The following is a 144,179-nucleotide window of genomic DNA, read 5'->3' on the forward strand; positions in this document are numbered from 1 at the left end:
TGCAGGTCCGCATCTGGTCTAAGCTCAATAATCCCAGGGGAGCACTGAAAACGAAATGTTAATATTGGCTGCAGGTTACCTATACTATGGGGATCTAGATTGTTTTTGTTAATGTTCAACATGGAAGCTACTCTAGCCACGGGCAACTATTGAGCTCTTGAAATCTGCGGTTGAAATAAAAATATACTATAAGTATAAAATGTGCACCAGATTTGAAAAGATTTAGTAAGAAAAGAATGTAATATAGTTCATTAATATTTTTATATTGATTACAAGTTTAAATAAGATATTTTGCACATATTTTATTAAATAAAATACATTATTAAAATTAATTCTACTTATCTAGTGTTACTTTTCTGCTGTGCCTACCAGAACATTTAAAATTACATGTCTGGCTTGCCTTCTGTGACTCATTACATTTCTATTGGGCAGCACTGATCTAAAATATCCTATGTCCAATACTCATAGCCTATTAAAATTCAAAGCCTCTTCACGATTTCTTCAAATTCCCAGATATGATATTTTTTTAAAGATTTTATTTATTTATTTTTAGAGAGAGAAGGAAGGGAAGGAGAGAGAGAGAGAGAGAGAAACATCAATGTGCGGTTGCTGGGGGTTATGGCCTGCAACCCAGGAATGTACCCTGGCTGGGAATCGAACCTGGGACACTTTGGTTCCCAGCCCACGCTCAATCCACTGAGCTATGCCAGCCAGGGCCCAGATATGATATTTTCACAGCACTTTTTGTCAAATACTTCCTCTATGCACGCTGTCTCTGTTTTGCTCCACATTGGTTGAGCCAAAAGTGTATAACCTTTACCAGTTATTAATTTAAAGGAAAGACTCTATAAGTGTGAAAACATTGTTGACAATTTATGGGCCTGAGTCACTTCTAAACATCTCCTGCTTTCTCTCTGCCAACTTTCTTTCTCCCTTATTTTTTGTTCGTTCTTCCTTTCCCTCATCTTTCCCCTCAGAAACAAAACAACTGGTCTCTCTTTCTCCTGCACAGCAGTTTCGTAAGTATCGTGCTCTTGAGGTCTGTCTCTCTCTACCCAAAGATAGTCTGTTTTTTCCTTAAGAGAAGGTCTAGTGAATAATTTCTCCTTCATTTTTTTCACACTTGCAGTGCAAAGATGAAAGTCACTGGAGAACTTTTTAGTGTGTGGACAGTCTAGAGGGGGACACAGAGAAGTGAAAATGAACATGAAAACAGACTAGGAGAGGAGGTGTCGCGATGCAGCTGCGCACGCGACGCCATGAGGACACAGGGACCCAGCAACGCTCACCACTGAGCACACAGGTTGGGAGACGTAACCAGCAAGTAGCTGCCTGGTCTGGGCTACGATCACAGCAGGCTGCATCCAGCCAAGCGGCTGCGCGATATTCATAATTCACTCTCCCTCAAACTCCCTACACTAGTAGAGGCTTTCTAACTTTAAATACAATTTCATCACAAAGCCTTTTACTCAAATAAAAGCCCAATGAAACAATGTATTGGGTTGGCCAAAAAGTTCATTTAGTTTTTTTCTGTATAATGGTTTTTCTGTAGCAGTGCTTCGTTGTCTTTAATTTCATTGGAAAGAATTTCATTATAGTATTGTGACAGCTGTCATATCAGCGTGCATAAAAAACTTATCAAAATTGGTGAATTTTTGTGCAGCCATTTTAATATTGAAGATGGACTAAAGCATGCAACATTTGGGTGTATCACGCTTTATTATTAAAAGAAAGGTAAAAACACAACTGAAACACACACAAAAAAGATGTGTGCAGTGGATGGAGAAAGTGCTGTGACTGACCGAATGTGTCAAAAGTGACTTGTGACGTTTCTTGGTACAATTGACATTTTGGCCGCGTAAGCCTTTGCTGTGGGGCTGCCTTATGCACCGGAAGGTGTTTAGCAGCAGCCCTGGCCTCCACCCGCTAGGAGCCAGCAGCAGGAGAGAGCTGACGTACTCAAAATATCCAAATCAATGAAGTTATTGGTGAAAATGAAAAAATGTGTCATTTATGTCACAGAGAAGGTGTAATGGACTTTTTGGCCAACCCAATACATCGGTACCTCAAAAGCACAATTACTCTGATTTTGGAGAGAGGGGTGACGTCGCATCTCATCACCCCTCTCCGTTCTGCTGAGACAGCGGTAACCTCTGGCGGGACTCTGGGGAGGGCAGTGTACACACCGTAGCTCTGCCCCCCTGGCCCCTGAGATACTCGCCCCTGACACCGCATCCCTGACAAACCCTCCTGGTCAGCACTGGGGGCTGCTCGCGTCCCAAACCCTCCGAGTGTGGCTTCCCTCGGTTTCTCACTCCCAGTCTCTCCCTGTGTCTTCACCCAGCGGCGCTTCCGCTCTGCTCCTGAAGGCTGAGAACAACCAAGTCTCAACCCCCAGCACCATTACCCTCCAGCTTCGGGTTTAGATGGCAACATACCTGTGAGACGGCATCGCCTGCCGGCTTCCCGTTCCCCAGGCGCCTCAGCCCCCACGTGCTTCACGCCTCCCACCTGAACGATCCTTCCCCTAAGATGCACGCAGACCCTCGAGATCTCGTGGGCTCGGTGCCAGACCGCTGTAATGAAGCACTTAGCAGGATCAAATGAGTCGTCGTCTTTTTGCTGGTGGAGAGTCTCGCCTTGGGTTTATAACACACGCCACCTGTGAAGCCCAGCAAAGCGAGGTGCGTCTGTATTGCATGTCAGTCGATACCTTTCTTAATAGTAAGTTAAATGCTTAATGTTAAGTTAAATATTAAACAATACGAGTTTGTTTCTTTTTACGTTCTCTTCCACTCCTCCCGCACCAGCTCCCTGAATTACCAAGTCCTCCCAAATGTGCTTTCACTGTGTCCCGTGGTGGGACAACAACCATCCAAGACACTTACGGCCTAATCCCTCCAACCTGTGCACGTGCTGCCCGCGTTTCCTTACGCAGCAGTAGGAACTTGGCCTGGCTGGCCTTTCATCCCGGTTCACAAATCACACTCTCCAGTGTCTCATCTCTGTTCTCCATAACTGGGGCTGGATGTCACCATGAAATGCTCCCGTGTGCCCCCACACCTGCCTCTACCAGCCCCCCATAATGCTGCCTCATGCGGGTTTGCTGATCAGCTGGGAACAACAGTGCTTTATGGTTGAGGGCAGCACACTCGGCATGTCGTCCATGCTTATTATTTGTTGGCTGAAATTATTGAATTAAACAATAGAATACTGTAGGTGAATAAAAGATCAATTTCTAGCAAAGGGAGGGGACTTATTTAACAGCTACTGGAATGATAATGAGGGAGGGTGGGTAGAGAAACATATGTCGCCAGTGAAAAAATTTCCAGCACGTCATAAAACATTACCGCTCATTCAGTTATTGATAACCTGGAAAATCCGTCTGAGAGAGGCGATGCACAAAGCACACCAGGGTTGCAACGGTCAATTCCCCGTTTAAGAGTATAAATTACCTTTGCATGTGTAGGATGCAGGGAGGACTCGTGTTTGGTAAATGGAGGAAAAAGGCTTTGTAGGAGGAAGCAGTAATTTAAAACCCATCTTTGTCGTGGAGCTCAAAGAAGAGTCTCAGAATGATCCTTCTTTGCCACATTTATCTCACTATATCGCTAAGAGGTAATAAGCCCGTCTCAAGTCTTCTTTCTGTTGCTTCATCTGCTGTAGCACTAAAGGTAAATTGTGGAGAAAACCTTATGATTCACGGCTATTAGTGTTTGAAAATGACACTTTCTGGGAACTTCAGATTATTAGGTCAGAGATCTTTCCGGGCAAGCCGGGAAGGGAGAAAGTGTGTCCTGGGCTCAGGTCCCTCTGCGACCTGGGGAAGAGCAGTGAATTCCTTTGGCAGGGAGGCAGGGATTGCTGTAACCCAGGGTGACAAACCAGCCGTCGCGTTCTCTGTCTTTCTCTTTCCCTCTGTCCTTTGTGGGTCTCTGATGTGGAAACAACGGAAGTGGTGGTGGCAGCGGTTTCCTACCTGCCTTGACAAGGGTTTCCCTGATGTGGGCATTTCTCTGCCGGCTCCTCCGTGCCCCCTTCCTGTCGTAACTCCTCTGCCCTTCCAAAAACAGGTCTTCGTGGGACACACTATCGTTGTGCTGTTTAACTCGTTCAAGACTATCGTTTTTAAAAATACTGTTAAGCAGTCCTTCAGTTCGTGACCCTTCCTCTCCATCACGCAGAGCTGCCCCTCTCCGGGTCTGAGGGCTGCTGTCCTGTGGCTATCGGAGTTCTGTCCCCCTGGTTCACACTTCCAGGCCCCTCATCCTCTCAGTTCCCCTAGCCCAAGGCTTCGGCTGTAACCTCAGAGACGCTGGCTTGTGCTTTCATTACCATCTAAGTTGTTTGTTTGTTTGCTTGTTTGTTTGTTTTACCCAAGGCTCTCTTAGCAGTCTATTTTGAAGATTACAGATATACAGGCTTTTTAAAGCCACTCTTTTATTATTGACTTTTAATTTTGCTATAGTATTATCACAGTCTCCAAGGTATTGCAAGGTCCTGCTTCCTTGGAATTCAGTTGGTTTTCATTAAACCCAACAGAAACTCAATTTTTGGTGAACAGTCCATGAATACTCAAAAATAATATTTGTTTATCAGGTATTAGATATATGTATAATTTTGCTTTTAATATATATATTTATACCTATACATATATATAGATAGACAGATAGTGTCTGGCACAAATAATGCCCCTTTTTATTATAAAATCCTGTATTACAAAATCATAAGCATGTAATTCTGTAACATAACAATATCACACCCAAGCACACAACATGACATTTTAGGGGAAATGTTCGCATTAAAACTATAAATTGTTATGCCCACATTATTGCCCTGCCAACCATAGTCTAGCAGGCCTTACTTCTGCCAGACGGTGTATTTATACAATTATATAAAATATACTGTAATTTACTGTAAAAAATATATATGATGATATGTGATTAATTGTGATTTTCACACGTTCTTTAACTTCATGTCTTGTCAGTTCCATTAAATCACTTCTGAGGACGTTTTAAAGTCTCCGACTAAAACTGGTAATCCATCCAAATCTTCCTGTTATTATGTGGACACCTACCAAAACAAAAAAGTTCTGGAAACCATACATGGAGGGGAAGGTGGAATTATTAATTAGAAGTAAAACTATACTCACTAACCCTGGTCTCATGGCAGGATTAGAGAAAAGAGGCCTGGAACTGGACTCGAGTTGTTCTACTATTGGTGGGGTTTTCCAGCTGCGAGGGAAACTCCCACATTCTACTTCCACTCCTAACTTCTCCCCGCAGCTAGACCGGGAGCTGTCCAGATACACTCCAGCATGCCCGTGACCTATTGACTTCCTACACAACCATAATATCTATCATCAGTCCTCTATCGATCCAAGTTTCTTCTGCTTCTGCCCAGTAAGCAAATACAGTTCAATACTATGAACAGACTGAAAATAAAACATTTGATGGTCAGAGTAGGAATAATTTTAAGATGCATTTATTTTTAAAAAACATCTAAAATGTGCCAGAGACTTACTGTGTGACTTTGGACATACTACCTAATTAACTTCCACTTGCCTCGGTCTTGTCATAATAATGTGGACTTGGTAAAGTCCTGAGGATTAGATGAGTATATAGTTAGTGCTGAGAATAGCACTAAAGGTACACAGTACGTATTTGCTAAATATCAATTATTTTATCACTGATTGTATCTCATTTTCTCTAATCTCTTTAATTTCTTGATTTATTCATGCTTTGTGTGCACATGTGCCTGTGGGGAGAGAGAGAGGAAGGGAGGGAGTGAAGGAGAGGGGAGAGAGAGCAAGAGAAACATCAATGAGAGAGAGACATTGACCACTTGCCCCCCTGTATAGGCCCTGACCAGGGATTGAACACACAACCTGGGTATGTACTCTGACCGGGGATCGAACCTGCAAACTTTTTGGTATACAGACAATGCTCCAAACAACTGAGCCATGCCAGCCAGGACAAGAGAGAAGACACCTTCTATAGCTAATGCAGTCTCTGGGAGTTCCACCCCCTCAAAGGCAGTCAGCTATGCATTCCCTATAACTATGCATTCCCTATAACTATGCATTCCCTATAACTATGACTGAAACATCTGAGTCTTCACCTGAGCTCTTCATCTGATTGGAAGAGATGCATAAACGCAGGCACTGCATTTACAGAGAAGGTCGGTGCGCGGAGGATAGGCGGATAACGGAGCACGCAGAGACCCGGAGGCAGGAAATGAAGAGAGCGTGATGCTGGGTCTCTGTCGCTTTTCTGCTCTACGCGCAGGGTCTTCTCTGAGGCCAGACCGTGCTCCTGACAAATGGTTCTTCGAGACATCGCTTCAGCCTTTTCAGACTCATGTTTTTGCCTCAATTACTGGAATTGGTTTCTGTTAGTGGCATCCAAAAGAACCCTAAATAACATTATACACCATAACAAGCTTGTTAAGGCTGAAACATGCTGGCAACGGCTGAACACCGTGACTTTGTTTCTGGGATCAGAAGATAATGCGGTAATAATCATCGGCATCTCCTCACTTCCCACGTACCTGAAGTCACAAAGCCCAGGACGGCTGCCAACTGGAACAAAATAAGAGAAACAGAGAAGGACATCCGAGGGGGATTCTGGAGCTACGATATAATTGCGTCGTCATCCCAAACAGACATCCAGCTTAGTTAGATCCAAGGAGACGTAGTGGGTGCCCACTGCTCATCTCCCGTTTGGCTCCCTGCTTGTCCCCCTTCCCACCCAGCTCGCGCCGGCTGACTCCACGGCCCTCACTCTTCTCTGCACGTTCTCTCCATTGCGCGCCATCAATTGACATCATCTTCAATGGCAAGTTTTATCTGCTCGTTTAGTCCAGAAGTATTCGTTGAGTAACTGACATTTTCCAAGCACCATGCTCGGATCAGATTTGGGGTGCGAACAGCATCTTTCCTGAACCTTCCGTGCATTTCTGCACAGAGTGCTCCTAAATGTGGTGGGTGGAGAGGAGGAGACGGTTCTTATCCAGCCCTAACACTTACTCCCAGGGGGAAGGAGCCACGTTAGGGAAACACTCATCCTCATTCTAGAAGGTTAAGTGTCTTTATCTTATTGGTGATTTGGAAAAAAAAAATTGATTCTGTGCCTTTTCTCTTAGGTGCCATCCTGGCCTCTGGGAGCATATTCCTTCTACTGTGCCGCTCCAGGCCTTACGTTGCCCAGGGTCGGAGGTCCATGGGAAGAGGCCTGAGCTGGCACAAGGCTTCCTGAAATCACAGGAGCAAATCTGTCCGCCTGCAGAGTTCGCGTGGCAAGCCCACTTGCCCACAGCCACGGATCACATTCTTCTATGTGAGCTGCTGTCAGCGATGAAGGTGACATTTTATTCCCCCACCTGCCTTACAGTTTTGACTTATGTCTTCATGTATTTATAATTCAAGCGGGGGAGGGAACATTCCATCCCAAGAATATTAACATGTGTCCCGAATCCTCGGCCCTCGTCTGAGCTCTTGCCTGAAATCTAATGCTCCGGGGATGGATCTGGGTGGAATTTTCACACCCTCAGACTCAAGACTTTGTCCACAAAAAGGTGCTTCCCTCTCCTCATAAAAGAGAACCAGAAGCTCACCACCGAGTGCGCCTGTCTCAATCACACGCTCCTTGATTCATCAGCTCATTCACTTTTGCCTCCTCTGCCTCGGCAGCACGTTCGGCACAAAGGCCGGTTGGGGTTCTCGCCAGAGTTTCCCATTCATTTGCTCTTTTAGCTCTAACCCTAGTCCAGACTGCGGGTCTACTTGCCATGAAGCTCAGCAGCTGGATGGGACTGATCCCAGGATTTCCCTCGTCAGTGGTTCCTCTCTACCAGAGCTGACGGCACAACCTCCTCAGCTGCCACGTTGACCATGGATGGTATTCCCTGCAAAGCAGTTTCCGGTGGCTTCTGTCTCCAGATCAAACTCACTCTCTGGATTTAAAGGCCGTGCCATAAGCAGACTTGACACACAGTCAACATTTCACTATCTGTTATCCTAGGCTCTACTCACACTTAACTCTTATGGACCGAAATCATGGTATGCTTCGCATACATGCCTTTTCTCAAACTGCAAACCCCACACACATCCAGGATCACCTGCTACCCTCCTGACCACCTCCTCCACATGGTGAAGGTCTAGTGCCAGGCCCAGTGCTTTTATCGTTTCGTGCATTGCCAGGGGCACCACAGTCTCCCAGCTAAGAACACCCTGTGTGAATTGGTGTGTCCCGTGGTTTATCCTTCTTCTTGATCTTACTGTGCGCTCCTAGGGCTGAGGAACCAGGGTACGTCTCCTGCACCACAGCACTCAGTGTTAATTGTATAGGAGAGACAAAGTAAATATTTAATGACTGATGGACTTACAAATAAAAAAGTAATCGTCTTCACCTAAGAGATGGTTAGACTAAATAGTCTGAAATTTAAGAGCGATCTGATCACCAGAATTTCTAGCCTGACCTCCTTGACTTTCTCCATTGCTCCGAGCAAGCCCCTTGAGCTATTTTGGACTCATTCTCTTAATCTAAAAGTGGAAGCAAGACTTGTCATCTGTCTTATTCACAGACAATGGCGAGGAGTATCCGAGTCGGTGCAAAGCACATGGCTAATACGAAGTTTAATAAAAATGATAAATAACATCTATTACAAAATTGAACCATTGTTCAATTTCTCCTGCCCTTTCAGTCCTTTGATTCAATATTCTCTCACTGAAACCTGAGAGCTTTAATTTGAGAAAGTGTTTAACTAATAATCATAGACTTTCTGCATTAACCTTTTCTTATCATTAGGCACACCTGGATGATATCAAATTATTCTTTTAAGGAAATCAATATGTCACTAAAAGTGCATAGAGAAACACCTGGTGATGGAACAGCGGGTAAGGGAAACCTGGGGCATAAAAACTGTATCAGAGCAAGATGGCAAAATAGATGGTTCCTGACTTTAGTTTCCCTCCGGGAGAAAGCAACTGGCAACAGCTCAGAGGCAAGACGTTTTTTGTGAAGATCCAAAAACCTGGGGGTGAAGCTAAAGCACCTACCTTGGAACCCAAAACCCAGGAAAAACTGCACTCGTAGGGTAAGAGGGAAGGTTTCCTTTTGACCTCGTCTGCTGTCCTTCAGGCCAGAGCAACGCCACGGGGCTCCCCCGCTACCATTTCTCCAGTGGGTAGAGGAGAGCCAGAGGTAGACACGTGGCTTCCCCACATTCCAGGAAGCTCCCCGGGAAACACACTCAGGTACAGCCTCAGGGTGGTCCCTGGGGAGTTGGCTACAGGGAGAGAAGAGAGGGCTCACGGTAACAGGGGTGCGGACCTCGGCAGACGGTGCTCCTACCGGCAGCTCAGCCTGGCCTCAGATCCAGACAAGGCTCTGCCCACCTGCGGGCCCAAGTCGGTGGCCCTGTCTGATCAGGGAGCTTGGTCGGCAGTTCTGCTCACTTGGGGTCCCAGTGGGCCCCGGTGGCAGAGCCCATTCTACGACCCTACGCAGACTGATAGTGAAGCAAGTTGGCAGCCCCACTCAACTGCTGGACACGGCCTCTGGCTCTGCCTGTCCAGTGAGCCTGGCCAGAGGACTTGAGCATCTGTGGAGCCCGTCCTATAGCCCTGCCCAACTGCAGAGCGTAACATCCACCCCCTCTGCATGGCAGCTCAAAAAGCAACCTCAGGCAGCCTTGGAGCCCAAAACTACAATACTTCTCAACTGCTGAGCATAGCAAGTGGCCTCTTCCAGGCAGAGAGCCCAGCTGGCCACCTCGCCCAATCTCGGAGCACAGCCTGTGGCCCCACCCATCCAGGAAGCTCGGAGAGCAGACCCGCCAGGCCATGCAGCCCAGCCTCCAGCCACACCCAAATGCAGAGTGCAGTGGGCAGCTCCACCCCACCAGGGATGACAGCCAGAGAACTGCCCAAGAATAGAGCCCAGCCAGCTGCCTGCCCAGACTGAACAGAGTCCAAGCCAATGACACCATCTGGCTGGGGAGCTCAGCCTGGTAAATATAGATTCATAAATTTTCAACAAAGCACTACTAGCAAATCAAATTCAGCAGCGTGTTAAAAGCATCATACACAACTACTAAGTGAGACTTATTTCTGGATGCAAAAATGGGACAATATACACAAATCAATGATTATGGTAGAGTACATTAATAGAATGAATCATAAAAATCATGTGATCTTATCAATAGGTGCAGAGAAAGCATCTGACAAAATAGAACATCCTCTTATAATGTATCATAAACGCTCAAAATTGGGTATAAAAGGGATATACCTCAGCATAATAAAGATGTTGACAGCTTTTCCTCTATGACCAGGAATAATCAAGGATGCCCACTCTCACTAGTCCTATTCAACACAGTGCTAGAAATCCTAGCCAGAGCAATTAGGCAAGAAAGAGAATTAAAAGGAATCCAAATCAAGAAAGAAGTAAAACTGTCTTTGTTTGCAGGTGACATGACCATATATTTAGTAAACTTTAAATACTCTACAAAAAAACAATTAGATCTAAAAAATGAATTCAATAAAGTTGTGAAATACACAATCTATATACAAAAATCTATTGTGTTTCTGTACACTAACAACGAACTATCTGAAAAAGAAATGAAGAAAACAATCCTATTCACAACAGCATCAAAAACAATGAAGTACTTAGGAATAAATTTAAATGAGGTGAAAGATCTATACACTTCAAACTATAATACAATGATAAAAGAAACTGAAGAAGACACAAATAAGTGGAAATTCTTCTCATGTTCATGGCTCAGAAGAATTAACATCATTAAAATGTCCATACAATTCCAAGTGATCTATAGATTCAGTGCAATACACATTAAAATTCCCATGATATTTTTTCACAGAAATAGAGAAAAAAATCCTAAAATGTATGGAACCATAAAAGATCCCAAATAGCCAAAGCAATCTTGAGAAAGAACAGGGTCGGAGGCATCACACTTCCTGATTTTATGCCGCGTTACAAAGCTTTAGTAATTGAGCAGGATGGCACTGGCATAGAAGAGACACACAGATCACTGGAATAGAATCTAGTGTCCAGAAATAAAGACACACAGGAATAAACGTACATTCTACTAGTATTTGACAAAGGAATCTAGAACACTCATTGGAGAAAAAGAATAGTCTTCAGTAAATGGTGACGGGAAAACTGGAAATCCATATGCAAAGGGTAAAACTGAACCCCTATCTTACACAACTTAGCAAAAATAATTTAATATAGATTAAAGACATAAATGTAAAACCTGAAACAATAACACTTCTAGAAGAAAATGGAGAAAAATCTCCTCCACCTTGGTCTTGGCAATGAGTTTTTGTAGAGGACACTAAAAAAAAAAGCAACAAAAGAAAAAAATAGACAAGTGGACAGCAGTAAACTGAAAAGCTTCTGCACAGTGAAACAAACAATCAACAAAATGCAAAGGCAACCTGTGCAATAGGAGAAATATTTGTAAACCATATACCTGGCAAGGGGTTAATATGTAAAACATATAAAGAACACATATAACTCAATAGACTAAAGAATCCATTAAAAACTTATGTTAACAATGGGCAGAGGACCTGAACAGACATTTTCCAAAAAGGTGTACTAATGGGCAACAGATACATTAAACGGTGGGCGCCCCAGATAATGAAGGTGTTCGGGAGTCAGGTCCTGAGCCAGCTTGGGGAACCTTTCTGGAAGAAACTTTTTTCGAATTTAGCCTCAAATAAGTTTGAGTTTCCTATGTGGGGAGCAGGAGATAGGAATGAGGGGGGAAAAATATAATCCTTGTAAGAACTTGCAGTGGGTCAAATGAAATAATGGCACCTTTTCTTTGTTAAACTAGCAAAAAAGACATTTGATACGGCCGCAGAAAATATAGAAGTGGTCCTTTGTAGTTGGAGAAAGAAAGGGGGTGGATGATGGAAAGCCCTGTATGTTAGATGGAGGAGTTTGGTTTTCATCTACCCGGGGGAAAAAATGTGAAACCATTAGGGATGACTATAGCATTTTTGTTTTAGAAAGAACATTCTGGGGAAACACATGAAGAGAGAGAGAGAGAGAGACAAGACTTGAGACTTTTGTGAAGAGGCAAGAAGTCAGAAGACTGAATTAGGACAAGTGAACACAGAAGAAAGAAGTTGCTAAATATTTCGGACCAGAGGACATATGGATACAGGCCATGAGGAAGAAGAGTTCCTACATTGTTTACTGAATCCGCCACCCCTTTAAGTTTTTAGCACAGGAAATTGATGATAAGTAGGAGACACTGACAAATTCACACACTCAATGAAAGATCCCACACCTTCGGTTTAACGAAATGTACTGCACTTTAAAAAAAAAAAACAACCAGAACATGACTTTTATTATGTGAACTATCAAATGTTTATTTAATTTCCATTTCAAATATCTTCAAGTAAAAATATGTACAAAAATATATATACAAAAACTGAAGCAGCTAGAAGCATGACAAGTATACATACATACACATTAACACAATGAAATTCAATTCAATGCAAAATGGAGTGACATCACATTGCACCAAAATGTATCCCACACCAAAAACATATGTGTCAAGAGTTTCCACCAGATGAAATCACACTTATTTCATAGTGTCTTACCACTTACACAAATAGCCCATAAACACCATCTGGCAGCGTGATTTCTGCACCAGAACTCTCCCCAGAAGGAAATCATTAAGCTGCAGAAAAATCCACTTTATTTCACACGTCACATGCTGGTACAGGTGTCGGTGCCAGAGAGCCCTAAGAAATGCAGCACAATCCACAAATGAAAGTCCCTCCGCACCATTTACAGTCTTACAGTCACACATATCTTTGTATTCCGAATTCGACTGGAATGGAGGTGCAGAAAAGGAGCTTTGCTTTTAAGAATTTATCAGCGCAGGGCGTTGTGTAAAATTGGTGTAAAATGCACACGATCCCCTTCACCACCTTTCATCATCACGATGCCAAGGTGAGGAAACCCACCACAGATGAGGACCGTCTAGGACACGGAGGCTCACTCTGCCTCGGCTGGATGTCTCCGTTCCTGCACCTGAGATCACCAGGCCAAACCCAGCATGTCCCGGCCCGAGCCCCCCCATTAGGGGAATGGTGCAGAGTCATAACCGATGCATTCCAGACCCACACTCAGAAGTGTGCCTGGCCCAGACATTACAGTTCAGCACGGGTCAGGGAGACGGCTGCCTGCACCACCCCTCAGAGGGACCCGGCCACCGCTTTCCCACGGGGCGAAACTGATTCCGTCGGAGCAAGTTATTGACGCTTGACACAGACTATAAAAGGCATCTGGATACATTCGTCTACAGTACCAAATGAGATGTTAATATGAACATACCAACACACACACACAAACTGTTCTGCCCCTTGATCATTGAGAAAGAAGTTATGGTGACCAAGGTAAATTTTTAACACAAAGCTGGCTAAACCCATTTTCATAAAGTAAAGGCAGATATACTTACTATAAATAGACATAAAAAGGTTCATCATGAGATGAATTCTGAGTCAGCCACTAAAAACCATGCCTACCAGTGCATCACTACCACCGAATCCACTCTATGACCAGCGAACACCGAGCTCGGTGAAATCTTGAGTCAAATCTCAGTCAGAAAACTGGGACAAATGAAGTTCCCCCAGCATTCCGTCTAGGCGGCCGTGTAGCTTGCCTCTCTCCGACTTACTACAAAGCCACGGGGAGCCAGCACCTAACTAACATCCGGGAAACACAGCCACGTGCCTGTTCCCCGGGTTGGCCTAGAGACACTCTATTTCATGGCACGAAGCAATATGCTCTCACCGCATCGGATGCTTATGTTTGCAAATTCTCCAAACACTTGGGAGGTACCACTGCAAACTCATCAGGAGCGTGCTGCAACCAGTTGAGGAAGACAGAGGAATCGGGGGTCCGTGCCTGTCTCCAAAACCACCAGCCATTTGGAACACAGGCATCAGCCCCAGCCAGCCCACGAGAGTTAAGAGACAGGCAATTCTCAGAACGTGGGTAATGTAAAAAGAAGACCCCTGCTTTCAAAATGTTAAGTCTTAATACTTTAGCTCCAGAGTCATAGCAGTGGTCATAACATTCACAAAGGTAAACTACTACTAAGCTACCGTACATGTTTCTCTGAGGAAAGGATCAAAATAATCCCAGACTACTTAAAATGTTGGGAAGATGCTTGTGGTTTGTGGGATAACCATTACTACATGTATTGTCTTTCGTCTCCAGAGCAATTAAAAAGTGCTATGTGGTAGTGTCTAAAAGTGTGAATATACACAGTAGTTTAAATATAGGTCAATTCTATATAAGCATACATTCACTTGAAACGGTCTATTTTGTTTCTCCAAACTGCTTTTCTACTTAGATATAATATGTTTATATTACATGGGTCAGTAAGTGGAAATTTGGAGTGAAGGAGAAAGGCTAGGGAAAACCAGCTAAGAACCCGGTTGAAATCAGACCGTTCTAACCTGGACCCGGGGAACCACATCGCATCGCTTCCCACTGTGAGACGAATGAGCTCCCGCGCATGCGCCGGAGCCTCGGCAGGAATACGTGAGGTCTAACTTCACAGCAGCTAGCACCAACCAGCACAGCTGTAACATCCACCGACCCCCTGTTTCCACCACCCCCAAGATGCTGTGCACAATACCCTGTCACACAAGGTGCTCAAAACACAGTCGCTGCTGCTAAAGAGATGACTGCACTGTTTTTACCTTTCCTCTAGCTTTCGGAGCGGCCTGCAGAGGCAGCAACGAGAGGTAATCCGGATGCAGCGAGCAAGTCTTCTGACCAATAAATTAAATCACTTGAAAGTCTTACTTTAAAAAAAAAAATCAGTAGTGTATATGTTGAGGGGGCGGGAAGTATGTTCCCTTTCAAACCAGTGCATCCGTTTTTGTGCGGTGCTCGCATGCCCAGGGCTCCACGGTTTCTTGAGAGGACGGTTCCCTATAAAACCGTTAAGGCAGCTACTGATACTTTAAATGTGCCCTTGATCTACTCCACTGAAAAACACTCGTGTAACAGACAACTATCTGGAGACAGTGACGGTCCCCCAGCAATATTTAAAGGCTCTGGTGCCAGAGACGGGGAGGGGGGGGGGGGGGGGGGGCGGGGACTACCAAGGAGGTAAACCTAAGTGGTAATTTCGCTCTGAGAATACCGGTAATTGTGTAAACTCACTCCTGTCTTGAGGACATAATGCCAACAATTAATACCAAGGGTATCACTGATTCATTCCAAACGTCAGAGAAGTGGTTCAAAGAGATCAAGCTAATGTCCTTAGAGGGTGTGAAGAACAATATCTCACGGCATATGGAAAGCTGGCACGCTTTCCGTGAGACCACGTTTTATGCCTTTGTGTATTTGTATCAGATCTAAAACTAGACTGAGCATTTATTTTTTTCACACCCACTAACATGGAAAATTCAACAAAAAGAAGAAAGGATTATGTCTTAAAAATGGCTGTTAAAATATCTTTTAAGTACAGTAAGAATACCACCTAGAGGTTCCACTTTTAGGTGTTGCATATATTGAGAAAGATTAAAAATGCCATTCAAGAGAAATTATCCTAAAAAAACACTTATGGGTAACAAGTATTTTACCTGTACATTAATAATGTAAACAGAAGCAGTCACCAGGACTCATTGTCTACCCTAGTCTACAGCCACCGTGAGCTTGCAGGCAGTTACACAAGCGCTCGCTTCAACGCTGACTTCGGCCGGGGAAGTCAAATGCGGCTCTGTAAGCATCGTGGGCACCACCAACACACAGCATGTCACAGGGTTAAATGAAGCAAGGTCACAATTGAGTAACATTGAGTTTCATCTGCTCTCACATCCCAAATCTCTCTACATTGCTTTCCAACCTAAAAAAAGAACTATAATTAGAATCCTACGTATTGCTTTTCTATCACTAAGAACTGACAAAAAAAATGTCAAAGGTGAAACTCTCTCCTTATATATTACATAATGTATATTATGGACAAGCCACGTATATAGATAGTTCCATTAATTCACGATTGTATTTAAAGATATGTTTTGGCCTTGGTTGGTGGTTCAGTGGGCCAGAGAGTCGTACTGATGCACCAGGTTGCTAGTCGGATCCCTGGTCAGGGCACTTACAAGAAGCAAGGAAGGAACGCATAAATCAGTGGAAAAACAAATCATTTCTCTTTCTCTCTCTCTCTCTCCACTTGGCCTCCCTCCCTTTCTCCTTCTCTCTCCCCCTCTTAAATCAATAAAAATAAAAAAAAATACAGGGTTCAGCAGAAGAAATGTCACTGAATGTGGTTGGTAGGGTAGGTGGGCGTCTCGCACGAGATGGACAGCAATCTGACCATTTCACCTAAAATGTCATAGGGAGTGCTTGAGTGTGGTATTGTTATCTTACAGAATTACATGCTTATGACTCTGTAATAAAAGATTTTGTATAGATGACCAGCTCATAAAAAGGGGGCATTATTTGTGCTGGACTCTCTCTCTCTATATATATATATTGTGTGTGTGTGTGTGTGTGTGTGTGTGTGTATACACACACATATATACAAATATACCCCAAGCATATTTCTAGTAGAAAGAGTAACGGAAATGTTTTACCTTACTCAAAGTGGTATTTGGTTACATTGGGCCAGAAGTATCTATAATTTTGCTGCTTTTCTTCAAGAAAATGAACCCATAATCCCTAATGCCAAGTCGGGCCCAGGACCTTGGAAGGAGCATGTCTCGGTGAGCAGCACCGAAGCCCCCGTGTCACTAGCTTGTTCAGACAGCCACCTCTGCACACCAGGCGATTCATTTTCAGTATCTCTCCGACTACACTGCACAACAGGTTACACCCAAAATTATCTCCAGACACACACTCCTTTCATTTCCTGCTACTCTGATCTTTGGTTTCCTATCCTCTCGTAACTAACCTAATCCTAACAAACCAACTGTAGGTCAAAGATGTTCCCTTTCCTAGTTATCATTACATTTATCTTCAAATAAACGTAAAAACAGATAAAACTGACGTTTCCTGAAGACTGACCACCATTCAAGAGGAATTCTGCTGAGTCACGTAACGACACTCATGTTAACCTTCTGCTGGTGTGTCAAATAGCAACTGGGGAAAACATTTCACCAGACACATAAGACAATCTGGAAATCTGTTTCAACATAGTTATTTTAGCGTCAGATACGCTGGCACGCACTTCTGACGTACCCTGACAGCCTGCCCTAAGTCTGTGCCAGCCACGATGGTGGGGATACGGTGCTGGCGCAGCACATGGGTGCACCCACACGCCCAGCGTGTGTGCGGTCTGGGGTCAGTGATCGTTTCGACACGATGCCATCCTGAAGAACAATTACGAATGTTGGTTCTCTGACTACAGAAGCCCTGTGTCTTGTCATGATGCACCCCAAAAATAAAGTATGACTTAGTCTCCATTACTTCCTTTAAAAATTACTGACTGATCTTCTGTTTGGGTAAAATGGTATTACAACAGTATCAGCACTTCAATAATGAAAAATCGTTTTGATAACGATGGGGAAAATAATGAATATGTATTCTACCTAGCCTGTACAACGATCTATTAGAAGAGAAGCCAGTACCCAAGATAAGCAAATAAATAAAATGCGGACACCTCTGTGGACATTAGCACATCAACCTCAGGAATCGTCCAGCACCACACAAACCTCTCCATGTGACTTACTTTTTTCAATCCTTACACACACAAAAAAAAAATTCAAGAAGTTTTCTAGTTTAGATTAAAAAAAATAGGAATGTGAAGGAAATTTATTTTTTACCTCCAACAACAATATGGTGGGAAGCGAGATGGATAAATGGATACAGGAAGTAGGGACCACAGATCAAATTTGGAAACCCTATGGTAAGAGAAAAAGGAAAACCTTTTATGAATTTGCTTAAAGACCCAAACACTAGGTTTGGCTGAAAAAATGGTCAATCTTGGATTTATAGCAAATGTTATCAAGAGCAAAAACTGACATTTGTGATTTGGAGTCGCTTCAAATTATGAATTATCATTACCACTTTGGCCAACTGTCTGTAAACCCTGTGTCTCCTCCTGATGATTTTAATCAGTGTAATTCTTTCAAAAATCCTTATTTTTCAAATGGGCAAAAAAGTTAAAGGATGAAACACACTCTGGTTATGATGAACTCCTTAACTTTAGTTGTATGTGAAAAGTAGATCACAAATTTCGTCGTGATACTACCCTCAGTAGAAAACTGCACAGAATTTTCTGAGCCTAGTATAACGCCTGGCTGGATATACACATGCATACACAGTGCCTCCTTCTTTTTTTTTTTTGTTTTGTTTTGTTTGTTTTTTTGTTTTTTTTAGTGCCTCCTTCTTTTAGTGAATTTTTTATCAGTTATCTCTTTTGCAAGTAGAATGATAATTATGGTGAGGAAATTAATGACAAAGCCTAGATACAGAGGTGGAAAATTTTTAGAAACATCAGCTGTGAATCTTATTTAGCAGTGACATTTCTCCCCCAATTTTTATGTAAATATATGTCTTTTCCTAATGGATCTGGACAGTTTTATCCAAAGAGATATTTGAACAGAATATAAAATGTATAAAGGAAATGTACAACCTGTCAAAATTCATCGCCGTGTAAAAATAACTATGAAATTAAAAAAAAAAAACTGTTCGGAATACCTGTTGCTGCACAGACACATGAGTACAGGGTTAGACATAATATTTTGGGTGCTCTCTTTCATGGTGATTTTTGTCTTATGCTGATATTGTAATGTGAAGACTTGAAAATGCACGTATTTAGATGTATTTATCAAGGGTAAATTACTCATCAAACAGATGGCGGTGCTTACCGGACCGGACTGGTTGTTGCTTTGCTGCAGGAAAGGGGGCACACCCTTTCCCGATCAAACGCGCTGCGGTGAGAAACAACACAAAACCCAGCCTTGGAGTTTTCTGATGATGAGTGAAAAAAAAATCCTAACATAATAAATTCTCAAGTGTTCTCACTTAAACATAATTCCTGGATTTGTCCCATCAACAACAGCTCCTAGAAGCTCTTCTTTAAAGTATTCGTTAAAAAGTAGGCATATCCCCTCTGTCCTTTGTTCAAAATGCTCTGAGAATCACCCCTTATGAGGTCAGTGACACCTAAGTTGGTATCTATAGGGAAGCAATGCAATGCCACGTACAACAAATTTCTTTCTTTCCTCTGTCCGTAATGATGACGTATGCTTTTTCCCCCCCTCAAGATGAACAGAAAACACTTTTCACAGTATGGTCATCTCGACAATGTAAAAATTGTTTTTACAAAACCCATATATACAGAAAACATCTCAGTCTTCGTTTCTGAAGGTTCTTCACTGTGATATGTTATAGAGAAAGACCACTGAAGCAGTCGTCCATTCCACAGTCTTTTCCACTCACCTCAACAGGCAGGTGTCAGGACTCAAGAATCATGGGAGCTCACGGTACAGTTGCGTATCGGCTTTCTATACCTACATGGAGTTAAAACTACATTTCTTAGAAACCAGTTTGAATATGCTAAAAGATATGAATAGAAATAACTGATCCTTTAGTCCATCACCCAAGTAGCAATCCTCTGGGTTTTCATAAAATGAAGTGAACTTCCACATTTTGTTCCAGCCCTTTGGGCAGAAACAAGGCCAAGGAGAGATTGCCAAGATTTCAAAGGCATGAATTCATAATTTATCACAAGCTTCTTCTGGTACAACTTCCAGTATTATCTGTAATGTTCTGGTTACTCTGCCTACAAAGAAATAACGAAGAAAAATTAAAAATGCACAAAAATCAGAAATGCATAGAAAACAGCAAATTGTGAATTATTTGGGGTTGAATACTGAAAACACACAATCGCTAAGTCATAGAGCACTTTCAGGAATTATTTACTTCATTGGAATCCTATGCTCCATTACTGTGTCACCTCTATAACTTCCCACGATGGCTTCTCAGCAAGACCATGTTAATATTTTATATTAAAATAAGGAATTTTACTCTGAGTTGGGAAGCCGAAATATTTTGAGACAACAGAATCGAGATATAAATAAATGTTCAAAAACATTTCATATTCAGTTTAAAATTGCTTTGTTGTGTTTGCACCTGTGAGATTATAATTAATTCCTCAGCAAAATCGGGAGAAGAATCAGAATAAAATTTCCAGTCTCAAACTCGTAGTCGATGATTGAGCAAAACTGCTCGACTCCCAGGACCTCATTCGCCTCAGGAGTTGACCTCGGCAAGATCAAGGGCTCAGAGGTCCCAGCACTCATATCCCCCTTGAAAAACAAAAACAATGAAAAGCAACACACTGAAGAAAATAGCTCAGGGAAAGCTCTAGACAACAAAAAAGCAGCCAAAACCTGGCAGAGCTCAAAACTCGAAAACGGCCACACAGAAAGGTAGGAAAGCATTTGCCCACATCGCCCTGTCCCCCAGCACCTGAGGAAGCTCCCCGACAGGGAGCCCCACCCCTGAGGGCATCTGCAGCTCCTGCCGGGGAGGTCTCCCGTGGTCTTCAGCATGCTGATCCCCCTGACTGAGCAGCCTGGAGATCCCCTCAACACCCCCACTCTGAGTCTATTCCCAGATGCTTGAGCTGTTGCTGAGGGGAGAGTGGCCCTCAGGCCCCCAGTGGATGCTATGCCCCACTCCCGGGTGTCTGGTGCCAGAGCACCTCACGGTGCAGGAGATCTGAGACACCACTGCTCTTTGCCCAGCTCTGCCCAGGACAGCCTCCCTTGCCCCGGAGCCCTGCCCCCAGGGTCCATGGTCACACTTTGGCTGCCACTACTGGGCTGGGCTGCTGCTGCCTAGCCCTCCCCTCCCCCCACCCCTGGCCAAGACTCTGAACTGTCTTTGCTGAGATGGCTCTTGCAGTCTCAAGCCCTGCCCCCGGGCCTCAGTTCCTGGCTCTGTCCCATCATTGCCAGGGGCACTGCCACTCCCATGAGCCTCACTCCCCAGGTGGTTCAAGGCACGCACAGACCCATCGAAATCCGCCCCAACCCAGGAAAACCCAGGAGCACGTGGTTTCAGTGGTGAGCTGTACCAAACACAACGAAAAACCAGCAAGACTTCTCAAAGTGTTCAAAGAACTTGAAGAGGCGGGAACACTCCCAAACTCATTTGACAAGGCAACATTGCCCTGATACCAAAGTCAGACACAGACGCTATACGGAAGGAAAACTACAGACCAATATCCTTGATGAATATGGATGCAACAATTCTCAGCAAAATAGTAGCAAGCCAAATCCAAGGACACATTAAAGGATCATTCACCATGGTCAAGTGAGATGTATCTCAGAAATGTAAGGCTGGCTCATCATAGTACAGGAAGTCCTAGCCAGAGCAATTAGGCAGAAAAAATAAAAGGCATCCATATCAGCAAGAAAGAAGTAAAATCATCTCTGTTCACTGATGACATCTTCCATAAAAATAGAAAAAGAAAGATATCTCAGGTTCCAAGATTGGGGGCATTAGTATTGTGAAAATGTCCACAGGAGCCAAAGTGACCTTGGATTCAGGGCAACCCTGATCAAAATCCCAATGGCATTTCTAAAATGCATAGAAAAACTGTCATAAAATTGGTTGGGAACCACAAAAGACCCCAAATAACCGAAGTTCTACTGAGCAAGAACAAAGCTGGAGGCATCACAATACCTCATTTCAAGCTATATTACAAAATTACAGCAAACAAAACAGTGTGGCACAAAAAATGGGCACATAAATTAGTAGAACCAGAGAGAACTGATACATAACCCCCATATATAGATAATTAACTTATTTTTGACAGGGATATCAAAAACACACAATAGGAAAAGGACAGAAAACAGGTATCTACATGCAAAAGAAAGAAACTGGAGCCCTACCTTATACCACTCACAAACATTAACTTGAAGTGGAGCGAACATTTAAAGGTAAGACCTGAAATTACAAAACTTCTAGAAGAAAACAGAAAAAAATATCCTTGACATTGGTCTAGGCAATGATTTCTTGGTTTAGTCAACAAAGCACAGGCAATAAAAATTAAAACGAGTGTGACTACATTCAACCAAAGAGCTTTTGCACAGCAAAGAAAACTAAGTTGAAAAGATAATATACGGAATAGGGGAAAATGTTAGCAAAGCATATATCTAAAATACAGGGTCTGGCACAAATAACTCCCCTTTTTTATTACAGAGTCATAAGCATGTATTTCTGTAACATAACAATATCACACTCAAACACACCATGTGACATTTTAGGTGAAACGTTCAAATTGCTGTCCACCTCATGCGAGACATTCATCTACCCTACCAACCACATTCAAGTAAGCCTTACTTCTGGCAGACCCTGTCTATGAAGAACTCAGGTACCTCAACAAAAGAAAAAGAAAACAATCCAATGTAAAAAATGGGCAAAGAACCTGAATAGGCACTTTCCAAAGAAGACACACAAATGGCCAATGTATATACGAACAGTCGTTCAACATCACTGACCACCAGAAAAATGCAAAACAAAACCCCAGTGAGGTGCCACCTGACCCGTGTGAGGGTGTTAACACTCTGTGCATGGTACTGTTGCCACGCCGTTCATGGACCAAACTCGTCTGCAGTCTGCACTCTAAGTGGCAGAGGCAAGGTGAAGGGTACCAGGGTTCCCGATGACTGTGTGGAGCATGGAGGCCTGTTGGCCTGGAACATTCAAATCAGACACTTACATAAGAGAGGCAAGAAAATGAAATCCATATTCTTAAAAAAAAAAAAAAGGCAAGAGACAGCAATGCTGGCAAGAACGTGAAGGAAAGGGAAACCCTTACAAGTATACATCGTTGGTGGGAATGGAAATCAGAACAGCCATTATGGAAACCAGCAGGGGGGTCCTCAAAATATTAAAAATAGAACTCCCATGTGACCCAGCAATCCCACTCCTGAGTAGGCAGGCAAAGAAATGGAAACCAGCATCTCGAAGGGTCAGCTGCACACTCATGGTCACTGAAGCATTATTCACAATGGCCAAGATCTGGAACTGGCCCAAGTGCCCATCGACAAATGAATGGATAAAGGAGATGTGATACACACACACCACGCGCACGCGCACGCACACACACACACACACACACACACAGGAATATTATTTAACCATGAGAGAGAAGGAAACCCTGCCATCTGCAACAACACGGGTGGACCGTGAAGACACTGAGCTAAGTGAGATGAGTCGGGAACAGAAAGACAATTACTGTGGGCAGTAACGTCTCTGTGGAATCTGAAAACCTGATCTACTCGCACAGAGTACAACGGTGATGACGAGGGGCTGAGGAGGGGGCCTGGGGGATTGCTGTTTAAGGGTGCAGACTGACAACTAGGAAGGAAGTGACTTCGGGATAGCTCAGGTACAGCACACAGTGACTATAGCCGACACGCTGTATTATAACAGTTGCTGAGAGACCAAATCTTAACTGTTTGCAACATAAAAAAGAAATGACAAATGCATGCCATGATAGAGGCATTAGCTAAAGCTACTGTAGTAACCATACGGTGACATACAAATGTAATGCCTCAAACCAACATACTGTGCCTTTTAACTTACCCAATGCTACACATCAATTACATCTCAATGAAGATAAATTAATGTACAAGAGAAGAGAGAGAGACTTGGGCTAGGTCTGTGGTTCTTAAAGTGCACTCCGCAGAGAAGCTGAAATGTTGGAAAGGCATCTCAAGCCCCACCCTGGATATACTGAATCGGAAATGGAAGGTGGGGTCCAGAAATCCGTTTTTCTGATAGAGACTAAAATGTAGGAGCCCCTGGGCAAGACCATTTTATCTCGGCAGCCCTAGAACCCTGTGACTCTAGTTTCCCGGGACATTAGCTCTTGCTCACCTCCTATCCCCGTAATCAGTCCCTACAGACATTCTTCAAACCGCTTCTGGCCCTGGAGAGGCTCGAGTCTTCCTTTGTGATGGTTCCAGACCCACCTCGTCTTGCAACCTGACATACAGTCTTCCTCCTCACTTATGACTTGTCACCTGGCACAAGTCCCTTCTTCCAAGCAGTACTTAACACCACGAAAAAAGTTGGGTGTTTTCTCCTTCACTTTGTAACACTTGTGTTCCCCGGAGTTGTTTTCCTCAGCACGCGCATTTGATAACATTCATCACTTACACAGGGCCCAGCACGGTTCTGGCCAAAGGTAAACCCTATGTAAATGTCTCTTAAATAGACTGTGCTTTGTCACGGCCCATTCTACATTGACATGTGCATGCAGCACAGGGGAACACTCAAGAGCATAAAGGCCCATGCGTACAGGAAAGGAAAATGGTAAAATTATCCTAGAAAGACAAACTGTAGAAAAGTGTCCATCAATAGTAGGAAGATGTGGCTCCACAGGCAGAGAAGGAGGCACAGCCATCTGAAGGGGTGAAACGAGACGCCTTAAGCCTTGGCCACAGTCAAGTGCAAAGCAGCGTGCTTACACTGACATCCTCCCCAGCCGTTCCTTCCTCCCTGGAGAAGTCTGCTGTAGCTCCCTGGACTGTCTCCACACCTGCCATGCAAGGGTCTGTGTCTCTCCATGCATTTATCTGCTGAGATTTTCCTTTTATTTTTTTTAAAGATTTTATTTATTTATTTTTAGAGAGGGAAGGGAAGGAGAAAGAGAGAGAGAGAAACATCAATGTGCGGTTGCTGGGGGCCATGGCCTGCAACCCAGGCATGTGCCCTGACTGGGAATCGAACCTGTGATGCCTGGTTCAAAGCCCGAGCTCAATCCACTGAGCTACGCCAGCCAGGGCTAGATTTTCCCTTTTTTAATAACTGCCTTTTGTATGCAGCATCTGCTCCTTCATGTTCAGAACAGAAGCCTCTTCCAAGTGTGTGTCTGTATTCTGGGACCAGCAGCCTTTAGTTTTCTTAGACATCTTGCCTCCCCAGGCCACCATGCTGCATGGGGTCCCAACAATGGGACAGCAACCTAGAGACCCTGCTGGTTTCCTGAAAGTGTGACGTTTTCCTTCCTGAATGTTCGTTCACTCTGGGTCTTCCATTCAGCTGCACATCTGGGGCCGGAGAATCTCCCTTTGGGTTCTGCACAAACAGCGTACATCACACAGACTCTGTTTAACTGCAGCTGTCCTCCAGATCTTGCCCTGAGCAGGCAGCGCCAGCTCCCAGTCACCCTGCTCCCTCTCCCCGGGGACGGGGCCTGGCTCACAGATCTGGGCAGGCAGGGACAGCGGGTGCCCGGAGCCTGGCCGGGGCTCGGTATCCCCAGGTGTCTGAGCATGTCAGCAGAGTACCTGCCCCGCCTTCCCCGGGTGAGAAGCTCGTGTGTATATACATAAACACCAATAAGCAGCCTGAAGAAGGAGGCACTCTGTCCCAGGCGGCAGGAAAAAGCTTTCCCGGGGCCTAACTACTCCCTCCAGAGCCCAGTCTCTTCTCACCCGAGAACGTGATCGAGCAGAACGTGGTTCAATACTGGCATCCTGTGGCTGGAGAAGAGCACCCGCTCTCCGACCACCGCACGTCCTCAGGTTCAGAAGGCTCCCTGGCTGTCTGGGCGGAGCGGCCGGTCACCACCCCCCCGACAGCTGTGCGGGGGCCTTGCGTGTTTTATGGACGCACCCGTGGGGACGTGTGTTCTGACAAACCATCCTCTCACCCGGCCAATGGGTCTGTGTGCATCAGGGTGAGAATAAAGGCTGATACTCAGGCTAGAGAATGCTACCCAGCAAGACAATTTGATATTAAATTACTGCACGCACCGCTCCAAGCAGCGGCTCTCTGGCCTCCAAGTTCACGCAGGGTTTGTCTCCAGCAACAAGGAGGCGTTTGCGGGAAGCGCGGCCCTCCCGGTCAGGACTCTGTTGCACGGCCGGCCTGTGTGTGAGTGCTTTGTTTTGGCCAAAGGCTAGGAAAACACTTGCTATTGCAGCAATAAATACCATGAAATTTCTTTTGTTTTATTACAAGAATGCTGCCTAAGAGGAAAATCAAACAAAATCGAGGCAGGACTTCCAAGGCAGCTATAAAGACAAAGGGTGACAGCGAGTGCAGATTCGAGGCAGAGCCGCCACGCTCCTCGGTGAGACTCAATGACATGTCTGAGAACCGAATCACCGCGATGGGACCACTGCACTGCCGCTACTTTCACAAATGGCCGCCGCTAAATCTGGCGTCCTTGGAGGTGCTCAGAACATCATCAGAGACGGAAACATAACCCGAAACTTTGAAACTACAACAGCGGGGAAACACATTACAGAGAGATCAAGCACAGAACACAGCAGCAGGCATGCCCTGACCAAGAGAACGGCACAAAATACACACATGTTGGCAGAAGGAAAGGAGTCTCACAGTGGGCTGACCACAGGCAGGAGGAACAAAATGCCTACTAAGTGGGAGCCAACAAGGAATGGTCTCCAACTCCAGGGCTGCCGGCCCTTTCGTGCTACGTGCCCTCGGTTTCCCATGGTGCTCTGGGGTCTCACCATCTCCGCCGGGACCTGAGACACGCCCAGGTCTGGCAGAGATGAGCATCAACCTGTCCCGGACACTGGAATGAGGAGAGCCCTTTAACAAGACTTCCTTTTTATTTTCAGAATCAGGTTGCCTACCACCGAGAAAACATAACCAAAAATATCCTACAGAAAACTAACGCGACCCAACAAGAAGTGGAGATTCGGTACTCTGCTAGGCGGGCCTGTGTTGGCCTTAAAGGGCCTAACTTTTACGGGAACGCTTCTTCGTGGAATAGCGTTGCCAGCTAGGAAACAAACTTCAGTATAAACAGGACAAATGAGGTGCAAAGACACCAAATACCAATTAATAAAGAGGAAGAGTAGCAAAACTCCATTTTCACTCACTGGCTTCTAAATGAGCTCACACAGCACACTGGAGATTCCGTAGATAACACCAAGTTGGGGGTTTTTTTATTTTATTTTTAGTAACAATTTTACCAGAAATCTCTCGGAACTTTCTGCTGAACTTTTAAAAATTAATTATGATAAATCAAGCAATTAAAACAAATAAAGACAAAAGTTCTTTTCCAAGCTCACCAAACTCGCCAATAAGAATACGTCTGCTTCTCTGGCTGTATTTTTGACTCCTCTCTCTCTCCCCCCAGGAACCCAGTCTAGAAAAACCGTGGCGTTCGCAGTCCAGCAGAGGTGGATTCAAATCCTAGCTCAGCGGGTTAAACCCTGCACACTCAGGAATGAAAGCTCCCCTCCCGGAGGCCTGGCTCCCCAACGTGGGTAAGGGCATAACCCCGCCTCCCCCAGGGATCTCGTGGAGGACCGGAAGAGACGAGGACACTGACACAAGGAAGAGCCGTCCCTCGACAGAGTCCGGGGGGACGGAGGGTTGGGCTTCCGACTGAGGCTGTTCCTAAGCACCTTCCCACTGCTGACCTGCTGGTTCCTCCTCCTCCAACTCACCTGGTGGCCACGCTTGGAGGGTGCTTCCTCTGGCATCTCTGCCCTGTGTCCTTGCACCCTGCTGCGGCGGCCTGGGTTCAGCCCCTCCCTGCTTTCATCGGGATTGCTGTGGTGACACCTGACAATCCTCTCTGCCTGCGCCCTGAATCCTTCAGATCCGCCCTCTCTGTCCCCAGATGATTTTTCTAAAGCACACTCCTGCCTGAGCATGAATTCCAGCTCTTCTACCTGACATCGACACGACTTGCCACAAGTTACGTGAATTCCCCCACGCTGTACCTCAAAGCCCATAAACTAGGAATAACAATTTTCCCGCCTCAGAAGGTTTTTAAAGATTAAGGTCATATTTGGGCTAATCCACGGACTCCCACAATACATGAGAGCTGTGATTCTTCTCCCCCTTGCTCTGGCCAGCCTTTGGCCCCGGGGAGCCTTGCCTGCCTATGAAGTGGGGTGGGGCTATCGCCGGGGCACCGTGGGCTCTGCCTGACTCCCACCAAATCGGAGAGCTCTCATCCAGGAGCCTGTTATAGAACCACTAAGCTGCACTCAACCCAGAATAAAAAGAAGTATCTACTAAAGGACTCAGGAGAGCAATTAGGCCATTTTCAGAACCGCTGGTAAACTTCTACCTAAGAAAGCTGTTTTCTCCCAAGAAGGGACTAAGCAACCCAACTATAAATACTGAGCTGAAAGGATTCGGCGGCTGCTCCCTAAACGTGCTTCCTGCTTTTCCTTCTCCCAGTCCTGGGCGAAATGCAATAACGTATTCAAACTAGCAGCTGTCCCACTGACGCTTGTCAACTTGAAGATGCGTGTGCATTATGCACGTGCACATAGGTGAGTTTTCTACAACTCGGTCTCTGAGGACGTTCTGAAACTGATGAGAAGACTTACCGGACATTCTTCTAAACCACGTGGGCTTCTTGTCCCAGATGATGAAAAGATAGTACGCAGGGACCCCCGTCAGCGTGATGACGAAGCCGATGCCCGTGCTGAACGGGTCGGAGTAGAGGGAAAGGGCGACCATGAAGAAACACGTGAAGGAGAACAGCGCCGGGACGAACAGCGGCACCTGGGAGGCAGCACAGGAGCGAGTCACCTTCCAGCAGATGCAGGAGTCCTAGGGCGTTTCTCCAGGAGAACGGCAGCCGTGGACCTGGGTCACACGCTGGTCACGTGACCAGGTGGTCACATGACCAGGTGACAGGCGCCATCCTACCTTACCTTAGTACCAACATCACTTTAAAGGGGCACAGAGAACGTATTAAACATACTCCCTTAATTTTAAAAAAAACCTTAGGATAGACTAAAATCCAAGGGTCAACAAATACGTTTCATTACAGGAGTTCTGTTTGAATTATCTTCCTAGCTAAGGACCACTCTAATCTCTGGTTTTGATATTAAAAGATGGGCTCTTTGGCAATTATGATTAGAATCCCCTTTAATGCGGAGCCAAGACCATGGGCCACTGGTTACACGTTGCATTCTTTCAGGGAACATCGATTTCCCGTTGGAGGTGCACAATAAGAAACGACAGGAACAAAACAGGCCAACTCCTATTCAACCGCTAATGAAGATGTTGCCGGGGTTAGGCAGTGAATATAATTAGCAACAAACTCTAACAGCACAACTGACAACCTTCTCTGTTATAAACAGGGAGGACAAATCAATCTATGCAGGGTCAAGGCTGGGGGCAGGGGTTTGTGGCACGCTCCTCAGCCCTCCCTAGAGGACGCTCAGTGATGGTTAATGTGCTTTCGATTAAGTGGTGGGCTCACACACCTTCACTTTCCCTTTCTGTTTTACACATTCATTCCTCCCAGAGTGTGGAATGTAGACAAAGAGCAACGTAAGGAGCCATAACCTTTAAAAATACTTAAAAATCTTATTTTGTAAGGAAGCACCCTTTTCCGAGTTTTAACGAGTGACATGGTGCCGCATGTGTCTGCCTGTCTCTCAGTCTGGCTGTCCTCGAAGATTTGGCGTAAAGCCAGATCAAAGTCCCCCGCACTTTGAATTCCTCAGGTCACTGGACATATCATGAAAAATCAGCATAATAAACATCTTCTATTCATACCTCCTCCTTTCAAAAGTATGACCAAGTTCAGTACATCACATTTAAAAAAAAAAAGTGATGATCTCTTTGTCCAAGCTGAACTCAATCCACTCTGAGGGCACTGCCTGCCCGCGTCACACACTTTCCCGGAGAGGAGGGTGCCCCCACCCCAGCGCCCCATCCCCAAGGTTTGGGGAAGGGAGGACTCGGCATCCGGCATCCAGGAGAAACACCCACGTGAGCCCATGGACGTGGCCGAGCTTACCTTGAAAGGACGGTGCATCTCCGGGCGTTTGTAGCGAAGATAAATCAGCCCGGCCACCGCCAGCCCGATGAAAAGCCACCTGGCAAAACTGAGGAAGTTCAGCAGGCTGTAGAGGTCGGCGGAGAAGAGCATCACCACCGTCAGAGGGTACTGGGGGAGGGGACAGAAACGGAGCTGGGTGAGTCGGAGGGAACGCAGGTGAGGCCAGCGGTAACACGCCTTCCTACCATCTTTTCCAATGACCGTTTACACTGGCAAACTGCCGTGGCGAGCAGAAGCTGCCCTCCTGCCCGCGTTCTGCCCTGAACTCTCGTTGCACGCCAGTAACAGCATGCGAGGACCATCGCCACGACCCGGTAGTCAGAAGGAATTTCATACGGATGTGCGGTTTTTAGTTGCTTTTCCATCTGACGGGAGAGGCTGAGTTTTCCAAGTCGTTCTCAATGGCTCAAATGGGAAGACCCAGAGACCGAGGTGACTGATAAATAAGGAATAACAAGAATCAAAAGTGCACGGATGAGGCACAGCCACTGCTAGGGGGCGCTGTCGTGTCTGGAATGCAAAGCAGTGACCTTTCCTTCCTTCCCCTCTTCCGCTCCCCGTGTACTTGCCACGGGTGACCCTCCACACCGCAGGGAAGACCAGCCCTGCCAGCCTCCGCAGCTGCGCATGCCAAGGACGGCCTGACTGATAGCCGATAGCTGCGGCTCAAAACAAAAGCCCTCTTCACAGAATAGTACACTCTGTTCCCACAAGTGACCATTACCTTCCAGATGCCTCCCGGGGAGCACTCTGTACTTCACAAAGAAATTTCAAGGAAACGTTTTAAAACAAATTAAATGCATGGGGTGGGGGGGAATGCTCAATGCATTCTATGGTGCTCCTGACAGCAGATTCCATTTGAGAAAAATGTTACAAAATGGTAGGTAACAGTGACTCTCACGTGGCCTGTGAGTATTTGAGGACTTTCAACCTTACACAGTCTTCCATATCCCACGTGTCACAAATACTCTTCTCTGCATAAAGAATTCTGCAGCTCACATTTAAGGGTCTGTTCTTTTAGCTCTCCCCTTGTAGGGCTGCTCTCAAATGTCTCACCTTTAACCACAGAGTCACTGGCACTGAGGATTTCACGTTTTTCCCCCCTATAATTTTGTGTGCATTTCATTATAAGGAGCCCAAGAGGAGGCATCTGCATCACTTTGGACTGTGGTTGTTAGCTCCACTCCCAGTACTTAGAATTGGGACTTACTGCTCTGCACCCTTTTCTGCGAGGTCCTGTATTTAACAACAGGAGCCAAGCTAACTCATTGCCCCCAGACCTCAGAAATTTCTACACGTGAAAAAAAAAAGGAGGTGATGCGGTTATTGCCGCATAGCATCAAATATGCATCCAAAATACTGAGTCAAGGGAAGCAGTGGAACACCCTGCCGCCCAGCCCCCTCCCAGACACACGCACATAGGGCCGCTTTCGCAATGACTGAGAGAGGAAAGCACTCTCTCAAGTCTGGTGTGACAACCTCTTTGCTAACCTGTTATCTCAGGTTCCATCTAGAAAGAGTTGTTAATATGCATTACCAAAACAATAACAGCTGGCAGAGGAGTGTGCTTGCGGACATGAATCATGGAGAGGATTTCCGGAAGGTGACCCTCTCGGGACGCAACGTAGAATAACCTGATGGGAGAAGAAACGGGGGTGGAGTTGACTGTGTCATTGATCAATGGTGGCAGAGGGACAAGATCCCAGAAACCTCAGGGACAGCGTGCATCTTTTTGCATACCAAACGGTTTGAACGCTTCTTAGGTGCTTACTTCGGTTTCACTTTCCAGATAAGGTAGAGAACATCATGAGAAACCTGACTTAGAATTTAATAAAAATCTGCCAGCGTATTCAACGTTCTTCTTCGAGGAGAACCAGAGCAGCATCTGACTCAGCGTAGCTCTCCCTTCATGTAAACAGCTGATGATGAATTTAGTTCTAGGCTCCCAGTACCGTAGGTGTGTTGTAGGTGTGCTTTCTACCCAGTTCAACCCAACACATACACACACACACACACACACACACACGCACGGGAACATGAATAAAGGGAGCCTCATTTAAACGGAGGTGGGAAGCCCTGAAAGGAGAGCTCAAACAGGAAGATGCTTTTTCCCCACCTCAGCAGGAGAAGAGCCATCCTTCTCCTCGCCCAGCAATAACCCAGCCGGTGGGTGGGAAGCCACGACAGCCCAGCACTCTCGCTCCCTTCCAAAGGCCTTGCCATCAAACCCGCCCCTCCCGCTCCCTCCTTCCCTCTAGAAAAGCAAAGCCCCTCTCCTTTGTTCTCTGCACTAGCCTGCGGTTTTGCTACAGTTTGCTGTTCGGAACTGCAGCTCCTCTCCTCCTCCCGAAGAAGCTCATTTCCCTGGGAAACAGCTGGCCGTTGTGTTTCTCCGGATGACAACACATCTCGCGTTCATATTTATCTGATTGGGTTTTCATCTCACGTTATTAAAACAAAGGGGACTTTTGCATCAAAGAAAGCAATGGGGATACAGACGGGTGGTGATTTCTGGTGTCTCTTACTTTACTTTTTCTCTTGTCACCTTTGGAGAAACAACAGATTTTATCGCCAGAAATAAAAGAGCTGTTGCTAGACTCTGTAGACGTTCTGCTAAGAAAAATGCCGCATGCCCAGCTTCGGGCTGGCTGTGAGTGGAGGAGCAGTGCCCTCTACTGGGCAGAATAAGAAATGGAGCTGGTCCTTGGAATGAAGACTTCCATCTGGCATGTCCCTTTAAAAACAACAGATTTGGAGGCTCTGTTTCTTTGTCGAGTTATCCTTATCCTGCCTGACCTCAGAAACGGAAACATGTTTCTGGAAGTGCTTGAACTCACTCACCTGGAGACAGCAAACACACCACCATTCATGGAGCCAAAGCAGGTGAGAGCGACGAAGATGGGCACAGCTAAGGAGAAATCGCCCAGCAGCCGCTCGGCGAAGGTCTGGTGCAAGACAGAAGGACGCAAATTAGTGCTTTGCCAGAAAGCGGAATAAAACGAAACAGTGTATACCAGACTCGCCCCAGGAGTTTCTGCTAGCCCGGTGATGTGTCTGTGTTTTATAACCCTTCTCTGAGGTGACAGCCAGACTAACTCTGGGGACAAGAATAAAAACCAGGGCAAGAATCCCTGGCATTGTGTGTTGCAAATTCGTGGGCAAAGGTCCACACAAGCACCTGTTCTCTACTTTCAAAACGCAGTGATGCATTTACTGAATGACTCTTTACCAGTTACGGCAAAAACCTTCCATCATTCCGATAGATGGAAAAGGCTCCCTCAGAAATTCTGCTCTTAGAGACGGCAACCCTTTTGCACGGTAGCTTCTCTTGAGCCGAGAAAGCCACATTTGGACAGGAAAGCACCAATGTACACTGAGAAGCATGCCAGAATCCTGTTTCATATATGAACCCCACCGTTTTGACATACAAGGGTGGCAGGAAAAAATTGACAACTTCATCATTTATATCATAGCTATGCAAGGCTCTAAAAATCTTTTGTTCAGAGTAAGCATATCAGCCGAATCTGTTTATCGAACCCGCCCCTCCATCTCAATCATCCGGCAGTTTCTTCCGTGGTTTCCTATAAAAAGGCTGGAATGCAAGTCCAAGTCCAAGGAAATCAAACCAGAGAAAACACAGGAGATTAAACAAGAAATTTCCTTTGATGCCACGGCATAAAGGGTGTATTTTCCGAAATAAAAACAAAGTGGGATTCTTGACGTGTCCCGATGCATCTGGGGCTGTGTCGTTAAAGGACCACATTACTCTCACAGAGCAAGTGGGGCCCTCCGTCTATCGCAGAGGGACGACAGGTCCCACGTCAGGGTGTCTGCGGCAGCGTACAGCAGTGGCTGAGTCTTGCTGTAGACACTGTCGCTCGTACATAGGTTCACGTGAAATGAGATCATTGGTTCCCTGTGGAAGCTGCTGATATGAGCTGGTAGGGACTATTGTTAAAGGAATTGACACCTAATAATGGGAAGTTATTTTCCCCCCTTGACTGTTGTGAGGTCATGAGTAAAGGCTCTCCGACTACCTAAATTTTTATTCAGAATAGAAGTCTGGGTCACAGAATAACAGACCCATAACCTTTGGGAGCATTGATGGTCTGAACTCTAATAAATTCTGGAAAATGTAAAATTCTGAGTATCTACCCTTTGGGAGTTCAAATGCACATTAGCATCTTTAGTATTCCGAGACGCATTTGGCAATGATATCTATTTAGCTTTTAATAACTCAGTATTCCCCCAAATTAATAATATCCCATGACTAGTATTCAAAAGGATACACTAGAAGAAACAAACATGTATGGGCAACTAGGACACTCTTAAGGGGTACTTTGAGGAAAACGTTTGAAAAGTTTACCAACAGGAAACAGTACAACATGCAATGCAATTTGCATACTAAAAATGCATTTTTAAAAAACTTTTTAATTTTATTTATTTATTTTTAGAGAGGGAAGCGGGGGAGAGAGAGAGAAACATCAATGTGCGGTTCTGGGGGCCGTGGCCTGCAACCCAGGCATGTGCCCTGACTGGGAATCGAACCTGCAATGCTTTGGTTCGCAGCCCGCGCTCAATCCACTGAGCTACACCAGCCAGGGTAAAAATGCATTTTTTAAAACAATTCAGGAACTGCCCACCTGTCCTTAAAGACATGTGGGAAGAACAACACCTCTATTCAATGTACATGTGTGGAAATGTGTTTCCAAGCATGTGCATGCGGAAATATTTTACATGAAATCAACACCACGGAGAAGCCATATGGGATTTCAGCTGTGTCAGTTCAGAGGAATGTGCTAAGGTGTGTTCTAAAATTTTTAATGCTCATTATCATTCAGGTCAGGAAAAGATTACTGAATTTCAAAACCCTTTTCTGCTATAGAACTGCATCAACTCATTAGCCTAAATGCAAGCTGGCACGTCCCCGGCGCGGACTCACCACCGCCACAGCGTCAGACTGCAGGAGCTCCTCCGCGCTGATGGTCGTGAAGTAGGCCACGTTTGTCAGCACGTAGCCCACGGTGACGATGGCCATGGATATGCAGATGGCCAGGGGGACGGTTCTAGAACGCACAAAGGAGCCACTTATTAGTCATCTTTTGTGAGTCGTTTTCTGAAAAACCAAAGCAGATCACAGGCAAATCCAAACAAACAAAAAAAATTAAACGGCACGTGCGACAATTACAGGCTCCATTGGGTGTACATGCATGAGCGTTTCACCACGGTGAACAAAGCACCACACGTCCCTCGGTGATGCGACACAGTCCATGGGGGCAGACACCTCAGGGGTCTTGTCCCCTGCTCCACCCCAGAGCAGGTGGGTTTCCGGTCTCCATCCCAGTCTCGTGCTCCATGCAGGAGCATGCGGCCCCTGGGAGGCGTGTTAAAACTCTGACTGCTGAGCCATCTCTGAGTGCCTGACTCCGTAGCCTCTGCATCTCTAACTCCTTCCCGGTGATGCTGCTGATGCTGCTGGCCGGGGGACCACACGCAGAGGACCGTGGTCCTCTATGACTCTAACGCCAATTCACAGCTTCCACGCCTTTCCGACACAGGTCCCCCACGGGGTCTCTCACCCGCAGGGGATTTTCCCCTCCAGTAGCTTCCCTTACCAGCGAATAACGCTTCCCAAGTACTATCGATACCTTTCTAAATGATGGGGATAACCATTTTGTGTGTAGCACAAACGCAAAGAAGCGGCCACAGTAATGCCTTTGCACTGCCCTGCTGCGCGTTCGAAGGGAGCTCACGACCATGAGGGTCTATTAAAGCAACAGCACAGAGAATCCCGAGAAATTCGAGGGGACGGGCTGCGAGGTGCCTGTCACCACACAGCGCCGACGCGACGCGGCTTCGAGAAACACCCAGCACGGACGCAATGTTGCGTCTTCTCTGAATGCACTGGGGACGCCAGGAAGTTACTGGCCCCGGTCACTGGAGTCCATGTTACCGATACACATTCCTCGCTTCACGTAATCACCTCTTCGGGCTCTTTCCAGTCCAGGCAACCTAAGCCTTCAGCTCCCTGCATGAAGGCTGATGGGGTGGTTGTTGTTGTTTGTTTTGTTTTGTTTTCGGTCATGGAGCTTATGAGCCCTCATGGAGCCTTAGCCCTGCTGGGGCCCACCAACAAAGCCTCCAGTGTAATTGCTTCCAAGAGGAGAAACACAGTTCAGAACCAGGAAAGGGACACAGCCTGCCTCAACCTCCAGACTGGGCGTGCTTCTAGCACACGAAGTGCCCGCCCATTGTGCGGACTCCTCATGATGTTAACTCCTGGGTTTCCCGCGTTGCAGCGCAAGAGCAGCTGGGTGAGCTGATGAAAGCTGTTCGGCCATGCACGCCACAGCAATCTTTGCGAAGGCCTTGGATGCGGAGGGCAGATGGGCATGGTTAGTAACCCAAGATCGAAGCAAATGGCACCCAATAATGCAAGGAGTTACAGGTGCTGCGGGGCCACGGACATTTCTGGCCTCTGTGCGCTAGCGAGGCAGCCGCTAATTCTAAACGCCACAAAACCAGCATCGTCCGGCTGGAAAAAAAAAATGACTCACATCGACACCTGTGAAGTCCACTCCTCAAGATTCTGTGAGTGCTTGTTAGGAGTAACAAAACACAGATGCATTGAAAAGACGCACGCAGTCCCTAAGAGCTTTTTGCCATTATAACTAGTCCTTTCAAAGAATAGGCATTAAGTACAGGAGAATCCGATATTTTCACTAGGTGCAAATGGGTTTCAGTCAAAAGGTCTTAGGCAGTCTTCTTATAGGTTTGTTTTAAATGGGCACCTATAACCAGTTTTGTCAACTGGTATCTATGGATAAAGACTTGTTCCACTTGAACTTGTCACAGGAAGTCTGGAACATCTGCTTAGAAGCACTTCCATTCCGAGGGACAGGCCTCCCCAGGAACCCAGGCGGTCCCACCAGTGCTGGCTCAGAGTTACTTCTGTATAATCTCCGAAGCACTGGCAAATGTATTTTATCTTCAAATACACACAGGTCATTGCAAATCTTGAGTGGAATGAGCTTGAGTATGAATAATTAATAAGTAAAATTCACAACAACCGATTGAAATAGGAGGTAATTAATACCCCTATCCGTACCCCTTAAACAAGGGCTCCCAAGGCTCAGAGGGGTTAAGTGTCATGGCCAAAGTCACAAAAGCTGTCAGTGGAAGGGCTGGATCCTGAACCTAGCTCTTCCAGCTCCATGACATACCCTATCACATCATAGCTTCACTGTGCCTACATGAACTCTGTCTGCAAGGTCCCTAAGACACTTACATGCTGATAAACACATATTATATTTTACATAAGTGGCACAAAAACCAGATTGCTACAATGTGGTGCATTTTAAGCCAAGTATATTTTTCTAGGTAGCTAATAGTCCTCACAAATACACATGCAGCATGGGCTGCATTTTTAATAGGCTTCCCAACTGTAATAGAGCATCAGAAATAACCACGGTTTCCAGGGCTCCCCACTGGCTACAAAGACTCTTGCTTTGAAAGCGGAATGAGTAAACCTAGCTGGAGTCTCCAGAGACTCAAGTGCAACCGAAGGTGACAGGGATTTCTGCTATTCAGACCACATGAGTGATTCCGTAATCACTGGAATTTAGGATATTACTAGAATTGATCCGTAACTTGAACAAAACCCTCGGAGATTTGTGTGAACCAAAATCAGTTCCTTGGGATCCCCTGTGTCGGATACGCACACTGGGGACCACGGACCTCGCTGCTCCTGGGGCATCTGCCATTGTCTTTGAGCTGCGGGGCTGGGCAGGGAGACAGGTCTGTCAGAACCTACCCTTGGGTATTCGGGTGTTCTGGGATCTTCTAGGACAAGTGGTTGATGCCTCACATTTTCTATTTAAAAATCATTCATATTTTAACACATGTATTTGGCATTCAGAATAAAGGAGGAAGGAAAGAAAGGAGGAATTCAGAAGGGCAAGAATATTGCAAACTTCTCAATATGTGAGCTACAGAAACAAAGGAAAACAGGTTTTTTAAAAGTGTTTTTAATGCTGTTAGTAAACCAGGGATTTTTTGTTCATGTGATTGAAGTGTAACTGTGATTCATCCCGACAGAAGGTATTTAAAATTACCTTCAGGATCTTTTGATTCCAAGTATTCATCTTAGAATCATGCTTATTTCACTTTTCCTTTATAATGACCCCAAAGAGACCTTGAAAGCTTTTCTTGAGACCTGACCCAGAAATTACTCAAGCATTTCTCTTTTGGACTTACACATTATTTTTTTTTGCAAAATTACTGTTAATTTTATTACCACTGCTATTAGTTTTATCTTACTCCTCAAAGTTCAGTCATGTGTTACCAACAAAAAGATAGAGTGTGTCTCAAAGAAAATGTATCTATATTCTTCATTCATATGATTTTTCTTCCACACATTTTAACATGCCTCCCCCGACTCCTGCTCATTCCAAACTCTCCAGAGACCCTTAGACGGAGAGCTCTGCTGTCTGGCTGTGTGATTTTTTTGGTATTTTTAGCAGGGACTGAATTACAAATAAGTGTTCTTGATAGCTTTCCAGACTTGAATGGGTTAGATTGCAGATGACTGGAACTGCACGAATCCCCAATGTGTTTGCGGTGATTGTGCCGCATTGTCACTTAGCGCTGCAACCGCGTGTGTCGTCACCCACCACGCGTGGGGATTGGGCTGTTAATGACATTTCAGAAGAAATGCACTTGAGGAGACATAGCAAGTTGTTGGGGAGATGGCGTGGGCTGTGCTGAAAGAAAAAATGCAGTTCGAGAGGAAGAATACATTCAATAAACCTATTTGTGAGCATCCTTAAAGGCCCGTGGTCCATGTTCTAAGTCCATGACAATTTCCGGGTCAAGGCTGAACACCGTGATGTGGCAAAGAGACTGCGGAGGAAAGGTGTGCAGTGACCCCACTGACGTCAAGCATTGCACACCTGCCCTCGGCTTCTTACAGCATCGTGGAAAGGCTAGGCTTGTTTCCACTGGGACATTGCACATTGCAGCACCACCGGGGGCTAATCTAAATCTCACCATTCTCCTTTGTCCACAGGTGAAGAACTCCAGAAACAAAAGAGAAGACAGAGAGACCTGGAGGGAGAGGTAAGAAATGAACAGACACGGATTAGAAGACGGCGGGGCTGGAGGAGGCTCCTGGAAAAATGCACACAGACACGGGAAGGCAGGAGACAGGTGCAGCAAAACCACAGGGAGAAATGAACTGAAGCCCTCAATTCAGAAAGAGGGGGAAAGGCAGTCAGGAGGGATAGTAGGAGCACTTTTATTCCTTAAGTAGTTTCTTTTTTCTCCTGCTATTAGAATACATTCACACCTAACTAAAATTATTCAGCAAAAGGGAGCTTGAGAGTACATTTTTGTTTGCTTGCATTTCGTGCAAGTAAAACATTTGCATTGTCTGCACCTCATTTTTTTCTCACAGTCTAAAGATTTAGAGTGTATCTTCCAGGTATATTACAGTCATCGGTATTTATCAGGGGTAAACATAAAGGTATTGTTAGCAGGCAAGTCTGAGTGTACAAAAATAAAATTGGTTTCCAATAAAATGGTAGCAATAACTGAGACAAAATATTTTAATAACACTAATGGCTAATACTTATTTTTGTTATATTGTTTTAAAAATACAGCTCTTGCATTTTCATGACTTTCCTCTGGATCTGGTCTAAAGTACAGTAAGGTAACAGAGCATCTCCGTGAGCCAACTTTCTCGCGGAGTTCCTGAGCTCCAGAGGTGCCGCGAGACCCTTAGTCATCTACCACAAGTGGGTTCCTCTTTCCAAAGGAGAAGGCATTCCTGAGAAGCAGCTTAGATAGACCGCATTCCCCGAACCCTCTTGTTTCTAGATGGGAATATGCCTCATTCTTCTGTGTCAACTACTGTGGCGATCGGAGGCCAAGGTGTTTAAGACGTGAGTGGTCTTGTCGCCCCGTTCTGCTAACTGACCGTTACAGAGCGGCACAGCCACATTCGGGAGGGAACCTGGGTCCCAGAGTCAACCTGGGGAGGAAAGCCCACCAGTCAGCCAGGGGTGTCAGCCGGGGCTGACCATGACTTAATTTAAAAATTAAATCTTCAATTGTTAGAGCCACTGAAAATGTGTAGTTTGCTTCTTAGAGCAGTTGGCATCACCCAAATGAACAAAAGAATGAAGGGCTTCGTTATACTGAAACGCGTTGTAAACCTCAGGTCGCTGGCTTATATAAGACTTCAAAATGGGTCCTACACTACTTGTTTTATAAGAGACCGGTATGTGATGTTCAGTTCTTAAAATAACGCACCAAGTGACAAAAATCAAATAAAAAAACTTTTACATCGAAAAAGCCATGATGGTGAAAGAGTTATTATTCAAACTCCCCAGACACGGAGCAAAGACTCGGCCTGTTGTGCGTTATTTTGAACCTAAAATCGCCGGCACGTCTGACAGCCGCCAGCAGCCCAACGAGGTCCAAGCACAGCGGCCCTCGCTTTACCCAAGGACACACGATGGGGCAGCGGAATGTTAAGTGAATACACTGACAACAAATACACACACTCACTCTGACACGGTAAATGAAAATCAGAGTCGAAACTCCCTCAGGCCACACACACATCTTAGGAGGACCTGATCGCACTCCCATACACACATAAATCAGGGCCCGTCGCACTACAGGAGATGGAACAGGTAGACCTGGGGACATTCGGCCGTGACAAATGAACTGCTGCTTCCACCACCAAGAATTGATTCAACACTGCTGACCAACGATGATTAGTCTAATTATCCGAAGTCATTCGCTTCGATATCTGGTGGTCACGTAGATAATTGGCTTTCCAATTGGCTGCTCTGGGAATTGAAATAGAAAATGGACAATAGACAGGGTTACAGGCTCCTCCGTTTTCCCTTCGACCATATCGGTCCTCTTCACTTGTGTTCTGTGTTGATATTCTGCCAGACGACGGAAGTATTCCAGGGCTTTCAAACGGTGTTACAATGGCTGCTCTAGATTCTTCCCTATGTCAAATTATGTTTTTAGGTCATTTTTTTTGCACCCAATGATGGCTTCCTAAAGTATTAAAAATATGTAAATTGGTTTCATAAGGTGTCTATCTATGAATGATTAAGTGTATGTATATATATTTGACTCTATGAAGTTGAAAATAATTTTTCAATGCAAAAAATTTCTATTATAAAATAGGGCTTAGGCCCTGGCTGGCGTAGCTCAGTGGATTCAGCACGGGCTGCGAACCAAAGTGTTGCAGGTTTGATTCCCAGCCAGGGTACATGCCTGGGTTGCAGGCCATAACCCCCAGCAACCACACATTAATGTTTCTCTCTCTCTCTCTCTATCTCCCTCCCTTCCCTCTCTAAAAATAATAAATAAAATTAAAAAATAAAAAAATTTCTATTATACGCTTAGCGTGACCGAAGGGGGAAGTCCTCGTAGGAGAGCTACGAGTGGGCAGGGGAGCCAACAGCTGGGCCTGGCCTTAACCAAAGAGGCAAACCCGCAGGGCAGGGCCACACAGCGCATGACATGGGGGGCTCAACGGAGCATCCAGGGAAAGCGAAGCTAGAAGAAATGGAGTTGATGGGCGAAGCACCCTGCAGGGTTAGAGAGATGATGTGTCATTGTCAAGAAGGCGACGATGAAGACACGAGATTGGAACCGGTGACAGCTCCCTGAAAAGGTCACAAAGGCCCACAGAATGGCAGACCCTCCCACAATTCCCCGCCTCCTGTCCTCGGGCCGTCCATTGACCAAGATTCACATTCCCAGCAGGAATGGAAATGTGATCTTTTACCTCTCAGCTCAAACATTAAATCTTTCTGGGGGGTGGGGGTGGGGGAAGAGTTTGTGCCTTCACTGTGTATTTACTACGCCTTTTCTTAGACCACAAGGATTCCTCTTCACACCACTCTCCAGGGATAACGTCCTCGCGTCCAGGCCCCGTGTGCGACGGCTGAGGGACTGTCTGTCCTGGCCAGCAGGGGGCAGTCCTGACACCCACCCCCTGCTGGATTCCCTTCCGCAGCATTTTCTCCCTCTGCCCCGTCACCCAACTGTAGCCTTATAACCGAGAAAAAATGATAGACACAACCCCAGGTGTAAACTGTCTTTTCGCCACATCTTATCTCTGGATTTTTCCCACTGACATTTGCTTTCACTGGATTTCAGAGAATTCTGAACAGCGCTCTGGCCAGCACTCTGAAGGCGGGGTCAGGGCCTGCCCTTGTCACTAGCAGGAGCACAGATCGCCGGGTCTCCCTGGGCTTGAACTCCCTCGTCCCTGGAAGAAGGCGTTGAACTAATGAAATCTCAAGTCCACTTCCCTTCCAAGTTCATCATCCAAGCCCTTCAGCAAATAAAGTGAATCCACAGAGATCATTGAACAGAACACTTCGAAAAGTCAGCTGAACACGTGCTCATATACCAGAACAGCCTACAGAAATTTCTGCTGCCGCCTTGTTCTGTCAGTCAGAGGAGAGAATAGGAGGCCAACTTTACAATCTCTTCTCCTGTGTTCTGGAGATTATGATTCTGCCCTCAACCGGGACACCAGCACGTTAAATCACCTGCCATCGCCACACTGTCAAACTGTCAGCCTGGCTGGAAAAAAATGGATCATTACAGAAGACCATTTAAAGGGTAAGCGGTCTGTCCACTCTTTCGGATTCTCAGACGGGGTCTGGAGGTCAGGTCAGACCCCCCAAAGGCCATGCACGTGGAGCCATGTTATCACAGACGCTCATGGACTGTCTTCATAAGTTGCTGTATTTTATACCTTTAGGTTGATCAAAACCTCACTGGAAACAAATTTGTAAAATTCCACCTGAATTCCGGGAGGGCGTCCGTAGTCATATGAAGGATACTGCCATATGCATTCCATCAACGTCCTTCACATAGCGGTCACTCATTTAACCAGTGCTACCCAATATCTTCTTTATGCTGGGCACTGTTATCTCTCAAGGGACAGATATCAACCACAACAAAACAAAATTTATTCTCTCGTATCATCTAAAATCCACACCCGGTAAGACATGGAGGGCCTCTCCCTGGAGCGTGGCTGTCCCCTCACCCCCCACCCCCCACCCCCCCAGGCGGAGGGTCGCCTCCGTCTGGCCAGGTAGCCTCAGAGCAGCTCCACCCCGGAGACTCCTTCCCTCCTTCTTCTGAGCACCCCGCCCGGCCCAGTAGTTCCCATTCCTTGCTATGTTTAATGAGGAAAACAAATCTCCTAACTCCTGTCTTTTCAAATGTCTTTGTGTATGTATTCGTACTCACCAAATTCTACAACGAAAGTAAGGCCGTTCGGAGTGGTATAAAGTGCACCCAAAGTGCTTGCTCTAAATCTCTGGGGCGCGCATTCCTGAAAGGGGCCGCCAGGACTGCTCGCTACCCTCAAGGACCACACTGCTGTCTATGGGGCTTGCAACCACACTCATGCCAAGAGTTGCCCGCCTCCTTGACCTTTGTTATCTTTTCGTGGGCTTTACCAACCTCTGACTTCTAGGACATGGCTTACAAGAATGGTTCCCTAAAACAGAGAGATAACTACTTTAAAAAAATTTAAAATAAAAGCTCATTTCTAGTAGTGACAGGAACAGTTGAAAAACTTAGCCATATTTAAACAGTTTCCACCAACTAAGCTATCATTTTGACTCTTCCTCTTACATTATTTTCACAGCCGTGAAATAAATCTGTACAAACCTCCCCAAAGAAGGCTTAAAAAAATAAATGGAAGCAATGAAGGGGAAAAATAAAAAATAAATAAAAAAGCAAAGTTAAGAGGCAGCTTTAGCAGAGAAAAGAAATGTTTATTCCACCCAATGCTCATGTGAATTGTAAATTATTAAATCTCCAAGAAGGCCTGATTTATGAACAGGATAACACAGCCCCTAGCCAAAATCATTTTTAATAAAAAGCATGAGACCTCCTGAAGTTCATCTCAGATTTAATATCAGACACAGCAGCCACACATGAACACTTCCCCATAAAACAGGGACACGGCACCGCACCACCGGTGGGCAGCTGTGCACGGGGGTCAGCCGCACAGACACGCAGGGGGTCGGACCGTGGGAAGTATCGGGCTCTCGGTCTGGGGGAAACAGCCGATGGAGATGGGCCCCAGGCGGAAGTGATGTTGGCAGGGATGGGCAGAGGCACCAGGGAGACTCACTTCTAAACACACTACAGCCTCCAGCGCCCACTCTTGGTCACCATACCCAGCTTCCTGAATGACTGCTGGCTTTGAGAGAGCGACACAATTAGGTTTTATGCTGATGTTTACACATAAATTCAGAACACACCAAGTGAATGGGAACCACCACGGGACAACAAAGGCTAGTGATGAAATACTCCAACATTGCCTTCCTCATTTTGTAGGAAGAGTAGGAAACATATAAGAGATGCGTAAAAAAATATGATTAAAATATTTTCTAGCAAATATTTAGTTCAAAGATAATAAGAATGCCAAGAAAAAGTTCTTATTCTTTCTAATATGTTGCTTAGTAACTGTGCGTATTACCCTGTTTATAACCAGTGTGGTAAAGGGTTAGATCTTAGAAATGTAAATTGAACTAGTTGGTTACATATATTAAGTTAATTCATGTTTAACCCCTTATAGGGCAGTTTCAACAATAAGGATCATAAATAATTTTTGGTTTTTACCATTGATATTTCCATTAATATTTTGGCATTTTTGTTAAGAAATATTCTGAAAAATAGAAAATCATTATAAAATGTGTTCTATTAGTAGAGCTTAGGGGTTTAAAAAAACACGAAGGGGGAAAAGAGTAAGCTTAATATTACTGGTAGCTAACTTGTAGGTTACTTTAATTAGTTACTATTTTTATAGTCTGAAAGAAGAAAAAGAAGAAACCAAATTAATAACTAACCATAGTTCTCAAAGGAAATTTCTGGACTCCAAAGGATTTAGCCATACATGTAGAATATATATCTATATACACAGATTATATTATGAGATAATAAAACCAAAATAACTTTAAAAACTATGAGCTTTATATTTCAAAGTGCTATACAGATTTTCTTCCCCTTCCTGAAAAGATAAAAGTAGAAACTGCCTTCATACGAGTATAAGTTATATTCAATATGGATTTATATGGAGAAAAAGAGTAATAATTAATGCCACCTCCCCCCAGATAAGAGTACTAAAACTTCTAATACTAAAAATGCATAGTAACTGGCTGATATATCAATAGAAAAGATAAGTGGAACAAATAGATTACCTTGAAATACAACTTAAATGTAAAAAACTTAATATATAATGACAAATGTCATCAGTTATAATGTATTATAAACTATGTAAGTAAAAAATACCATAAACTAAGAGGTTATATGAGTTTTCAATAAATGCTGGGGTACTGGGAAATTTGGGGGGAATCAAGAGAATATATTGAATCACACTAAAAGAAATCCATTCCAGAGAAGTTAAAAAGTTCAACATAAAAAGGAATCAGGGAAAAAAAAAAACAGAAAATCTGAGTGAGATTTAAATGACCTAGGGAAGCAGAAAGGTTTATAAAATAAAAGCAATATACAGAATTTAAAAACACATGATCAAGCTCTGGCTGGCGCAGCTCAGTGGATTGAGCGCGGGCTGGGAACCAAAGTGTCCCAGGTTCGATTCCCAGCCAGGGTACATTCCTGGGTTGCAGGCCATAACCCCCAGCAACCCGCACATTGATGTTTCTCTCTCTCTCACTCTCTTTCCCCCTCCCTCCCTTCCCTCTCTAAAAATAAATAAATAAAATCTTAAAAAAAACCCCACATGATCATATTTAAATGTCATTAAATTTAAGTATTGAGCTTATCAATTTACTATACTTAAATTCAAAGTTCCACTTTGACTTTTTCCGCTGGGTACAAAATACATTAAAAAATATATATTTATATTTTTTTTTACTTTCTATCACCTGACTGAATGGATCATTTGACCAGACCTACTAGGTGGAGATTGGTGTGCAGCCACTGAAGGGTGGGATACACAAGCTGTATCGGCTGGAAGAGCTAGAAAACAAAGACAATCAGGCTTCCGTGGCGCCCCAGGGTCCCAGGCCTGCGCTGGGGAGGCGGGGCTGAGCGGGGAGGGCCTTTGGCTCAGGGGTTGTTTTAGAAACCTCAGCAAGGAGCACAGCACGCATTGCCGCCTTTGGGGGAACAGGAAACTCCAGCTCCGCCTCGTCCCAGGCTTGCATCACAAACAGGACGGTTTGAAAAGTACCTACACAACCCAAACGGAAGCTTCCTCCCCACTGCCGCGCAGAGTTCAGGCTGTGGCTTGGCGCCGGCACAGCCAGCCCCCAGGCCCAGAGCGAGCGGGGCAGCAGCGAGCTCAGTTTGCAGCTGCTTTCCCCCCACCCCCCGCATCTGCGACTCCATCACCTCCGCTTGGCAAGTGTTAAGGCTCAGGACGATCAAAGAGCCAAACACGGCATACATTTCAAAGACATTCAACCTTTTGTCCACCAGACTCCCGGCAGCTACAGAGGAGTATTTTAAAACTGTGACCTCCACGTGCTATCTATCTCACTCATTTCTTTGTCATTTTTCTGACTCAGAAACAAAGCTAATCATGCCTTCTAGATTAATTTCTCTTTTGCTTGCCTCAGGCCAGAATACAGGAAGTGAGATTTTGTGTGTCCGACAAGAGCAGTCCAGAAAGAATAAATATTGCCCCCCAAAGAGGAATCAGGACTATTTTAAGTACAGTCCATCTATAAAGACGTTAGAGAAAATAAAAAGCAACTATATTTCCTGATAATATTCTCCCATTGTAGCGTTTCCTAACCATAAAGTTTCTGTTTTAATCTTGTAACCAATGACCTTCAATAATGGCCTAGAACAAATTACTTAATTCTGTGAGCCTGGGACCTCGCCCATTATGTGTTTCAATAACAGCTTTAGGAAGTTGAATGCAGGCAAATGTTCAGGCTTTTGCACATTTTTTAAAAGCAGTTCTGTTCTAGTCTCAAGTGACATGCAGGTCCCTCCTAATGATCCCATTCTTCCTCCAGCTAATTTCAAGGCTGCAGTCTCGCCATACCCACCTCTCTGAGATTTGTATTCAGCAACACCAACTGTTTGGAAGGAAGGCGGAAAGGAACTGGGATTTCAACTTGTAAACACAGACAAATCAATCCATCTCTACGTCTTTAATTTCTTGATCTTTACAGTGAAAGGGTTGGCTAATTGGAGCGCTACTTCCAATTCTAACATCCCAGGCCTTTGTGTTTTATTCTCTCAAGGTCAGGTTCATTGTATGTTTCATTGTGACAGTGAATTAGACTAATAAACTAGGCCGGCCGCGCCACCGTGTGAACAGGAGAAGGGAAATGTGCGGAGAACTATTGATACACGGGTCACATAAAACGGCCACAGTTTAAAACTTAGAGACATGGTCATATCCTTTGCTGTCTACCCCTGAGAGAATGACCGTGACGGTAGACTGCCAAGGAGGACGGAGAAATGGCATCAGGAAAGGCCAAGGGGACAGACATTTTGGAGGAAGTGAGACGCAAGATGCCTATAAAAAGCTTTACGTGGTGGGCAGCCTCCCAGGATCAAAACACGATTGCTGATGAAATCGTGGATTACAATTTTTAGCTCCTCATGTTTTGTTACATATTATAAGCTTTCGTTTTTCACTTACTATAAAATATTAGTGCTATGCCATAGACTTCATTGCATAAAGCATTTTCCATATAATATTGTGCTCCTACTATAAAACTGCGGCCTTGGTATTTGAGCCCTGAATGCCCAACTGATGTTCATAATATTGAATATTGTTAAGACTTTGCCACAGATGGCTGTCTCTCTCTGTCACACATCTAAATTTTAAGAAAGAGAGAGAATATGAGAAAAGGGAAAAATAAGAATACGGCACGGTAATAAATAGTAAGCCAAGAAAACCATCTGATTGTTAAACGCTATGAGCTTATCTCCTTAGAAAACCAATGAAATATGATATATGTTTCTGAAAAACAGCCTCCAGTGTCAGAGACTAGAAAGGCCGAAACCTGAGGCCGAGACCATTTCTACTTCCCACGGAAAGGTGTTTCAAACAAGAGTGTTTACCTTGTCGTAAATGGGTTTCCAGCTCCACCCACAGGCAGTGCAGAAGAAAAGATAAAGCTTGCCCACGCTCACAAATCCTGGTCTGATAATCCCTATGAGATTACAAATGAGCCAATGACATGGCATTTGATAACACCAATAGAAACGACACAGTCTACCACTAAGTAAGTGTCTACTATAAGCAAGGTATTGTCACACACATCCATCTATATATTATTTCTAATTCTCACAGAAACCCTGCAAAATAAGCCGTAGAAAACCCACTTAACAGTTGGGTAAAGGAATATACATTTTTTTTTGCAAGTTACTATAAAACTCACTCTCTTTCCCTTTCCTTCTCTGCCCGCCCCACCCTCGGTGGGGGGGGGGGGGAGGAGGGCAGCATAAAATGATCAATAAATGACTCAACCCTAACTGGATTCTCAGAAACGTATAAGGCTTGAGGCAGATCTATTGGAGAAATCACCTCTCTGCATAAGCAATTCCCTCAATATATTTCTAGACTCGTGAGGAAAAGAAACACATGATAAAAGGCTAGCGTGGCCGTCCTGTACCACAGAGGGCTGCACGCCGTTGCACACCTTCTGTAGGTGCATATGATGAACACAGGGAGCAGAGTCCAGGATTCACCGTCACACGCATCGCAGACTAACCCTAAGAAGTGCATTGACATCTATATTCTTCCTCGCACACTCCACCTTTCGAAGACCCTGTTCTTAAGGCGACCCCCCTGAATTAGACCCCACAGCTTGGATCTAACCCTAGATCTTCAGACCGAATAACTGAGTTCCCAAGCACCGGGGCGCCAGTCTGGCTCCCTTCCTCCCACGTGTCCATTCTAACTTCTTCCCATTTCTGAAATAACTCAGAAAACTTCAGTCCTCTCCCATCTCCCAGTCCTCAGGAGGTCTAGACATCGGCCACAGAATCCCCTCTGTGTGTCTATGTTTGTGACACTTTTTCTTCCCGGGACGGAGGTCCTGCCTAAGTTTCTATCTCTTGGCCACACTCCCAAAACAGCATCCTCGGCTCTCAAAGCAGGTACTTGTGGGCCATCTACAAGGACTGTCGCTCACACTCTAGCTGAAAGGAAACTCAGAATTTGGTATTTCACCGTGTCTTTTCTGTGGCGGAGAAACCAGAGGCAGAGAGGGGATCACGGCTGTAGCTAAGCTCACTAAACTGAGTATTTCCGGAAGCAGAACCAGAATGGGGTCACTTGTCCAGGGCCCTTTTCCCAACACCCGTGGGGGGCTCACTGTGCCCGGCAGTGCCAGCGGCCTCCCAGGCCGGCTCCTGTCCCGCATGGGCCCCGCTCTTCCCCTCTCCCCCTTAACCTGCCCTTCCCCTAGAATACAAAACGTTCGAAAGCCAGCTCTTGAACACATCCTATCTGAAATACTTCTAAACTGTGACTTACAGTTTCTATTTGACCTTGAAATCTAACTGGGCGTTCCCTTGTCTGACTAGTACCTCGCCCCTCCCCAACAGCACAGACCCATGGTGAGGTGCCCGCTTCCCCACTCTGGTTCCTGGACATTCGAGAGCCCAAAAGCAGGGCCCGACTGTTCTAGAACCGGGAGCAAACTCAGACCACGGCCTGCTGCACGTTGTCAACCAGCATATCTACAGAGCTGTGGCTAAATGATAGGCAATCCCTTTTATGTATATTTTGAGAATGCCAGTGCCTAACCAAATTCCCTTTTTTTGACACTTTCTCCTACAATGGACTGTCTTCTCATTTAATATAACTCGCTCTTTCCATTGGCATGGAGGATAATAAAGGATAGCGCCTGTTTCATTAGATACAAGGCAAGTTTATATTTTCTAAGGGAGCGTGTAAACACCATGCTGACTTTCGTCTTTTCTTGAAGCACCGCAGTGCACGCCTGTGGGCTGGGACAGTGCGGTCTGTCTGCCAGGACTCTCTGCCACACGATTGGTCACCTGGTTTGATTCTAGCAATGGTTCAACTCTAGCAGGCAATGAACTTCTCAATGACATTTGCTTTTATGAAAAATAAACATATAGCCCTGGCTGATGTGGTTCAGTGGATTGAGCGCCAGCCTGCAAACCAAAAGGTCGCCAGTTTGATTCTCAGTCCGGGCACATGTCTGGGTTGCAGGCCAGGTCCCCAGTGGAGGGGGTGGGCATAGGAGAGGCAACCACACACTGATGTTTCTCTTCCTTTCCTTCTCCCTCCCCTTCCTCTCTCTCTAAAAATAAATAAAATCTTATAAAAATAAATAAACAAACATATAAAAGATAGAAATGTGACTTTTCAGACTACAACTCTCTCTAAACTGTGTATGTGCAACAACAACAAAAAAATCCACTGAATCCGCCATCAGGTTCAGCTTCCCTGGTCATTGCTTCATAGACACTAAACACTTACAACATACCCCCCCCCACACACACACCCATCCCATTGGCCAATAGCTTAGGTCCAAAACCCGTGTAAAGGAGATATAGGGCCAACATATCCCCATACCCACACCTTATTGCCATCTCGTCTGCCACGCTTCACAGTCCTTTGCTTTAACCAGAGCAGTCCCCACATTATTCCCTGGAACCACTGAAGGGTTCCACGGCTTCCTGTACGCGCTTCCCCTGTCCGAGATGCCTTCACTTCTCTATTCTACACTTCCAAGGTCTACTCTCCCTCCAACTTCCTCCTCTCCAGCACAGCTACTTCCTTAATCAGCCGTGACACCACCTCGCACACCCATGGACTACTTCTGCTTTGCCTCCCGAAGAGACCAACCGGTGAGCTGGAAAGAGCACGAGCTTCGGAGTCAGACAGATACTCCGTGCATCACACTGAAGGTGGGTGTTAGTCCGAGTGTTCTCATGGACTAATTACAGGGCCATGAAAGTTATTCATTTCTACAAACTTCAACTTTAATACATCGTGTTATTAAACATAACCTGGCATGCTCTCCTGTAATCCATCTAGCACTCAGATTGAAAACTATTGTTTATAGTTTTAATACAGGCTATGCATATTTTTAAATTAAGCAAAAATTCATAAAAACCATTTGGGGGTAAATCAACAACTTGTGTTCTCCTATTTTGTATCAGCTCAGTGGGCTCTTTCTTAGAAATAAAAATAACAGTTTAAATACATGATACCAACCACTCAGACCAAGACCTTATTGGTCAGAGTTCATAAAGAAGTTTCTTGGTAAGATAGTGAATCTAGAAATAGATAACTGCATCGAAAGTGGAAATAGTCCGTCCATTATATCTGCACCATCAGCCAACAGCGTGAGGATGACAGCTTGGGTTGTGGGCGCATAAATACTTGGTACAGAAGGAAAAAAACCTGCCAAGAATTCATTATGATTATGATGCATGAGCATATTACCACCTGAGAGAGGTTAGAGATAAATAAAAAGCAGTTTTCATCGTCTTCTGAACATTTAACTACCAATAAGCAGAAATTTGCTGATGATGCAGAATGACTTTTCAAGCTGATTTATAGGTCCTGTGTGTAGAAAAGGCAGCCACGTTCATAAAACAATTATACTAATCCTCTAATTTTTTTTCCAAAGTGTATGAAATATTCTTATCTTTGAGGATATAAGTTTTGGTTGTAGATAGTGTTTTCACATTACTTGTCGAGTCATTAACATTTTGAATTTCACATATTTTATCCTCATAATCTCATGAGAACTATCGTATAGGGATTATCACCCTCTATTTAAAAGTAGCAAACAAAGATTCAGAAGCAATTTAGAGGTCTATCCAAGGTCGAACAGCTAGTTAAAAGGAGACAGGATTCGAATTTTGATGTCCTGAACCAGTGCTATTTTCAAAGACTCGGAAAGTAAATATTTTTACGGCTCATAAAGTGACGGAAATCCTTCTTTCCTGGAAAGTCTCGACTTCACTTGCTTCCCCTTAGATGTTTACATTGGTAATAACACAGTTTTAGTGCTTACCTAGACAAATTCAAGAGCTGCTCATTTTCCTGAGTAGATCAATAAACCTAATCAATGTTTGAATATGACTAGAACAAAACTATCTGATTTTCTCAGTGCATGGCAAGTGAAAATATAATGGGCTGGATGCATCTTGTCTCTGCCTGTAACAAACAACATGGGACATTGCTCTGTTTTTGTGAGAATCTTAAAACAACACTGGATCTCACTGGATGCCACATGGCAAGCCACAGACTAGAGATTAGTGGTCTGAGAAGTTTTTCTCCAAGCATGAAGTGTATTTATGAGTCACCGAGTGGGTACAGTCATTAACTTTTAAATCCAGGCATAGAGAAGGATAGCTGATTTGCGTAAATGAGAATATGCATAAGGGGAGTTACTGAAAGTATAAACTCAAAAGCAGGAGGCCTACTGATGGCTGACATTACTTCTGATGTAGAAGGTATGTCCATGCACGTAAGACAACTGTGCCCTGGCTTGTGTGGCCCAGCGGATTGAGCATCAGACTGCAAAACAAAGGGTCACTGGTTTGATTCCCAGTCGGGGCACATGCCTGGGTTGCGGTCCCCAGTGGGGGGTACATGAGAGGCAACCACACATTGATGTTTCTCTCCCTCTCTTTCTCCCTCCCTTCCCCTCTCTCTAAAAATAAATGAATAAAATCATAAAAGAAAAAGAGGATGCTAACACTGTCATCTCCGGTATGCATCACTTGCTCTCTCACTGGTGTTGTGCCCGTTACGGTCACGACATCTAACCCACCCTCCTTATGATGCCCGACTCAAAATTCCCCCAAGCCCGAAACAGTCACAGAAACGAGCAGGTTGCTCATCATCACACACACAAGTGAAACTACGGGTCTTCTAGTTCAGGGAAGTCATGCTCAGTTTCTCACTTTATTTTGTACGGATTCTATCCATTCAAAGGTGTAGAGGAGATCCACACATGTGGGGGGAAACTACATTAGATAGTATCCAAGGTCCCCTCTAATTCTGAAGTTTTCTGAGTATTGCATGGATAATGCAAGGGTGCAGGAACACAGGGTAAAATTAAATCAGTCACTCCCGTCGCTCCTAAAGCATGACTTCATGAGTCTACACTCAGAATATAAACTTCAATGATATTAAAGTTAAAATTTAGAAACAACTAATATGAAAGGACGTAGAACCATTAGAAGAACTGACCTTCAAATTTTTGTCTCAAAATGGGGTTAGAATCCTTAAAATTTAAAAAAAAAAAAAAGAACCCAAGTGGCTTTCACAAAGCCCTTGAAGGATTAATACGTGTCTTCTTTGATTATAGCCTGATGAAGTATTATAATAAAACCCTGTAATTTCTGCACCACTTATCTGACACGTTAGCCTTACATGAACAAACTGTTTGAGCCAAATGTATTCTTTATGCATATGTGAAGCTGAGAAATGCAAGAATTTTGATCCCAGGGTACGTCAACCACATGCTCCATTAGTGAAAATCTTTAGACTGGGCAAAGGCAAGGGCGAGTGGCGCGATGACCCTGTTCTCTGAATGGAATGTCATCTCTTCTCTGGGACGCGTGGCCAGATGCTGGCCTTTAGCCTGCCTCAGTGGCTCCACAACTGTAATTATACTCCTATTGTGAAACATACTTAAAAATGGATTTGCAAAACTTTTAATATATGTTTCCACACACAAAAAAATGCACCAAATATAATAAATGTGATTCAGGTAGCAATCAGTCTAACAGCTGAAGAGAGGCACCGTCACATATTAAGGCAATTCTAACAATGCCTTATTATCCATAATAAAGAGATGCCCCGTTTTGCCAAAGAAGCCTTTGTAAACTTGGGTATAAATTCAATTTAAAAAATCAACTTCATTAGGAGACATCATTTTTAAGAGATTCATTTGGCAATTCATTTACACATTCATTTTACTTAATAGTCTGGATTTTTCTGTATACATTTATGTATAGTGAGGCAACTTTCTGTGACAATTAATTTGCATGCCCTAAGAACATACATTATTTATTTGTAAAAGAAACTAGGGAGTTTTTAAAAAATGTGTATAATATTAATTTCTGATAAAAAAATCATAAAATATTGTGTTGCTGTAATTTGCACATATACAGTTGAGACCTTCTATGCTGTTTTCTAGCAACTGTTGAGTTAGAAAGCTACAAGGCATATGAAGAGGAAGACTTGTCTCTCATTAAAAAGCCGCACCCTTAAAATGCCAAAATGCAAGTTCAAAGACTTCAAACCAGCCTTTGATGGTCTGTCATTCATCATTACTACAGCACATTTGGGCAAGATCTTTAAACTGTTTTCTTTTGCTGTGTTTTTGATCAGGTTAACAGTTGTCTGTGTCCTATAAGCAACAGACCCTACAAAAATAAAATATTATTCATAAACACCTTGACTCTAGCTTCACATAAGTCAATAAGGGTTAAAAACACACATACTAAGTATTTACGCGACATCTGAACTGAATGAGAATAATGTGACTGTGGACCATTTATGCACCAGCCTGCTCCTGCACACTGGCTTCAAGGTCTTCCGGCCCTTTCCCCGACCCAAGTTCCTCTTCTTTCAAATTATCATTGGTGTAAGGTGTGATGACTTTCAGGCATCAATTAATATAAATTGGCAGCAGGCACAGTATTAATTAAACATGACACTCCGATTATTTAAACCTTCTATTGAAGGTGATTATTCAGGGCATGTTGAGAGCCTGCTCCTCAGAAATGACTGATGATATCAAGCTTTACTGACTTCCTCCAGGTCCACTATTTCCAACTCTTAGCACAGAAGGAATAAATGAAGTGAGAAGAACACTGAAACAAGTCTAACAGGCAAACAGACTAAGCTCAGACTCCCAAGGTCAAAGCAAAGCGATTCGTTTCTTGGCTCTCATCAACACGAGACATGATTTATCAATCTGAAAGCAGGATTACAAACATTATACATCTCAATGATATGTTCTGTGCACTGTGTAACTTCTTGAACAATGATAGATTGCAGTCGCCGTAAAAGTAATCTCATAGGCAAAACCTATTAGGCTTGCAAACAAAAACATTTAGATATTTAAAAACAAATATACCCATTAGCGATCATTACTACACACATTTCATTCGGGGAAAGGGGGAATGCCATTTTAAAATTCAGATATTCCTTAGGATTCTATCACCACATGATCGAAGCCTTGGATTTTCATGCTCCACAAAATACTACTCTTAGTATATTCATTTGTGGAGCCAGTCACCATGCTATAGATAATTAGCAAATGCAATATTTTTTCTATTATCACAACATTTCAATGATAATTACTGCGTTTTCACATAAAACGTTAAATGCCTCTCAAAGTACTGCTACAACCCTAGGTCCAAAACTGCTCTTAGAGAAGAGAACACTACAGGAAAGATCATGGGAACATTTTTTAACACTATAAATGGAAACACAGAACAGACATTTTGCCTCAGATTTTAGGATTAGGGCTTGACAAGCTTTTAAGAGTAGGTGAGACTTCACAGAAGAAAGGAGTCACGAACCAGTACATTTTGACTCTATTAATCTCCCAGTTTATCTCTCGCTTGCTATAACCTTTACGGAACTCTTTCTTCCATAAGTCATGCTCGCAGTAGAAGTTCAGAAGTTACTCCGTCGAGCAATGTTAGGTAATTTGAAAGGTTTGCACTGGAATTAAATTATGTATAAAGAGTTGCCAATTGTAATTTCAAAACCTTATTCTACATTCTAGGTGTTTTACATCACATTCCCACCGATCGAAATTAATGAGCACTTTTTCTATTCAATCACAGCTTTCGGAAGAACGGAGCGCCTGGGGGGAGGAGGATACTGAAAGGTGTTGTGCCCGCAGCTGATGATTCATTTCACCAGCTGCCAGGAGGCTGAGCGTTTGCCGCACACCTGAGCACTTGCGCCCGCGATGGACCGGGGAACACATTCATCTTGGCACGTCACAAAGGAGACGAAATTATGATTATTCTCCCTTGTAACGAAAGGTATTTTGGAGCTCCGTCTACCTACAGAATAGTACAAATTACACATCTGGCCTAGGTCCACATAATTCTACCATCTGTTCTCTATGTTCAACCATAAATACTTCCCAAAGCATTCTTTGCATTTAAAAAAGTAAGATTTATTTTTAAGAGACCTGCACTGTTTGTCAGAGTTGCAGAGGAATGTTATTTTTAAAATTACTCCATTGAATAAATTGCTCAAAATCCTTAATTTCTTTGGTTGATAAATACATTGGCACAAATTTAATCATTAGCTTCCGCCACGGGGATTTTGTGGATTTTCTCATTATTCTGATTTTGAGAAAATAAACGTGTTGGGTAAGTTTCACACAAAATCTCCCATGCAAACACGAACTATCTAAATATCTAGTATGAAAAAAGAAAGGTATCAAATGTGTCTTTATTCAACTTAAGTTTTAACAGTTACTCATTATCTTGACCTAAAATCCAGAGATTCTCATTTAATCTCGCCTTAGTTTAAGACCTTAAAATATAATATCAAATTAAAAGTATTCTAGAAATATTTAATGAAGTTTACAGAATCATGATTTCCAGAAAATGAAAATATTTCACCCAACATAACCAGTGATAATAATCCCAGTCTACATCAGTTTCAAGTTACTTTTAAATTATTATAAAACTCTTACAGCTTATGTTCTCCTTTAAAATATAAGCTTATTTTCTCTCTATATAAAAATTCAATGAAATCTGTACACGAAAATAGGAGCGATCATAAAATGCATATTCAATGTTAGTACTGAAGGTTTAGAAGCTTCAACATGGGCTGAAATAATTTTCCATATCTCTTTCAAAAACACTGAAGAAAGAATTGCTTAGGAATTGAAGTATAGAAAACACTCTTATATGAGTAACATTCACCTTGTTCCTAAAATAAGGATATAACAATAGTAACGATGAGCAGAGAATAAAAACTGGCAGACACTGATCTAAGTACTTTATATGTATTAACTCATTTCCTCAACTCAGTGCGGCAGGTGCTATTATTATTCTCACATTTTTGAGATGAGAGAAAATTCTTTGCAATAAAAAAACTGAATTCAGACATCATTGTTCTTTGGTATTTGTATATATTGAAACATTGAGATTATCAATGTGTGAAACTAAGGCTCTGTTAAGTCCATGTTAAATTGTATATATAATTCTAAAAAATAGATTGCCTAAAATATAACTTTATTCTTTTATGCCTCCAGGTTATACAGTTTATTATTGAATGTAGACTATACAATAAAGTTACTGATATCTAATTCATGATAAAATCAAATAAATGTTATCCACCGAAGAGAATGACAACGACAATTATAAAGTTGACTAGCTCACACTCAATTTCTCCCTTAAATCTCTTTTTTCAACTCTATAACCTTACATTTATTCCTCACAAACATTTCAGAGTAAATATGGCTACTTACCTTTCAGGATTTTCTACTTCTTCAGTAACAAAGTTGAGATAAAACCTAAAAAGATATAAATAAGTTACAAGCCATTAATACATTTTATGATCACATTTCAAAGTTTCAAATTTTAAATATTTAAAATCAACCTGAGAATTATGAAGACTTTATAAACACTCAGAGTAAGATGAAAATGTTCCACAACCAAATGCTCCCACTAATCATTTTCCTGTTAAACCATACTAATGAAGTTACTTTTTAATTTTACATTTTTACGGAACTACAACAAACTAACAGTAAAGCGCACACATCTCAACGTCTGATGAAGAACTTTTACACATTTACACACCTACGTAACCAACAGCAAGAGCAAGAGACAGAACACTCCTGTCCCCGGAGACGGCCCCCCACAGCCCTCCTCATGGCCCGTGTTCCCCTGTCTCCTGCAAAGGCCAGCCCCCTGGTTCATCGCCATGGGTTAAATGTTTCATTACAATAGACTGGTATTGCTTGTGTAACTATTACATAATGTTCACTCTTTTGTGTCTGGCTTTTTTGCTGGCCTTTGTGTTTGTGAGTTTCATCCATGTGGTTCATTATTTTCCACTGCTGCTTTTCAACCCATGAATGTAACACTGCCGTCTCCTGTTGAGGCGCATTTGGATTCCTTCTCATTCATAGCGATTATGAATGTCGGTACTGTCAATACGCTTCTCCCTGTTCTTCTGGGGACCGCGCACTCATTTCCCTTGGTCATATGCTCAGAATATGATCTCTGGGTCATCGGGTAGATGATGTCAACCACCAACTCTCTGCTACCACGTTTTGCACCCCCCGCCCCAGGAAAAGATGAGACTGTCATGTGTCAGTCACCAAGAAAACACAAGTGGCAAATACACAGTCTCTGTCCTCAGGGAGGACATCCATGGTTCACAGAATGGTCCATAAGACAACGTGGCACACCCAGGAGACAATGCCGCGGCACACACAGGGCACCATGGGAGACGGGCGACGACTCCCCCAGAGAGGCAGGCCGGGGTGGGGGTGGAGGTGTTCTAGAGGAGGCATTGGCCGAGAGCCCTCAAAGCTGCTTAGCATTTACCCTGGCAAAGGGGCGTCCTCACATCCCAGACTGAGCAGAGCACAGGAGCATGGGGTGTGGCGAGGCGCTACGTGCAGGGCTGTGAGTGATGCCTGAGCACTCTGCAGTGTGGCCCAGCGAGTGACAACAGAATTTCAGTCCACGAGGCCTTTGCCTCCTGAGAGTTCAGATTTCAGTGGTGGTGACAAGTCCATCAAAACTTGTAGGGCTCCTGGCTGGTAGAGCTCAGTGGATTGAGCGTGGGCTGCAAACCAAAGCTTCGCAGGTTCGATTCCCAGTCAGGGCACATGCCTGGGTTGCAGGCCACAGCTCCCAACAACCACACATTGATGTTTCTCCCTCTTTCTCCCTTTTTTCCCTCTCTAAAAATAAATAAATAAATCTTTTAAAAAAACTTGTAGGGCAATAGAAGTATGACAATAGCATCACTCAGTTTTAGGGAACCAGCTTTCTAGATACAGAGGGCACGTAGGAACAGAAAATGGGATGAAAGATAAAAATCTCAGTTCGCACTTCCCCCTTTCAATTTGCTATTTTCCAGCATGCACCCCATCAAGCAACCTCACGTCACAAGGCTCTGAGGTTGCTGCCTTTCTTCCTTGTACATGTAGGCAGCTAATTTTAGGCACACTATGAGTCATCACACCATTAGCTGATAACTGAGAGAAGAACTTGCTGAATATTGTCCAAGTCCTGAACACTTTTCCGGGTCGATTACACGACAAGAAGCATTCTGGGCACACGGTATTACACTTTCAAGTTCTGCTGGACTGCAGACATTCACCCTACAGTTATGGGCCTAGAGAAATGCAGGGTCCTTTTCTTCCCTTTCTGACCTACTTTTCCTGTTCCAGAATGTGTACTGCACCTTTGACTTCTTTCTCCAACCCAGAGGGACGGCTGGAGAGCCTTCAAAGCACGGCAGCCCTCTCTCAGGGTTCCGGGAAAAAGGGCCGACGTGGCCACCATACCCCAGTGTGCATGCTTAGATCACTGGAGAGTGAGGACAGGAAAACTAAGGACTCACAATGGGGACGCCTGAATGTATAAAGACCAAGGCCCTTCAACTTCTTTATTTCGTAGGCTTGGGAAATTCCCACAAAATAAAAAACAAAATGACACTTTCAATACACTCTTCTGTTCTCTTAGTGTTCCGTAGAAGGTAAAATACCAATTACACAGGTTCACAAATGGGTCTGTAGGTCCAAATTCTCCACAATCTAAAACCACACAGCTGAAATGTTAGCCCATCAGCCTTTAATACACTTAAGCTTTCTTGTGACCTAAAACAGCGATGAGAAAACCCGTCATATTCCATCTCTATTAAAAAACTCATCTGAATTAACAAGTAGGCAGTTGATGTTCATGGTCATTCCAGAAAGACAACAGGCCCAAAATGGAGTCGCTTATGCTAAACCACATGTCCCCAAACCAAGACTTAATTATGGTTTCGGCTCTCCCAGAAATGGAATCTGAAACCACTCAGTCAGGAATCACCTGACAAGAACTAATGGGGTCACCCGCCGGATGGACAGAAACGTAACCCAGCCATCACGAACCTGCTCCTTTCTCCCGTCTAATAACCTCTTGCTTCCGCTTTCCTCAGCCTAGGAAACATCCCACACCCCTCCTCAGAGCTCCACCCTATCCACAGGATGGGATGCTGCCCGCCTGGAATTGATGTCTTGCTCACATAAACTCTTAAAATGGTTACTTTTATCCATTTATCTTCTAACACGGTGAAAGTGTCAAATACTTTAAAGATGTGTTTTAAGTAGAAATGTAAGTAGCTGAAAAAAACAGTCGTGATAACATTGATTTTAAAAATTAGCAGCCACAAATATTTTTTTTCAGGTAGGGGGTAGTGCATTTTTTCTTTTCAGATATTTTCTCATGACCACAGTGTAGGTTTCTAAAAACTGAGGTTGTAGTTATGCCAGGAAGGCGAGCAGCGATCAATCCTTATATCCAGAATGTGCACGCGGAGGGACTGCATGTGTTTGTTATCAGCCTGAGGCAACGGGAAGAACCCAAAGAAAATACAAAAAAAAAAAAAAAAAAAGCAAAACTGAACAAACAAAAAAGGCACACAACCTAAAAAAATAGTTCCAGGCTTCTCATGTCAAAAGTAAGCAGTTCCTTCTTAACACTTGCTTTAGAAGCATATTTTCCAAAAATGTTAAGCACGAAAGGACATATTTATGAAAAAAAGAACACAATTCAAATATTTACCATAGCCCCAGAGAATAGAGAGAAGGAAAAGGCTCGGGGCAGGTGGGGGCGAGGAGGAGAAAGCTTCTTATTTTGTTCCAAACATTCGCATCTCGTGGGAAATACACCTTTATGCTCCGCTCGCCGCCAGCAATGAATCCAGAGCATCCTCTGTGCTTCGCGGCTCCTCAAGGCCCCCAGAGAACGTTCACAAGACCTACTGCTCGGCTTTTCCACGATTGTATATACAAGGCGCTGACGGTGCATCCCAGGACCCAGCCGTGTGAATTATTTTAAACAGAAGCTTATTCTTTAGATTAGATTTGACACGACAGTACAAAATAATCCCAGCAGGTGCCTTAGAAAGACCAAATCCACTGAGGATGGAATTTAAAAGGAGGAAAAAAGACACTGAAAGCCTATTTTCTATCACACAGTTTAGAAAAAAAAAAAAATTCCCACCTACCAATATATAGCTCTGGCTCAGGTATGGGGCTAAAATTGGTGGAGCTCCCTTGGGCCACAGAGGGAACGGGCAGATACATTCCCCCGCATACAGACACTGGCAAGAATATAAAACTTGCTCTGACCCTACTCTGCGACCTGGTGGGCTGATGATTCCTTTCCCCCAATCGTGTTTCTGGGAAGGGGTTTTTATCATTCTGAAAAGGTTCTGCACTCCTCACAGCCAAAATCTCACTGTGTTCACATCCAGCGTTTGGCAGAGCCTTGCTCCTATGCAACCCCGAGGGAGGGGACCGGGAGCGGGGGTGGCGGGGGCTGAGCAAGCCCTCCAGCACAGCCAGGGTTTCGCGGCTTTGCCTGGCACCCGCGGTGGTTCAGTTCTCATGGCGGTGGCCGCTCTGGCCTGCGTCTACGCCTGCCCGCTTTCCTCTTCATCGAGCACTGCCACGGCGGCGGCAGCAGCGGGAGCACAGGCTCATGGATGCTGCCCCGTTTCTAGTTCCACAGCCCAGGCTCGTGCATCTATCATGAAGGTCAGAGGGAGGTCAGAGAGGCAGGACCCCACTTGGAAAGGGACTGAGCCCCACTCTCCCCGGGAGCTCTTTCAGCCTCCCTCTTGTTCCATTTCCACCCAGATAGGGCTTTTCCTCGGGAACTCCAAGCCCATGGACCATCTCTTCCAAACACAGCTTCATTTTTCTAAGACCGATGGCCACGGATTAACAACCAGGCCACTCCTACCTACCACCACGCGGCGCGCAGGTAGCGCAACCACCTGGTATCAAAGCATAGTTACCTGACTGTCTCCTACATACGCCGCTTGGGTCGGCTAACTCTTCACTCAGAACCCTGGCCTTGATTTCCAGGATTGTGATTGAACCCTAAGAATATAAGAAAACCAACAGTTTCCTGTTCTTTAAAATAGGGAGTCGACATGAGGATTCTATGGGTAGATGTGTCAATAGATGTTCATATAAACCCCATTTGCCCTATTAAAGAGCATTGAGATAAATTTTGGGGGCCCAACATGGAGCTACTCAGTTCCCCCAAACCAAGACAGCTCTGGGCTCTCTATTATTTCCTTGTGGCCTGTTCCTTTTCTAGTTCTTCTCTTCCTCGTTCCTTATCCTCTCTTCAACACAAGCGTCCTGCCTTCCGCCCCGGTGTGCAGTGCGTGGCCCGTGAGGACTGCCCACTTCATGAAGCGTTAACTTGAGGTTGCCTGCCTCGCCTACATTCTCTTTGTGAATCGGTTTAACGAGAGTAACAAACTAAATAGGAAGGTAATAAGATAATTGGGAATGAAAAGAGTCTTTATCCCTAAAGAAACCTACCAGCCCGCGAAAGCCTGCACGAGTGGAGATTTGCTCCACAGAAAGCAGGCGACCTAAATACCCAGTAGCTGGCTCGGCGGGGAGAGAGGCAGGAGGACACTTTAATATTCCGTGGGAACAGAGGCATGGTGCTCAAAAGCACAAGCAACTTCATTCAGTAGAATTAATCAAGTCTCCCTGGTGACAATCTCCACATCCCACATTCCTGGTTGAATATTGCCCGGCTCCCAGCCCTTGGCTCTGGCTGAAAGCTTCTGCCCCCTCCCCCCCCCCCCCCCCCCGTCCCCTCCTCCCCCCCCCCCCCCGCCCCCCTTCACTCCAGCGTCTCCTGGTGACCTTCCCCGCAGCTTGGCGGGTGCCCCGGGGCTCCCGAGCTCCGATCCAGGCGGAACAGTCGCAGTGGTTGATTCTGCCGCTCACCCTGTGATCACAGCTCCGTTCTCTTCTCTGCCCAGCAGCACATTGTGCTTTGGGCAAAAATTTTAAAAGGCTTCAAAATACTGAGGGATTTGAGACTGATGCTTACACACAATGGCTAGGAAGTAATCTGGTATGTACAAATATTTTATGTTAGACTCCTCAGAGCTATAATTTTCTAACAGCCTTCAGTAATTTTGATGTTTAAACAATACTTTCATGCCTAGCAGGCTTTCCAGCTGAAGTCACTTCAACTAAACCTTAACTAGACCGGTGATTTTCAACCAGTGCGCCCCAAGAATTGTTAAAACATGCTCTACCTGCCTAAGTAGTCACGGGCACTGACCTCTATTTCTCTTTGATTGTCAAGTAAAATATGACAACAGCCAACGCAATAGTTACCCAGTGGGAACGAATTGAAATTATATCTGTTTTTTGTCAGATCTGCAAAAAATATGTATTTTGCTGTGCCACAGAATTTTGGTAATTAGTTTATGTGTGTCTTGAGATGAAAAAGATTGAAAATCACTGCACTAGATCAATAAAATTCAATTCGGGAAATCCCACTCTTCCCACAATTACTGTTAGTTAAATTTCTGAACAAAGCAAGATGTAAATACAAAGTTCTAATGCTCCGACCAGAATGGTATTCCAGTTGGACACCCCTCAAAGGCCATAGATCCCCACGATGTCAAGATTTTAATGAACGTTGCCGTGTATATTTTGTTTTCCAACATTGAGTACATGTTAAGGAATCTGTGAGGTCCTTTAAAATGTCACAGATTGTCTAGTACCATTGATTTCATTATCTTGGTTTCTCCTTGCCTGCCCTTAGAGCACCTTTTTACCTCCTGGGAACATCTTACTTATTTCCATGCCTGAATTCCTTCTTCTCGTGGAAAGGGGGAGAACAATCGATCCCGATCTGTAAACACCCTTGAAGCTTCAGCCAAAAGGCCTTTTGACAAGCGAAGGAGCAGTCTTTAATATCTCATGGCACTACTACGTCCTTACCAATCCACACTTAGCAGTGATTTTTACTGCTTCTTAAGACCCAACATTTGTTTTTTTATAACACTAGGCTAAATCCAGTGCTCGCCTTGACCGGAAACCTCAGTGACGTTTGCGTTGTTACCTGCACAGGACCTGGCCAGGTAGGGGGAGCTACACCATCTTTCTCACTTGGACTAAAGGAAATTGCACTGGGCTACGACTATTCACGCTTGCCCAGCACTTTGCCTGGCAATAAATGAAAGTACTCAGAGTTAATGGACTGGACTAAGAGATATCAACTTACCAGCCAGCGTAGGCATACATTCCATAATAAAAAGCCAGTGGCAGGCCCATAATACTGGCATCTCTTCCTGAAAAGGCGTCTTTAAAGTGCTGTGTTTGCCCTGCAATGAGAAGACAAAAGATTTGGAGAGTTTTCAGAGAACTGGCTATTATTCACTCTTCAACCGCAAGCACAAGGAAGGGGCAAGATGGGGTGGGAGGGGTGGATATAAGCTACTGTTTCAGGTCTAGATTCTTACCCTCTGCCCATGGCCATTGTTATCTTTTAATACTTGGCCCGTTCTAGAGATGGAGTCCCGAAAGCATATCGGTCACCCCTCACACTACGTCACACTTCTCCTTTAATCAAATTATAGCAAAGAGGAAAATGGCATTTTTTTAAAACCCCCGTTTGAGTGTGCCTCTATTCTTGACAGAGCTCAACCACGAATGAAGACCAAGGATCTTTGGTGACCCTGCTTTAAGAGGCGTATGAGAGAATCCTCTCCAATGAAGATGACACGGCAGAATGCTTGGCAAGAAGTATCCATGCGTCCGTGCTCAAGGAGGAGGTGGCGAGACAGCCCAGAGTCGCCTTCTCACATCATATAACCTCCTGCTTTTCCCCTGTAGTTCATCAGACACCGACAGGAGGGGCTGGAAGACCTTGCACCTAAATCCGCTCCACCCCAGCCCACCCCCAGCTTCTCCGGTAAAGGAGTTGTACTGGAGTGCGGCCAGGCCCACTAGCTTGGGTCTTATGACTGACACAGTCAGTCTACGGCTGGTGTCACTCTAAAACAGTGAGGTACGTTAGCTGTGGCAGAGACCACAGGCCCTGTACAGTGAAAGCCCGTCTGTGCTGTTCTGGAGAATGGCTTGGGCCCCTTCCAGAAACTCGGAAAAGGAAATATACTGAACTCTAAAACAGCTACATTGTAAACACATTTTGCATTGACGTGTGCCTTGAACACTCTCGACGATCACATTTTTCTCTACTTTATGAATCATAATGGGCCCCTTTCTTGTGTATCTCTTGGATAATTACCAGAAAACAAAAATTCAGATTTAGCCAGCCAGTATTTGAAACGAAGCATATAAAAATGTCTTTCCCCAAGAGAACGGCCAGTGGGACTACCCACATGGGAACCACACCATTGCTTCAACGTCGGTCTTCGCGAGAGGGAATTACAGGCGGCGGAGGCTGCGCAAGACCTTCTCCCTTCACTCAAACCTCAGCGGCCGCCTCGGTTGCCCAGCAACAGCATACACGTCGGTATAACGTATGTGAGTTTGGAGACCAAAAGGAGCGGATGTTGAGTTATACCCTAAACGATTTTTCCCTGGAAGCATCTGAATTCCCTCATGTAGCTCAATTTTTTAAGTTATACAGTGAATTCAGAAATGGCTGCATCACTAAAACATCTCTGTGTCCTCATAAAAAGAAACTAAAAATGCTGGAACTCAGAGAAAGACATCTGGTGTATGGTTTTATGGTGATCTGGGCTCTACTTGACCTAAAGAGGCGGTATTCCTAGTTGTGCAGTACGGAATAATCAATCAGAGAAACCAAACTTTATAAAGATCAGGTCCCAAAGCAAATATCCTGGAAAGTGCCATTTTGAGATGATTACAAAAGAGAGGCATTTCCGAATGTGAGGGATATTTCGGCTGCATAACAGAGGTCATGGGAAGATGGTTGTGGCACTCAGAGGAAAGTTTCACGAATCCTCATAAGTAAACATAGAGCACAAAACTATTTTTAGGATTTGAGATCTGATTAGAGTAGACATACATGCACCATCTATATCAGCAAAAATGTTTTTCTTCCTTGAGTTTCAAATTAATATGAGCAATATGTGACTGAGTTAGAGATCAAGAAAATCACCGTTTTAGAGTAACAGAGTAAAGATACCTGCTAAGAATGCGCTCCAAAATGTTAACACTAACTTTAAATGTGGTAATACTCTCAAGGCGTTTCTCAGATTAGCTATATGAGGAAGCCTGGTCCCATTAAGCATCGACATCATAAGGTTTAATTAAAACATCATCCTAGTGCAAGGTGCAGAAAAAGATCCCAAAGACGTGCCGTGACTTCCGCTCTCAAGGAGCTTGCCGTGCAGTAACACCTGGGCAGCTTCCTCTCACTCCCCACACACATGCAAGTAAGCGGTCAGAAACAGACTCCCGGCTCACCGTCCACCAAAGAGATAAAGAAAGAAAATTGTCTTAGTGGTCAAGGGTGATATATCATCGTTTGGAACCTAAACCAGGACTCAAGGAGGGTCAGTGACCCAGGCGGAGTTTCTGCACTTCCCAAAAATGGAAGGCGCTCCGCACAGAAGACGAAAGAGGGAGCCCAGAAAAAGAAGGCACTCCCCAAAACAGACTCCTTTCCCTACATTCCTCAGGGATCAGATAAAATACGGACAGGCTGGCTGTGGGGAGGCCACGGGAACTCGGAGAGCCGGCTCACGGCTTCCCTTCATTGTGTTTACTCTGAGTTGGCCACGGTGGCTGTGTCTGATGAGGACATTTAGCCAGGAGAGCTCCAGGACCTCCCGTTGGGCTTGTTACCTGGACAACGGCAGCTCCCTTTCCTCAGCTAGCGGGGATGGCCCTTTCCTCATTCATTCTTGTTTAATGTCTCTACCGTTTTGCAGCATGCTGGCATTTCCTTTTGCCCTGTGCAATTCTTCTGCAGCTTTATTAAATTTTTCAAAAACTTCCTTTCTTGGAACTGGCAATGCCCACGTAAACACTAAACACTTAGCATGCCCAAGTCATGAGTCACACTCCTTTACAATCGCGTCTCGCTGCCCTGTTTATTGCCTGCTACCCTGCCCCTCGCTCATTAAATAACTCACCTGGACCTGTTTCTTCTTTTCCAACAGTGTCCACGGAATCCGGGCTCCTGCGTGTGCTGCCTTCCGAAAAGCCACCGAAATTCTAAATGACGTCACCCCCTCCACCACCTCGTCTTTCTTTCTTTCTACAGTCAACTCTATTAAGCAAGTCCTCCCGGAAAACGGTAGAAATGCAGAGTTTACATGAAAACAATATCACAATGAAAACTAAGTCTTCACAACCATTTTTGTCCTGTAACCATTTTTGGTTTTCAGGAACGCTACGCCCATATCTGACTCCTCTCCCGACCAGATTCCATGCTCAAGGTAAAAGGAAGAGTGACCATTTATGGTTACTAAAGGGAAAGAACGGTTGATCCTTTTTCACTATTTTCCAGGTATCTTTAATCTTCATTTCGATCACTGAACTATTCTGAAGTAAGAACAAGAAGACGTATGTATCAGTAGTTTAACAGCACGGTTTTTTTTTTTTTCACTTGAGGTTTCTCTTCAAACAGTTTACACCGAGACAGAATTCACGGAGGCCGTGTTCTGTTGCCCGGCCCAGTCTCAACGCTCTCATTGCTGTTCTAGCTCCAAATGCCGGCTCACCCTCAGCGTAGCGGCCTGTCGGACCCATTAGATGACAGTGCAGAGGTGACGTTCTACAAGCGGGGACTAACTAAGGGATGCGGCCAGCACAAGCGAAAGTGCGTGCTAGAGGAGACCAAAAGCAGACACGTGCTTTAAAATGCATTTATGTTTCGGTCCATACCTCTGAATAGCTGCATGACTCCAGGGACTATGATGATCAGGATCGCCACAAGCTTGCAAAAGGTGAGGAAGATCTGAATCCGGGCACTCCAGCTGACACTGGTGCTATTAAGGGCCATCACTACAGCTGGAAAAACAAACAAACAAACAGATGAAGTTACAAAAGGAGGATCCTCACTGGCATGAAGACATCGTAGGTCCCGGCCATCCATGAACCAAGGGGTGTTGGTGTAACCTGGAAGCATTTTGGAAATGCAGAAGCTCAGGCACCGCCCCAGACTTAAGGAGTATGGCTCTGTATTTCAACAAGATCTCTAGGTGATTTTAAGGCACATGAAAGTTTGAAAAGAGTTTAGTTTAAAACCTCTAGACAGTGAGAAGTCATCTCTAACTCTTTCCTGACGTACGAGTGAACATATATTGCACTGCCTTCGTGATTATATAAAAATATCTCCCAAGCAAACCCCAAAGTCCTCACAGCACGCAGTCAGATGGCTGACGTGGCTGGCTGTGACTTCAACGGGAGACAGCAGCCGCTGCCCGCTCCCTCCAGGGTTGTATGTGTACACAGTCACCTCCCAGTGAGAGTCACCCTCCGGAAGCAGTAAGATGTCAAGAACTTGGCTGGGACCTTATTCTTGACTCACAGGACTAGCCTCCGCCAGCACCTTCGGTTTTCCTCTCCACTTTCCAATTAGCATGTCAACGAGTGCCTTTCAGCCTACCCTCAATGAAGAGGCTTCCAAGGCATGTTTTGGGACTTGGGAAAAAAAAAAAAAAAACATTAAGTGATGAGTCCAGAAGAGTGCGCAGGCTAGGATGAACACTGGGTCTGAAGCCAGCAGAGTTCCCCTTTCTGGAAGATGCTGTCTGCAGCTTCCCAAGCAGCAGTCGGCCAGCCACTCTCTGCAGCCAGGCTGTGGACCACGGGAAACTCCAGGACGGAACACGCAGCATCCTGCTCCGTATTGCCAGCATCCAGCTTCAGGCCTGGCCCAGGAAGGGAGTCAACACGGTTTTGTTGAATGAATGAATGAATGAGCTGGATACTCAGATTAAGACAAAGCGCTACCTTCAGCCAAAAAGACATGAAATGGCTGGTGATACTTTAAGATGCTGCTTCCTACACTCCGCTGGAATGACTGAGGCGGTTCTAGACATCGGATTTCAACTTTAGGCTCTTTACAAAACCTTATGCTTAGCGTTACTCACGCCCCTCCCCCTGCCTAAAGAGCTACTCCATGCCTGATATTTGCAGTTATTGTCTATAAGCTTTGTTTTTAAAAGGTATATTCCCCCATCTCCAGAGATAAAATTAAAAAAAAAAAAACAGAATTGCTATATTTCAGATTGCAAAAGAAAGTTTTTCTTATGCACAGCAATAAGCTGTCATCATACTTCCCATGGCTTGACATAATCATTAACTCATGTCAGAATGTAAGATTCAGTACAAACGTTATTAATAACCTAAAGGAAGGTTGGCTAAGGTACATCGTTTTAATGGCTTACTCTGCATCCATTTAAAATTATGACGCAGGTAAATAGTTATCACAGGAAAGAATGTTCATGATATAATAGTGACCAGTACAGCCGGTGACCGAGATGGATAGATAGATAGACAGATAGACACACACAAGACAGAAAGAAAATTTTAAGAATCTAAAAATTATTTACCAAAGCATTAACATAAGGTATCTATAGAGCAGGGGTGTCACACTCATGTTCACTGGGGGCCACATCAGCCCCGAGGTTGCCTTCAAAGGGCCGAACGTAACTTTAGGACTGTGTAAACGTAACTGCTCCCTAACAGTTAAGCGAGAGCTCGGCACTGCTACCAGGTAGAAACAAGGTGCTGGGCCAGACAAAACCAGGTAGAGGGCCGGATTCAGCCCACGGGCCTTGTGTTTGCCACCTGTGCCTTACATGCTAGAACACTAAATAATTTTTTTCTCATTTGCTTTTCTGCATTACTTTTACAATTTTATTTGTAATAAACATGCAGCATTTTAAGCGCAAAATTATGAAATAATTTTTATTTTTCTAAAACTTGGAACATGGAAAAATTGGGGGCTCCGTAGATCCCACACAAAGTGAACTAGGGGTCTACTCATGAAGAAAGGCTTCAAAGGGGTACCGGTGAGAATGACCAGAAAGGGCGGGGGGGCCTGGATAAGCTACATGGAGGTTAAGGGGACATTTTTACCCACATCTGAAGCTGAAAACATGAAGACACAGGCCCATTCTGAATAATGCAGTGCATTATTTTACCAAAGCAGCATTAAGAGTCAAATTATTTTTTTCTCCCTTGTATAAAGCACTTATATATTGAGAAAAAAAATACAGTGCCACCTTGCTGTCTTCTTCATCATCCAGTGACTTCTTTTTCTGTCTCTATGCAAAGGACTCTGGGATAAAAGAGGCATCATATGGAGATTATTTTCTCAGTTAAGGAGATCCAGCATGGGCCTGAAAACAATCGAACTCATGTTCCTACTGCCGACAAAAGATCACTGTTTTCTTTTGAACAGAGCTCCTAAAACCAAAAACACTCTCTTTCTGAAAGTCCTTCACACTAGAAGAGAACTGTTACATAGAGAGGAAGGGAGAAGAAGAAAGAGAAAGAGAAAAAGGAAAAGAAAAAGGAAAGGAAGGAGGGAGGGAGGGAGGGAGGGAGGGAGAGAGGGAGGGAGGGAGGGAGGAAGAAAGAAAGGAAAGAAAGAGAAAGAAAGAGGCATTCTTATTTCTGGAACCTCTAACTATATTTAAGAAGAGGAAAGAAGGTTTGTTACTTTCATAAAGAGTATGAATACTAGCCCTGGCTGGCATAGCTCAGTGGATTGAGCGTGGGCTGTGAACCAAAGTGTCACAGGTTGGATTCCCAGTCAGGGCACATGCCTGGGTTGCAGGCCATGACCCCCAGCAACCGCACATTGATGTTTCTCTCTCTCTCTATCTCCCTCCCTTCTCTCTCTAAAAATAAATAAATAAAATATTTTTAAAAAGAGTGCGAATACTTAGCACCTACTGAAAAAGAGAAAAGGTATTCAGGATTTTCTTTTATATTTTATTAAGTCTTCTTAGAAAAATAGAAGACAAAATTAAACAAATATTATGAATCGATCATCTCACCTCACTTTGCTCTCAGATGGCTAAACCAAAAATTCTGGCGAAGACTGATCTCTCTCAAAGGTTTCTCAAGACTCTGCTTTATCTGAGTGACCAGACACCACACTCATTATGTGGCACACGGAATTCCATCTGAGGTGCACCTCTGAGGCCCTGCAGGGCACAGCTTAACAAGTGACAAGGCACCGGGGCAGAGTCGCCACAAGGTCCTCACGTGGCTGGTACCGCTGTGGTGTCATGCGTCTTCACAGAGAAATTTAAGCCTACGGATGTTGCTTACCCAACAATACTGAAAAGGGATTTGGGACTCACTAACTGCAAGAGTTTTCTGAGTCTCTAAAGCAAATAATATTTACTTTATTTTTTATACTCTATCTACCCATAATGTAATCATTTAAGAAATCTGAGTAAGTTCTCTAGTCCTAGTGTTACTTTCTTTGAATAATATTGTTAATTTTCACACAAGAGGAACTTTTTTTTTATCAATTTTGGGATGGTGATGATGCTGATGATGATGACAACAACGATGATGATTTTTATTTTGCTTATCTTAAATGTTCCCAAAATGCAAATACAGGAACACAGAGTTTTTGTCACTTACTTACGATGCAGTTTCCCAAGAAATGAAATGCGTCCCGGAAAGCCCTGTGTACAGATACCAGAGACGACAAACACATGTCTGAAGGGAGCCGCATCTGAAGCGCGTGGTCAGGGGCACGTTACGGACTGACGGCTCTGTGATTGAAGGAGCGGCAAGTGTGTCTTGCAGCGATCCTGTAACGGGAGTCTGCTTTTGCTCTTGCCGAGTGAGATAGCTGAGCCTGGACAGGTTGGGTTTTCTCCCAGGTTCAGGTTCTCCCTCGGCTCCTGACTTCTGACTGCCGTCTGGATGCTACATGATCGAGCCCGCGTGGGCTGTTGCCCTGTTTTTGCTAACAGCTGCCTGGGCTGCCTTTATCTCCTCCTGAGCATTTATTTTCTGGATGCATCGATTTCAGAGAAGATGTCCGAAGGTCCATACTCAGGATCTCGCTACTGGGGCTAAAAACTGAAAGCACGAAATGAATATGTAACTGCACAGAAACTTTTTTTTTTTAATATGACCTTTTTTCTCTCTCTTTCCTTTGGTTCAGACTGGCCTCACCCAGCACCCTGACTCACCGGCCTCCCTCTCCCCTGCATGTCCACTCCCTTCATCCCTCAGTCCTCAGGACAATGAGGTTCTGATCAGCATCAAATAACCTCAGGAAGAAAGCCTCCAGACTGTTGACCCCAGAGACACAGTTTCAACCAAACTAGAGAGAACTTCTAGGCTCAGTTGTGTTTCAGCTCCAGGCCCAGAAAAGCAGCAAACCCAGACGAAGCCATGCCGTGCCTGACATCAGGCCCCGCTGCAATGACCGATGACCCCCTACCCTACTGCTGACCCATCAGTAGAAACAATGACACTGACCATGACCCTAACTCCCTGGGTCACCATGGTCAACAATCTTCCCCCTGTAAAACCTGTCCCCTGGAAGCCACCGGGGAGCGCGGTCTTGGAGCATGACCTCCCCTGTGACTCCAGGCTGTGGGCGCTTCCCGAAACGAACCCTTCCTTTCTCTGGGCTAACTCCTGTTTGTGTCTTATGGGGCTCTGAGGCACACAGGCAAATGAACCCCTTTAGCCCGGTAAACAACTGTAAACTATTATTACATGGCAGACACCGTGCACAGATGTTCCAAGGATACTGCTGTTTAAAGTTCATATCTCTAAGATGTGGTTACCGTCACTGGCCTTATTTTCCAGATGAGACACGGGACATTAATTACCAAGCCTACGGTGACCCAGGCGGACGTGAGACAGGGTGAGAGCCCAGCAGGCGGACGCCAGTGGCTCCCAGGTCACAAGGAAGAAGTAGCTCACAAGATACACCATCTCACTTGTACTCCTGGTTCTCCCAGACTCCCGGTGGCTCCTCCTCTCTGCCAAGGTTCATGTTTGTCTTGGCTGGGATCTCGGGACACTTGGATGCCACCATGTATTAGTCATTCTCCTGAAGAAAATGGTGGTCGCCTGCAGGACGGGTGTATGTCCATACCACGCATACCTGCCTAAGGACCGGCTGTCTTGGTAGTTTGGTTATGGTAGGAAAGGAGTGAGTCTAGCCGGACTTCAGAAGAAGCAGCAAAGCTCCTCCGCACGCTATATTTGAAACGCTAGCACAGACCTAGATTTTCTGTCATGCAAGTTACTGATGCCAGGAAACACAGCCTTAGAAAAGAAACTACAGTAACACATTTGTAGAACAGGCTGATTTTTTTTTCTCACCATGCAATCATGTTATTCTGCTTGCTCCCCCTAATTATTCCCCAAGGTACGAGAAGCTGGTTAGTGCTGTCTCCTGACCCACATAAATGAAACTCCTACAGACTCGGAGAGGTTGGGAGGGATGGATCTGGGACCAGATCTCACATTCTGAGACAATATTTTTACTGGGGTTTAGTTTCAGGAGACCAGAGCAACAGATAAAAAAATTGTACACTTCAGTGCTTTTTGAAACTACAAAAACAGTGAGAATTCACGGAGTTCTGCAGAAGGTCAGAGGAGTACAGTCAGCGGTGGACTGGAGGGGAGTGGCAAACGTGAGTGTGAGGTTTCCCAGTCACACATCCGTGCGCCTCCGTGTTCACCACAACGGAGGGGTCTGTGGACTGGACAGACCTCTGGTCTTTGTTAACTGGACAGACCGTGAAGTAGAGTCCAGACGCTCCTGACTTACAATGGGGGTATGTTTGGATAAACCCAGTCTTAAGATGAAAATATTCTGAGTCAAAAATGCATTTACTACACCTAGCCTACTGAATACTGTGGCTTAGCCAGGTCTACCTTGAATGTGCTCAGAACACAACGAAAAAGCAAGCAAGCAAACACACAAACAAAAACCCCCAGCAACACAGCCCATGGTTAGAGCGTGGGGTGTGGCCCCTGGGGCTGGGGTTTGGTGGCTGCGCTGGATGCCACTGTCCGCACCAGGGAGAGAATCCGGCCAATTATCACTATAGCCCTGGAAAAATAAAACCAAACATGAAGTGTGGTTTCTACGGAGCACATATTGCTGTCACATCCTTATGAAGACCAAAAATCAAAAGTGGGACCACGGTTAAGTGAGGATTGTCTGTACTTTTTAAAGGGGGAGGGGGTCGTGAGGAGTAAATTAGCATTCAGGACCTTTCCACCCCGCTCCCACTCTCCTGTCTCAAATCGTTGGCTAACATTTCAGAAACACCTGAAAATTCCTTTTTTTCTGTGATTGATTACAGCCCAGCTCTCCTGTCCTGGAGAGAGATTTCAAACCACCACACACGATTCCTTCTCTGGGAAACACAAGGAGTGGTTCCCACGATAAACTCGGCTTGCTGCTTCTCACCAAACTCCACCCCAGCAGGCACAAAGCCGCCTGTCCTCCTGGCGAGGAATAACACAGACTGGGAGAGACCTGCCCCCAGGTAAGTGCCTCCTCCTCTATCCCTTCTCCACTTCCTGTTGCTCATTAAAGCTAGGACCAGCTCCACTTCCCCATTAGACCATGATTTACATTACCTCCCACTGAGTCATAACAATATACGGCTTTCCGTTTTAGTGCTTCTGATTATAGGAACATATTTCCTCACAATGTCAAGGCTGCGAAAGGAACACGAGTGTTATCACTAATGGCAGAAATAGACAGAAGTGTCCAGCTTCCTCCAAGGTTTACTCAGCCTCTTGGTGAAATAACTATTCTATCACCAATCTCTACTACAGAAAGAAGTTTTGTAAGCCACAACATACTCAGTTATCCTCACGTATAATTGCTTTAAAATTTTGATTTGAATGGTTACCATTTACTCCCCTAAAATTCAGATTTCCCCTTAAAATTTTTTAATAAAATTTGGGTCTTTAAGAAAATGATTATCCAGACTTAACTAAAATAGTAATGTGTTGTCATTATCCACCTTATTTGAAGGCCAAAGTGGGAAATATTTCTGAGTGTGTAAATGTTCACGTAGAATCTATTTGAAGTTTGCTGGATATTAAGCTTTTAATTAGTGACTTCTACTGACAATTTACAGAGCTCTCAAAAACCCTACACCTACTTTTTCCCTTTTCAGATATTATGCTTGTGATGTGATTCTGTCTCAGTCAACCTAGGGACAAAAGTATAATGGGCACAACATTGGCTGTCGGTCTGTCCCTTAGTGGAACACCAGATTTATCAAGAATTTTCTATGGGCCCTGGCTGGCGTAGCTCAGTGGATTGAGCGCAGGCTGCAAACCAAAGCATCGCAGGTTCAATTCCCAGTCAGGGCACATGCCTGGTTGTAGGCCATGGCCTCCAGCAACCGCACATTGATGTTTCTCTCTCTCTCTCTTTCTCCCTCCTTCCCTCTCTAAAAATAAATAAATAAAATCTTTAAAAAAAAAGAATTTTCTATGGGCAATTCTGCTAAAGCCCTTAAAATCGGACATCATTTCATCTTTCTACAGCCATTCAAGATAAATTATCTTTGCACAGTTTTTTTCCAATAAACAAAACAGACACTTGAAGTGGTTTAATAGTTAGCCCACATCACGCATCTAAATAATTGTCGCACGCACGAGGTGTGGATCCCAGGTTGCCTGCGTTCAGGGCCTGTGCTGGAGGCGCTCCCACCTGGGCACGTGGGATTCCTGCTGACCTCTCACCTCGCTGCTGCCGGGTGTGCCCCGGGTCACTCTCTTCCCTGTCCTGAAACAGTGCCTTACCTGTGCGTAACTGGAAGTTTTAGGAGTGTGGAATTCAGCTCTTTCTCTGTAGAGCTTTCTATTTCCGAGTAATTTAAACTTAATCAGATGTTGATTCTTAAAACAGTGATTCAATTAGCATCTAGAATTACATTATCATTTCCAGTAATTGTCGAGGGTTTGAAAGCTACCCTCGTCTCAGAAGGTAGCTTTTTACATAGCTATAAAGCTATATTTGGCTTTCTATCGCTTATGTAATGTTGTGCATAATCCTCTTTTTTCATTTCGTTTATAAAGATTCTCTGCTCTCTGTGCCCATTGATAAAAATGAGCAACTTCCGAATCTGGAGGCCACAAAGAAAGCTCCTAGTGGAGAAATGCTGCTAATAATCAAACAGAGACCAGAGACTCGTCCCAAGCATCAGTGGGCCGCTGGGCCCACGACACGGCCAACCTGCAGGATGAATGAGCGCCACGTGTACACCCAACGCGTACACTTCACTCCACGAGGCTAAATGCGTCCCAATTCAGCACGTTATCACTGAGGAGGGAGAACTTCGAATACCTAAAATGCATCACATACTGGGTTTTCATCTGTCATTGTCTCCTTTACACACAACCCAATTTCTATTTTATCGTCAAGTTGGTTTTTGTTTGCCTGCTTTAAAAGATGAGCCATCCTGGCTGGTGACCCAGTGGGATGGAAACTGGCGTGGGAGGCAGTATCAGGGACCGCTCCGTGTACTTACTCATGTCATTCTTTTCCCACACAAATTTGGCAAGAAACTACCAGCAAAAAGAACAGCGATGCAGGAAGCAGGCCTCACCGTGGAAATAGTCTGAGGAAACGTTGTCCCCAGTCACTTTTGTGGGTTTTAAAAACACATGTGTAGCTATCATACTCACTGATGCCCACAGCGGTCATGAGCTTGATGGCCAGTTCAGGAATTTCACACTGAATAAAAAACGGCTCCAGGATGTAGCGTCCGAAGGCCAGAGATATCACAGCGGTGGCTGCAGGGCTGGAAAACACATGCATGCAGGTTACCCACAAAAATAGTATCTTCACCAGACTTTGTCTGCCAGGAGGGACTTTTCTATTCAGTATACGGAACCTGTTAAACAGGAGAGTCTATACTTTTCAGGACTTCACCAACATTTCAGATGAAATATTGTCTGTGGCTTTGGTAGATAGTTTTTAAACTTCACATTGGCTTGGGAGCAAGTTTGGGTGCCACCACCTTTGCCTCTGCCTCTTCCACATCTGTCTTTTCTACCCTTGACAGTCCTGCTTATTACCCGAGATCCGGACAGGGGTGAGCGTCAGAAGAAGCAGCCTTCACTCTCAGGACGCCAACGGTGAAACCCCAGCCCCAGGAGGCGGGTGTTAACAGAGCAGATGCAGTGGGTTGGGGTATGGTGAGGGTTAATGAATGCAAAACTCAACCAAAAAAATCGGTGTTTATTGCAAATGTAGGCTTATCCCCTTGACACTGTATGACTACTATTTTTCCAGTACAGATGAACCTTTGAAGAACCAAGTGATTACTCTTAATTCCACAGAAATATTCAGATGCAAAGGATAAGCTGAAAAATAGGAGCACTCTTGTAATGTAACACAGGTGAGAAAATATGTGTGAAATCGGAAAATGAAATAAGTTCAGGTATAGGGCAAAACGGAACAAACCATTCTCCTCTAATTCTTCAGATATTTCTGAGAAAATTATACATGTCTTTTCAGTTTAAATATATATATATAAATGCATATTATTTGGATATATGGCTTTGGATAAGCCCCTGGGATGATCCGACTCCTCAGGCAGGCTTCCTCTCCAGCTTCCCGCCCCTCTCGCAGTTGCACGGCCCCAGCTGTCCCACACCCGCGCCCAGCCCCTGAACGGTCAGAGGACCAGCCACCTGTGAGTGCTCCAACCTTGGCCCGCTGGTCTCGCACAGCCCTATAAACTTCTTGACACTCTCCTTTTCCCGCACACCCTCTCCTCGTCCAAAACAGGACGTTTTTTCCTGTTCCCCATCATTTATGAACCTCTTGATGTGCAAAATAAACTCTGATCGTGTCATTTTAGTGCCTTCAGAACAAGCTCACGAGGTGCAAAGATCCTTCAAGGGCGGGCTCCGCCTGCTCTGAACTTTCCCTTCCTCTTCAGTTGGCTCGTCCTCACCAGGGAGCTCTGAATACCCTTTGCCTGGAGCTCGTGGGACTCGTGGACAGCTTTTCCCTGCCTCGGATGGTAGTTCCATGTTCCTGCGCCCGAGAAAACCCCTCCAGCCCTCCGACTGTGCGAGAGCTCCCGGGGACGGCGCTCTCGGTGAACCGCGGCTTCCTTTTCACAGCGCTCATCTCAGCAGCGACGTTCTACGCAGGATGCGATCTCTTCATGGACACCCGCCTCCCTCCCTGGGCCCTGAGCTCCACGAGTGTGAGACTGGGTCCCTCCTGGTCACCGTCTCACCCCCCCCTCCCCATGTTCAGTCTGTCCTGTGGTGGAAAACCCCATACATCGTGACTACACGATGACTGTACGGGTTCCACCAACGGCCCCTGTTTTGCACTGCGGTGCCATGTCTCTCCTTGAAATCTGTGTGTTACAGATGATCGCTCGCAGGAGTGCCTTTATCTGAAGCACCGTTTCAGGGTTAAACACTTCAACACCATGTGTATCGTCAACAGGAGAGAAATGTTAATGGAGTATCCGGATATTCTGTCACTGCTCAAGTCATCCGTTACTCTCTCTGTTGGAAGGACCAGCTGAGCAATGTGAGCCCATATGACAAAGGAATACATAAACCCATTGAAAAAGCTTCTAAAGAACAAACTGACAGGGACCAGAGGGGAGGGGGGTCATAATGGGGAAACAGGGGCAGGGTCACATCGAGGAACATGTATAATGGACCCGTGGACAAAGACCATGGTGGGGGGGAGGGGGCGTGGGTAGGGCAGGGGAGAGTAATGGGGGAAAATGGGGACAACTGTAACTGAGCAACAATTTTAAAAAAGCTTCTAGAATACGTCTGGGCAATTTCCTCCACCAATACACACACATGCACACCATGAATTAGCTCTGTTATGATTAAAGTAACATTTGATTATTAGCTACTTGGGAAGGGGAATTATGACTCACTTCACTTCAGATCCCTTTCCCTTGCCTATCCCAAGTCAGGAGCAGTGTGAGGAGTGAACACGTTCACGGAGGAGCCCTCTGCCTGAGCGACTGCAAAGGGAATGGCCATGCTCATCACAGCGCCACGCAGTCAGCCAAGGCCGTCCAGCCAACACAGGGGTTCGAGTCCAGCTCTCTCGGGCTCCAAAGCCCACCATCCTGACAGCCCCGCACTCCAAGTAATGTGCTTATTGGAATGCTGAGTATGTGAGTCAAAAATCTTATAACCTTAAACTTTCGGTCACATTCGATATGATCTAATATCTAAGGTACTCAGGGCACTGAAGTAAGCACTAGAAGGTTACAGAAAGTGTGAGACCTGGTCTTACGTGCCTGATACGACGGCAGTTCAAACAGGGATCCAGAACACAGACACCTAAAGCGCCAGGTAAGAGTACAAGACACCATGTTCAATGTCAAATGAGTAGCAGAGGCTGCATGTTTCAGAAGAAACAGAGAGGAAAGAAATACCTTCAACTAGGGCAAACAGGAAACTAACTGTGGAAAAGAAGGAATTTCAGCTGACCTTTAAAGGGTAAGACTCAGATCATCAGAAAAGAGTGGAAGGCACACCCCGGAAAATTCCAGATTTTAGAAAAGGAACAAAATGCTTCTTTATCATTATTTCGTTATAATAAGTTTTAAATAATGTAGAGTTGTTTAAGATGAGGACAGACTTAACAAAGAAGCAAACAGTACTCTGAAGGTCTTGGTTAAAAGAGAGACTCCTAGGACTATAAAAACCAAGATTAGTGTTCATTTGATGCTTATTAGATAGAGCTCTGTCTTTGCCACCTCGCCACAAATGACGGGATAAAAGCTCACATGAGCGCTCAGCTGTGTATTCCCCACACGCTGACACTAAGAACAAGTGTTCCTAGTTACCTCTGTTAAACTCTGTAATCACACAGTGCAAGTCATGCTTTCCAATAGCAACGGAACCTAAGGAACTGTGTTACTCTAAATGTCTCACCAATGACATCACAAGTTTCCCACGAGGTGGAAGGGAACTTGCTATTCACAGTGACTTAGCACAATAGGGTTGGATGCTTCATGGCTGCAACAATAAAATCAAAATACACTTTCGAAACTGCAGTGCACTGATTTGTTTAATGTGAGGAAGTGAGTCATTTATGTCGAGTAAAGCCTTTCTTTTTTTAAGTAATAAACTTGCCAACACACTAAGTTGTGAGGCACAGAAATCTCCCAGTTATGGAAACGGAGTACAGTTCAATGTCTTAAGGGTGAGGTCTACAAGCATGAAACCCCCAGCCCTTAGCATATGGCACTTCACTGTGGCCAGTCAAAGGGTCTGATTTATCACGGTGGATTCTGATGCTTCACGTCCTTGCAGGTTAACGCCTTCCCCAGAAATGCCGTCAGGGGTAACTGAAGACTAAAGGAAAGCAGCAACTGAAACATCTGGCGTGGTGGGCCACCTACCACCCGTGGCAGAACTGAATTGAACCCATTAGTTGAGAAAGGTGTTTCATCACGGGCTCTGTGTCCTGAACTATTATAATTAGTTTACTTATTTTTTTAAAAGGCTCTCAAAAAATTTTTAAAGATTTTATTGATTTACTTTTAGAGAGAGGGGGAGGGAGGGAGAAAGAGAGGGAGAGAAACACCATGTGTGAGAGATGCTCGCATTCCTCCAGCTGGTGGCCTGGCCCACAACCCAGGCGTGCGCCCTCCCTGGGAATGGAAATGACAGCCTTTTGGTTTGCAGGCTGGCGCTCGGTCCACTGAACCACACCATCCAGGGTAATTAGTTTAAAATAATCATGGTAGTTGAAAGAAGGGGTGTAACGAATAGGTTTATTTGTCTTAATTGTTTCCTATTTATGCACTTACCGGATTATGAGCAGTTCCACCCAGACTCGCACAAAAGCTGGCAATGGGCCGAAAACTTCCAGAATGTACGTGTAATGACCACCAGATTTCTTTATACTCGTTCCCAGTTCAGCATAGGACATGGCTCCTGTGGAATGTTTATAGTAAAGAGGTACAAGGATAAATACCACCAAGTCATCCAGCAGTCGATCAATACAGCAATGTGTCTATTGCACGGCATGTTACTGCGTCCTTTGGTCTAAATGACACCCTTATTTCAAGACAAATAATGGTCACCTAATCACTAAAGAGCCACCAAATTCTTCTTGGAGTTTCCTTAAATTTGAGATCTAGTCCATTCCATTTAAACTATGTAAGTTTACTTGAAATGGCAATGAAAAACTTCTAAAACAATATCATATTATTAAGAATTTTGAATGTCAAGCCCAGGAACAAGGGAAAAAGAGGAGCTAGATGCCAATAACACTAACCTATTTTTCTGTTTTCTTTTTTATTGAATTTATTGGGGTGACACTGGTTGATAAAATGATACAGCGTTCCAGGTGTACAGTTCTATAATACATTAGGTTTCAGGTGTACAGTTCTACAATACATCATCTGTATATCGTATGGTGTGTTCACCACCTCAGGTCACATCTCCCTCCATCACTGTCTTAGAACATGACTCCACACCAAGGTAAGAAATGATCCCGAACTGACCTCATTATGAGACTCCTTTTAATGCATATTTTTGTAGTGCATCAAAATAAACATTTACCTGTTTTTCAGAAAAGTATAAACTCTAGGTCTTGAAAGCCTTCACCTAGTTTATGGAATATGTTTCGTATGTCAACAAAATGAATTTTAACTCAGATATTCTATTTCTGGAAAATATTTTTTGGATGTCTTTAAAGTATAAACTTCTGGGTGGTTGAAATAACATACTTTCAAAAGAGAGATGCTATAAGTTGTATTTATTACATCCGGTAGAATTAATTACACACCAAATTTTAACCTGCAGCAATACAGTCTCGTGGACTTGACGAGGTTAGGTAACCCACCCCAAACTTCAGTTTCAGAGTTTGTCTATCAGTTGGATAATGGGCACCAAGGACGTGCTGGGCCAGATACGTGGAACGAGCACCTCCTGAAAAAGCAGCTATGCCTATGAACTTGAACAACCACTTACCAAGATCATGAAAAACATACCTTGACATAATGTGAAAAGTTCTACCATACTGCTAAGTACTCCAATGTAACGCGCGGTTTTCACTGGAGCTACTTCAGAGACTAAAATGTGGGGACTGAGCACTAGTCCGTGATTCTTCAGGTAGAACCCCCCTGTGTGAGTTGAATTTGGATATTCAGTGAAAACTTAGTACCACTGACCCTATCCCTGAACCTAGCATTATATCGTAGTCACACCAGGGAAGAATCTTTTATTTAAAAGCAAATGAAAAACAGATGCTCGGGCCATACCCCAGACCTGCTCTCTAACCAGGCGAGTGTAGACTCCCCAGTAGAGGGATCCAAGAGAAGCTATTATTTTAAAATTTGCACAGACGATTCTAAAGTAACTAGCCGGCAGGTTGGTGTTGGGGATCACTGAGAGAGCCGGCCTATTTATAAATAATTATGGCTCTTTGCAAGTCGCTGTCTGTTGGAAGCCAGTCGCCATGTTGGTTGGCTGTACAGAAAAACATCCACTGTAAAATGGTATCGGAAAGAGTCTTAAGTAGCTAAGAATTTATTTTCAGAGAATCAATACCTAGACCTGTGCACGCTTTGCAGAAACTCCAGGATGGCTGCCCTGGGTTTAAATTGAGTTCTAGAGGATTGAGATTTTCATTTAAAATTCTCAAGCTCCATAACCATTTTACCCAGATGAAAAAAGTTCAAAACAGGATATAAAAATCCATGTATCGATCCCAGCTTTACAAAAAAAATAAAAGATTGTAAACCAAATATATAGATTCTTTACTTTTAGTTCCAGAGTGTTAGAGTTTTAAAAGAAAGACTTTTTCCCTTACACTTTGCTTTGCTTCCTGTTTGGAAGGCCCAGCTGTCAAAAAGCTTCCAGTAACTTCAGAGATAAATGAAATGCAAATACTGATATACAGATTTGTTGGGAACCGCCCAGCCTGGTTTCAAAAGCTGTAATCTCCACCCCGCCCCCTCCCCATCCATGACTAAGGCTGAGTGAGTACCTTGGGACCATAAACCACCAGGGAGACAAAGCCTCTGCCCCTTTTACTTCACCCTGCCTGGCCCCCAGTGCAGGATCAGCTAGCCAATGATGGATAAGATTCCCCAAAGGAGGGATAATCTAAGACAGGCATGATCACAGGGGTCCCCAGGGAAGGACTTGGGGGACTAAAGCAAAAGGGGGTGATGGACCCTGGCCCCTTGGCTTTGACATAGCCTGAGTCCTCATTCTGTCTGCTAGAAGTCTCCTAATCCCTTGGCTGATCTCTTGGCTGCCTCACTTCCCCTGCCTGACTTAAGCCTGAAACAATGACAGAGGGCGGTGCAGCCCTGTGCTGGAAAGGGCAGGTTCCCCAGGATGATCAGGCCTAAGCAAGAATGCATAAGATTCTGTGAAAACTGCTTTGCTAAGAATGCTCTCAATTAAAAGATGAGGGTCTGAGGAGGAAATGAGTTTGTTTCCCAAAGTTTTGTAGCCCCTTAGCTAACAGACCCTGACTCAGAATAAGCCCTCGTAGTTCTTTGTGTGTTATCTATTGTTTGATCCTTACTGCCTGACAATGATTAATGAGCTTTACCTGTATTCCTGTGCAAACTGAACCCAATAAAAGCCCATAGAGGAACAGGCTCCTGGCCCTTCTCCTTTGAGAGATCGGCCACCTTTCCTCCCCAAGCAGATCATGTCTTGGTAGACTTATTCTCATCCGTGGTGACCGGGGGGACCCTGTGGGCAGAGCCCCCTCACACACACAGATTTACACAGGAATCTACACCCTGCAATTAATAATTACAATATACCAACTCAGGTGTAACTTTAGTTAGTCCCTTTAGCATTTTTCCTCACTGAGCTTGAGATGATATACTTTTGCAGAAGCATATTTTCATAGTACAAGTCAACATCACTTTAGCTGGTTCAAGTGCTCAGAACAACCCGTTTTACTGTATCTGAATAGCCTGTTAATGTATACAAAAATGGAATCACATCACATAGTAGGAGCAGCATGTACACAGTGTGGGAAGTCCAGGAAAGTGGGTCTGGTTTTTCCTATTAAGACACTGATTTACTCAGAATATACCCAGTGCCGCAGAAGATTACGGGCCGAGGGTACACAGAGTCATTTAAGTCGATCAACAACTACGTTTCTTTGCCTATAAATGTCCATGCCAGCCTGTTAGGAATACCACAAACTCTTTAAAATCTAAATATTATTCCTCCATAGGTCTTTTTATATTAAAGCTTTGGGTTAACAAGTTTTATTTAAAATACCTTCTTCCTTTAAAAAATAATAAATATCTAGAATGCCTTGTTACTGATCATAGAAATCTGAGTTCTCTGAATGAATGCTCAAACCAATGCATTAAAACATCACAAGGCCTTAAGAATGAATGGAATGATAGGTGTGTTAGAGCCAAGAGTTAGTACTTGGCCCTAGACTTATGACAAAGAGGTAGTACCTTCAAAGAGTAGTGTCTTTTGGAATCAAAACACACAATTTGCCAGAAAAAAGCAAATATATCTTAAACATTTACCCCCCGCGGCAAAAATGAAATTTCTGTTTTCGAACTATTCACCAGTTTTTATTGCCTTTGCAACTAACTCTTGTGGCTTTCTAGTAATTCATTCACCTTATGGGAGAACGTTTATTGTCTCTCCACTATTAATCGTCAAATCAATGGAAAGAAATCTCGGTCCTGAATGAAAATTAATAATCATGTTTCTTCTGGAAGCCCCTATCACTGAACGGGTGGGCAAATGATCTGTGCCCCCGGAGACCGAACGGAACAGAGATGAAGAAAACAGACCCAGCAAACACAGCAAACCCAACAGCCAACTCGAGTGTGACATTCAGACTGCAGAGGTTTCCAGGCACTGGGGAGACCTGGAAGGTGAAAAAAACCTGGCCCTTCCCATATACCCACTCGTGATAGTGACAGAGTTATGTGCTATCACACGTCTTTCCACGCCAAGGGCTACTGAAACAAGAGTGCCAGGAACTGACAAACACGTGAAGTTAAACAATGCAAAAGGGAAAGACTGCCTCCCGTTTGCTTTGCCAACGAAAAAAAAAGTCAGTAAAACTTCTGCTGAACTCTCCGCTCTGCGTCGCAATGAGCCACTCGGGGCTTCCCTTCACAGGTGTTTCACTCAGCGTGCCACCTGGCAAGGATGCCCCAAACACACAGAAGTAAGCACAGCCGCCCGGTCCAAAAAGCACGTGTTTCACCGGGTCATCAGAGTTAGCCTTTGCTCCGGGCGCCAGGGGGAAAAGTCAGAAAATAGTCTGTCTGAGTCAGGAAAAGCGAGTGCAGCCTGCAGGAAGCACCGTGAAGGAATTCGGGACCCTGCCAACGGTGGACACCGTGCCCAGGTAGTTCGCCTACCTAAACAGAAATCAGAAAACCTGATGCAGCCTTTGCCATTTCATTCACTTTTTAAAAACTACCCTTTGCTTTCCGGGAGCGCGCACGCCCGGCTCCACAGACACACCCCCCGCCCCGAGGAGCAGCCGCACTCACCGAACAGGGACAGGACCCCACAGACCGTCCACACAATCAGGGACATGCCCACGCTGCCGGTGTTCTGCAGCACGCCCTTAGGAGAGATGAAGATTCCTGAGCCAATGATGGTGCCAATGATGATGGAGATGCCCCTCAGCAAGGTGATCTTCTTCTTCAGCACCACTGTCTCCTGCCCGGGGGGCTCCTTGCCCCCCAGGGAAGGCAGCCTCCCGCGAACAGTCCCCTGCAGGTAACCTCCACTGGAGATGGTGGACACGACAGGCTTTCTGACCATGGTAGTGACACACGGTGGGGAAAAGGAAACGGGGGGAAAAAGAAAAAGAAAAAACTAAAACTTTCAACTTTGGTGTCTCTTGGTGTGACTGACTAATCTCTTCCTCTTTGCTCTCTGATTGTCTCTCAGGGCACTAGTGTTCACAGGTAAAAACTCAGAGGTGTATTTTCTCCTTCACAGGTATCTGATTACTCTTCGGAAACAACCTGTGTGTTCTTGGGGCTCCGGCTCCTTCACCCCCTCCACCTCCTCCGACTACCTCTGTGCTGTGGCCGCCGCAGCCGCCCTATCATAACAAACCAGTTCCCCTTCCTTATGGGCTGGTATTTAAGCTCCTGCCTGTCACACCAGCTTAATCCGGCTAAATGATGATGCAAATTCTCCAGGTTTGCATCAGCCACATGAGAAGGCTCCAGCATGACTCAGCTCTTTTTTTTTTTTTTTAACAGTAGCAGCATGTTGCTCAACTGACCTAAGTTTTACAGAGAACAAAGCATGCCCGTAGAAGGGATCGCAACCAATCCAGAAGTAGCAAACTCAGAACAGGCCTTCCCAGAGATGAAAGCAACTCTTAGCGAGGGACAAAAGCCCCTGCCCCAAGAAAGAGAATGAAAAATGAAACAGGAAATGATCCCAGCATTGTAGAGTTCCTTTTTTCTTTTACATGCAACTGTTTTGATAGTAGAAGGAAAACGAGAAGTGCAGTATTTATAACAACAAAATTTGGATTTTATAATCTGTTTCCTGCTTGGGGGTTTTTTTTTTGGGGGGGGGGGGGTTTTGTTTGGGGTTTCCTAGCAACACAGGCAACTTTAGTATTTACAAAGCTAGAATGATTCCGTATAGCTGCTGAATGCACATGATAATTGTGAGCCTTGCTCAACATTAAAAAATAAAAATTACTTCTTACTGCCAACAATAAACCAGTATTTAAAAATAACCATCTGAGTGTGACAAGTTTTAAAATCACAGTGATTGTAGAAAATACTCATTGTCTGATTCTCATTAGCACTAGGTGATCTCCTAAACTAAGTAAAAGATATATATTCTTCATTTGCATGATAACCCACTGAATTACTTAAAAACTAATTTAAAAATAATAATTACAATGACATAAAAACATGCATATAGCAAAAGCTTGAAAAGAAAGACTCAGAATAATAGTTTGGAACGTAATGATATTGCGCATTTTTTTTTCTACAGTGTATGCACTATTGTTATATTATGATTATAAATGTACAATGAATTAGAAACATAAGCTAAGACTAAATTGTTTACTTTGACACAGTAAGAAAGGCAAAACATTTTTGAACCCTACTAACTATCTTAAGTGTCCATAAAACAAATACCAAAAGAAAAGAAACCCTGGATGTCACGTTTGGCTGTGGTTTAGAGGCTGTTGGATGTTACCATCACCCTGAAGCTACCTTACACATACTATTAAATATGCTTCTGAAGGCCAGAACAAAAACAACGAACAAAAAACCGTGTGTGAGAAGCCAGGATGGGGAGGGGTTCGGGATGACACATGAAGGAAGCAGCCCCTGGGAAAGCAGCGTGGAGAAGGTCAGAAGTACTCTGTTATATTGCCCCTGAGAAAATTACACCACATCAGTAGTCTACCAACCAAATAACTGAGGCTACATCATCACCTTTTCACATTTTCTCCCTGCCCCTACATAACGTGCTTTTGGTAGGCCAAGTCAGGGTTTTTCTACAGCCAAAATGAACACTTTTACCCAGCTGTTGTGTCTTCTAAAAAAACAAAAGTGTGTTGTTTTTTTCATTCACTATTGTTGGAAGTTTCTAAAAAGAAAACTAAAGAAAGATTCTTCTATTTCTTTCCCACCCCCTCGGAGTCCTTGCACTCATGAAATTCTCCTGATGAGTGAACACAATGGGGAGCGAGAGGCCTTGGTTTCCCGGAGAGGAAACGCGTGGGCGCTGAGGAAACACGCGTTGGAAGCGGAACGTCCAGCATCCCAGACAACAACGCTCCATCTCTAGGTAGTGCGGAGTCACGCTGCAATTCTGCACTTTGTACTAAATGACCAAACTTATACATTGAGACCCAGACCTCACTCAGGGAGGAAGTTAAATTCTAAAAAAGGAAAAAAAGTATTCTTTCAATATCCAATAACATTCTCCTCCTTCATACTATTCTTAAAAAATTAGTGATGAAAAATCACCCTGGCTGGCGTAGCTCAGTGGATTGAGCGCGGGCTGCAAACCAAAGCGTCGCAGGTTCGATTCCCAGTCAGGGCACGTGCCTGGGTTGCAGGCCATGACCCCCAGCAACCGCACATTGATGTTTCTCTCTCTCTCTCTCTTTCTCCCTCCCTTCCCTCTCTAAAAATAAATAAATGAAATCTAAAAAAAAAGAAAAAATTAATGATGAAAAATCACTCATTAGACTAATGGCCAAAAGAATTGTACCAAAAGATGAGTCACACTCAAAAATTCTGAAAAAAAAGAAAAAATTCTGCAAAGTTGCATGTAGGTACTGAAGACACTAGTATCCCTCTTTTAATTGGCAGAAAATGCAGGTTACAAAGAAAATGCTGATGATTGTCAGTGTTAACAAACCGTTACAATCAATAGTTCTAAACATATAAACTAAGAATCTAGGTGGTCTTCAAATATGTGTGTACCACAAAAATGAGTTCCAAGAAAATGCATTTCTATTCCCCCTCCTGCTTTAAGCCTTATTTTAAACGCTCCCGCCAAATTAGGAGACTATTCTACTGCTATTTACAAATATTTATTTAGTGCTTACTGTGCACAAGGAATAATCCCAGCTCCTTAAATGCATCTCACGGAAGAAACAGACATGATATACTATGGTAGCTTTCCCTCTGCGGTAAATTATATCGGTCCCGTGATTATAAATGTGGGCATATAATAACCTCACCAAAAAATAATCATCTTTCCGGCTGCCAGGCACAGGAATGTGACCTGAGCTGGGATGTTTCTAAGCAGAATCAGATTTATCTTTTCTCATCTGTTGGAAGTGCGAGAGAGCAACGTGGCTCCGGAGCAACCATGTCCCTGTCATGTTGAAAAATGCTCATGAAATAAATTGAAACTATATAGAGATGAGAGACCAACAATGCCAGCATCATCAAGCCCTGTTTTAGTTCCTAAGGGATATAGATGGGTTGTGGATCCTGAAGATCTTCCTTCATTTCTATAAACTACTTCGTTTCCTTGCTAGATATGCTACCTCACGCCCACACAAAACACCTGCAGGTGAATGGTAGGGCTCAATACAACTGGAATGCCATTTAAAGCTCCTAAACTGGGTCGATGAGACCCATGACAAGCCTTAGACACATGTGGTTACCAGCACTAAAATGTGCCTTGTTCAGAATGTCCACTGGAATTTGCAATCTTATTTTTAAAGAAAGAAGAATAATTATCTCCTTGTTAATTTTATTATTTATATCAATTCTACCCACTTCATTCTGTTCTTTAAGGTGGCTACTTAAAAATTAAATTATATACCAGGTTCCAATCCATGGCTCACATTATATTTCTATGGACAGTGCTGACCTGGAAGAGAATAGGATGTATTCTTCAACTTGGTAAAAGCAGGGGTTCTTAAAAGGGACAGACAAATCACTAACCACATACAAGGATACATTAGAATATGTTAAAATTAAGAGTTTCCACTCACCAAAAGATATGATTAAGAGACTGTAAAAGTGAACCATGAGATGGGAGGAGGTATTTGCAGCTGGCAGAGATCTCATATCCAGAATAAATAAATTCCTACACATCAAGAAGAAAAAGACAGCACAATGAAAAACAGGGAACAAATTTTAACACCTTGATAAAATGTCCAAAACATTTGTGGGGGTGGGGCGGGGGGGGGACCCTGCTCAACAGTATTGGTCACGAGGGCAATGAAAACAACCACCACCATGGGTATTCATCACCACCATCATGGCGGCTTACTTGAGAAACACCAACAAGACCAGGAGTGATAAAAATGGGGAACAACTAGAACTCATATTCTGCTGTTGAGAGTGTTAGTTGTTGCATCGTTATGCAAAGTCATTTAGTAGTATGTACTAAGTTAAACACACACACACACCCTTTGACCAATAAATCCCATGCCCAGGAGCATGCCCAGTAAAGACACAGGACATCCACATACCAGAAGATGTGTGTGAGAACACTGACGTCAGGCATTATGTACACTAGCCAATACTGAAAGGAACACAAATGTCCATAAACAGTAGGATGAATACATGTATGGTTGGCCTAAATAATAAAGAACACATTTAAAAAAAACCTTAAGGAATGTATAAAAGCAAATTTGACGTCAGCAGGCAATGCAATATTTCTTCAACAAAACATACATCTACATGGCTTGCTTCCTTACCGAGTAAGTTCTCTGCTGTAATGTCACCTAGCAATAATGGTCTTCGTGGACTACCAGACGTAAAATACTAAACCCCATAGTAAACGCTTGACATTTTCTATGTTATTACCTTGTTTTGTTTTTCATCACAGCAATTATTACCACTGCTGAGATGGGAGAAGGGAATTTATTGAATTCACTCCCTTATGCCCAAGATCCAGTGCCCAGCACATGGTATTCCCTCAGTAATGTTTGTAGAATAATAAAAATATAAAAAACAACTAAGAGAAGTATTCATGAATTTCCAGAACAAAAATTCTTCTGTTCATTAAAAATTACCACAACTATAGAAATAGACTATATCTGAAAGATATTGATATTTCTCGTAAGAGAAAGACTTAAAGTCCTGAATGTATAAAGATATACATGCAGATCTATAAGAAAAATAATTTAACACAGAAAGGTTCTAATCAGACTATTCACAGAAAATAAACCTTCACTGGTGGAAAACATGAAAACGTGTACCTCATTAAGGTATACCAACACTTTCTTGACAAATGACAATAATAAACTTCATTGAAAGACAGCACCACTTGGGAAAATCAAATGAGTTTTCCTACTTAAAGCACAGAGAAGGAAGCAAGTGCTCTCGAGATACACCCCAGAGGTCTCAGTTACATTCTTTAGCACAGATGGAAGTTCAAGTTCACCAGTTGCAAACCATAACACATGAAGGAGATGATTAAGGTCCCCCCTAGCCTTCCGTTAGCGTGACATATGCTCTCTAGAGCTAGCCTGGCATAAATAATTCTGGAGCAATGCTGCATGTCAGCTCATCTGCGGAGGTGCCAGGATCGCCTCATCTGGGCCGACTTTATCTGTCAGTCTCAGAAATGTACAACCTGCAGTTTGATGACAAATCACCCCACCTTACGCCTAGACAGGAGCAAACCTTCCCATCCAGCGACCCCAGGCTAACAGAGTCTAATCCAAAACAGAATCAGAAGAAACATACACACTCTTCTTAAACACATATGACATAGAAACCACAGCTGACCGCACATTAGGCCGTAGAACAAACCTGCCCACTTTTCAGACAAAAGGAATACAAATCACGTCCTCTGACCACAACACAAGTAACTTAAAATCTGGAAACAGAAAAACTGAAATCCCCATTAAGAACTCATTGGTCAAAAAAGACGAAGAAGAAGAAGAAGAAGAAGAAATGTAAAAAGTCTTACAGAAAAATAAAAATGAAAATAATGTATCTAAATTTCTGAGAGCAGTTAAGGCCTTGCTGAGAGAGGAATGCACAGGCATAAATGGTCACATCGGAAAAGATGAAAGAATGAAAATTGAAGACTAAATGTCCAAAGTAGATTTAGACACTTGGTACATATATACATTGGAATACTACTTGGCCATAAACAAGAATAAAATCTTATCCTTTGCGACAGCATGGATATACCTCAAAGGTATTATGCTAAGTAAAATAAGTCCATCAGAGAAAGATAAAAACCGTATGATTTCACTTATATGTGGAATCTAAAAAACAAGTAAATGAACAAACAAAACAAAAACAGACTCATAGACACAGAGAACAGACTGACAGTTGCTAGAGGGTGGAGGGGTTGGGGGACTCAGTGGAAAAGGTGAAGGGATTAAGAAGTGCAGGTCAGCAGTTGCAGAATAGTCATGGGGTGTGAAGCACAGCACGGGGAACATAGTCAGTAATATTGTGGTAACTGCGTGGTGTCAGGTGGGTACTGTAAACCTCGGGGGACACTTTGGAAAGTGTATGACTCTCTAGCCACTATGCTGCACACCTGAAACTAATACAAAATAATACCAAATGTAAACTATGCTTGAAAAATAAAATAAAAAAGGAATAAATGTCCAAGGTAAAAAATTAGAAACAATAAACCCAATGAAAGTAAAGAGAAAGAGATAATTAAAATAATTAAATAGAAAACAAAGACAAGATAAAGATGTTCAATAAACTCCAGGTCAGATCTTTCTTCAAGGGGCGAGAAAATAAAAGCAAACCTTTGGTAACACTGATGGACAATGAGAGACAGAGAATGCACACATAATATTATAAAGGATAAAGGAGATATAATATTAATAATGCAACTGACATTGAAAAAATAGTAAGTGAATATTATCGACAACTTTATTCAAATGTAGTTGAAAACCTAGGTGAAATGGATAAAGTCTCATAGAAAGTTAGTGTAATAAAAGTAAGCTGTGAAGACGTAGAACACCTGAATGGCACTATGAATATGAGAGAAATTGAACGGTTGTAAAATTTTAACAGACATAGATCCAGATGTTTTACAGGTGAATCTTACAAACACTTTCAAAGATTAGCACAGTTAGAAATTTGCCTACTCTTCAACCCACTGATTCTATTCATAATCTACTAAGAGAAAGGCTCAAGCAAAAGTAACCAAAAAAAAAAATTCCCTTCTCCTGGAGAATGTTAAATAAATTGCGTTCTGTTCCCACTATTGGGTGTGCAAACGAAGAAACTAGAGCTGCATGCAACAACAGGATGAATCTTAGACGATATGTTAAGTAAAACAGTCTGAAAAGCCTTTTAATATGATAGTGTCTTCATGAAGTTTAAAAACAAGCCAAAGCAATAACACAGATGCTAAATTTCTAAAAGGCAAGGAAATGATAAACACTCCAAAATTCAGGGTCAAAGAATCCAAAGGGAGAGGGTTTATGGGTGCCCAGGACATTATTTATAAACAAACAGATAAATTTAAAAATGGCCGCTCGTGGACTAATAATGATTTTGTAACATGAACGTAGCAATACAATAAATGTAATTTCTTACGCCTGAAATCTTGAAGGAAATAAAAAAATAGCATCTTTGGTCTCATAGTAACAAAACTTAACCATCCCTTTTACACAGGGTAATAAAAGAAAAACTAATGTTTCACCCCTCTCAAGATGACAAATATTTAAGCTGGATAACATGCAGAGGTTGGTGAGAATATGGGAAAAAAGAGACCTAAATATTGATCTGAGAGTGTAATTTATACAACAACTTTAGAGAGCGATTTAGAAATATCCAGAAAACTTAAAGTTGAACTGGCCCTATCAGGTATAAATTTCACTTCCAGAAATCTACCTTAAAGAAACCCCCATACAAGTGCTCAGAGGAGACAAGAATATGCAAGGGTCTTTCACTGTACTCGTGTTCACAACAGCAAAAACGTGTGAACATCCCAACTGCTCATCATAGGGGAATAAACAAACTTTCTTCCCACAAAATGAGATACAACTCATAGTAAAATGTATAAACTAAATTTGCATGCATTAGCATCACAAAACCATAAGCTTAAATGGTAAAAAGCAAGTTGCAGTTGGATGCACACAAAATGATATTTACCTAAAATTTAAAAGTACACAATTTTGCATACTGTTTATGAATGTGTTCCATATGTAGCAAAAGAATAAAAATACGCATGACGATAGAACCAGCTCTGGAGGAGTGGCTACCTTTGAGCAGGCAAGAGGAGAGAGAGATATGGGGATGAGCTTTGTCATGTTTTCTTTCTTTCAAATAAAAATAAGGTGTGAGATCAAGAAAACATGGCAAAAAAGATCTGTTAGGTTTAATTGTGCACTGTGTGCTTGTTATATTATTGTTTCTGTAGGTTTGCATAATTCTATCCAAAAGATGTAACTGAATCACAGGACAAAGTCACGTGACATCTCAGCCATACCCCACACCCCAGTGAGCCCTCCACTCCCAGTGAGGGCCCCCAGCGCGCCCCGGGAAGGAGCCCCGTGGGATCCTTGTCACCCTCAGATGTGCCCAGCCTTGTCTGCAATTATTTCACTCAGCTAAGCCTGAAGTGTGACATGAAAAGAGATTTGGAGAGCACTTAACCCCCAGTGATATAACTTTTTATTAATCATCGGGGAGCGCCGGAAAGTGCTCTTGTGTAACAGATGGTTGAGGTCCCATTAAACCTACACAAACGAGAATCATTCACAAATGAGCAACTTCAAAACACCTAGAGTGCAGCAACGAAATTCTTTAACTTTTTTAGACCATCATTTTTTTTTGAAGTTGTGTAAACCCCAGGAAAAAAAAGTTGAGAAACAAGCAAGGAAAATCACGTTCTAAACATAAAAGTGGCTCCTATGTGCAAGCGAAACACCACAATGGCCGTGGTGTTTCCATTTCAAAAACCTGAGCTGCACGAGAATCAGCTCCCTGGATCTCAATCCTGCGTTGAGTCATTAACCACAACTACGGGCAAGTCTCAACTTGGACTTCCACGCCTCGTGCTTTCGGGAAGCAGGAATTCTTGAAATCTCTGAAAAGGATCCCCATCGCCCCTGCTGACAGCACACCTAGGGCATGATTCATAACAGCGTTCATTCACCAACTGCATTGTCAGAGCCACTGCACTCCACGCTCCGGGCTGCGGAGGTGCTCACTCAAGGAGCTGGCCCGGAGGCTGGTGCAAATACAGTGGGGCATGGCTGAAAGGAGGGGCCGGTGGGATCTTTGTCTCTCACCTAAACAAATTCATGTGTTTTCTCTATTTAAAAAAAAAAAAGACAATAAACTGTGATTTCAAATCTAGTTAAGTCAGTCACGAGTCAGATGGAAGTCTCCATGTACGATTCAGGGCCAGAACTCACCAGAACAATTTCTATAAAATGGCTGACTCACAGTAGCAGCTATCGCCAAGAACTATAAACGAATTTATAAAGTAAAAAAAAAAAAAAAAAAAAAAAACATGTAAAATGTGGCTAACGTTGGGACAGAGTTCAAATGCACGGAGCCTAGGCAGCGGTTAAGGAGAAAATAGAGGAAAGGCAAAGGGGGCCGCTGCCACCTGGAGGGGCCCTGGCTCGCCCAGAGGCCCTCGGTGCCCAGCTCAGTGGGGCCACCTCTAGGCAACCATCACAACCACAAGTGGGGTCCGCAGCCTCCAGTCATGGCTGTGAGCAAAGTGACGTGGGCCTGTAATGACGTGGGCCAGCAATGGGCACTGCGGACTCCTGAAACTACCCATTGTGGCTCTGCTCTCCGAGATGAGCCCTGCGTGGAGGAGAGGCTCCAGAGCAGAGTGTGAGCTGGAGAGCCAGGGTGTGGCAGGCGGCGGCAGGGGGGCAGGCAGAGCACTGCGGTGGTGCAGGGAGGGCTGGGGAGAGAGCCTCACCTGCACCGTGGCGCTGGAGGGGAGTAAGGGAGTGCCGGCTCCCACATCATTGCTGCTGTAGCAAACAGTCCTGGACTTGGTGACTTAAAGCAACCGGAATGTATTATCCTATACTTCTGGAGGTGAGAAGTTCCAGATCAGCCTCTCCTGGCTAAAGTCAAGGTGTCAGCAGGACTGGCTCCTACTGGAGGCTCTAGGGGACAATCTGTGTCCTTGTCTGGCTCCGCTGCTGGAGGCGGCCTGCCTCCTTCGGCCCACGGCTTCTCACGGAGTTATCACTCCAGCTTCTTCCTTTGGCTGCATTATCCCTCACTCCTCTCCGATTTCCTGTCCCGCTTATGCGGTCCCACGTGGTTACATTTGGCCATACACATAATCTAGATAATCAAGGATAATGTTCCCATCTTAAAATCCTTCACCACATGTCTAAAGTTCTTTTCGAAATTCAAGGTAACATACTCACAAATTTCGGGGATTAGAATAGGGAGATCTTTGGAAGGATATCATTCAGCATACCACCGTTAGCCTTTCTGCATAAAATGCAAAGTAAGATGTGCTTTCTACTTGCTTAAAGCTGTGGTTGGTCATTATGGTCTTATTTCCACTGGGACTTACACCACACTAGTTCCTGGGGGCGCTCGAAAAATGTTTAGAGTTTTGGAAACAGCCAATGCACTTTAGACTTAAACTATGTCACTGAAACCTGAGCAGAAAAAGCTTCAAAGATGAGAAGAGGTGTTGGGAACCGCGCTGCGTTGGTTTCAGGAGCTGTAACCCCGCCATGGCTAAGGCTGAGTGAGTGACCTTGGGACCATAAGCCACTAGGAGACAAAGCTTATCTCCCTGGCAGGGGAGCCACCTCTGCTCCTTTTACTCCACCCTGCCTGGCCCCCAATGCTTGATTGGTTAGCCAGTGATGGGTAAGATTCCCCACGGGAGTGATAACCTAGGACAGGCACAATTACAGGAGCCCCCAGGGAAGGACTTGGGGGCTACAGAGAAAGGGGGTGATGGACCTTCACCCCTGGGCTTTGGCATAGTCTGAGTCCTCATTCTGTCTGCAAAAAGTCTCCTAATCTCTTGGCTGCCTTACTTCCCCTGCCTGACTTAAGCCTGAAACAATGCCTTAAGCCTAAAACAATGCTGGAGGTGGGTGTAGCCCTGTGCTGGAAAGGGTGGGTTCCCTGGGGCTATCAGGCCTAAGAAAGAATGCATAAAATCCTATGAAACCTACTTTGCTAATACCTTCAATTTAAATGATAAGGGTCCAAGGAGGAACTGAATTTGTTCCCCAAGGTTTTATGGCCATTGAACTATCTGACCCTGACCCAGAACAAGCCCTCAGAGTTCTCTGAATGTTATCTATTGTTTAGTCATTTCTGCCTGCAATGACTGATTAACTTTACATACACACCGTGTATTCCTATGCAAATTGAACCTCATAAAATCTTGTCAAGGCAAAGGTCAGGGTGCTCTCCTCTTGAGACAGTGGCTGAGGCACTCCAAGGCTTGTTCTCCCCTTGAGAGAGAGCCGCGCCGTCCCTTTTCCTCCACAGGACTCCGCAGTCCGTGTGAATTTGTCTCGTATCTCATCCATAATGCCTTGGACACTGCGGGCCGGGATCTTCATCAAAGAGGGTTTAAATGTAAGGCAAATACCTATCCATTTCAACCCATTTCAAAATCTGCTGTTTTCCTGGAAAGACTTACTGAGGATGCCAAATTGTGCATTTCAGTGCATTTCAAAATCTGCTACTTTCCTGGAAAGACTTGCTGAGGATGCCAAATTGTGCATCAGAAAACATCAGGTTCACTTTCCACTGCACTGGCTTAAGTCTGTGAAGACATGATGAGCACACAGTCATGAATCAAGATACCGTCCCGCTGCTGAGCATTCCTGTTGATTTAAGGAGTGTCTGGTAGGATTCACGGAGAACTGCTGACCTCAGGAGGTGGAAATACCAAAATATTTTCCTTCACTCATGGTCATTAAAAAAAGATAGAATTTAAAGGAAAATTTAAAATACACACACATGTAAATAGCACGTAAACATTTAAAATCTCATCTAATGTCTCATCTAGCAAGGAAGACCTATTTAGAGTCTGGATTCTAGAATCTAGAAATAGATTTTCTCAGTGTGACTCAGTAGCCCTGTGATCTCAGTAACGTAAATTCTGTAAACTTACTGTTCTCCCTTACAATGGGGATGATGTATGTACGCGTACTACCGCCTATGCTACTGCAGTTGTGAGCACTGAATGAGATGATGAGATGTGGAATCTATTCAGGATTGAGCCATGGGATAAAGCTTTCAGGACATATAGGCTACTACTCTTATCACTCACTCGTCAGTTTCATACTTTAAGATTTTAAATGACTCCTCTTCCCTGTCACCTTCACAGAGCACCAAGAACTTGCAACACAGGGGCCAGAGGGGTGGTCGTCCTGAAATGTGAAGTCCCATCAGGCCTCTCCTCTGGTGACTGCCTCTTGCTAGGTGCAAGCAGAAGTGCTTCCCAGGCCTCTGGCCTGCCCCCAGCCCATTCCCACACCCCTTTCTGCTCTTCTCCAGGAATCTCCAGGAATGCCAGTTCCTGCCTGCCGGGCATCTATCTGGCCCTTTTCTCCTCTGGGACGTTTTAGCCCCAGGCATCTGCTGGCTTCCATCCTTTCCAATCTTGAGCAAGGAGGCCTTCTCTTACCACACTGGGATAAACAGACCTTTGCCCAAATAGCGTTTCCAATCAGCATCTGCTGGATTTTTCTCCAAAGCACCAATTGTCTGTCGTATGTTACAAATGACCTACTTATCTATCTATCGTCTGTCTTATCCACCCATATATAAACTCTACGAAATCAGACAATTTGGTCTCTTTTATTGTTTGCTCCATTCCCTTTGCTTAGAACAAGGTCACAGGAGTATAAGACACTCAGGGGCCCTTGTTTAAATGGCTGCTTCCACCTTCTTGTTATTGAGGGGGAGCCAGTCCAGGGCCCAGGCACTCGCTGCCATCTTCTCCCACCATCACCTGCGCACCGTGCTCCTCTCTGCTGTACTCCATTGTCAGAAATGGGTAGTTTAGGGGTCTCCCTTCCAAAAATGTCCCACATGCCTACACTCTATACTTGACCACTCAACTCTCACAGAGCAGGAAAATGACTGGAATATCTTCTATAACTGGAAAAGCTCCACGCTTCTCATGGTGATTTGATAAACACTTTCTCTCCCTTGTAACAGTCACTCCTGCTCTGGGTGCTTTCCTCTACTAACCACACCTTCTCCCACCCAAGGCTCACAATGACTCTGTGGGGTACACGCTGTAGTCCCTGTGTTACAGATGGGGGAAGAGTCTCGGAGAGTGTCAGGAGCCTGATGCATGGCAAGTCCCATGAAGAGTGATTTGAACTTAGAGACATCTCTCTCCAATTCTGCGTGCATACTCTGAACTCTGCTATGTTGCCTCTTCAACTACAGAAGACGTGACATCATTTCCAAAGAGCCTTGAAGTCTAAAACCACATTCTTTTCTTGAGCCCAAGTAGAAACTGATTTAAAAAGTAATACAGTCAACAACTGGCAGTGAGCCACTTTCGAAAGAATATGGACAAATCTGAGAACAGGAAAAGGGAGAAAAAAAATCACTTGAGTCAATGCCGATTCTCTGTACTAAGAAAGAAATTAAAATAAAAATGAAGAAAATATCCCAAGTGTGGGGGGAAAAAAGGTCTTCTGGATGAGTAATATCAGATTGCATACAATAATGCTCTCAGACTTAGAGTTGAATTGACATCAATGGATTCTTGAAAGGCTCATTTTCCTGAAAAATCAATGTCATATAGCCTCTTCCTATAGAAAAAAAATGCTTAATCTGAAAGACGATTACCTGGAGCCCAGCCAGGGAGGTTAACAGTTTGTAGGAGCGCAGGCTACACGTTATCCTCACATTTTTGTTGAAATTATTACTTTAGCCTCACTAATATTTTTCAAAATCTATTTCCACCTCTTCCCTTTTTCTGAAAAGTATCAGAGTTCAACTTCTCCACTTTTACAATATGCTCTTCAGTTTAGCATATGACGTTTAATATCTACAAAGTTGCATCCTAATCATCACAGAAAAATACCATCAGGTTGGGTTGAATGTGTTGTATAAATAATTTCCAACAATCTCCAAGGATGTTTAGCAGCTGAGAAGTCATATCATATATATATATATATATATCCCTAAGGTTTGCCCACATGCAGGTTTCCTGAGGACAGTAATCATGAGTCTAACGGGAAAATCACTTTATCATGTATTCCACGTGAGAGGAACTCCATCCAGCAGAATTCTTCCCGTCCGCCATGGATGAGAAATAAGTTGTCCTGGACATAATCTTGCTGTTCCAGTGGTAAAGGGGGTGGCATTCCCCCTAGTGGAGAATGCCCTGAGCCCTCCTCCCTAATGGCTTTTATTGGGATGTGTAGGTGTATACATGCATAGCTTATCAATCAATGTCAAAAGGCTATAGTCATACAAAAACAGGTATTACCTACAGATAACAATCGAAAGAACACAGAGATCTGTCATAGAGCAGGGTCTGTTAGTCATGCTGATGCCAGAGCATCTTTAAGATGTATTTCATGAGATAAGGAGTTTACTCCTTATGCCTTGAACTTGAACATCCAGTTTATATCAACAGAGCTATACATAGCAAAGCAGAGCAGGCTTTCAAAGGACAAGATGTACATTCTTTCTCAAGCCGGATTTACCCCCAGGAGCCATTCGTTCTAGTACAAGGCCTCAGCTGCCACTGCCATTGTTTTCAGGCTGAGTCAGGCGGGGGGAGCAAAGCAGCCAAGAGATTAGGAGACTCTTTACAGGTAGAATAAGGACTCAGGCTATGACAACGCTGAGGGGTGAGGATCTTTCTGCCCCTTCTCTATGGTTCCCTAAGTCCTTCCCTCATGGTCTCCTTGCAAGTGTGTCTGTCTTAGGTTGCTCCTCCCTTGAGGGATCTCACCCGTCATTGGCTAACCAGTCATCCACCCGGGCCAGGCAGGGTGAAGTGACCGAGGCAGGGGCTGTGGTCCTGCCAGGAGGATGGGTTCTGTCTCCATAGTGGCTCATGGCCCCAAGGCCTTTTCACCCAGCCCTGGCCGTGGGACCCTTTTGTCCGTTACTGAGGCTACAGTCCCTGAAACCAAGCAGGGTGGCTCCCAACACTTCATATTGCACCTGTTGGTTAGCCACACTATGTGAAAAGTAGAAAGTACAAAGGTTTTACGGTAACATTTATACTTTAGTCAAAAACTACAAAATCTAATATGAAAGACGGTTCTATTTTTCTCATTATCTAGGGTGACTATTCAAAAGGCATTGGCCTTTTGCCCTCTTCTCCATCTGCACTTGAGGGAGGTGTCACCTGTGCAGGGCAGAGCAGAACCAGCGTGCCAACTGTACTGTCTCACTGAACTCTGGTCGCTCTGGGCCCCAGACCAGGTAGAGGTGGAAGCAAGTTTCAGCTTCAGCTAAAGTCATTCACTTCCAGGCCCCTAGAATTGGTGCGTGTTCCAACATGTTGCAGAGCCTTGTACCCAAGTGTTTTTGCAAAGCTGTTATGAAGGATGAGATGCGGTGGGGGACAGGTGGCCTTGGCACAGGGAGAAAAGAAATTCAAAACTATTGTGGAAGAAGGGTAGAAATTCTTAAAGGATCAACTAAATTCACCAGGATCTGAAATTTCATTATGCTCAGTGGATGTTATTCTATGACATTTATTTTGAACAAAACCAGGTGGTGAGAAACAAAAATGTGTTCATTAAAAACCCATTCTCTAGACATATCTGTGCACACTAAATATGGGAGTGCACACCTCCCCAAAAGACACTGAACAAATAAAAACAATAAGTAACCTATAAGAGTGAAGCAACACAACCTTGTCAAGACCATTTATTCCGCTGATCTTCAGATACTATAATGAAGCTGGAATTCATAATGACTCCATCTGTAACTGATCATTCACTCTCGACATTGGTGATATCACCACCACCAACGATTTAACTAGATCTTGATTGAACTTATGTTCATTTTAACGTGAAGGCCATCTCATCCAGGTGATCCTAATTGCCAGCTTTTTGGAGACTTTGCTACATTCACTTAAGTGCTTGACGTTTATTTGTCCATTTCTTCCTCACAACAAGAACATCAGAACTGACCTCAGAGGGTTACCCTGAGGTCTAATGAATTGACATATGCAAAATGTTTACTTCCTCACTTATAACAAGAATTTGAAAACTGCTAACCATTTGGAAAATAGAATTATTATTATTCACATTTCACAGTTAGAGAGAACCCTTAAATTATAGCTTTCTCAAACCCATGTTCTTGTCTACAATTTCGTGTTTAGTACGAACTGTATGAAATCATAAATCATATGCATAAGGTACAATACACATCTCTTCAATGTCCAGTTCTCTTCCCACGCAATTCTGCTCCCTTAATCTCACTTCGCACTGACCTCCACTCCATACCGCACGACAGTATGTGTCTTCGCTTCAGTGACCTTTGGGCCCCTGCCCAGGCTCCTCCTTACTTCTGGGACTTCCAGGAAAGCATATTGCTCTTATGTCTAATTGCTTCTCTCAAGGTCTCCCTGTTTTCTGAAGTCTTCAAGGGTTCACTCCACCTCTTTTCAGTCTCTAACCTCCCAGTATAATCCCTGGCCTCCTAATATTCTTCATCATTTTTCTTTGTATTGAGAAGTATGCTTAGAAACTCAGCTCTCCATCTTTCTATTGGATTCACAGGAAGCAGCAACTGTACCGGAAGTCCCAGGTGCTCCCTACAACGCCCCAATTTATTATGAACTGTCAGCTTCTGACGATGCCTGCACCGAGAAGTTGCATCTCTGGACCGCACACTCCAAAGAATGATAAAATTAATTTAAAATTTTTATTTCAATATTCAAATTCCCACACATTGCAAATATTGCACAATTGTGATTGCAGTCCCAAGAGTCAAACTACTTCTTTTCTCTCCATGTAACAGGTCCGAAGTTCAAAAGCAAAAGCATAGCTTCTGTCCATTAATAAGTTCTGCGCTGGGGGTCCAATAACGGAAGTAGAGTGTCCAATTACACGAGGGGCGCACAGCGTTCAAATAACAAATCCCTGTGGTATTTAGAAAGTACTGTGCCATGAATCAAATCCTTTATGAGTATCATAAGATATTTCACTTATGTTGCATCAGAGCGACTATGAAGTATTACACACATTTTCAATATGAAGTTATGTAAAAACACCCTTATACTAGATTGACATTGGGTGCGTATTACTATGACAGCCATACACCCTAGAAAGATTTCTGTACTACAGAGTGAGCGCGGCAGATGAAGGCTAGCCCTTGCTGTCCATGCTAAACCAAGCGCTGATGAGACATTAGGCAAATAATTCTCCATCTCAATTTTCTTATCTACAAAACGGGGGGGGTCACATAATCCTGACTTGTTTCTAAATTCTGCCAAAAATCCCATTAGAGTCCATATTATTTTCAGAGGATGGGTGAAATATTATTCATAAGAATCATTTAATTTATTCATTATATTGTATATTTAATATCTATGGTGTTCATATTTCATAATTGAGAATTAATGGTACAGAGCTACACTCCTGATAAAATTAAATTATACCAAATGCTACTCTGTGCAGTTTTGTAATTCACCCTACTTAGGATGCTTCCATAATAAATATTTCTTTGATCTTTATAGAAAAAATAGTCTTTATATTAAGAATACTTCAGGGAAAAACTGACAGTATACAAATGTTGCACACAACTTTGCAAGTGGGTATTTTTCAAAAGTTTACTATTTCTTCACATTAATTGCAAAAATTAAATATATTTCAGAGAGGCAGAAGTGTTTTGTTTCATTATTAGGAGGTGAAGTTTCCTGCCAAATTCTCTCTCTCCCCTTCATTTCTGTGTCTCTATTTTCTACTCTCCATTTAGAAGTGCCACGTGAACCAGGAGACATATTGGAAAGCAAACACAAATAACAAATACATCACAATAAATCACACCCATTTTCCAAGCACACAGAATTTGGCCCAGTTTTTATGAGGGGAATGTTTCTTTGTAATGATCTCTGCTCACAGCAGCCCTGTTTATCAATGGTTTTACAAAACATGCTCGAACAGGAGAGACATTCAACACTGAAGACCAGGATGCCAGGGGGGAATGATGACTTATTACTAAAAACTCATTTCGGATAATAGCAGAGATTTATTCAACCAGATGCTGCTGGGTGCCGCCGCCTGACAGCCGTGCAAGACGGCAGACGCGGTATCTGTCGCCTCCACCGCGGCTGCAGACACAAGAGCTTTTCAACACATTTTCTTTCCTCCAAATAGATTTTTTTTTTTTGCAATGAAAGGAAAAATATCAGGGAGAGTGGAAATCAAATTATCTTCTGCGCTTCCCATCGAACCACTTTAAAACAGATTCAGAGGTTGTTTTGCTAAGGAATTTGCTGGCAACACACAAGGAACTTCATTTTCCAGGTAAAATGAACAAGGATGGCAGGACCGTACCCGCGCCCGCGACCTTTCTGGGTTCGTCCTGTTTTCTTCTCGTCACTGAGTTTGTGCTCGAGATAAGTTCGATGGTTCCTGTTTAGGACACTTATTGTTTGGAAGGAAAACATGATTTGAAGAGGAAAGTCAGAACAAGGATTCCACTTGCGGCGTGTCAAGGGGAAAACTTCATTTGGCTTCATCGGGCTGGTTTTCATTTGGGTATTGCCCTCCACCGCTCACTGATGGAGACTCTCCCAGCCAGAAAGAGAATGGCACAATTACCTCATTCGCCTCTCTACCCATTCTAAAGTCAAGAATTTTTGTTTTATTAATGAAATGCAACACTCATTGCTGCATCGCAGTCATTCAACGTTGCCTATTATGAATATTTCTTATTCTATCTCTAACGTTGCTATTTATTCCAAAGAGCATTCTTTTCAGCAAAATAATCCTTAAAAGTACATAGCCACTGGAAACTTCATTCTTGAATGTATGTGAGAGTAACACTGCCCAACTCTGAAGCCCTAGACTTGGGAACACATGTGCGTGTTTTTGTAGTTACCCAGCGAGTGACCTCAGCAAAGGCCGCACCTCATCAAACTGGGGGTGTTGTGTGCTGTTCAGTGTCAAGCCTGCTGAATCAATTAGAAAAGACATAAACTGAAATATGGGCTGTATCTGGCTACAATGAAAACTCAGATGTTCTGTCTGTTTTTAACTGTGGTGTGTACCCTTGATCTTCAGCAACTTTGAGTGTTATGTTTTTTATGGCTTAGAACGTCTTTACGGGTGTGAGACCCCGATTCTGTACGCAAAGAGATTATTTCTTCAAATAATCTAATAAATAAAATGCTTGGTTTATTGACTACATCTTATTGTTACCCCGGGGATAGCACATGATAAAGTAGCAAAATAGAAGTCTAGTCTTTTATGGTGCAATGTTTAAAATTATGTATGTATATATTTACTTATATATCCATCCACATTTGAATGTATGTTAATTATGAGTCAAACAACTGATAATTAATACATTGTCATTTTAAGTTTTTATTCAGAGTCTATAAACTAAACACAAAGTTTGCCAATGCATAAGCTTGCAAACCACAAACAGGCACACATAATACTCAGACTTGGGGAAGAGGTTTATTTTTCTATTTCTTTCTGATATTCATTCTCTGGGATTCATTTAAAATAACAAAGTGAATTTTTGAAGAGAAAATGGAACCATGAACAACCAAGTTCTGTAGTCATTACCTCCATTGTACGGGAAAAACCTTTAATAGAAATTTATGGAAAAATGTCATTGTTAATATAACAGATAGGCAGGTAAGAACCAGGAGAAGAAAGGTGAAATGTAAGTTAACACTGAGCAAGTAAATCTTCATTTTGCATTTTATTCTATTGGATTTATTCAAGGCTATTCATAAATATGTATTTATGGGCCTTCTTAACTATTTTCCCAGTAATAACTGTCTTCAGATGTACTGTTTGCTAAAATCCGCATTGCTTCAGAGCAAACTTTTTTTTTTAGAAAACAATATTTAATGTAATGGGAATAATTAGAACCATGAGGCTTCCAAGAAAATTTTAGAAAACCCATTTAAATCTTTGTGAAGTTTTAAAATAAGAACTGTTGCTATGCAAAGATTATTGGGTCAATATTTACGTTCAAACACAGAGACATAGAATTTTAAAATACACACATAATTATAACAGGCTGTATCACTTTCCATTTTTCCGCAATATTGTAGCGCACCCTGACTTGCTGGCTGTCACAACAACCCTCCATCACGGGCAAACGAGTTATCATCAGACACCCGAGCACCCCCGTGTGCCAGTCTCCCTCCTTGCTTCCGGCCAGCGTCATCTTTCGTTCCCTCCAGTGACAACGGAAGAGGAGAACCTGAGCTTACCCCGGGACGGAAGTCACAAGGAATTCACTTTATATGCATGTGTGTCCTAAGTCGCAGTGGAAACATCAGCAATCTAACCTCCGTCTTTTTTGTGTGTTTTTTTTAATTTTATTTTAATCATTGTTCAAGTACAGTTTTCTCCCTTTTACTCCCATTCCAGCCCTCCCACCCAACCCCCCCCACTTCCCTCCCATTACCACCCTCCCCCTAGCTTTTGTCCATGTGTCCTTTAAATTTGTTCTGTAAACCCTTCCCATTCTCCCCTGAAATTCCCTCTTCTCTCCCCTCTGGTCACTGTCAGTCTGTCCCCTATTACAGTGTTTTTGGTTATATTTTGCTTGTTTCTTTGTTTTGTTGTTTAGGTTCCTGTTACAGGTGATATCATGTGGTATTTGTCCCTCACCGCCTGGCTTGTTTCACTTAGCATAATGCTCTCCAGTTCCATCCATGATGTTGCAAAGGGTATGAGCTCCTTCTTTCCTTCTGCTGCATAGAATTCCATTGTGTAAATGAACCATAGTTTTTGATCCATTCATTTACTGATGGGCATCTAGGTTGCTTCCAGCACTAGGCTATTGTAAATTGTGCTGCTATGAACATTGGGGTGCATAGGTTCTTTTGGATTGGTGTTTTAGTATTCTTAGGATACAGTCCCAGCAATGGAATTGCTGGATCAAAAGGCAGATCCATTTTTAGTTTTCTGAGGAAGTTCCATACTGCTTTCCATAGTGGCTGTACCAGTCTGCAGTCCCACCAGCAGTGCACTAGGGTCCCCTTTTCTCCACATCCTCTCCAACGCTTGTTGTTTGTTGCTTTGTTTATGATGGCTGTTCTGACCGGTGTGAAGTGGTACCTCATTGTGGTTTTAATTTGCATCTCTCTGATAGCTAACGATATTGAACATTGTTTCAAACCTCGGTCTTTATTTCAATATCAGAACCCTAGTCTGTCCAGTTGTCGAGGAAAACCATTCACTGCAGACAGGGATATGATATCAGTTTGTTAAAACGCCCGAGGAAAATAATAGTATGCCATGTGAATATCACATATACCATATACACCTGTATCTATAGGACATAGGTACCATATTTTGCGATGTATAATGCACAGTTTTTTGCAAATTTTTGAGGGAAAAATAAGCATGTGCATTATGTAGGGGTAGTACTAACTCCGTATACATAAATGTTCTTAATTCTTTTATTTATGCTTTTGTGTTAAGTTTAGAAAGCAATAACAATATCCGTATGCAAAATATTGCCCTGGAATATGATATTCAATTTTATTTCTAAACATAAATAAATAAATAAATAAATAGAATTTAAAAATTTAAAAGAAAGATTTTTTTCCCTGAAAGTTGGGGCCAAAAATGAGGGTGCGTATTATACATAGCAAAATACAATATTTGCTTTTAAATTACAGATTTAAGGTGCAAAATAAGCAGCAGCAGAATTCGATGTGATGAGGAATATCTGTCCCCAGGCCTGGAGAGATGTCCTTTTGACTTTGTGTTTTACTCATAATTGGTAGACAGAAGACACAAGAATTTCAACTCGAGGTTTCTCAGATATGGCCTCATTTAAAGGGACAGACATTATCAGCTCCTTCAGGTACCTTGACAACAAAGTTGTCAGTGGTCCAAGAGTGATTTCAGAATTTCATCCTTTATCAGGGTGACTAAAACTAAAACTGAAACGAATATAAAGATGTTCAATACACCAACAATACCGATCACTGTAACCCTAAGGGCATCACCGCCGATTGTCCAGGGAGGAAAGAGACTGTCCCAGGCCTCCAGTCCCTGTCATCCTGAGGCTTCCTGGCCAAGGGAAGGCTGGGACTCAAATATTTGCAGTATGTGGGTGACCTCACCCCAGCTGTCAAGCTGTGCCTGTTGGTTAACCTGTGAGATAAGACGTTTCCTGGAGGAAAGTGAAACAACTTTGCCTTTAAATATCTGCTACAGCATCTGGGACTGGGAGAGCGGGGACAGAAGGTCCCCTCATTCACAGGGGCTAAGCACCCCCCACCTCCCCGAGAGAGCGTGTTCTGTAAGGGCTGAAGGAGGCAGCACAGGATGCTGGGTTCCGTTGTAAGGGGACCTGAGCATCAGAGGCGAGGCCCTCCCACCCAGCTGCACAGCAGCAGGATGGCCCTGGGGGGGAGGGGTCAGAAGCACAGAGGGGTTTACCATGAAACAAATGAAGTTTCAGCTCCACGACCCTCCATGTGCGAAGAGTGTGTAAAAAAGCATTTGTACGGTTATGAGTTTTTGGAAATTTGGCAAACATAAGATACATTCCAAAGACCACCAACTCATTTCACCCCCATCTCTGCCTGGACCCAGAGTGGTTGCAGGCATGTTTTGGATCCAGTCAAGCAGACGTTGAACCAAGAATACATTTACATTGAGTTTAATTAGATCTATTTCTGCGGTTGTCAGTCATTTAGGTATATGGTAAGGCCACTGCCAGCTGGGAGAGGCTCCCAGGAACACGTTACACTAGGTAGACACGCCCGGCTTCACGCCACAGACAGGTCCGGACGTCAGACCGCGGTGCGAGCAAACTCTGCCACACGTGGAACCACAGCGCATGGGCGGGGAAGCGGTGAGATGGGAAATGGAGTCAGAAGCTGAGCTGTGGGAAAATTTTCCAGTTGTTACATAAGCTAAGATTGTGGGCAGGGAAGTTGATACACATGGGCACCTAGCCAAAAGAATTGACTCCTGATGAGAATGCCCTTGATAAACGAGAGTGCACAATTATAAATGCACTAGAGCAATGTTCTTGAATTTTAGAAGCCTCAAAATTGGCATGATGGTATCCAGAGTAAGTGGTAAAAATACCAATAAAAATGAATTTTAATCAACCATCCCAAAAGAAGGACTGAATTATTTTTCTATACATTATAGAAAATATCTGTGGTATAAAATCTTTCTCATATAAAAAGGTGCTCCAAGAATATTCAGCCCACACGTGGAAGAAAAAAGCATCATAGTGATGTAGAAATGTTGTGATATCCTCAGCATTAGCCAACTTTTAAAAATGTGCTGTGGTTTTCTAATCCTATATGAATAGTCTCTTTCATAGCTAAATTTGTATTTGTACTTTTGTGTCCTTTTCTTAAAGAGTTTCTACAAATTTGCCTAAGTTTAGGCCATACAAAAGTTATACCCTCCCCAAGGTGGAGTATTGATAGTGACTTTCCCTCACTTAAACCTGAGTCAGGATGCTGTGGAGCACTCGTCCAGGTGAGGGCCGTTAGCAGCAACCTCACCTGGTGCAGAGAGCGCCAACAGACACCTCTGCCCCTGACCTATTACGAAAGGTGCTTTACGCCGCCCCAGGCGCACACACCCTAGCCCCAGCCTTCCAGGCTCCCATGAACGCAGACTGCAGAATTCAAAGAGAATGCACGAGAATCAGGAGTCAGTGGTCTAAGGAGAGAATGTCGGTGAGCCTCTCCCCAGCAGGTCCACCTGCCGACCCTTCCGCACCTTCTCTGCTTGAGAGGCTGGCCTCTCTGGGCCACCTCCCTGGGTCCCCTGCCTCTCTCGTGGGGAACGGGCAGGACATGGGAGAGAGGGAGAGCGCTGGCATCAGCGAGGGCATTCTGCTCCTACAGATGAAGAACACGGCTCCTGTGGGTGACCTCTGCCACAAGGCTCCGCCACCAGGGCGGGTAGCCTCTGTCTCCCTGGTGTTTCAGTCTTAGGGGGAGTGACTGTAAAAGTTCAAAGCTTCAGCCCTGGCTGGTGTAGCTCAGTAGACTGAGTGCGGGCTGTGAACCAAAGTGTCGCAGGTTCGATTCCCAGTCAGGGCACATGCCTGGGTTGCAGGCCATGGCCCCCAGCAACCGCACATTGATGTTTCTCTCCCTCTCTTTCTCCCTCCCTTCCCTCTCTAAAAATAAATAAATAAAATCTTTAAAAAAAAGAAAGAAAAAAGAAAAGACAATTACCATATGCTCTATGAAGTCCGCTTCTATGTGTGTACCCAAGAGAACTGAAAGCAGGGTGTCAAAGAGATATTTGTGCACCCATGTTCAAAATAGCATTGCTCACAATAGCTAAAACACAGAAGGAATTCATGTTCATTGACAGATGAATGGACAAACAAGATGTAGCATATACATACAAAGGAACATCAGTCAGCCTTAACTATTAAGTAAATAGTCTCTTTAAAAAGTATTTGAACCTCTCCCCACATTTTGAATGTGATATCCATTTTTTACTGCCACTCAAACTCATCTGTGCACCAAAATCACGTGGGGGAGGGGCTTTAGGAAAACCCCTCCCAGAGATTAGGCGTCAACCAAAAGGCTTTCAAATAACTCCGGACTTCTGCTTATTCAGGGAACTTGCTGATGTTCCCTCTGTGCTGTGGGGTCTGCTGCAGAGGCAGGAGCTGACGGGGCTCAGGACAGGCCGCACAGGACCACATTCCCTGGGTCGGAGAACCGAGCACTGGGTTACCTGTAGACCCTCCTATGAGCACGCACGCACTCCCCACCCCCCTATTTGAGTCCTGCCACTCCGCAGCAAAGCAGAACCCTGGGAATCAATCAGGAGGGAACTGCTTATTATCAGTTACACAAAAGGCATTTTTCTCTTTCCTTCCCCCTTTTCCAAGTTCCAACACCCTAAAACTCCAAGTGTTGTAAGCATAGAGTAGTTGGCAGAGAAAACACACGCTGCCCAGTTAAATTTGAATTTCAGAATGGCAGCAATGGCAACAACAACAAGAACAAAAAAAAACAGTCTAAGTATGCACCACACAATATTTGAGATATACTAAAAATGATTGTTTATCTGAAAGTCAAATTTAAGCGAGTATCTTGCAATTTGTATTATTCTGTAAACCAGACAACCTAACGCAAGAGGAAGGGGGTAGTGCCTCAGAATCGGAGTTCTTCCCCATCCCCGTCCACAGACACAGTTGAGCGCAGATCTGTGAGGGGAGGGGAGGAGAGCGGTTGAGATCAGAAATGAGACTGAAATTCTAAGCTATCCTGGACCAGACGGGACTTTTGTCCATGAAAGGAGACAGAAGAATTCTAATCTATCATAAGCCTCTTCCGAGGGTTGACGAGAAAAAGTAAGACAGGTTCATGTCTTTGTGCCCCACCAACTTGGGGTTTGTCCAGTCACACCGTTAAATGTCCAGAGCTTGGTAAAATGTCCAGATACGCCCCTGGGTTGTCATGAGCTCTCGTGGGGAGCATGTCTACCTACACACAGACTAATAACTCCCGCTGCTGCTAGGAATGGGCGCAGTGAGTGTTTGGAATGAAGGCCGTGACATTCTCTGAGGACGTGCAAAGGCTCTGATGTGTGTCCTGAGAGATCGGTGCCGGCTCGGGAAATATCAGAGAGCTGCGATGGTGATGAAAATGAGGACGGTCCCGCCTCCTCACTGAAGCCCCGGTGTGGACATCCAGTGCTTGGCTGGAGGTTCGAGCGGGAAGGACACAAACACAGCCCCGGCAGGGCTGACGGAGGATGCCGAGTCCTCCACGGTCTCCAGGGACCTCCTGTCAAAGAGGGATGGCTAGAAAGTGACACTGAAACACCATCTCAGATGCTCAGTTTTTTCCCCCAAAAGACTGAGTTTCTTCTTAAAGCAAGAAGGAAAACACTGCACAAGAATGGCCCGAGTCTGATGAACTGACGCTTGTCCCTGAAGTGCCCACGCTGGCCCTCAGAGACAGGCTCATCCAACAGAAGGGGCAGCAGGGCGTGCTGTGCAGCCTATGGGGGGGGGGGGGGGCGCCAGGAAGGCACAGGAAAACGCTGGGACTGCTCAACCTGTCCCAGACGTAGGACTTAAGGAGCCCTGGGTAAAATAGGTTGGTGAGATTCAAGTCTCCTGTTCTCCTGAAGTTAGCGAAGCTAATTTGGGGAAAGGAGGAGTGGGAGGGCAACGTCTATGAAGACAGACAGAGGGAGAAGACAAGAAACCATTTCCAGGCATGAAGATCCCTGAACGGGTTTGAAGTGGAACAGATGAGCACGCCCCAGAATCGTCCGGAGATGACTGCCAAGTCTGAGAGTCCGTGCATCACACAGTCCGACCCTGCCTCCTCAGTGCTCGCCCAGGTGGCAGGTGCCCACTTGGTAGGTCTTCTTCTACTCGTGGACTGACAGGGTTCTACCCCAGAGTGAAAAATAACGGGGATGCCCAACTCGTAAGGCCAGAGATAGAATGGCCTGCACGGCGCTCTCAGAGACGCCCTTCCTGGGGAGGCAGCGTTCATGCAGAGGAGTCGGCCTTGCAAGCAGTGAAGGGGAAGGGCGCCCAGCAGGGTGGAACAGCAGTGGTGCAGCCTCAGGGCGGAAGGGAGCTCAGCACGCTGAAGGGAAACCCACTCAGCTGGAGCACAGCGAGGAGCGGGTGGCTCAGAGAAGGCAGGGGGCTGACTCACAAGTTCACCAGGAAAATGAGTCAGTGAGTGCATGGCTGTGAGGGGTGTTTGCACTCCGCTCATTGGCCAGAGTTGTGAAGAGAGGACCTTCCACGCACAAAGGGAGTAGCATGGCTGTTCAACATGGGAAAGAAAAGCAAAATGAATTTCGGGAACCTAGAAAAGAGAGGAATTCCAAGTGTCGGGGAAGGTCGGTGTGACTGTGGGAAGCAGAGGCAGGGCTCCGCGGAAAGAGAGGTCCATTCCCCCCACCCTCTCAGAAAGCCGAAGCAGCGGAAATTCCCCCAGCAGCCCCCTCGTCCGGAAAGCACCAGTGCAGAGGAAAGCCCCTCATTTCTGTCCATGACACTGCAGGAACACCACTCAAAGTGGGGGTCAAGGGGTGTCCCGTGTGCTTTCGATTGTCTTGCCTGGCAAAGAACAGCTCCCGGATGACAGGGTTTTGAGGTGACAGTCATTCCCACAGTTAGTACATACGATGCAGCCAACAGCAGAAAGGATTATATAGATGCTATGACCACAACCAGCGATGTTTGGAGAACTAAGTGGCATTTAGCCCTCAGGAAGAGAGATCTTTAAATCATGAAGCTTTGGAACTGAAAGATGGCTCGAGGTACAGGCCATCCATCTCTCCACTGCCCAAATTCGGAAAATGAAGCAAAGATAAAGGGACCTAAGGAAAGGGGTAGCAGCTCCCATAGCTACCAGATCCCTGCACGTTTCCCTTTGTTCTTCCTTTACCCCCAGCCTCGGTGCAGACAGAACGCCTCAGGCCTCTGAAGACCGTCAGCCGTGTCTAAGCACAGCCTCTCCGTTCAGGAATTGAGTGATGGCATGGAATTTTCCCTCTATTTCTTTCTTGCAAGGGAAAAACTTACAGGGCTTAACACCTCCTTGTTTGAGACCGTGTCATAGCATGTGGAGGCGCTGCCCCCTGAATGAGGAACCTCGGGATGGGAGAAGACAGGTGAAGAGGACTCGGGACTTAGAGGTGTCGGTCCCCAAGGATTCTTTGCCAAGAAAATGTACTTCGGAGAAAGTCATTATTCAGCTTGAATGACCTTTTCATTTCAAGGACAGACATCTTCACTTTTATAGTATAAATAGTAAAAGCAAAGATATACTTTTATAACACGAATTATCAAAAAAGAAAGCAATAATTCAGGAATAATGACTAAAATGAATAATTCCAGAGTTTGGGACAATGTCAATTTGGGGTGTCAAAACATCCAAGCAAATTTTTAAAATCCTGTATCTCAATGTATGTTTATTATCTTTGGAAATAATCAACTCTTGTGTTTCCATTGTTTTTATTCCATAATCAGGAAAAAAAATCTCTCACGTAAAGGCGAAATTTTTAAAAATAATGTGCCAACCACTGATTTAGAATATGTGATCTTAAAAAAATGATTCTCTCTCCAATTCTTCCTAATCTATTCTAACCTATAGTTCCTGATGCAACAAAATGATGTGGTAGGCAGAATACCGCCCCCCCCCCCCACCCCTGCCCCGGAGATGCCTACGTTCCAATCCCCAGAACCTGGGACTCTGTCAGATTACATAATAAAGGGGAATTCGGTGTGCAGATAAAATCACAGTTCTTAATCAGCTGACTAGAAAACAGGGAAATGTCCCTGAGTTATCTAGATGGGCCCAATTCATGACAAGGCTCCTTGACTTTAGGGTCAGGTCAGTGTGGGAATTATGTGCCCTGAGAATGGCATGAACGGCCAGGGCTGGCTTCGGAGATGGAGGGGGGCTGGAGCCAAGTCGTGTGGGCAACCTCTGGGAGCTGGAAGAGACAAGAAAAAAACATGACCTCCGAGAGCCTCCACAGAGCAGTGCAGCCCAGCCCTCATCTAGATTTGAGCGCAGTAAGATGCATTTTGCACTTCTAACCTCCAGAAGTCCACTGTAAGATGATACAGTTCTATTGTTTCAAGCTACCGAGTAAGGTAATTTGTTACAGCAGTCATACAAAACTAATATGCATGGCAATGGAATACAAAATCACCCGGGTTTGCAAACAATATTAAATACGTTGGAGTTAAGGAAAATAATTGAACTTGGAAATTAACTTCTCAACAATTTCATGCCACACTTTCCCAAAGAAAGTCAACAAAACAAATTTAGATTCTGAAAGAACATGAGAGAAGCAGTTTTGTATGCCAAAATATACGCGGAACTCACATAACTCAATAGCGGAAAGAAAACAATCTGATTAAAATTTGGGCAGAGAAAATAATAAAACATTTCCCTAAAGAAGACCTATGAATGGCGAACAGGTACCTGAAAAGTCACTCGACTTTACTAATCATCGTGGAAATGAAAATCGAAACCGTAATGAGGTCACCTCCCATGTATTAAATGGTTATCATTGAATAGATGAGAGAGGACTGTTGGTGAGGAAACGAAGAAAAGAGAACCCTTGTGTAGTATTGGTGCGAGCATATATCGGTGCAGTCACTATGGAAAATAGTATGGAGGTTCCTCAAAAAATGAAAAAATAGAGTTACTCTGTATTCCAGCAATCCCACGTTGAGTACGTGCCCAAAGAGAATGAAATCAGGATATTGAAGAAATATCTGAACTTCTGCATTTATTGCAGCATCATCGACAATAAATAAGACATGGAAACGACCTAAGTATCCACCTAGGAATGAATGGATAAAGTAGATGCTGGTTGCACACACAGAGTATTTTTCAGCCGTGTGAGAGAAAGAAATTCTGCCATCTGTGACAACATGGATAAACCTGAAGGGCATTAGGTGGAGTGAAACAAGCCAGACAGAAAAAGACAGAAAGTGGTATGATCTCACCTACAGGTGGGATCTACAAAAGTTGAACTCACAGAAACACAGAGTGGGGGTTGCCCGGGGCTGAGGGGAGGCGGGATGGGAAGATGTTGGCCCAAGTCCACCAACATCCAGCTGTAAGATAAATAAGTGCCAGGATCTGACATACAGTATTGCCATAATAACTAGCAATACTGCATTCTATATTTGGAAGACTTTAAGAAAGTCGATCTGAACTATTTTTACTATACACACACAAAAAGGTAATTATATGAGATGATAGGTGTGTTAACTAATGCTACACTGGTAACCATTTGGCCGTATATAAGTGTATTGAGTCAACACATTGTACACTTTACATTTACACAATGTATATGAATTCTGTCTCAAAGCCAAGAAAAAGAACCCTATGATATAGGTACTATTGCTATTTGTGTATTACAAGTGAGAAAACCAAAGCAGAGAGAGATTAAATAATGTGCCCACAGTCACCGACCTAGTGAGTGGTAGGTCTGTGTTTGGAACTCAGTGATCTGGCTGGCAAGCCGGTGCTCTTAACCACTGTGACCCTTTCTAGAGAATGAGGGTAAAGGAAATTGAAGAACAGAAACATTCTGGGAAAATTCTTCAGGTTGTATACTCATGATCTGTGCATATATCTGTGTCAAAGGATGTTATATTTCAATTCAAATTTTTTATTGAAAAATCTAGTAGGAAAAAAAAGCCATGGGAATTTTCATGGTTCTGGGTGCAAGAGGAAAGCAAAAGCAGGGCTGCAGGCTGCCAGAGGTTCTAGGTAACTGCACCTGGAACAATCGGGGAGCAGCAGATGGTAGAGGAGGAAGGGCGTAGGTATGAAGGAGAGAGGCAAGGAGATGTCTTAGTTAGAATAGCATTTTCTTTTTTTTAGATTTTATTTATTTATTTTTAAAGAGGGAAGGGAGAGAGAGAGAGAGAGAGAGAGAGAGAGAGAAACATCAATGTGCGGTTCCTGGGGGCCGTGACCTGCAACCCAGGCATGTGCCCTGACTGGGAATCGAACCTGCGATGCTTTGGTTCACAGCCCACGCTCAATCCACTGAGCTACGCCAGCCAGGGCTTAGAATAGCATTTTCTTAACCAGAAAAACTTTTGTCAAGATTGAAAGCCCACACAGATGCGAAAACAGAAGAGGTGGGAACTCGTGCACAGAGGGGGAAGACACACTCCAGGGCAAGAGTCCCTGTGACTTCACAACGGACGGATCTCAACTGCGTGTTTGCCAGCGGCGAAGCAAAGGAGTCCCGTGGGTGAAGTCCCCCCACGGCCTCAGTGGGGCGTGGCACCGTCCCTCCGTTTGCGTGTCGGGCGGTTCAGACACGAGCTGCACGGCCCATGGAGCAAAAAAAAGGGCTGTCTGGCCCTTGATGGAGAAAGTTTGGTGATTCTTGGTCTAAAAAAACAAGTTAAAAATTTGAATAATCCATTTGAATAGAATTCTGTGAAATAAGATCCGTCTAATTTTTAAAATGTCTTTTAAACAGCCACTGCGGCTGACTGGACTTCTCTCATGTCCCTCCTTCCCTGTGTGAGTGTGCAGGTGTGTGAGTGGCAGTGCGTGTGCTCCGGGAGTCAGGGCCACTTACTGGTAAATTAGAAACTGGAGGTGTAAATATAACATGCTTTAAGTAAAATGGAGATTAATTAGGGATTGAAATGGATGAACATTACCTGAATGGTCAATTAAATAACTAATTATCTTGAACAATTCATTGCCTGCTTTAGTATAAGACCACACCCCACCACATAGCCTTTCTCAGCCCACACAGGTGTCGCGTGTCTCCTAGACTTCGCAAACCATTTGGCGCTCATATTTAATGGCCAGAAGAGCCAGAAACATTTTTTAGGTGTTCAATTATCTATTCAGTACACGAGCATAGAACAGGTGACAATTTTGTGCCGGGAACTACCTAAGCATTTAGACACGTAGTGAAGAAAGATGGTCCCTAACCTCAGAAAGCGAATGTCCCTCCCACTCTCCCTTCCCTCCCAGGTTTTAGGTCTCATTCTAAAAGCTACACGTCCCTGTGGCATTTATTTTTACCTCTACAGTGGAACGGACAGAGAGAGAAGTGGCTACTGTTCCAACTGATATTGAAGGAGGACAGCCTGGTTTGTAAAACATTTGTCTGGGCTCGTCGGTTGTCCCCTGCCTGGCTCTCACAACGGTTCGGAGGAGAGAGGTTAGAATTAATGGGGGCACATTTGTGCCGCTTTCCTGAGTATCATCAACTTTTGATTCCACCAGGCGACTGGAAAATTTATCTCACATTGGGGAAATAGAGATGAAAGGTGGATCTGGGTTAGACTGAGGGTGAATCTAGCACTATGTGGAAAGTCTGGGACCCAAAGAAACAGATAATGAGAGATTTCCATACACCAGGAAAGTCTGACCCAAGGGAAGAACATCGGAATAACATTGGATCTTAAAGTTTAGTTGGTTTCTTGTTCTGTATTCTAATGAACTTGCCTTGTTGCTAGATTTTCAGTTACTCAGTGATTCTTTGGGCAAACGATGGAGAAGGGTCAACACTTAAGGTAAGCCCTGAGGTCAAGGAAGGAGCAGGCGGAGCTTGATGAGAAGCCACCGTCAGAATACAGCCGCATTTGGAGATGCGGGAGATGGCACGGGCCAGCTGGCCAGGATCTGTGGAAACTCTAGAGATGACCTGAACTCACGGTGTGTAGGACGGGGCCTTGAGTTGCCTTAGGTGGAAATAAAAGGAAAGCACCCAAGAAGTCTTGGGGACGTGAAAACTTTCCACATATGATTATGAATCTGATTTTTGCCTCTGGTTAGACTTGCTGAAATCACACTGACCTCCCCCAGTGGAACGCAAGCGCACATGGTATTTATCTTTATATTTCTCCCGTACCAAGCTCAGTGTGCCGCAGGGCAAGGGCTCATTAAATTAAGGAGGAAAAGGATTTTGGGAGCAGCAGGAAGACTCCATAAAAATGCTCTTTGTTTCCGTGGAAGAAGCAGTGCAGAACTTGCTGAGGGCCACATAAATGACTTTCATCTCGCTGAGCAGTGTCCCACCGGTGAGGACTCGGGGAGGTGGCAAGTGTGTCTGAGAGGAGGTGCCAAATAGTTGTGAATAGAGCTGAAAACGGAAAGCACTTTTTCTGTAGAAAAACCTCAAGCTGGGAGAGAAAAAAAAATTAAAGGGGGAAATACATTTGCCTTTTAAATAAAGAGAAAATAGGTATCGGAATGCTAACTTGACTTACTCTATGGATCCCATATGAGAGGCACCAGAGATCTCTAAACAAGGCTGTATAATAAAATTATTGAAAATAGATCTGTAGGTTTGCTGACAATATGTGCTCAGGTTCAAGCCCTGGAGGTTCTGGTGTTCTTGGTCTGGTGGTCTTGGCCTGAAATCTATACATTTTTTACATTTCCCACAACACGTTAGGAACCTACTCCTAATGGTGTCTTTAACCCCAGCACTGGCAAACACACTGAATTCATTAATAACGTGTTCACCACATAACACCTGTCCCTTGCCTTCGTAAATTTACAATTTGTCAATGAAAATAGTTTAATCTATTTTCACCTTCTTTCCCTTAAATGAATCCTCACAGAGTACTATGTATAATTAATACACTCCTCATCTCGCCTGATAAGCAGAAAACTTAAGGAATGGCTAAAAGAAGATTCTCAGCTCAGAAAAACATCAGTGGCAGAAAAAGAAAGAGTACTGAATAACCTTTTATTATGTCACTAATGGTCATGATGATATCAGTAACAGCATCTCATAGTGTAACATCCTTTTTCTTTTTTTACCTTAAAGGTAACAACACCAATTTCAGGCAGGGAAGTGTGTGGTTCTGCTTCAGAGGCTGACGTCACCAAGGCCGCTTGGGTACTTCCGTTCATTGCCTGCACGTGAGACTCGGTGTCGGGGCATCATCTTGGCTTAGCAATTTAAACTGAGGTGGCGCCAGACATTTTTAGAGAAGACTGAGGACAGGAAAACTGTTGGCAAAGATCACTCTGCAATAGGCGACAGCGGAAGAGTCCAGAGTCCACACGTTGCTCATAAATGGCGTGACGTAGAGCTTCAATGACGTGAGACTACTGAAGGAGGAAAGGTCGGTTTCTCCCCATTGGGAAAAAAAAAACACAGTTCTTGGAAAGGTCTACTCCCACTACACCAAAGCTTTCAAAATTATCCATGCATTACCTGCCTTATTTCCTTATTTCCAAGGTGTATAGTCTTAGTTTCATACACACACACACACCCCTTCCTGAAAGAGGATGCATTTTAGAACTGTTGAGTGTATTGCATGTAGTTTGTTTTATTTTCCATGAGAAGTATTATTAAATCAAAGGTATATTTTGCAATTGGTGGCACATTAGCATTGAGAAAATACTGCATTCGAGCCCCACGTTTGGTTAATGCTTGCTTCCACTTGCTTGAGGCTGTGTCACTCTGATGCTATGAGCCTAGCTCCAGGGGTGGAGGGAATCCCTTGGGAGCCACGAGAAGGCCGTGAGGGAGAATCAGGATGATGCCCACTGAGCGCTTAGACCAGATGCAATTAATTTAACAAGTTCTCGGGCAATTGAAGGGTCGCAACTGTCCCATTCCCTCGTTCAGTTCCCACACAGTCAGCAGGGCACGGCCCTGTCCTTGCGAGATTAACAAAAACTGGCCAAGACCAGAAAAGCAATAATAGTTAAAAGAAGAAAATTCAAAGAGTTCTTACTTGAACCAAGGTAGGGCCCATATTCACATTTTCCAGAGAAAGAAAATAATTATCCTGTAGGCATGCTAAAACCTATTCTTATGGACTCCGGAAAACTGATTGCTAAATTTTCGGGAATTTTACGAGGTGGCTGTTCACATTTTCCCAGCGTAAAACTGGCCAGAGCGGAGGGACCTACAACACGGAGATCAGCAAACGCTGCTGCGAGCCGGGGCCTCTGCTTCCCCCAGAGAGCCAATTGACCCGGACTTCGCGTGCAAAAACATGCTAGAGAATGTCTGCATTTTAGAAAAAAATTTTAACTATCTCTTTTATTGAAAAACATTCGCCTTACGACAGCTGTTTCTCTTCTAAAAAATGTATTAATTTTTTTATGTTCCCAGTTTTAGAAGCTCTCTGTAACACACACAAAGCTCTACCGATGGGACAGAGTTCTCTTTAAAAGCAGTATTTTTAGATTAAAAAAAAAAAAGTGGACAAACCTGTGGTCTACAGCTTCGTAAACCAATGTCATTTAAAAATATTTACTTATCGCTGTGTCCAAAGAGACACGTGAAGTCTTCTTATGCTAAACCAAATAAAACCTACTGACCTAAATTAAAATTAAATCGTACACACCACACATGCGCGCACACACGCGCACACGCTGAGAGGCGCCATACTGTTCCCATCCAAATACAGCGATTATGGTCCACAGAGGAGACACCCCTTTGCGCGTCTGACATCTTCGGGGAAGACCGGGGACCCCCAGCAGGCACTCCCCATCTGAACCCGTCTCCCCATGGAGACCGCAAGGTACAAAACAGCGCCCCCTCTCGGTGGAAATCCGGCCGCCCGCTCCAAGGAAGACAGAGGCCTTTATGCCTCCTGTATTTGGGATAAAAAAAATAAATAAATAAAATGTCTGACTTATCTAAGATGCCTGTCCTTTTTGTATGTGAAGTCTTTGAGGAAAAAAAAATTGTAAAAATGTTTTGCACCAACACAATGTAAAACATTGAATTAAGTCCAAACACGGAACTAGCTAGGTCATGAATATCACAGTCTATTTTCCTAGGTATTGAAGAATGTTTCTTGGGAGCCTAAGAGTATTCATATCATTGTTTTTCACAATTAGAAGTTGACCTGGCAAAGTGACAAATTCCCCTTAGAGAAGAATTCAGAATAATTTGAGTAGATATTTCCTTCCCAAGGAGGCGGAGCTAAAGTCCCTATCCTTGAGTGTGGGCTGTACTTACTGACTTTCTTCCAAAGAGTAGAGCAGGGAAAAGGGAGTGGGAGAAGGAGTGCCTTCACAGCAAAGAAACGTGGCCACGCCCCCTCAGCCAGGTGACCGAGGTGAACATCACCAGTGATGAGTGGTGTCGATGGAAAGTGTACTCGATATCATAGGATGACCGTGGCATTCCACCTCTGCAGTCTCCCTCCAAAAACATAACCCTAGTCTACCCATGGGAAAGAACCCCAGACAAATACAAGCAGAGGAACCGTGTATACAAAGTATCTGATGAATGCTCCTCCACACTGTCAAGTCCTCAAAAACACGGGAAGCCAGAGACACTGTCATCCAGGAAGCTAAGGAAGCACCATGGCTAAGTGTGATGTGCACCCTAAGACAGAAAAAGGACATCAGGGGAAAACGAGCAAAGTTCAGACAGAGTGTGCATGGAGTTCAGTCAGCAACCATGTGCTAAGGGGGGAGGGGGTCAGCTGTATGGTGATGGGTAGCAACTAGACTCGGGGAGGTGATACTTTGCAGTGTATACAGATGTCGAATTATCATGTTGTACACATATAATTATTTTAAAACCTCAGCAAGGGAAAAATAAACAAACGAAAGGAATATACTAATGCCGGCCCTCTAGCTGGGACAAATGTACCATGGTAATGGGAAATGTGAACAGCAGGTGAATAGATAGGAGCTCTCCGTACTACTTTTGCAACCCTTATGGAAATCTAAAACCACTCAAAAATAAAGTTTTAAAATATATTCAACCTCCTAGATAACAGTGCAAAAGGATACATTCCCATTTCCGACCAAGCACCCTCACCACCCCAACAACAAAATGGTGTAAAACGCAGCTCAAGGTCTTCAAACCGGGACCACCACGGGTCTTGGCTCACCTTGGATGAGTGGGGATGGCGCTACTGGCTACACCTAAAAGAGAGGCTGCAAAGGATAATTACCTGGATGCAAGATACTGGTTTTTCTAATTTCAAGGATGGATAGGAGCTTCGCAATCTCAGCTGAGCCCCGAAGCCACGGGGAAGCTTTCTTTCTTATGCATGAGAAAAGGCTCAGTATGAATTTTTGTCACTCGAGGTGGAAATCAAGAAGGGGTTACTTTGGAGAAGTTGGGCGTAAACCCAAAAGAGGGGAGCTCTGGGAGCTGTAAACCACAGGAAAACAATTCCAGGGGGGCTTTGGGGGATCTGGGAATGGAAAGTTTGTCTGCTCAGGGGTGTGGGACCGAGTTCTCCGAGTCTGATTCCTGATGGCGGGAGACTCAGACCCAAACGTACTGCAGTCCTGCCGGGCCCATGGGATTTGTAGGCCTGAGGTTTCCGGGGGTTTGTTGTTATTGATCAAATCTCTCCCTCTAAAACCCATCTCAAAAACGTTTGCAAGTTAGGATATATTTTTCCCACGTGGAACAAGCCAGTGAGCTTCTGTCCTCTCTGAATGTAAATTTGCGATCTGTGTCACTGAGCTAGTGAACGGAAGGAACCAGGTATAATTCTTCATTGGAGAGAAGCCCAAACAAGGAAATGAGGGAGGACCGCACGTAGGAAGCCGCATGACGTGGACTCAATTCCATTTTTGCCTTGATTATTTTTTACTCTTGACATATCTATATGGATATGGCACAAAGAAGAAGAAAAAGAAATACATTTTGGTTTGAATATGAGATCTGTCCTTCTGAAAAAAGAACCAAAAGGAGACACACACCTCGGGTAATAGAAAAACTATGTATATTCTATTGGGCCCCGGTCACTTACTGCCTTTCTGTATGATTGCTTTCCCTGGCGTAATAATTTATTGCCTATTAGTCCACTATTTCCCAGGCCCACTTTTCTCTCTTTGGCCGCCTGGGTGACTCCATCAGTGGTAATGAACTATATCGTGGGCAATCACACCATCAAGACCCATCTACCTCAAGCCCCAAAGCCTCGAAACCTTCTCAGCGCTCAGTCCCGCAAAGACTAAAAGAGCAATGACCTGCAAAAGCAGAGATCTGAGAACCTCCGGAGAGATTAGGTTTAAGCTGAATAGCAAGTCATTAATAAATAAGATGCAGGATAATTATCAATATGAACCCCACTTAATAATTAAGACCTTGTAGACAAAATAGAAAGGAAATAGCGAGTGGAATTAGACAGAGGTTGTATTCAGTTCCCCTTGAGAATCCAGCTTTGAAGGGGAAATCACACACTGTTTAAAATTATGGGAGAGCTTTCCCCCCTTAACCGTCTGTGGTCAGCCACTTAGCAAATAGGATTCTTAACACTCACCCCTTGAAGGTCCCACAAGCTCTCCTCCTGCTGGTTCTAAAAGCACGGCTCCTCCCACTTAATTACAACGTTTCACCTTTTTTTTTTTTTTGAAGTATCAAAAGGTTTCGGTGGAAGTGCATGATTTATAATAACGAGTGGCGAAAGTTGTTAAATATAACCTCTTTTGTGTGTCATTCTAATTATCCAGGATTCTTAGGCTAGAATGTGTTGGCAGAAACCTCCAGTTTTTGCTGACCATCCCAGTTTCTGATGACCTGTACTTTGTTGAGCAGGGGAAGGGAGCTAATAATTACTGAGCATTCACCGAGGTAGATGGACTGTCTGTTGGTCATCTCATGTAATTCTCCAAGGAAAGGCTATGAGTTCAGGCTAATTAACATCGTTGAATAGTCCGGCGCTTCCGGCTCACAGGGGTCAGCCACTTACCCAAGAGCAAAAGTAGTGGATTGGGAGTTTCGTTCCTGATCTTTCCAGTCCCTAAGCCTGTCATTTTTCAGTTCTGGGTCCAAACTATATCTGAAAGTCCAATACAAAGGTCTTCGTATTTCAGAAATGACCTTGTCTAAAGTAATGTCATGGTTATTTACAAAACATTTTATTAATGCCCCCTAATAGTTAGCGGTTTGTCAGCAGTCGGCAGGACAAAGAATAATAGCACTTTCCAGGTTCCGAATCAGAAGGGAGTCCAGTCATCGTCCGGTGCAGAAGGGGGGAAACCGGCTCCCACCGTCACCGAAAATAACTGATACACTTAGTTGTTGCAGCAGCCCGAGCCCACGGCACCGGGCAGCCACTCGGCTCTACCCGGATGTTGAGGGGGACGGTGACAATGTCATTCCATCGTTTTTAGCCTAGCACACACAAGTTTAACCCTCATCACTAAATATGTCACGTCAGGCTAAAATAAAATAAGCGGGGCCTCCGGATATGTAGTGTGTTTCTTTTTTTCTTTTCTTTCTTTCTTTTTTTTTCACTGTCTTGTGCTGGAAGACCGGGCACTGACCAGGATCCGGGATTTTCTGAGCAACAGACCGTTCGCTGAGACAGGAACCCACGCCTGTATCGTCTCCCTTCCAGCGCTGCCAACTGTGCTTTCTCCCACAGGGCCTCTCCCAGGTGGAGCGGGGGCTGGGGGGTGGGGGCGGGGGGCGGGCCGCAGGGGACCAATGCAAGTACGTACGTCATGCTTCTGAAGTTGAATAAATACGCGTTTGTGTTTGACAGTCCATCAAACATACTCATCAGATTCTGTTCCCATTGCCTAAATCATACATACAGGCAAACTGTACTGAAAACACATTTTAAGGGAATAATGACGATAATAATAGTAACAGTTAAAAAAATAGTCTAGCCCCTGGCTTGTGTAGCTCAGTGGATTGAGTGCGGGCTGCGAACCAAAGTGTCACAGGTTCGATTCCCAGTCAGGGCGCATGCCTGGGTTGCAGGCCCCGGCCCCCAGCCCCCATCAACCGCACATTGATGTTTCTCTCTCTGTCTTTCTCCCTCTCTTCCCTCTCTAAAAATAAATAAATAAAATCTTTAAAAAAAACAGTCTAGCTTTAAATAATTTTAATACTTAAACAAGTATTAGAAAAGGAGCCCAATACTAATCATAATTTCTGGCTTCTCTCTGGCCAAGCTGAACAATACAAGGAAGTGGACGGTTTTAGAAATGTCCTTGTCCTAAGGGGCAGCAGATAGGCAGTTAGCGTCATCGACTAGGACCGCAGGGAAAATGAAAGAAACAAAATGAACACAGGAACTATGCACTTGGCATAAACGTGCCCCCCACAAGTCATCTACTCAAACCGAAGCAATTCCAGACCCCCTGTGTCTGCAATCTCCCGGAAGAATAGCTGCAAAATAATGAATTCGCCTGATTTCAGGACAGGTGCTCCCTGCGCTGGGATGTATTGAACTCCAGCCGTCTCTCAAAGCACAGATGAATGCATTTCCTTCCTGAAACCACTGACTCTCACTCTGGCCTTCTTTTCCATTTCCTAAACTCTATTAAGTGTAGGGTTGTGCCACACGAGTTAGCATATAGCACAAGTTTATATTCTGTTGCAAGGTGATACAAATATCTTCAAATGTTCTCATTTTGTACACAGCAAACTAAGCCTCTTGAATGCAGAAATTGCTCCGGTATTTCACCACTGTAGCTAGCGATGAGTTGGGCACACATGACATTTGATAAACACTCAAGGGCTGAAAGTTGGTCCTCTAGTTTTCTATGTAATGACCTGCTTTTTTGGCATGTTTCCATCTCTCATTATTTTGTTGGATGTTCTTTATTTCCTTTTGATTTATTTTCTGACCCTTCCTCTTGACGAAATCAAATGCTACACCTTGTAAAAAAATCTACCGTTAAATCCTGCCTCTTCCAGGAAGGCTCGCTGATGCTCTGAATGTGATTTTTCCTTTAGCAGCTGCAATTTAAATGATGCTATCATGTTCTTAAACCCCGATTCCTTCGTGCAGTTCTTCAGTGTTTCCCATTGTACATCGTATTTCTCCAAGTAGGTAGTAAGATCCCTTAGCTCACAAGACATACCTTCTGCATCATTTATATCCTCCTCAAAAATAAGTACATGATATGTAGATTGATCTGGTTTTGAATTTATATGCTCTGTCACATTTTTATAGTCTCCCCTGTCCTCGGTTAGCTGATCTATCATATACTTTTCCCCCCCAAAGAGTGATTGTATTTTACTTTATGACCTACCCATACAGGGATTTTATTAATAGCTCAGACTATTTAGCACGTGCCGGCCATTTATTTCTCTTGGATTTTCAATAAGGTGTTCTTAAGCAGCTCCCAATTCCTGAAGATTTTAAAAGCTTCTGTTACACTTCTCATTTCAATTTTTCCTAATATTTGGCCACAGTTCCCTTTTCTAAAATTAAGTAACCAACTAATGGACTTTTCCCCCATTATAGCCTGAATATTTGGATGCATTTAATTATGCATCCCTTTGCTCCCTTTGCTCACTCACTGCATCTGTCCTTGTGGGTCTGAAAGACTTGCCTCTCAGTGGTCCTCTCACTAAGTTACGGAATCACGGAAGAATGCTCATTTTAAATAAGGTCACATTCTCTCCGATTTTACAACTCTGTAGATACATTATTACAGTGAATATACTTTCATTGTTAAATTAACAGTGTGATGATAGAGAAAAGCATTAACCATTTTGAACTTCCTAAGAATTATTAAAATTTAGGTAATAGCTACAAGTTTTGTTTTATTTTGAAGAGGTCTCTAAAACAAGTGCCTTAGTCAAAAATATTTAATGCTCAAATTGTAAGGCCAATCAATCCACCAGTTGCTTGAACATAAAATTTAAAAAAAAGAATTAAGCAAAAAATATTGAATGTTCAAGTCTAAAGCAAAGGAAAAATAGTGTAGGAAATGAACTATATAGGGATAGATTTATACTCTTACTATCATCTGCCTTAGGAATATCAGTATCTAATATTTTAAGATTTTCAATAAGAAATTTGGATGATAAATACACACACATAATTATCAGTTACTTAATCTAGACAACTGAACTTTCATTTATTAAATAAAAACCTGATTATAAAAAAAAAACCTCTTCCAATTGCTTTATTGGTTAAAATAATGTATTCTTTTACTGTCAATATCAGTGATTTATGGATTTATGAGCTTCTCTCCAGAGTAACAGGGCTTGATCTATAAATAATACATGCTTTCCTCAAAGTAATTGTCACTCAAAAAAGCGTGGAGTTACTTTTTAAAAATAGGAGATAGAGAATTTTGAAGAATAGAAGATAATGTTAAGAATAATTATTGAAAGTCAAATATATGTTTCAGAGCTAACTATCTGAAATGTGACCCAAAGGGTTCCCGGACCGCCTATGCTCACGTTTTTAATGCAGTCTGCCGGCCCCACCCCCTCGCTTCCCTGTAGTCGCTTCTTCCCGCAGCGTACGCAGCTCCCCCAAGCCCCTTCCTCAACCGTTCATTTCTTGGTTCCTCAATCTACAATTAATGCGATGAGAACAATAAATTATTTCCTGACCAGGAAAGCAATTAAAAGAGGCAAGCATCATTAGAACTTAATTCAACAAATTAACGTTCAACTGTCCTGACCCCGAGCAGTGAAAACTCCTGGGTGCAATGTGCCGTCGGAATCCCGAGGGTGTCTCTCTGCAACCCACAGGAGGGATGGCTGCGTAGTCTCTGTTTAAATCTGTTCTTGACTGGTGCCCTCACTGTGCGTCCTAGGCCAGCAGTATCGTCCATTTCCCACAGTTCTAAGCTGAGCTGGGGACGTAAGTAACATTTCCGCATAGCCTTATGAGTAAGCTAAAGCAAAACTATCACATGTGTCTCTTGCTGTTTTTGTGTCCCAAATTCCCTCCCTTCCTTCCTGTTCCTTTCCTTCCTCCTCTTTCTTTACCAAGGCTCCCCTGAGGGACCCCCTTTTCCAGGAGGTCTGTGCTGACCCTCCCAGCCAACACGAAATATTCTCTCCGTGCTCCTGTGCATGGATATTTTACAGTACTCACTGCTGCTCTGTAATTGCCTGCTCACTGGCCACCCACACTGAGAGCTCTGTTGAAGTGGGCACTGTGTCTTTAACCTGTGTGTCTCCGTTAGATGTCTATCCTGGAGCCTGGGTTCTAAATTGGGATGGATGGATGGATGGATGGATGGCTGTATTCATGAACAGCTCCTTCCTTCCACAGGATAGTCTAGACTTCTTAGCCTTGTCCTGGATTTACCCCCTCCTTCCTTTGCCTCTTCATTTCCTGTAATTTTCCTCAAGTTGTCTGGCCATTCAAATGGTCTATTCATCTAGGACTATCCTTTCTGTCACTGGCTGTTCCGTTTTACTCCTCAGGCCTGGGATGGCCTTGCTAATGAAAATACTTTCTGTCTGTATGCAGTAAACATCAAGTCAGGGCTTGAACGTCCCTACCTCAACGCTCCATGAGCACTTTGTTCATAACGCTGATACAGTACACACTACCGTGCATCGGAGCTGGTCCTTAATCTGCCCATCGTTCCCACCACTCTGAACCGTTTACTGAGAAAGTGCTGTTTGGATTTTCTTTGTAGCTTCAAAGAGTCTAAGTGATTTATTCAAGTTCCTAAAGCTGGCAAAAAGCAGAGGCAAACCCACTCTGAAATATTGCCCCTGGAAGTCCAGCACTCTGAAATATTTCTCCAAACTTCCCTTTCTCCTTCACGCCTGCTCCTACTCAGGGACTTGATAATACTGCGCATGCACACACACGTGCACACTCGTTACCTCTAGACACCAAAATGAGCATGGGAGGTAAATGCAGAGACCCTTCCTGGGAAGAATTCTGAACAGAAGGAAGCCAGACTCCGGCATGTTCCTAAAAGTATACAAAAGTCCACTGATACTATCTGTTATCATTACGAAGCTTCCTTTGCTATTGTTTCCTACTCCTAAATTGTTCACGTTCTGATGCACAAGATGAAGATTAACGAAGGCAAAGTAAATTGTTTTAATCTCTCTACATGGGGAGAAAAAAGAAAACCACCTTGCAATGTCCCTACATAAAAACCCATTTCGGAGGAGAAGCTGCCTGTTAAGCTATAATAAAGCCCAGCTGCAACCAGCCAACGTCTGGAATGTTTTCTACGCTGCCTGTAGACCTCTTCGGCATTTGCTGACAGAGTTCAGACTCGATGGAGGGCTCTGGGGGCAGAAAGGAGGGAAGGAGGACTTTTCTAAGTGGGCCAAGTTGGCTCGAAATAATTGCGGTCCGAGCACAGGTCTTAGAATTGGAGGCTTTCTGAACCGTAATCCTAGCTCAGACAGTGATCCCTCCTGCAACCTAGGATAAATTACTCAACCTTTTCCCCTTGGTCTCCGGATCCTCTAAAGAGGGATAATAATCCTGACCTCAGAAGGCGAGCGTATGAATTAAACATCTGAGAGGCCTCGGCTCAGACACAGGCGGAACGAAGCGTCTCCTTCCTCACAGATACAGTAACTCTTGAAAGTCGAGTTGCTGAGAGCCGTTTCTGCTGCGTGGGCAAAAGGGGGCTGACTCCGGTCCCCAGGTGCCCTGGGGGTGTCGATGCAGCCTCAAGAGGAAGTCAGACTCACGAGTGAAAGAAACAGGAGTTTGAAAACAAAAATTAAAACAAACCAAAAAAGTGTTGGCTTCACCTACAATCACCATACTTTTTTTTTATCTGTGGCACGTTGGTGTTTGAGTTTGAAGGCAGCTGGCCTTTCTGAGCACTGTTCTTACAAACTAAGCCTTACGGTATGTTTTGTTATCTATTTCAGTAGTTTACAGATATGTTTAATTGGAGAAACGTTCAAATTGTAATCAGTTCAAGGACAAGACTTTTCGGTATCTGGAAGTTCTTATCAAAAGTGCCATTCAGATGATACAGAATAATAAGATTCTGTCATCTCAGCAATAAAATTAAAATGTATAGTCTTGAGCCCCACAGAGTGAGGGGATGTGTTCTAGAACATCAGATGGAACTCCAAACTCGCTCAATTCAAGGTGAATTTTCCCACAGGAATCAATGTAGAAGAGGCGAAATGAGTTCGTGGGGAGGGTAACTCTAAAGCCAGGACACTGTGTTTCTGCTTTCCTGCTTGTACTTTCCTCGGCATTCTCTCTGGTGTCGCACAGAACCTGCTTCCCTCCATGCACAACAAAACAGAACACGGTCATTACCTGTCCATTGAATGAGATCTCTAATTACCCCCAAAATGCAGTGGCTCGAAACAATACTGCTTATTACCTCCAGCATGTGCCTGTCGGGAATCTGGGCATGGTCGGCAGGCTTGCTGTTCCAGGGTCTCTGACAGCCAATACACAGTCGAGGTGTCAAGAGGAACTGCCATCGTCTCAGGGCTCAGCAGGGGAAGGACCCGCTTCCACGCTCGCTTGGAACACGGCTGTTGGCAGGACCCAGCTCTGGGTGGGCTCTTGGACCGAGGGCCTCGCTTCCCCCCAGGCTTTGGCCCAGAGCTCCTCGCCGCATGGGCATCTCCATTGCACGGCAGCTTGCTGCCTCAAAACAGGCAAGCACAAAGAGCTGGAGAAGGAGGTTACGACAGAGACAGAGCGAGGGAGGGAGAACGAGAACAAAGGCAGGAGCGAGAAACCGAAGACAGCCTCCTGTAACAGTTCTGGAAGGGACCTCTTATCTCTTTTACTATATTCTGTTCACTAGAAGTGAGTAGGTCCAGCCCACGTTGAAGGGGGGAAGAGAAGACAAGGCTACGAATACTAGAAGGCGGGGATCCGTGGGGCCATCCCAGCGGGCTGCCTGCCACAGCCTTCCTCGTACCTTGTGTTACATTCAATGTCCCTTCCAACATTCGCGATAATCAAGAGTGTTTTCCCGTGTTAGTGCAAGCTTTACTCTCTAGTAAACTGTACACATGGTGCTGAGGTGTGAAAGAGCTCCGACGTGTCACAGTGAACGTTAAAACAACAGCACAGGAGCCCCCCCCCACCCACCCACTCCAGGAAGCACAGAAGCACCAATGGGCCACCAGCATGTGCCTCACAGGAGACCAATGGGTGGCAGAGGGCCTGTGCGAGGGACGAGGTGGCACCGCTCTGTGACAACGGCATCAACACAGTTCCCAATTCATTCACATGGCCTTTCAAATCATGGCTCTCAAATAATGTTATTCTTGAAAATTTGAACGTGAAACGTTTAGTTCTCGCTCCTAAGTGAGACTTTATCAGCATCCGGTGTCACGTGACTTCAAACGTCTGTAGCTCGTGCCCATACGTCATCTCTGTGTGAGCAGGGGCACATGTTTGTGAAACTGGGGACTATAATTCCATAAACACTTCCATAGGGGATGTTTCTGGGCTCTGAGCCATGAGCTCCTCTGGACCCCTAATGCAAACTCGTGTGCTTGGTGCTCATGGAACTCACCTGGTTTTGCAAGAGAAGAAAAATCGTTGCTGAGAGTATAATCCCATCTCTGTGTTCATGGATGGAGAGGAAGAAAAAAATGTGTAACATATATTTGTAGGTGTTTAAAAAATGTGGGTAGATTCGAGGGAAAATGTGTTATTGCCATTACGGAAACCTATGCAGAGGGGGTCAGCCTCGTGATTCATGTATGTTCCTTTTCAATAATAATCACATGCTTGCAGAGATAAAACTTCCTTAAGAAAACTGACTCCGCACTCAATCTATATAATTGAAGACATATTTAATTAGAAATGCTCCTTTTAATATGTTTACTGTAGAGTTGTGGCTGATACTTTTGTGCACCAGCCACCCCTCCGGGTCCTCCTTTACTCGGAAAACACGTCATTATTTAGATTATCCTCAGTTCAGTGGCCTGAGATCAGACAGATTAGAAAAGATCTATTTCCATTTCTGTGCCATCAAAGAGAAAAGATGGAGAAAAAATGGGAATTTCTTTCTTCAAACTTTGGGTCTATGATGAATTAGCTGTTGACCTTGTGGAGAAACATTCCCTTCCTCAAGGGTTTCAAGGCATCTTGTGAGTCTGTAAAAGCAGACTCTCACCCTAAGTCCATCATTTTTGCTGTTAAAACTCAATGCAACTTGCATTATGTTCATTGGGGAACAGTAACTAGCAAAAAGACAAAAATGCAACTAACCATTCCTCTATATTCTCTTGTCAGACTGTGTCTGAAATAAACTGTTTAGTCGTGGCATCAGATTTCAAGTGCGCTAGTGTCTCAAAGGCCACAAGGACGATGGCACCACGAAAGACGGTTGGAGGATCTGTGGAGGTTGGATTCGTTGGCAAGGGCTGCCCTAACAAAGTGCCGCCACGACCCGGGTGGCTGAAACAACAGAAGCGCATTGTCTCCCAGTCCCAGAAGCTACGTCCCTGAAACCAAGGTGTTGTCAGGGCTGGCTCCTTCTCCAGGCTGGGAAGACGAGCTGTGCGGTGCCTGTCTCTCTGCTGGCACGTGGCGTCTCCCGCATCTTCACGGTGCCTCCTCTCCAGACTCGTCCCTCCGCCTGACTCGCCCTTTTTATAAGGAGGACATCGGTTATATTGGAGTAGTGTCCACTTTCGCTTGATTATTTCTGTAAACATCCTACCCTCTGATAAGGTCACATTCTGAGGTAGTGAAGGTGAGGACTTCAACACGTGAATTTTGGAGGGACATAATTCAATTCACAGCCGATGTCTATGTTTAATTAGAAAAGTATTAGAACATGTATGAGAACTATTGTCTATTGTCAAATTTCTGAAGGATAGGGCTGAAAAAGGAGGATGGGATTTTTCCACACTCTAAAAAAACAAAACTAAAACGAATACATGGAGTTAGAAGAATAAGACATTTTAATTATAAATATGAGGGAATACATTCTTTGAGAGCCCGTTTAATATTCCATGAGAACAGCCTTGGGTCTCGCAGTCGCTGAGACAAGAATGTCAAATCTCACCACTAGTAGCTGTTAGCTATGGGCCTTGGACTCGCTTCATAATTTCTCTCTGCCTCGGCTATCACCCTTTAGCAGAGACTATAACACCTGCTTAATGTGGTCGCTGTGAAAACTAAATGAGATGATGTACATTGAACATCTAGCACAGAGCTCAGAACGGATTACGACCTCAGGTGAGGCAGCTATTGCTATCGTTATTATCTCTATTTGGAGTTTTCTAAGGATTGCACGGTGACAAGATAGTTGTGAAGAATTAAAATCATGGCTAGAGGGCCACTATCATAGATATCATTACAGGAATTCTTACACGGTTTGGAAGTTGAATAAAAGATTTTCTAAGGTCATTTGTAAATTAGTATCTTGCCGTTCTGGAAGGGGGATATGCTGGAAGTAGATTCAGCCATGCTGATGTTACGTCTTTGCCCCTGAACAAAAACTAGAGTTGCTGTTGCTCACTTTGATTATGGCATTTCTCAATGACTTAATTTCGTGACTTGTAGCAATATTCCCCTCTATTGTATGTTGGATTAATGTTTAAAAATATCTGTACAAATACCAACGTCAATTTTAATATAATCTTCAACACCAAATATTATCACAAAAAGCAGCTGAATATTCTATTGACGCAGCTTCTTGTAACCGAATGTGTGCCTCTAAATGCAAGTCCATTGCGGGTTTCTTAGAGTAAGTGCACATTAACCCCATCCTCACGCAAGGATATATAGAGAAAACATCATTCACTCCTTTATTCATTGCTAAGTCACCAAAATATACTTTGGTACCCTGTTATGTGGACGGAGACTTCCCAGGCACTGGGAATACCAAGGTAACAACATAGGTATTCTTTCCACCCTCAAAGAGTGTTCTGGTCAGTGGTAAGAACATCTCAGTAGACACTCAATCACTGAAGCGCTGGCGCTATGACAGGTGACGGTGTGACGGGTATTATCAGGGGGGTGGGTAGGATGTGCAACCAACCATAATTCTGGTGGTCAGGAAGGACGTGGCGGTAGAAGTATTTCTAGGCTTAGACCTAAAGGGTTAATAGAAGTTCACAAATGAAGAGGAGGGGGAAAGGGGATTCTTGGAAACAAAAGGACGTGTGTGAACACTCAGAGTCCAGAAAGGTCAGCGTCAAAAGAGGAACTCCTGAACATTTCTGGGGTCAGGAGGAACATGGGTGGTGGAGCCAGGGGTCAGAGGACCTGACCTGGTCATTAACTCATGATGCCCCTACAGGGTGCCCACGAATGTAGAACAGACTTCGTAACAAAAATGCCAGCCAGCTTTAAAGCCCATACATTATTCAAGACCTTTTATGTCAACAAACACAACTTAAAAGACAGTGGTATATTCTTACAACGATGTATGGAGGGAAGAATTGTAGATCACTAGAGGTGGATCTTCAAAGAGCCAAATCTCCTTTCCTTGTCTTTGTAATAACTCCCGGTGCCCAGCTCTGTGAAACTGTATGGAGTTGGACCAAGAGACGCCTCTCTCTTCTGGTCCGAAGAAGAAAAACCCACAACCTCCAAGGTATCACGTATCACTTCCATATGCCTTCAAACACAGACCAGGAGTGACGAAAATGGCACTCTTTAATCCCAATTATTCATTTTCACCCCCCTTTCTAAAAGAGGAGTATGTGTCCCCAGCTTTTGCCACGTGACTTACAGTGCTTGCCTTTGGGAAAGGCATGCCCCACTGCCCCTCAGTGACCTCGTACTTGACCACGTGACTTACCGTGGCCAACGCAGTGTGAGTAAAGGTAACACCTGCAACACCTAGGAAGCTGCTTCAAGCGCCATGGCATGGCGCTGCTGTTGCTCTCCCCCCAGCCGCAGGACAGAATGAAGGCCTTTTGCTTCAGTCTGGGCCCCCAGGTGAACAAGATACGTGATGAAGAACTGCAGTTCTCTTAAAACCTCCATGGGCAGTGGGCAATAAACTGTGATTTTGTAAACCACGGAGATCTTGAACTTTATTTTTCATTGGAGCATCACAGAGAGAAAGGTTTCTGATTGAAGAAGATCTTAACTGTTTCCCAAAGACAAAATAACGGTAGGTGTGGCCACACCCGTGCAGAAAGCAACTAGCGCTGCCCCTCAGGGGGTGCAGGAAGTGCTCCTGGTGTAAGACCCAGGGGAGGACTGGCCCGGGGCGGACACCAGGTACCCGCTAGCCTCGCTGGGTCCTAGCGCCCCGGCCTGCACTGTCTCAAGGACAGCAGCCACAGCTCCAGTTTGTCTTGCAAACACTGAAGAGAGGATCTGTTTGCCCTGCTTCTCTCCTGCCCCCCCGCCCCCCCTCCTCCCACACACACACACACACACACACACACACACAGCAGCCTGGGCAAGAGAAAACAGCCCTGGGCAGCCGGCCTGCTTATACACAATCTAATTTCTTCAAGGCTCTTTCTGTTTGCTTTTCCCAATTCACCTTCTCATCTTCCATGGCAACAGGACAAGACAAAATGGTTCTCTCTTAATATGCACAAGCTGTCGCTTCCAGACAATGCGGTGCTGTTCAGCAGAAAGCTCTAGTCAGCATACAAAAAAAAAAAAAATCCTTTAACTCTTCCCGTCTCCTCACTGGTGAAGTAAACATCCTCAGCCCAGCACCTCTGCCAGAGCCCGAATTCTGTCTTCCCGACGGCACGGGTTACGGACACGGGTCGGGATGAGAAATAAAGTGCACGGCCAAACCGTTTGCTGTCCGCTCATTCCTTCCCATACATCAACAAAACGGCAAGATTCTAAGCCAGGTATGCAACTTGCTTGACAAATACCACCTCTTGGATCTGGAGTTCCTGAAGAAATTCTCAGAAGCTAACTTTCTTTCACTTCTGGTCTTCTAAAGTAAACAAAAAGATTATGCAAATTTTTTAAAGGATTCTAAAAGATGCTGAAAACAAGTGTAATGCTGAAAACGAGTGCAATGCTGCAACAGTATGCTGAACACATACATGTAGTTCCCCTCTGTACCTGTGCGACAATGAAGTCATGCGGAATTTTATTAAGGCAATTACCACTTTTATTGGGGGGCTTTATGCCCCAATATGGTCAGTCTGCCATCCCTATCTGGTTTCAAGCAAATGTGTTTGTTTGAAAAAGCCATTAATACTTTCCAGTGCAATTAGAGTTGTATCCTTTGGCACAATATGTTTTTGGTTTTATATAATTTTTTTATTCTCCCTGATGAGAATATTTTTTTTCATTGCTTTTAGAGAGAGAGGAAGGAAGAGACAGAGAGAGAGAGAGAGAAATCCATACAATAGAGAAGCATCCATTGGTTACCTTCTGTACCCACCCCAGCTGGGGACCACACCCACAACGTTTCAGTTTACAGAATGATGCTCCAACCAGCCAGGCCACACTGGCCAGGGCCACAATGCATGTTGACATGGTAAAAGGTACCCGGCTATCTTCAAAGCCCAAAGACTTGTCAAATACAGTTTTTCAAGTGCGCTTAGAGTTGCTAACGTAAGCTAGAGCCCTTAGTTCCCAATACGTTGCCTTAATATTTTGCAAGAGAGATGCTTCCATGAGGAACAGAGCTATTTAGTAGTCACAGCCAATCACCAAGGAAAATCAAATGTCCCTTTGCTTCATGACTCAAGCCACTTGAAGCAGAGGCAATGATAGCGGGAAGTCCCTCTTGCCACCTGACATAAAATCCCCCCGTGCTACTGCGCTGTTTATATTTAACTCTTACCAGGACCCCAGTAGAGCCCCAGAGTCTCCGAGGCTGTGCGTCACAACTGGGAAAGCAAGGGTGCCTTAAACTCCACCACGGCCACCTCCATTGGGATGGCTCTGAGCCAAGATCATCAGCAGAAACCTGACAAATGACTTACAGATTCTTTCCCCTTCCTCCCCTGACTACAATAACCCAAGACATTCCAAAGGCCTAGGAGCCAGCCCTGGGCCCCAGCACTTCCTGGGATACCTCAGATGGCCCCAGCATTATTGTAGAACTTCAGGGAACATCCAGATGTCTAGAACCAGCAGGAGGGGACACACACATTGATTATGAGGTGGCCTGTGTGCCCCCATCAGCTCAGACTTTACAGCCAAGCCAAAACTCAGATAAACCCAGTGGCCCCAAAGTTTAGTGGCGCAACAAGTCAGGCTTCTCGACCCACCAAATGTAACCTCACTTGGATGGGGACGAGAATGTCCTCCATCTCCAGGACATTCTTTTACTTCTCTGATACCCCCTTCTTATCTCAGTTTCTTCTCTATCCCACCTCCAAAATGTATGGCCACGACAAGAATGCCATCCACGCTGGTTAGGGCATTTGTTCATTAAAAAGCCAACTCTCAGCTAAATGAAGAGCCAGAGACCATTAAAGGTGACAGAGCATGGAATTTTTGAAATGATTATCTCCCCTAAGGCCTCAAATATCACCTTGGTCGTTTATGACTCTCTAGGTATGTGTTATATACACCATTTATTTAAAATAGCTTTGAGAGAAGGTCATTCCGTATTTGGATGTGGGCTAACATCTAAAATGAACCATGGTTTATTATTCTTCTTGTTGTCCATTTAGTCAAGACAGTGGACTAGATGGTCGAAGACGACCAGCTCACTTGAGAAAGTGCAAAAACAGCATTTTTCCTCCACTCACATTAGAATGAATATCTTGATATTTAAGGCTCTCACCCTTTAGGAGTGAATGGTAATTTTATGGGCATAGCACATTTTCACCTCATCCTTCTAACTCGAGCGTAATGCTCTAATTCGGCCAAGGAAGACCTGCGGCGAAAGGACGTTAGCGCCGGCAGCAGCGTCCTATTTAAGTGAACTGGCTCTGTACGACGATCTTATTAAGCTGGCTTTAGTATAAGTGGCAGCTTTATGCTGAAGAACAAGAGGAAGTGGCGAAGGATACTGTGATGCATCATAAACCTGCAGGATTTTTACAAGCCCAGAGAGCAGTTGGGATAATGAGAATAGATCTACTTGTCAGAGGTGCTGATGTCAAAACTAGAGTTTTCTATGCTTTTCCAAGGGAATGCTTTTTAATATATTCACAACACAATAACGCTCAGCAGTAACTGATGAGGCACAGAAATGCACGAAAATTAATAACAAAAAGAAGTGTCCACCTCTGGTTGTCAGGAATGCCTGTGGGTAAGATGAGGGCTCCTGTAAAACCCTGTGGTGGTTTTGAATGTTCACTTTTGCAAGCCCGTCTCAAGTGGGGTCTCATTATCCTGGAACTAACTGACATGTCATGCACGGGAAGACACAAAGCAATTCATTCGAGACTCCGGGCAAGATTTTTATGGAACTTCTTCACAAGTGGGAACTAGGGAGATTCAGTCACCATCGGGAACAAGAGGACGGTCTATCATTAAAACATCTTTGAGAGGAATAAAGAACTAACCAGTGCAGATTCAGAAAGAAGAGAGGTTCGTGGCGGGATGCCCAAGACTACACACTTTAAAGCAGTTCGTGTGCAGTGACTCTATTAACCTAGGGAAAGAGTGCCTGTGAATTTAAGAGTTTGCAAATGTGGCGGAAGTGTTAAGAGAATCCAGGAGCGGGAGGATTTTAAGGGCAGCCTGGGGCCTTCGGAGTCCTTCCCATCATGCCCCCAGGTGAGGCCTGGAACCAGGCCTGGTGGATATGCTTCTGCCTTCAGAGACCTTGACTGAGTTCCCCAGACCAGGACAGAGAAAGAACTTGAGATTTGTAAAGGGGGAGGGAGGCAGAGGCACTCTAGTCTGAACTACACTAGGAAAAAAAAATGTTTTAACTATTGCTTGCTTACTGATAAATGGAATCATTAAACATTGAGAAAAGAACTCTATTCAGTAAGTACTAGGAATCAAAAAAACATTTTTTTTGAAAGACCATCTCACGCCGGCTTGAGAAATGGAAACTGAAGGAAAGAATATAAATGGGTTTGTGCCCGTGTGCACACCAGTACTGCAGACAAATGGGAACGCCATTTTTTCGTTTGATAAGCAAACTTAGTGGAATTTTATTTCAAAATGTAAAGGGATTTCATGCACTAGGTCCTATTATTTCCCTCAAGACCGGTACCCCCAGCTGCTCCAAATGGAGCAGCAAAGTAAAATTAACCAATTCCCCTGAAAGGCTGGAGGGGTTCAGCTTCAGGGGGCTTGTTAATTTCCCTTCTCCAGGGTTTCCAAGTCGGGCCTGGAAGGAGGCGGGGAGGCAGCGTGAGAAAAATTAACAAGCTTTCTAAAGTATTGCCGCCCTCACTTCTCCCTAGGGACTTGGTTAATGTCACTCAGTAACTCCATTCAGATCAGTTCAAGTTTGGGGAGAGCTCCAATTAAAGTAGAGGGAGAGGGGAGACAAAGGCAATTCCGTAGAAAGTGAGGAATGCATAGAATTTAAAGCTGTGACCTCTATCCAAAACATTCCCCCCAAATACTGAAAGCCATTTACACATAAAGATTATAAATATATATATAAATTTGGCCAGGACACAAAGAAAGGGGTGTGGCTTTATTTTTATTAATTTTACCCTCCCTAGAACCTTGGTAGAACTTCCGAACTACAAATATTTCCTACTTTCCCTGAATCACAGTGTGAAAGGCTAGTCATTCATGTCTGAGCCACAGGACACACTCGCTCCCCTCACGTCTGAATGATTTGACTATCTCTACCCATTTCCAGTGTGAAATAACAGTATCAAGTGTTCTAACATTAAAAAAGAAAACTAAGCTCCTAGAAGAGACATCTCATAGCACTGCCTTGAATTGTGAAAAAGGAAAAAAATGGTAAAATAAAAAAAAGAAAGAAATTAGTAGAAAAAATAAAGGGATGATAAGTGGAAGAGACTTGAAGGGAAGAGAAATATGAAAATAGTAAGTATATACAAGTCACCTAAGAATATGAAGTCATGTTTTTAAAGGTATTGTGAAGGGCTAAACTTAATATATGGATTCAATTTATAATATCACTAAATTATGGACAAATTCTCACTAAGAAACCCTAGAACATGTGAAAGCTCTGAAGTAATGTAATACAGCTCTTAGCCTAGTAGAAATAAGTGTTCAAGTGCTAGTAGCTTAAAATTAGTTCATCATTCTCTATAAACCACTTCTCTTTTATAAAGTGTATAATTCTATCTTTACAAAATAATCTTTTACCATTGGCACATTTGACTTAAATCGACCAGTAAATGTTAAAACAATCAAGGATATTTGGAGCAAAGCTTTTTCATAGGTACCATGATAAAGTAGAAAAAGCACAATTTTGATGCCAGATCATAAATGAAATCTAAGCTCATCATTTTCTAAGCGGACTCCACATGTGGCCTTCAGCAAATTACTGAGTCTTCCAAAGAAAGAAATGTCAATTCTCAGAAAACGAGGATAACAAGATCCACTGTGGGAGAGACTGTTTGATGGGAGGATACGTGTGTAAGTACCCAAGGCACACGAAGCGCTCAACAAGTGCTAGCTATTATCACCATTACCAAAGTTGAATACAGGTAAGACTAAGGGTGAAAAGCAATTTAAGAGATCTAGACTAATGGTCCCCCAAACGAATTTTGCATCTCTATAGCCCATACAGAGCTTTAGAAAAACAGAGATTTTAGAGACCCAGCTCAAGTGCATTAGATCAGAATCTGTGTGAATGCTGTCCCGAAATCTGTTTCCAATCCAACATATTACTTTTATTAATGATCCTCAGATAAGTTGTCACTTGCCAATATCTCACAGTGGCAGCACAAACACTGGAACCCCGGGTTTCCTGTCTCAGCTTGAGCTTGTCTGCTTCACACTGTGTCTCAACAGCGTCACAGTCATGGCCACTCATGGTGACCACAGCAGTCTAATCAGTCTTTTTTAAAAAAGCATTTTGTAGTCTGATTCTATACACTTGGTAATCCCACTATCTTCTTTCTAAATTCTAGATTCTTCCTGGAGGACAAGACTCAGGCACGTATTTTGCCTACTTTCTATAGATTCTTCCTATTCCTTTGTCTCCATTTTGTTTAGAGAGACAGAGCTAAGTCAAGAGCCCAGATACACCAGCTCAACAGTGTGGTGATTGCTGCTTGCGGGGAATGGGGAGGGGGGAGGTGTGTATGAGGGGACTAGATGGTAATGGAAAAAAATATAATAATAAAAAAAGAAAGCACATAAACAGAATGTACAACTTAAATGTAAACTTGTACTTCTAAACGAGATAGAATAACGGACCATAGTTGTCTTTCTGTTGGAAACAACTGAAAATCTGGGTGGAATATATATATATATATAACAACCATTCTTAACACATTGGGCAAAAGGGAATCTGAACTAAGGGACTTCGGAGCATGCTATGCCAAAATATGCTGGTTTGATACATCAACTATTTTGAAATAAAGGCATTTGAGAAACAGCTGATACAAGAAGGGCATGCTGACCTCCTCTTGTCTTTCTAAAAGCAGGAGATAAAAACCCCAAGAGAAAGACTTCCTCCCTGTACTAGGAGGAAAAGAACATCTGAATCATGAGAGACAAAAAGTCAAGGCCAAGAGAAATGTGTAAAAACAAATTTTGTTAAATAACCCTAACTTTCCTTTAGCCTCCCCATATGTTAGTTACTTTTTCATAATTACTGCTCTTTGTTCAACCTAGTGTATAAGCACTTAGGTCTAACCACCTTTGGGGGTCTTCATTTTCCTATTAATGCCTCACAAGTACATGTAAAAATAAGATATCTAAGCTTTTCTCCTGTTAATCTGTTTTATGACAACTTAATTCTCAGGCTCAGCTGGAGATCCTAAAATGACAGAGAAAAACTTTTACCTCACTTCACAACAAATGACAGTAATCCCTGCAAAACTGGAAATAAATAATGTTCCAACTTACTCCCTCAACAGAGTTTCCAGGCCATAGTTAAGGAGCGGAAAGTCGGGACAAGCTAAAAAAAGAGAAGATGTCATACAAAACATCTTCTCTGACCATGATGGAATTAAATTTGAAACCCAAACCAGAAAGATCTCTAAAGACTTCTCTAACTATCTGGAAAGCAAATAACCCTATGGGTCAAGAAATAATGCAAAAGTGCAATTAGAAAGTATTTTGAACTAAATGAAAACACATATTGCAAAGCTTGTGAGATGCAGCCAAAACAGTACATGAGGGGAATGTATAGCACTACGATGCCTATATTAGAACAAAGAAATGTCTCTGTTTTCACCTGAATAGAAAGAAAAGCAAATTAAATCTGAAGTAATCAGAGAAAAGAAAATAACAAAGATGAAAGTGGGAATAAATGAAGGAGAAATCCTAAATAGAAAAAATCAATCACTGAAACCAAAATCTGGTTATTTTAGAAGATTAATAAAAATCTGTAAGCCAATAACCATACTGATTAGGGAGAAGAAATAAATTGTCAACAGCAGAAATGAGAGATGATAGGTATCATTACAGATTTTACAGATAGTAAAAGAATCATGAGGAAATCATGAGTTGTTATCATATTATAACAACTTTGTGGCAATATATTTAATGATACAGATAAAATGAGCAACTTCCTTGAAAGACCCAAACTGCCAACACTTACTCAAGAAGAAATAGCCTAAATAGCTTTAAATATACTAAAGAAATTAAAACTGAAATAAAAATCTTCCCACCAAAAAAAAATGGTAGGGAAGGACTACAAAGAGAAATAAGGAAATTTTTGGTTATTGATGGGTATGTTCATTATCTTTATCGTAGTGATGGTTTAAAGGTGAATGTACACGTATGTCAAGACTTATAAAATTGTATATTACATATATGTTCAGTGCATTACATGCTAATCAAACTGATAATAATGTGATGTAAAAAAATACTGATTGCATTTAGTAAGGCTGTGATAGTTGGTAGCCTATTTAATCAAGAAGACACTCAAATTTAGTCATTAGAAACATACAACTCCAGCCTTTGAAAGGGGTCAAAAAGAGAACCTTTAACCAAAGGGTAAAACTCTTTAAGTTTAAAGATATTATGGATCTCTTAGAAGTGCTCTTTTTTTCTTCCTTCGGGTCAAATATGACTATTTGAATTTCTAGTAAGGAAAAGCTAATATTCTCAAAAAATCTTGTGCTTACTAATGGAAAGAGAAAAATACCTATAATAACTGTCACGGAAGTCAATCACAGAGGAGGACTGCTTCCAGGTCAGGGTGTGAACCGTCTGCTCCCGTCTCTCAGTTACTTGTCATTCACATCCACCTCGCTTTTCTCAAAGGCCTCTTACAAGAAAAAAAAAAGTGTCTGAAAGGGGTTTTTCCTAGGAAGTGTTTAAAGTTCCTAATGCATTTAATGAGCAAGACTCATGGGGTAGAATAGAAAGCAACTTTTTTTTTTAAATCAAGTCTGCCTGTACCTACCCATTTAAAGGTGTCTGCTCCAACCCGCACCCCTCCCAGACTGCCAGCTTATGCGGATGACTTCTAGAGAAGGTCCCATGATTTTTCGGATTAACCTCACCTCAATTAAAAAGTCTTCTTAAAACCCCCAAGCAACTCTGGGGCATTAATGACTATGCCCTGCCCAGCTGAACACTAGCTCTGTATTAAATTCCACGCTAAAGCGTCTCCCCTGACTCATACTACTCACAGAGGAGGAAGCTGGAATGAATGTCTTCTTCCCTTTTTCTCCTCTTTGTGTTTCAGTATCTCCCCTCAGCTTGCTACTGTAGATGTGCTGCCTCTCCAGGATCTAAATAGAGATAGGACAGGACAAAGGGCAGGAGAGTTCTTACGTATTACAATAGGCCCGGATATGGCTGTGGGGTTTGAAGCAGACCTTGTCTGTTATGGGAACTTTTATGGGAACATTCAAGGGTTCCTGGGAGAAAGCCTTCCGCTAGCATTTCTCAATCAGATGCTCCTCGGGTGGCTGCTCAGCACCCCCGTCCATGCCCTTGGGCATCTGGCTGTGTGCTTCCAACTTCTTTTTGCTCTGTTGTCCCTGCCCTTTCAAGCAAAACCTAAACAAGCCTCTTGAACAAAACCCAAGATGAGCCTCTATCACCTCTTCCTTCTTACGGCTCACAATTAATCCATGGGAAACGGCCCAACTTTGCTGTTATTAGGAGTGCTATTACATGGTGTATTGGTTTTCTAAGGTTTCCATGACAAAGTACCACAGACTGGGTAGATTAAAACAACAGAAATGTGTCTCACAATTCTGGAGACTAGAAGCTCAAAAATGAAGGTGTTGGCAGGGCCATGCTCACTCGGAATCCTGTAGGTGGGACTCACCCCTGGTCTCTTCTACCTTTTGGAGTTTGTCAGTCATCCTTGGCTTGTAGATACATCTCTCTAATCTCTGCCTCTGTCATCCCACAGTCGTTTTCTCCATGTGGGTCTGCATTTCTCCTCTTCTTATAGGGGCACTGGTCTGACTGAAGGAGAGCCCTTGCCTTGACTTGATTACATCCACAAAGACCCTGTTTCCAAGTTAAGTTACACTTACAGGTATTGGGGGTTGGGACTTCAGTATAGCTTCGGAGGAGGAGCACGCCAACCCATAACACACACCAGCCATTCCAACAGTAGCTCTGCACTGTCCTGCCACAAGATCCTTGAGCTGGTGCCCACCTTCTGATTTCTCAGGCATGAGACAAGCACTGATCCTCAGTGGCCCTCGAGCTCTCTGAATGGTGT

The 144,179-nt window shown here is 44.0% G+C and overlaps 1 protein-coding gene across 1 annotated transcript; it reads right to left on the reverse strand.

Moving 5' to 3' along the window:
- Positions 1-19,258: 19,258 nt before the first annotated feature.
- Positions 19,259-86,019, reverse strand: SLC7A11 (solute carrier family 7 member 11). Its single transcript, XM_028522046.2, has 12 exons — positions 85,325-86,019; positions 80,624-80,750; positions 76,494-76,609; positions 67,719-67,844; positions 64,120-64,219; positions 57,312-57,356; positions 34,757-34,880; positions 32,656-32,759; positions 31,352-31,448; positions 29,773-29,922; positions 28,346-28,523; positions 19,259-19,782 (listed from the first exon to the last, which is right to left on the reverse strand). The coding sequence occupies exons 1-12, from the start codon at positions 85,599-85,601 to the stop codon at positions 19,715-19,717; spliced, it is 1,512 nt and encodes a 503-aa protein (XP_028377847.1). The 5' UTR covers positions 85,602-86,019; the 3' UTR covers positions 19,259-19,714.
- Between the last annotated feature and the right edge of the window lie 58,160 nt (positions 86,020-144,179).

This window comes from Phyllostomus discolor, chromosome 8 (assembly GCF_004126475.2).
Source record: "Phyllostomus discolor isolate MPI-MPIP mPhyDis1 chromosome 8, mPhyDis1.pri.v3, whole genome shotgun sequence".
NCBI classification, from domain to species: Eukaryota; Metazoa; Chordata; class Mammalia; order Chiroptera; family Phyllostomidae; genus Phyllostomus; species Phyllostomus discolor.

What these genes read in the sequence shown, in the direction of transcription:
- SLC7A11 (XM_028522046.2), bottom strand. Translation starts at nt 85,601, where the DNA reads ATGGTCAGAAAGCCTGTCGTGTCCACCATCTCCAGTGGAGGTTACCTG. An exon ending in AGTCATGCAGCTATTCAGAG is followed by an intron (nt 64,220 to 67,718) that starts GTATGGACCGAA and finishes TTCTCATTGCAG; the next exon opens with GGCAAACACAGCACTTTAAA. An exon ending in AGATGCACCGTCCTTTCAAG is followed by an intron (nt 28,524 to 29,772) that starts GTAAGCTCGGCC and finishes GCTGCCTCCCAG; the next exon opens with GTGCCGCTGTTCGTCCCGGC.